The sequence below is a fragment of the Harpia harpyja genome, chromosome 13 (genome assembly GCF_026419915.1).
Source record: "Harpia harpyja isolate bHarHar1 chromosome 13, bHarHar1 primary haplotype, whole genome shotgun sequence".
Lineage (NCBI taxonomy): Eukaryota > Metazoa > Chordata > Aves > Accipitriformes > Accipitridae > Harpia > Harpia harpyja.
In genome coordinates, this window is record NC_068952.1 from 6,104,777 (window position 1) to 6,246,829 (window position 142,053).

The following is a 142,053-nucleotide window of genomic DNA, read 5'->3' on the forward strand; positions in this document are numbered from 1 at the left end:
TGCTACAGCCAGAGGATGTGCTTAAAACCCTCGTGTTTGGCGTCTGGGGACGTGGGGGTCATCTCCCCTCCACGGGACGTGCTCACCCAAAGCCATGCAACCCGGCAGGGAGGGCTTTGCACCAACTTTGGTCTGGTGTGAGTGACCAACGGGCTGAAAAGCAGCAGGACTGAGCCTTTGTGCCTGGGGGAAAGGGGATGCGGCATGAAACGGCCGGGCTAGCCGTGCCTTCGAGCTGGGCGCTCAGGGACACGGGTGGCCTTTAGCTCCGCGTTCCTAGGGCTGCAGGCAGCACCCTTTGCCTTGACCGCTGTGCCCAGGGGAGGAATACGAAGGCCAGCAGGCGTAGGGAGCCTGGGATGCGGAGGAAAGGCGGGAGGATGTGTGTGTGTCCCCCGCCCCCGCGGTGCCGGGCCCCGCTGCGGGACCTGCACCGCTCGCTCCGGCCGGCCGGGGGTGGAAAATGGCTCGTGTATCTTTAACCCACAGCGGCCAAAACGCGGCGGTCGTGTGGTTTTTTTTTTTTCTTAGTTAACAATGGAAACTTTTTTTTTTTCAGTATTTCCCTCCAGCCGAGCAGCGCCGACTGAGCAAAAAAAAAAAAAAAAAAAAGAAACTTGTTCCGCTGAGTTCAACCCCAGACAGGCTCACAACTTCCTTCCTGCTCTCCTACCCCCTCCCTCCGCTCTCCTCCTCCTCCTCCTCGCCGCTCCTCTCCCTCTCCTCCTCCTCCTCTCTCCGCCTTTCCAGCCGCACCGGGAGCGGGCGCCGGGGCCGCGGCGCGGACCTGGCCGGAGCGCGGAGCCGCCCGCGCAGCCTCCGCCGCCGAAGCGCGGAAGGGGAGAGCCCGGCGCTTCCCCCCCCCTTCCCTCCCCGCCTCACCCTGCCCCACCGCGGGGCGAGGAAAGCCCTTTGAATCCGCGGAGAGAGCAGGACTCCCGGCCGTGCACCGCGCCCGCGGAGATGCTTTCTGCAGCGCCCTGCGGCCGCCGGCGCCGGCGGGCGCTGCCGGGCGGCGCGCACTGAGGGCGGGCGCGGATCTTGCTCCCAGGTAAGCGGGGACGGGGACGGGACGAGGGGGACGGAACGCGGCCGCCCCCTCCGCCGGGATACCCCCCGAGCAGCCGCGCAGGGGACTGCCGCGGGCGGTGCGCGGGTACCGCCGGGCCCCGCGGGGAGAAAGGGGCGAGGTGGGGGTGAGCAGAGGGGCTGGCTGCTGCACCGGACCCGAGCGGGCTGTCCCGCACCCTGCCCTGGCCCCAAGCAGGCTGTCCCGTACCCAAAATCTGGTCGAGAACCTCGTGCCGGTGCTCCGTTTCGCACCTGAGCCAGAGTGCTGGGAGCGTTGCAGCGCCGGGGATCCCTGCAAAGAGGGGTCGCCTGGGCTCTGCTGAGCCTCATGCCGTCTCTGAGCAGCGCCTGAAGGGATGGGGAGCCTTTTGGTCACACAGTCACTGGGGACTGTGCTTAGACCTGTGGGGACTTTACCTGCCAGGAGCCTCACAGGGGGACACACAGGGGTACCACTGACAGCATCGCACACAAGTGCTTCCAAAGACGTGTACACCCATAGCCAGAGTTAGCATGCATGCATGTAAACAAGCCTGCACGCTCATGTAGGCAGCGCATTTGTGTGGATCTCATGGGTTCCCATGCGCCAGCATGGGATGGGGATTGCAACTCCGGTGGGACATGGAGCAAACAGACGTGAAGGAAGGCATGCTGAAGTACAGAGGGGCACAGAGAGCCACCTACAAAAGCAGAGTCTCTCTCACATGCATACACACTCACACACACAACAGGGCAAACACCACCACACCTTTCTGTATGCGGGCTATGACTTGGAGGCAGTTGCAGCAGTTGATGCCCCAGAAGGCAGATGTGCACAGGGGAGGCACATTTAGACAGGGCACATGTGAAAATGTGCGAGGCCATGCTGTTGCACATGGTAAGTTAGGGGAGTAGTGGAGATGTGGACCCATACTGTACAAAACTGGGCAAGCAAGGAGCCTTCACATGTATCATTGAACAGAAATCCATGCCTGAGACTTGATCTTGGTTGTAGGGGGCAAACCGGAAGGTGGCAAATTTAAGCTGTTTGGAGTTTTTCCCTTTCTTCAGAAAATGTCAGCTTTTGGGGCCAAAACTTGAAAGCTGCCAACTTTCAGCTCACACCAGTTGGCCATAACTCCCTAATTCAGTTGCGGGAATGGCCGCTGACTGTATGTCCTCTCGGACACGGCTGCTGTGGCTGCGTCGACAGGCAACCTGGAGAGGGGGCAGGGAAGGCAGGAAAGAGGGGAAACAGCACCAAACCTGATTTCCTCTTGGCTCAGACCCTTCTGACAACCAGGCTGGGCCATGTCCCCAGGGGTGGCACACTGAGGCTGCATGCAGGTGTGTGCAGGGACTGGGGAGGACACATAGGAAGGGAAGAGTCCGGCCAGCTGTGTGCACAGCTGGAGGGTGAGCTTAGGGGGGACGCAGAGCTACTCTCACTGCTTGCCTTTCTCTCTCTCTCTCTCTCCCCCCCAGCCGTCCCATTTTATGGAGCTGCGGGCCAGGTCCAGCCCAGCTCCCCTGCTGCTTCCCGGTGATGCTGCTGGTCCCAGCGTGGAGAGACCCTCAGCAGCGCCGTGGAGCCTGAGCGCTGAGGCGGCAGTGGCGGCGGCCCCCCTGTGCGCCCCGGCTGACTACTATGGCCGTGTACTGCTATGCACTCAATAGCTTGGTGATGATGAATAGCAACAGCGAGGTGACAAGCGGAGGGAGCAAGACGCCGCCTCCTCCCGGACAAGTGCTGCCCAGGGGCCCGGAGACACCCGGCAGCTGCCGGCCGCTCCCTGCCTTCAGCCCGGCCCCTGTGCCACCCCGCTCCCCGCGCCGTGGCCCCGCTTTCCTCTTCCCGCCGCTCGAGGAGCCCCTGCGGCAGCCAGGCAGCCCCAGGGGTCGGCGGGGCAGCCGGGGCGAAGAGGGGCAGCCAGGACCCCCCACAGCGTGGCAACTTCAGCGGGAGCTGCACAACGTCCAGGTGAACCAGAAAGTGGGGCTCTTCGAGGCACACATCCAGGCGCACAGCTCTGCCGCACAGCTGCCGCGGAGCCCCCGGCCATCCCGGTCCCGGCCCGCCAGCCCCGTGGCGCCAATGGTGGGACTTGGAAGCAGACCCCGGCCGCGAGCCTATGGGGAGAGTGAGGCCCCCGATGTTGCTGGGGTGCAGGTCTGGCCGAGCACTGCAGAGCCCCTGGGGAGGTCGGTGGTGATGGTGGTCCCAGCTGTGGGGCTGGTGGAGGGCAGCAGCCCCACCCTGGAGCCGTCAGGGCCTGCACCACGGCAAGGCGAGGTGGTGGTGGCCCCCACAGGACTTGAGGGCCAGTGCCCAGCCATCGGCGGGAGCATTCCCGCCGTCATCGTCACGGACCTGGGGGGCCCGGAGGAGGAGGCGGGCGCCGTGCCCCCCGGCAGCCTGCCCGTCCGGAAGCTGTCATCGTCCTCAGCCTCTTCCACTGGCTTCTCCTCATCCTGGGAGGAGTCCGAGGAGGACATCTCCAGCGACCCTGAGCGCACCCTGGACCAGACACCGGCCTTCCTGCAGACCCTGGACCAGCAGAAGCCCCGAGTGGTGAGTCTTGCACCAGACCTGGGGAGGTGGGGTGAGCACTGGCAGCATTCCCCCTCCAAGGCACAGCTGCAGCAGGAGGGCAGAGGTTTGTCGCAGCAGAGGTCTGCAGAGAAACTTCCCATTTGCTCAGTGGTGCTTGCTTTTCCTCCAGTGAAAAGCTTATCCCTGTTCCTAGTCTGAAAATCCCCTGCTCGCAGGAGAGAGTAGTGGTACCCATCCCACTGTGCACAGTCCTTGCAGAGCTTCCCCGGCGCTGCAGCGTGCCCGCTGGCATGTTTAACATGCACCCACGGACTACAGCCTTCTGCAGCTGATGTGGTTACGAGCCTCAGCTTTCCCTCAGCACAGGTTCCCTGGGTGCTGGAGGTTTCCCATGATTTACATGAGCCTAGAGGAGAATTTATTTCCTCCTTGGAGTCAAAACTGTGTGGGCCAACTGTCTGTTAAAATTTATACTGATGCCCATCACCATAGTGTCTGTGTGCCTTTCACATGGAAGCAAAAATCTCTAGAATTTCTGGTAATTCCCCTTTTGAATAAAACTTTTTGCTTGTAGGGTATCTTATATTTTAGGTAAGCACATATTTATTAGGTATTTATATTAAGTTCATTTGTTTCTGGATCTTTGTTTGTTGTGGGGCTGGTTGGGAGTCTTCAGGTGAGAGAAAGCATCAGTGTTGTATTACCCTTAGAGCAGAAAGGTCTCCTCGGAGAGGAGGGCTTTGAGGCGCTCTCCAAAGGCAGACACTCCTGGGATATCTTGCGTCACTTGGGGAGTTCGTTCCATGTCTGAATGCTCCACACAAAGCGTGCTTTGCTTTGCTTTGCTCTGAGCTGCCACACCATTTATCCAGAGGGCTTTGGACAACTTTACCCCAGGGTACCGATCACGAGGTTCTCCGACCATCACGTGGGCTCTCCCATCCTCTGGCTGTGAGACATTACATTGATTTGGGCTCAGCACTGGAGCCTCACACTGACAGACCCTGAAAAATACAGGGCAACCCAGTGGCTCCTTAATTTTAAGGAGTTTGATAAAGGCCTGTCAACTTTCAGTGATGTGGTTCACTATGTTTAACTTTCTGTAGACACATGATAGCGAAACTCTTGCTAAGCTCAATGACACGAGGAAAACCGGTACAGGGAAACATCTAAGTAAAGTGAAGGTATCAAACTCATGAAGAACTGACAGACTGTGGTTTGTAAAACACTCAGCAGGCTGAAATAAATGTCTTTGCTTTTCTACTTCTTTTGTCCTGTTCCAAGAACTCAGGCTCAGTTCTGCTCAGGATGGAGAAGCAGTTGAGTAAAAGCACAGTTAATGAAGTTATGAGTCTGTGGCTCATCGTGTTTGCAGGCAGTTTTGTATTTTGGGGCTCTCAACTGATGAATCAGCTTGCTCCCTTTGGGAGCTGCTACAATCCCTCTGCTGATTAAATTCTCCTGGTTTTGTGTGCATGAGCTGTAGTAATCTCTGCTCTATTCTCCATACTAATGACTGTTCCTAGTGCCAGATCCTACTGATTTGCTGCTGAAAACAGTTCGCTGATGGGCAAAATCATGCCTGATGCTCTTGTGGAAAGCTTCCTGGAGCCTCAAGCTGACTCTGCACAGCCTCCGGTGGCCTCCAGCGAGCTCAGCCAGGCTGGTGGCTCAGCAGTGAACAGGCAAGGCTCGTTTGTATTGCCAAAAGGCCTGGATCAGAGTGAGCTCAGATCAGGTCTAAGAACAGAGTAACTCTGCTGGGCTCGGTGGGACTACTCCAAGCTAAATGAGATGAAGATCTGGTCCAAAATGTGTCAGGCAGTGTGCGGAGGTGCACTTGATTTTGTGTTTCAGTGCTGGAGTCGTCTCAGCAGGAGTGGCTGGGCTAATTTACAATGATACTTTCCGCTGGGCTCCACAGGTCCCGTGCAGGGCTGATCACTGGCTTTGGCAGGTTATAGTCAACTTCTCAGCAGGATTGTGCGCAAATGCCCAGTAATTCAAAGCTGATTCATATAAATAACACCCAACTTTGTGTACCGGTTGGCAACATCTTTTAAATGACAGCAGAAGGCAGCTACTGAAGCAGTCTCAGGTTGCACACTCATTTGTTTTCATGAACTCACTATTTCCTTTTAACAACGCACATGGTCTGGAAATGAGTTGTGTAATGAGGGACAATGTGTGAGAAGCTCTCTCCGCAACTCATGCTTTTCCGTCAAAATAAATTCTGGGAGATCTCAGCCAACAGAAACCAACCTTGTGCCTCTGGGTTGAGTAGATAAATGCTGGGCAGGCAGAGAGCTCTGCCTGTCTGCACCAGGTGCTGCTGGTACAGGGGAAGGGCTATTGTACCTGGAGGAGAGGTAATGACGAGCAACAGGAAGGCAGTTCTTGCTGCAGATATGGTCTGCACTGCGTATCTCACATAGCATATTTACAGATTTGATAAACAGCAGGCTTGCTTCTGCCCTTCCTTTCTGGAGGCTGTCCGGCTTAGCAAATCTGTTAGGGATGTCCGGCTGTCTTTTGTAGTTCCTCCTGGCATCCCCGGGAAATGGGCAGATCCCTCTGGCTGGCACGGACTTGTCCTCCATTTGTACTTCAGGTAGGAAACTTCGTTTGCGGTCGGGCCTGCAAATTGGCCAGTAAGAAAATGATGTTGCCTAGCGAAGGGGAGGGAGGAAGTCTGGATACTTTTTTGGACTCTGTGACCTGGAGCAGCTCAGTGGCTGATATGGGCTCTGCCTTTGTTTATTGAAATAGTTTGCTCAGTATGTTGCCTATCCCTGGTGTGCTCTGGTGCCCAGTGGGCTGCGCAGTGCTGGGATACAGTGACCCTGCCATCATCATAGCAGGCTTCTGAAGTGCAGTGGCAGTAAGAGCAATTTGATCTTTTGCTGTTACCTAACTGCAAGCCCACTTAAGGTCTGAGTAAACCTCCACGTAAGGGCTTTTGCAGCTGTGGCTTTCTCCAGGCTGTGGGCTGCTGTTGGAGAAACCCCACAGTTGGTTATTGATGCTTGCAAGGTTTCAAAGGCACTTGAGTGATTACACTTCTCGGGCTGTGTGGGAGGGACAGCCTGTCCAGGCAGCATGTTGGGATGGGGATGCTGCGGTTTGACAATGCAGCGCTTGCTACACGCCTGCCACAACAGCAGCGTGGGCAGTTTGGGGAAGGAGCGGGTGCCTCCGCTCACCCACCGTGCTCCCTGTCCCAGGCTCTGAGTGGACCAGGTAGCCCGAGACAGCGGCCTGGCTCCTAAGGGGGATTTCACACCGAAAATAAGCCCCCTTCAGCTGTGACTCCCATTGACTTCAATGGGAAAACACGAGTCTATGAGTTTTGCTGTTCCTGGGGGACTCTGTTTGCTCTTCCCAAGGGAGAGCTGATAGACCAAGGTGTACTCAGCAACAGGAGGCTTGGCCCCAGTCTTGAAAGCTGGCTGTGCCCCTTAAGGAAAAGATATTCCAATGCTGGTCATTACATGAGTCGTCCTCATTGACCTAAATTCCCTAGTTTGTCAATTCCTTGGCAACTAGAGACAAAGCAACAGGCGAGTGGAGGGAAAGGCAGAAATTGTGCAAGTACCTACTATAGAAAAAAGACATGTCAAGGGGAAAAAAAACCACCCTCCTGGAAAAAACAGTGCAAGACACTGCGGTGTTCCTCTTCCTGACTTTCCCACAGCCACTGTGAAAATGAAAACACTGGGACATACGGCAGAATAGTAATCAAGCGACTCTCAGTACATTGTGAAACCGCTTCTCCTTTCAACAGGCAGAGCAGCTTGCTCAGAATAAGAGACTTCCATTAACCTGTGCAAAATGGCAAGAGCTTTTGGAAAAAGCTAATGGCATTGCTGCTGACAGGTGATTTTTTTAATTGATTTATTTGTTTGACTCACAATGGCTGTAACACATTTCTGAAAGGAGCCAAGTTTAGATAGGGTTAGTGTCAGCCAAGGGCCTGTGGGACCCTTGCTTATTTCTCTTTGAGATGTTCCAAGGCATAAGCTGACAACAGCACTCCTGATTTGTTCCTATAAAAATCAATCAAATTAAATACACTTTCATTCCCTTTCCTAGCTGTCACTGTGATCAGGAGGTAACAGAAACCATGACCACATGGCTATGGTGATGCATGCAAACCCCGTGAATGTGTATCTTTATGCTGACTGTTTTTATGTATTTTACTCCTTCCTCCCACCATGTTTGTCTTAAAAGCTCCTAAGCTTATGAGCTTGTGAGTGGTATCACCAATTTAGTATCAATATAACGTCTAGCATATGAGGGCCCTGCTTGCTTGCTCTGAAGAGCAACTGTTACTCTAGTAATGCATATCATTGCCCACGGAAGGTGCTTAGCACACCGGGTAAGCCGCCAAAGGATGGAGCCTCCTTCAGCCCTGCTGTGGGAACACTAGGAGGAAGAGGAGAATGAGATGGACACCTCTGTGTTTCCACTCTCAGAGCACCATGCTCAGCAAACTTGGCAGCATGGCATGTTTTGTCTGCTGGGACAAGATCAGGAGCCCCTGGTGCCCGGTGGGCTGGGCAGAGCTTCAGGCTCTTCGTAGATGGAGGCTGTGCACTCCGGGGAGTTCACAAAGCATCATTCTCTGTTTGGTAGCTTATCTTCTACCTACTCATGTGACCTTCTTGGGGAATAAGCAGCTTTTTTATGGGCTCCCACCCATGGAGGCTAGGTGAAGATGCTGTCATAACCCAATGAGAGACAAGCGGTGCTATTTCAAGTCCATTTTCATCAGCACTTTTAAGCTCATTGGGAAGGGTTTCTTCTCTGCTCACATTTTCCATGATTGACAGTGCAGGAATTACGTGGCACATAGCAGATCCTTTTCATAGGGGATCTCACTTGCTGGCACAGCTGTTGTCTCTTGCATATTTTGTTTCTCAAACAATTTCACACTGAAAACATTCATAAAAAGGGGAAAAAAGCCCAAAGCATTTCCGAGGTGCAAGAAGAACAAACATTAGGCCCATCATCCTTAGGGTCCCCAGCTTTGGAAACAGCCAGGTTTCCTCCCCTTCTGATGGGAATCGCAGGATGTCAGGAGCTTGGCTGGTTGGACCCTTCGGGTGTTAAGCTGAATGTCCGCAGAGTGAAGTTCCCGGATCAGCGGAAAATTTACAGTTTTGTCTTTACCTTTTTAGAGCCTTGCAATGACAAAAAAACAATCAAACTGTAGTCAGCACCTGTCTCATGTTTTCCGTATTATTTCTATAATATGTTAGGACAGATTTGCATGTGAAGAAAATATTAATGCAGCACCGAGCTCTCGCATGCCATGTGATGACTGAAAGCCAGTGCTGAGCTAATGTTTTCTTTACATGTAAATCTGTTCTAACTCACTAGAGAAATAATGGCATCTATGTATGATGTTAAATGTTGCTTCGGCTAAGATTAGTCTTCTGTAATTGTTAGAGATGATTTTGTTTATACCAGTAGGTAAATTTGTGCAGTAAATTTGACCTGCTTTCTTTCAGTGAAGCACAGCCAAGCTTTCTAAGAAAGATATGTTAATATTTAACAGACAGTGAAAACAAAATGTTAACATTTTCAAATCAGTGAGTAACTTCGCAGCCTAATCCCTATTCTCAAATGTGACTTTTCAGGGAGTGTGGGCTTCCACACTTGTTGGGTCACTTGAAATGGCCCTTTTATGGAATCCATCTTGCTCAGCCTCTTTGGAGGTCTCCTCGGGATAAGTCTTCTCCTAAGGTACCTTTCTTCTCTGTTGACTCTGATGGGATCTTGAGGACTAGCCCAGGAGTGTGCTTAAGACAGAGAAATCTGCTTCTAAAGTACTTATGAATGTCTTCTGTAAAATTTATCAAAATTTTATTCTTATTCATACACATAAAAAGCCAGGTCATGCATAGCCTGCACAATGGCTGCAAGTAGTTCAGGAAGCTACTCCAGTCTGAGGTCTACCAGCTTGAAAAGCAAGTGCCTCTGATTTGGCTTTTTAAATCAGTGTTTAGGCAGCAAAATGTGTGATTCACTCTGTAACAGGGATGGTCACCCAGCAGTGCTTTTCAGCATGAGTTGGCATGGGTATGTTCAGAAGTTCAGGGTCTCTGGCTGCAAGTTTCACTCTGGATGTATGTGCCACAAACGTGCTCAGAATTGGTGGAAGCTTTTGGAAAACTTAGACTGCAGCTTCTTCTTTCCCAGCCACGGTGGGAGTTCGCCACCACAGAGCTGCTGTCATGGCTGCGTGCCTGTGGAGATCCTCACTGCCGTAGTCAGCCACGGGTTGTGTTGATTGAGTGCTGGCATTTTCTGACCTTAGTTTCTCAGAGATAGGCAATACTGGAGTCTGAAGCTGCTGCAAGCTGCTAAGACCCATATTAGCCTTTTCCCTCTCACAATATTTATTTCAATGTCATCATGCATTTCAGCCGTGAGAAGAAAGAAGTGAGTTTTTTATAGTAAAGAACGTTCTTTTCATTAATGATGTAGAAAAAGAGACAGCCTAGTAGAAGGAATTCAATTCTTCCTTTCAGATCTAAGATTTATTGCTAGCCAAAACACAAGGATTGCTTTTGGAAGGAGAACTAGGGGGTAAAACAACAAGTGCTTAGCACTTATGACTTCTTGTAAGCCGTACAGTGTATTATCTGATCAGCACTACACAACAGGAACTGCATTAGTGTTCAGCACTGTTGCGGTTTTAAGTAATAGTAAAGCATCCCTCGTCTCCCTGAAAGACACATATGGGCTCTGGAGTGACATACCGATGGGCGTTTTAATGAGTTTGATTCAAAGGACAGAATCAGATTGTCTCCTCACTCTTTGCTTCACATGTTGGATTTGCAGAGAGGTCGGCACCTGCAGTTGCTGTGGTGTGGACCTCGCTGAATTGATGTGAGTTTTGCCTCAGGTTTCATCCTTGGCTTCTGGGCTTTCATCCTTGACTTTAAGTCTTGTACTTGGGGTTTTGAAAAGTAGGGCTCTTGGACCGTGTGAAGCGGAGTGGAGGTCTCAGCCTGCAGTCTTCACTGTCACAAAACTCCCTTCCCTCCCCCTGAATGCTTTGGGCTTTGCCTGAATGAAGACCAATATATCAACACCAGGAATAACCAGCACAATGTCTTGGTAGGATGGCGATGCCAGGAAGCAGGCCCAACCCTCTTGCCCCTGTCCCATCAGTGTTTGCAGAAGGGGCCATCAGAAACATGGCACTGAGTGGAAGTTAGCAGAGGGCTGAACAACGGCAGCACCTACCTTCAGCATCACCTCCTCCTCCTCCCCCTTCGCTTCCTGTCCCTTTGCCCTTGCTTGGGCAATTTGTCTGCAGCAAGATAGAATCAAAGAACCCTCTTCCTTTGCTAAACAATTTGCTCCTTTTGTTAGGGTCAGATAAAATGCTGATAAAAGCTGTTGTAGCTCCACTGAAGCCAGCAGGAGCATGCTGCATATTTGGTCCTTGATCGTTTTTCGCCTTGCTGTCCCCTGCATGTATCCAGTTACATCTTGTAAATCCATGTTAAACTGAATTAATGAAGCAGAGATGCGGTCCCCACAGGGGTTTTGCCTGTTGATAGGTACAGTGCTTCAGAGCCTTTGGGGACAGGAGTTTTATGAACGGAAAGAGCTGCGGGGGGACTTTTGGGAAAGTGCATTTTACGGTTGAGTGTTTTTTTCTCATTTCTCGCTAAACAATCTCCGATCCCTGCTGCTTGGGAAAGGGCAGGAGCGGAGCCTGGCCTTCAGCTCACTGCTGAGCCTTGTTCATTGCAGCCGTACTTTGACAAGGCGTTTTGGAGAGGCATAGGAATAGCTTTTTTCCCATTGAGCTAAACACATTCAAAACATTTTCGTTAAATGGGTACTTAAATACAATGGCTGAGGCAGCCCATGTATACCCCTCAAAAGAGAGAAGACCAGGGTGCCGAGGAGGGGCAGGGGTGAGGGGGAGGCGAGCAAGCTCCTTCTCACCATGTGGACCATAGGAATTGCTCTGCCGGCAGCCACAAGCCCTGTTCGATACCCAGGGGCATCCTCCCACCGCAAGCAAGGTACAGAGCAGCCGGGGGAGAATTAGCAACATGTTCAAATGTAATATGGTTGCTATTACGGGTAATATATATTTAACACTCTGCAGGGACCATTCAAGCCTGCATCTGTAGGAAGGGGAAAAAAGTCAGGTTTGCTTTTTTGGCAGACTGCAGATCAGAGAGTCCAATCTGCAATCTCTCTTGGTATGTTTTATGTGGGTGGGTTTTGTTAAGTTACAGGCAAAGTTATTGCACCCCTAGGCTACTCACATTAAATGTTTCTCCAATTTTAGCAACATTCTTTCCAGGCTCAGCTACATTTGTTTTTATCTTCTCTATGGCAATTGATGATCTAAGTCTAAAATGTATAACTCCGCAGGATCTCCTGTTATATATTTCTTCCACAGCTGTAGCTGAATCAGGACAGTATAATCCAATGACATGTTGTAATGCCTAATGCTTTCTTTAATACATTCCAGATTAAAGGAGTCAGCAAAGTTGACATATCCAAAGTAATAAATTTAAACAATAATAACGACAAATCCCGAACCGTGATTATATCTTGAAAGTGTTGGGTTAGGTTTTTTTTTTCCTCCTATCTTCTCTGATCTGGCTAAAGTCTGTTTGTAGGAAACTGAACAGGGCAGATAAAACATGATGAGACAAACAACTTAATCCCTTAATAATGTCAAGTGGAAAATCCAACAACAGATTGGCAAGGAACTCAAATAACAACTGCAAAGTGGCCCTTACTGAGGACTACAGACCTAGCTTAAAAGGCTGAGCTTGGGATATAATTAGAGATGAGCCTGAATCAGTGCCCACAGGTTCAAACATTTCTTTGAACTTTGAAATGGAGTCCAATTCCTTTTTTTTTGTCCATGCCTGCATAGCATCAGCTTAGCTCCATTGAAGGTCCCGTTCAGCATCACCTCGTACCTCGTGCTGCCCTCAGTACCCACACAAAGTGACCATGAAAGGCCCCGGGGTGGTATTTCCACCTCTGCGTGCTGTTGCAGATGGGAGCATGAGATGGCAGTGAGTGTCCGCTGCCCAGGTAGGTGCCTGTCATGGCAGCATGAGGAGGAGGAGAGCTGGGCACCGCTTTCTGGCACTGCGCTGGCCTCCGAGTCCCACCATCTCATCCTGCTCTTGCTGGGGACTGGCACACAGCTGCACCCCCATGCAGCAACCCCCATTCCTGCTGCTTCGGGCAGTCTCGCGCTGCCATTAATAGATATGCCTTGAAAGCAAGGCATGTGGTCACAGAAGTAGGAGGCACTTGGAAATGCAATTGCCAAGCAGCTTCAGAAAGAGCATGCTAATTATTATCTCCTCGGAGCTGTATTTACTTAGCACTGACAGCCCTTCACCCTGGGGTTTCATGGTGGGAATGTCTTATTGGGGTGGAGACCAGGGCGTCCAGAAAGGAAACAAAGGAAAGAGATTTTAGAACTGTGTCTTATCTCTATCCACCTGAATTACTGTTGTATTTTAAAAGAATATATGAAACCCATTGTTTGAAAAAACCCTGACAAGTGTGCTTTCCCGGCTCCATTGTTTTAATGTTCTCCTAGGAATTTGTATATAAAATGTTCCCAATCCAGTTTATCTCTCTCTGCTTGACAAATCCTGTATTTCCCTTCTGTACTTTTAGCAGAGTGGGAACTAACCTTGATCTTTTTGCAAAGCCAACAGAATTGCCTTGTCGGGTGTCACGTTGCCACCTTCACACACAAACAGTGCATGTCGCAGTTTTTGAGCAAGATGTACCATCGCTGAAAAAAAGGCTGTGTAAAACTCTTACATTCAGGATAAACTTTTGAAAAGCAACTCTGAACTGAAACAGACCCTCTCTTGGAGGAGGGAGCAACTAATGTTGTCTGGCTCTCCTGGAAGCTCCCTTGCACAGCAAGGTTAAAACAAATGGTCTGAAGCCAGGGATACAGCTCAGCTCCTCCACCGTTAGCAGCCCTTCATCTATGTCTCATCTCAAGGAGAAAAGGCTTGGCCTCTCTCCTCAGGTCTCTGTTTTCTCATGTTACCCTTTGTTGCTGGAATGGCTTTTTTGAGCCAAGGAAGGCAGCGTGGGAGTCCAGGTGGTTGGAAGTGACCATAACGTTGACCAGGTGCTGGGCTGGTAATGAGAGGGAAATGCAGAGGTAGCACGATACCACCTTGTCTGTTCTTGTCCGTCCCTGTATTGTATAGCCTGACCAGCTCTGATATTTGGTCTTTGAGCTTTTGGGCAGCTTAAAGGCAGTTCCAGATCCCAGGTTTGTTCTTGTGGATGGGAACTCTTCCCAGAAGGGAGAAAGCTCAGAGGAGCCTGTTTAATATAGGCTGATCTCATGCTTGAGCATACGCAGGAGTTGACCTTTCAGCACTGAAATAAGAAGTGATGGGAATAGAATAAATCACAGCCTTGAAAGAAAAGCCAAGTAGCTTAGACTTGCACCTCAGGAGAAGGAGTTAAGGTATGGAGGCTGAGAGCGCTGCAGAGTGGCCAAATGACAGATTTGAAAAGCAATCTTTCAGCAGTGGGTTTGGTGGATCTTTGCAGAGCAAGACTGCAGAGGAAAGGCTATTGAGATGTGAAATTGAGACATGAGGTGATGAGCCCTGGAGGTGAGTTTTAGTTGGGTGGGTAGGTTGGAAAGTCTCTGTTAGGGATGTTATCCTGAAAAAATCTGCAAGACTTACAGATAGGTTGGATGTGAGGACCTAGAGAAAGAGATCCAAGTTTTCCACTTGCTAAAAGTTTCAGGGTAGGAGCAAAACATTCACAAATGAGAGCAGTAACATTTACACTCGCATTGCAAAGGCATAAATTGTTCTACGAGTTGCCAGGCTGTGAAGAATCAAGATTCTGTATTGCATTGCAAGCCCCAGAGCCGTTATGTTTCCGTCGAATCCAAAGCCAAAATTTCCGTAAACTTGATAGGAGTCAGCTCCAAGCCCCCATGGTACACCCCCTTAACCTTCAGGGGCCTGGTGTTGAATGCAAGATTTTTCCAAGAGAACCAAAACTTGAAGCACTCCCCTAATACCCAGAAGCTGCAGCCCAATGAGGAACTCCCTCTGCGTGGTGGCTTCTGTCAGAGTCCAACTCCCTGTTTGGTCTCAGGAGAAGGTGTCTTGGGGCTTCTTCAGGGCAGGCACAGTGGAGGGTCGGGCTGCTATATGCCACAGAGCCTACTGCTGCCTTGAGAGATGCTGGGGTTTGCCCTTCTGGCCCACTCTTCCTCTGGACCATCTGTGCTGTGTCCCCAAAGCAGTCAGACCCCCAGCCCCATCCAGACAAACCCTAGCAAGACAGAAGATTGTAGGAGCTGGCTGGAGCTGGAAGAACAGTTTTTTGGCAGAGAGTAAATTTTCCAGCAAATGTCAAGGGGGAGGGGGAGTCAAAATGATTCACAAATTCAAACACATTTTCTGAATAGTTCTGGCCTAGAAAAAAATACAGAGGTGGGGGAAGAGGGAGGGATGTTAAAAATAGCAATGCATGTCATTCTGACACTTTCAGAATGAACCGTTTCATTTTGGGAATGGTTTGTTTATGTTTTGCAAGCATTTGAAATGTAGATTTGATTCAAAATGGCATTTTTCACTTAAAAGTTGACCTCACCGCTAAAACACATTGAAAGAAGAAAAGGTTTTTTAGAACTTACATAACACAAAATGAAACACCTCCTTTTGCTTTGGCTCCATATGAGACATTTTGGAGTTTTCCTTCCACAGCCCCATGATTTTAGCTGTGTTCAGCCCAACCGGAACATCTCCTCTCCCCGATTTTTTTGGTTGAGCTCTGATGTAAAAAAATCCATGCTCCATCCAGCTCCCGTGCTGGCCAACCTTTAAGTCTAATGCCATGGAGCAAGTACTTTAGTTTAATCTGAGGTCAACCACACATTGCTGTGATTCAAACTGAAACCTGTGGTATCGAATGAATAAGAGCTGTAGGTTTTGTAGATAACTGGCAGCTTCTCCGGAAGATGCAGTGTCGAACCTCATTTAGAAAAATAACCCAAACTCTTGGGGCCCTGAAATCTGATCTAGAAATCTTCAGAGAAGCTGGAGTTTGCAGACAGCTGAATGGAAGACTTTCACTCCCCCGGCACTCACACTGGTCTCATTCAACTGATTCATTAAAGGGAAACGACCAAACAGCTAGTAATTACTTTGCTGTAGCCAAAACGTGCCGCAGAGTTTCCTCGGGCAGAGGGGAAGGAACACGTGCATTTGCTATATGATGAGCCATCGTCAAGTTTACTCTTCCCCGCTGTGTTTTCTGCCTGGCTGGGACACACTGCGCCGTTTCCTCAGCTGAAGTCCATCCCTTGGCATCTGGAGCAGAGCCTCCTTTGCTGAGATTTACCTTGACTGTCTTCTGAGCCCCTTCCTTCTGTGCCTTGGGAGGGTTCAGGCACAAAAGAGGGAGAAAAAAGATGCTGCAGTGTGGGACAGCAAACTTTTTAACAGCAGCCCCTCTTGGGCGGGGGCCATAGGAAAGACCTTTTCCATTCGTGGGAGGATCCTGGGGTTTACCTGCAATAGGAAGGTTTGTAAGCATTTTTCTGGCCCGCTGTAATTTTAGTGTTACCGAAGGATGGATCTTATGGTGTGGACAATACGGACATTTTTATCATCGAGGCGTGTAGAGGCGAGGGGCTGGCAGTGGCCGAGTGGCGGAGCGGGCTGTGCTCCGTGCTGGCCCTGGCAGCGATGGGAGCTGGGATGGCTCTGCTGCTGTCTGTGGTGGCTCTGGGTCCCCCTGCAGTGGGGGGTGATTAGTGCTTGCAGTGGGACAAGGAATCGAGGCCAGCATGCGTGTACCAGCTCTTCAGCTCCCTCGACCATGCATTTACTGTTAAAACACTGCCAACTCAAGCTCTCTCCAAAACAATGAGGATTGCCTTAAAAACCACCAAATGTTTCAGGGTTTTTTTGGAAGTGCTGGGCTTGTTTGATTGTTTTCCTAGTTTCTATGCCTTTAAGTCATAGTCAGGGCAATTTTTCAGTCTTTTCTCTGCAAGCCAGAAGGCTAGAAACATACTTTCTTTCCAAAAATGAAAGCTCGGAGTCTCAGCCACCTGAGTGCAAGAGCTGGCAGCTGTGACAACAAGGCAGAGCTCATGCTAAAACTGCAGGAGTGGGCAAATGGACTATTGAAGTAGCTGCTTCTCTCGGTCGAGAAATGGGCTGAATGGAAAGAAAGGCCAGAAGGGCAGAGCATGTAAGCCGATTCAGCTTTCCTTTAACAAATGGAGAACGCCAGCTCTCCCTCCCCGCCCTAGCCAAAACAAAAAGCCCGTACACAACTAAAGTGAAATCTGCTTTCGTGTTTGTACGTGAGTCGTGACGCCTGGAATAGCGGGTGACATTCGACTCTCCCATCTCTGCTGAAATTCAAACTCATCTCCCAGGCGAAATCTGGAGGTAGGAGCACAGATAGAGGTACTAGCAGTCACCAAAGAACAAGGACCATACAGACTGCACACGGAGGCTCACATCACTCCCCTGTCAATTTTTTATATAAAACACAATTTGAAAACTAATCACTTTTTCTGCAAAGGTGATTCAGAGATCTTTGACACAAGCAGCTGCCAGGAGACGGGAAAACAGCTCTGGCTGTGTTAAAGTGGGGAGGCAGCGCGGAGCCTGCTGGCCAGCACTTCAGTGCAGGTTGTAAGATTTTAGCAAAAATCTCGACTTTCCAGCTAAACAACTGCATTTGGGTAATGATCTATGGAAGGTTGTACATGTCTTTTGACAAGGAATCTTAGGCTCTGACGCTGCTCGGAAATACCGAGCAGGGTTGTTGAACTGTCCTAAACCGCCTTGTCATTGAATGGTGCAGAGGTGCTGTGTGAAGTGACGCCAAGTGTTCTCTAGCAGTTCTAAGGGTGTTTGGATTTCAGTTTACTCTCATCGGATACGCTGACACGTTCTCCAGTTTGCCTCTTGAATTAAGATGCTGCAGTGTTCACTTTTCTCCTTTCCAGCTGATAGGTATGTGTCTTTGCTCCCCCAAGGGGAAGGAGGCAAGGATATTCTTCCTTTTAGTGCATCCTTAGACCTATTACACATTTAAAGGGAATAATCCCCAAAGCAAAGGCATGGACACTGGGTGTATCTGTGGGCTGTGCATTTTTCTCAGGTGCTCCATCTGCAGGGTTAACTTCAGTGAAATCGCACCAGGAGGGCAGTTTTGAAGATTGTGTACGACATGCAGATGGTCTTCTGGAGAGCAGCTCCCTTTGGAAAACTAGCTAAAACTACTGTTGGCATAACAAACAGAATTAGAATATTTCCAGGGTATAAAATTAAGGGAGGAAAGCAGCTTTACTGGCTATTGTCAGAAAACAGAGGCTTGCATAACAGCAACAGTTTCCATATACTATGCAATTAAGTTACTTGCTTGGGAATTAAATTGCAAGTCAGTTTAGACAGCGCGGCCAGCTGTAACATAACACACATTACAACACACATACTGAATGTTATTACTTGGTGTCAGCATTTATTGAACAGAGTGGGGATTTGAGAAACAAACTTTGGCCCAGGAAACACTGTGATGGCACTTAACATCTCTAAAGCAGCACAGCTAGCATTAGAATTTTGGGAAATAAATTCTCCAAAGATAAAATACTTTGGAAAATACCTGCTAATCCCTTTAAACCCCTAAGACATATTAATTTTCATATTGGGTAATGAAAAGCCACAGATTTTACCACTAACCTCGAAAACATCCTGTAGTTTTTGGAAAAGTAAGGGAGACTCCAGGTGTAGGTTCAGCGGCTGGTTTTGCAGCAGCAGTTCCAGCTGATCTCACTGGAAAGTGTTTATTTGCTGCTGTCTGCTGGTCTCTTGCTGTCTTCTTTTGCTACTGCAGGAACCAGGGCCAGCGAACAGTGCTCACTGACTCCTTGAACTACACTTCCCTCCCATTTTTATGGAGAAGAATCGAGGCTCTAGAACATCACTTCATTTCAGTTGCAAGACTGGAATGAGATTGGGCCAAATCAACTCTGTTGTAGCTCCGTTGAGTCTGGTGGGCTTGCACGAGGGCTAAATCTGATCCAGAGTCAGAATAACATGAAATACAGATGGGCTGGGTTAGTGCATTGTTTATATAAATGGCTAGACCATGGAGAGCTGCCCGCATTACAAAATCCCCCTCCCAGCTGGGTCCGTCAGGGATCCTTTGGAAAGCACGGCATCGGCAGACCAGCAGCAAAATGTAGCACAAAGACTGAATTTCCCCTCTCTTCCTACAGCAGGTCTCTTGTGCTCAGAGTTGAGGACCATGTTGGCAGTGGTGCATGGGCTCAGCTCACCAACTGTGCTGAACCGGCATCTCAGGGAGCAGGACAGATCAGATTGCTGTGCCAACTGATGGGAGTAAAGTTATAAATACATTTTTGGAACAAAAATAGGAACCATCCACCAGAGCTATTTCTGATGACCTCAAAATAAAGTTAGAATTTGGGTTTTTTCTCTGTTTCTTAGCGGGGTTGCTGAGCTCTCCAGCAGAACAGGAAGTAGGCTGAGGAGCTGTTTGAGTAACCCGAGTCATCAGATCAATGGAAAAAATGGTTTGAGTACATTTTGTGAAAGTGCAGCCAACAATTTTGAAATTACTGCAGTTTCTCTTCCTAGATCAGGGCTGTTGTTCATGCCAAGGGGACTTATGTCTACCACTGCTGTGTCTGTAAGGAAACAGAGTGTTTCTTTTTGATGATGTACACAATGTGTACCCAGGGGTGAAGCAGAAATCTTTCCCTTGGTGTCCTTGGATCAGACTCCAGATGAGTTAATCCCTCAACATGATCAGGATCCTGTGTAATTTTGAAATGCCTATCATGCCATTTGGAAGAAAAATAAACTTGCTTTTATTGGGAGTTGGGCATGGGGAGGTCAGGGTAGGTGAGGAGGGAGGGAGAGGATAAGAGACACCATTTTGCTGTCAAGGAGGAAGATGCACAGTTCTGAATCTCAGAATTGAGGCTGGTCCTACATTTTAGTGACACTTGCAGCTCCTTTCATGTTTTGCAAGCTCATCCGAGAATTGAATGCATGCCAAATTAATCTTTCAAGGGAAGCGGAGCCGGGTTGAAAATATCTCCAGCACAGATAATTCAAAGGAAGTGCAACTTTTAAAAAAGCATGTGAAGTGCCTCTAAGAATCTACCTGGTTTTTCCTGTTTTCTTTTTTCCTTTTTCTCTTTCCTCCCCTTAGTCCCACATTTTGCCTCTTTGCTGTCTCATCATGTCACCATTTCCTTTTTTCCCATTAGTTGTTCTCACAGAGGCATACAAAGGGTTTTCGATCCCGTCACATGCTCCAGCTGGAACTAGAGCACGACTCTTTTCTGACTGTATTTTCTCCAGGATTTTGTCAAGTTTAGCTGCAGACGCTCCCCAGCTTTTCGCTAATTGTCTTTTCAGCTGTCCTCCGCTTACAACACTCGCATTGCAGCCGGGCAAAGACCAGTTCAAGCTTCAAAGTGGAGGCGATGCCGTGAGTGCGGGGAGAGCAAGGGGCTGCCCGGGTGCCCGTGGCGAGTGGGATGGGGCGGCTGTGGGGAGGGAGCGGAGGGAGCGGCGCGGCGTGGGAGAGCAGGGTCAGGAGAGAGAGATAAGACGGACAGGAAGGGAGCGAAGGGGAAAGGCAGGTGGAAAAGGGAAATGACCGCGGAGGCCAGGAAGACTGAAGAGAATACAAGGGAAGCTGCGAAGCCATCTGGGAATCTGCTTTAGCCACGTGTAAATCGCACACGTCCTTGCGGCTTCCCCCTCTGCGCAGAGCAAAGCAGCGCCTGGAGGAGGCCAGGCAGAGCCGGGATGGCGGCGTGCAGCTGCGTGGGGTGAGCCTGTGTGGGTGCGGGGCCGGGGGGGCACACGGGGGGATGCGGGGACCAGCCCGGCGCAGGTGTGGGGACAGTCCCATGCAGGTGTGGGGACAGCCCCATGCAGGTGTGGGGGCACAGTGGCGGCAGGCGTGGGGGCGAGGGGAAGTGAGTGGGTGCCCCGAGGTGGGGTGCAGGAGCAGGCAGAGCTGTGGCAGAGCTGGGTCCCAAGAAGACGGGGGCGGAGGTTGGTGGAGCCGCCACCGTGTCGGCTTGCGGGCGACGGTGGGGGCAGAGCGGGAGGAGAGATGGGTGGCGTGGGGTGGAGGCAGAATGGGAAGTCGAGGAGAAACTGAATGCAAAAGCTGATCTGGGGATGGAAAAGGAGGAAGCTGAAGGGAAAAATCATGTGAAAAGTTTCAGGGAGCAGAAGAAAGCATCATGGAAGGCTGACATGGCAAGGCAGGGGAAAGTGAGGAGAGCTCGGATATGAAGGTTTCGAAAGCACTTAAGGATGTCTGGGGTGGGATTTGTGGCAAATAGCTAGATCTGAGCCAGCCTCCCTTTGTGGGGGGAAACAGGCCCCTGCAGAGCACAGCGTATGTGACCTGCCTGCACAGCGCGAGAGGAGCTGTGGCTGCGCAGTGCCATGACTGTAAAAGGAGTTAACTATCATAGATGCAGTCGTCTACACTGAACATGACTAAAAATAGGTGAGATGAATTGCAGTCCCAAGGACAAAATGTTACTGTAAATGAATACAAACAATCTCGTGTTATCTAGCCTGGTTCATTCATGCCTCTTCCATGCATGTGCATGCTGGAGGTGTGTGCCCAGGTGCAGGGCTTGTGCACATCAGGTGCACATGTGAACACCAGCATGTACCTGGCTGGGATACTCGTGTCCCATATCTTCTGTGCAAAAGTCCTCTCCACCTCAAACCCTGAAAAATTGGGCCATGATGCCAGAGCAGGCTGTAGTTCCTCAGGTGTCTGCAGGTTGTATCGTAAATCGTTCCTAAGAGTCTCAAGGAAGAGCAGGGAGACGCGCTGCAGTTTCGGGGGGGCTGCTGCTGACCCCATCACTCTCCACTTTGCTATGGAAGGGGCTGCAGGGTTAATCCAGACCTTTGCCTGATTTTAGCTCAGCTCTGCAGGCTGCCTTCACTGGCATGGGGGTCCTGGCTGCCTCTGCCAGAGGTGTGGGGGTTACTTTGCTTTAACTTGTGCCGGGAGGCACCAGTGTGACAGGGAAGAAAGGTGCCCTGTCCCTGACAGTGCCGTTTGCCCTGTGCCACCTCACTGGCTGTCCTGAAGGAGAGACAATTTCTCTCCCCCGGTGAGAGAACCGGTTAGGAAAAAAAAAGCACCACATTTCCGCAGGGACACCCATGGGACGTGCCAAGATAAACCGAGGCACACGCAGTTATTTCATGGGATCCCTCACACATGGACTAGGCTGGCGTGGATGGTCTAAGCAGGGCACGGAGCTGGAGCCCATCTGCATTGGAGGCATCCTCTGGCCACCCCAGCCGGCTCTCTGCAGCCCAGCTCTCCTTCCCCATCCCAGTCCCTGAACTTGTCCTGATCTCCAAAATTAGGTCTGCAGGTCCCTCGCCTCATCTTTAAAACTCTCTGTGCAGTTAACGTGCACAGGCATGTCCTTGGCCGAAAATGCCCCCAAAGAATGGGCAATGAGAGGATGCAGGCAGTTTGACTGTAGCTAGGGCTCATGGTTATTTGTAAGAAAAGCTGTGAATGTATCTCTCTGCACCAAGAACTGGTAGGTTGCTCATGGAGGTCGTGAGTCTCTGGTGCTACCTGAGCTCGTTTAACAGTCTCCACTATGGAAGAAAACAGAGTTTTAATCCAGTGAGGGTGATGTTGGGCAAATACTTTTAGTGCTTGGGTCTGCTTAGTCGTAACTGAACTCCTCTTTCACTTAGTCCTTTACTGCAGGCTGCTCATTCTCATGCTGCGCATTTCCTCTGCCTGCAAAAGCACTTAGAAAAGCTTGGATCCCCAAGTCACATATTTTCAATATTTATGCCCCCTGGATGATTTTCCAGGGAAACTCTTAATCTTACAAGTCAAGAAAAGACATATATTTGTCAGAACTAATACTAGCAAGGTGCAGAGTTCATTCTCAGGCAGCAGGTGGGTTAGAAAGCCTTATTTTTGTGCAATTAATTTTGTAAGAGCTCCCTCCCCCCTTCTCTATGCTTTCATTTGCTTCTGTGTCCTGGGGTCTCAGAAGACAAGGGTTTCTAAGGGCCAATGGCTGTCTTGAAATGACTTTCTGGCAGTGCTCACAGGAGCAGCCCAGAAGCAGCCGTCCCTGGATTTCCACGTTCGTGTTAGCTGTTGAAACATGTTGTCTCACAAGAGCTATAGGGTATCACCCCACTAAATTCTTTAAACCTGTTCAGAGTGGATTAGGAGAAACCCAATAAGCCAGTTTCTGATTACTGTAATAGTTTCCAGATTATTTTGTTTAGAAGCCTGTGTGAAACATTACGTTGTGCCTTCCTCTCTCAGTCCTCAGGCTGAAAGTGAAAAGGTCCTGGTATAGAAGCCTGAGGTCAGGAGATAGATACACAAAGTTTATACATGGGATTATTTAGTGTGCAAATTAATGGGCTTCAAGTGAAATACTTAAGATCATTGCGAAAACTCTTCCATTACTTCCTTTCTACTTACCCTGTCCGGTAATAAGACATACAGTTTGCGTGATGAAATTGCAAGGATGTGCACACAGACTTGGAAAAGAAATTAGTTGTCGGCTCTGTGCAGAGCCACCCTGGGGAACTCTCTGCTGCAGGATGCTCCGAGCCCACCTGCACTGATGGGAGAAGGGGCTGGGGGAGCACCACGCAGCCACGTGTGGGATTTCAGCAGCGGCAATAAGCTGATCATGTGGAAGGAACGGTATGGGATTGCTGCGCTGCGTGGGTGGCATTGCACAACAGCCTCCATTGCCGATGGGCTAGGGCTGTCCTTGCGCTGAGGCTCCTCTCCATGCTCTGGCGATGGGGAGGGGGCTGCAGAGGCACCGCATGGCCCATGGCAAAGGGCCACAGCTCTCTGCAGCGATGAGAGCCTAGTCCAAATGAGAAGGCAGCTCCTCGTGCTGCTTCATCTTCCTGTGAAACAGGGGCACGGCTGAGAGCAAACATTCTGAATGGCATTTGCTCCAGTCTGGGCCCTGTAGACTGTACTGTTCTCACAGCCAAAACTCCAAATAAGAGCATATGCCTGGTTTTCTATTAAATACAGCACCTGAGAAAGTGAAAGCCTTAGGTTTTGTAACTTGTTAGATCTAACATCACAAATGATGAGCCCCAGGTGCATCACACAGACTAGCACTAGCCCCATGGCAGTGTCAGACGCCGCAGGAGCGGGACCCAAAAGGGTGTGCTTTTTCCCCAAAGTTGGTATGAACTCCCGCACATGCTGTGCAGGGCTTGTGGTGATGCTGGGTGGCTGCTCCCGGGAGGGTGCTATCAGCGGGGTGTCTCTGAGCATCCTGCACCGACGAGATTGGGGGGGCAAAGCCTTCCCCTGGTGTGAAGCCCCTGAGCTGCCTTAGCTTCAGCCCAGCTCTCACATTTACACCAGCTGAGGATCTGGCTGTTGCCTCAAACCAAAGGGTTACATAAATAACGTGCAGCTTGAACTGGGTTAGAAAGCCCCACCCTTTTCCTGCAGTTTTAGTTAGAGAGGCCATGCTGCTTGTGATGCTTTATTGTAACAGAAAATTAAGAGAAACGCGGAAAAACAAGGTAATAGGATATTTGTTTTAAGGTGTGCAACTGGGCTTTTTGTCTGGGGAGGGGGAGAAGGTAGACTTTCTTCAGTAGGTGTTTTTAGATCACATTTTTTTAAGCAAGGAGGAGTGAAGTAGACACAGAAATTATTTATACGGCCTTAATTGTGGTTATATCTAAGGAGGAGTTTAACTGGAAAAGATTATGTGTGTGCTGTCTGAATATTGCATCACTCCTGGGTGGCATATTCAGATCAAAATCGTTTTGTATGCATATGGCAGATGACTATCCGGTAGCCTGATGTTTCAGCAGAACTGATACTTGCACACCCTCCTGGCCCAGGTGTGCTCTTCAGCATCCAGAAGCTGTCATTGAATAATTCAGCTTCCAAAGAGCAAGCTCAGCACATCTGGGCTGACACAGTGGGGCCGGGTGGTGGGTCATAAGGGAGAGAGAAGAGCTGTGGAGATTATGTGGACCCCCCATGGGTAACCACACAGCAGCCACGCTCGGTGCCTTCTCAGGCTGAGAGATCTCAGGACTGCTTTCAGAAGTGGTGCAGCATGATGGCTCAGGTGACTGTCCCCTTTGGAAGTTCACATTGGCTGTCTGTCCATCCACTCTTCTTAGATGTGTTCGAATTTTTTAATCCATCTATTTCTGCTCTCGAGCTTCTGTACTTGCTCCAGTTACATCAAACACTGCTATGGCAAAGCCTTTAAAGGTGTGTTTAGGACCATAGCGTTCCCCAGGTTTCTGCATACTATGTGGGCATCACTCAGAGACTGAGCAGCACTGGGCCTCAGGTGGTTTGTGCATGGCCACGTGTTGCCCTCTTAGCACAGGGACTTGAATCCTGCTCTGTGTAAGGAGTGAAAGTGTGCTGGAGCTTCAGCAACCGACCTAAAGATTGCTATGAAGTCTATAAGAAATTCAGCTGAACCTGGCTGCCGGGAAAGTCTCAGGACTGGAATAAGACCATTGTATGAGATAGGTCTGAGGAACATCAGCAGGGCTTTCAGGCAGCAGTTAGTCCACCAGATGCCCTCATATGGGAGCTGTGCAGATGAGGTGCTGGAGCTGTGCCCCAGCTTCCGATCCACAGGCCTGCGTGCTTCATGTGGCTGGCCTGGAAAAACCAGGATTTGCAGGTACAGCTGGGTGATGGGTACGTATTGGTGCAGGAGACATTTTGAAGGGTAGAAACTGATGCACTGACATCATAACAGGGAGCTGATGGGCTGGAGATAGCAGGTGGCACAGCCAGCCTGCAGCCCCAAGGAGTCTTGGGGACCAACATAGAATCATAGAATCATTTAGGTTGGGAAAGACCTTTAAGATCATCGAGTCCAACCATCAACCATGCCCACTAAACCATGTCCTGAAGTGCCTTTTCTATGCGCTTTTTGAATACCTCCAGGGATGGTGACTCAACCACTTCCCTGGGCAGCCTGTTCCAATGCCTGACAATGCTTTCAGTGAAGAAATTTTTCCTAATATCCAATCTAAACCTCCCCTGCTGCAACTCGAGGCCATTTCCTCTCGTCCTATCTCCAGCCACCTGACAGAAGAGACCAGCACCCACCTTACTACACCCTCCTTTCAGGTAGTTGTAGAGAGCGATAAGGTCTCCCCTCAGACTCCTTGTCTCCAGACTAAACAACCCCAGTTCCCTCAGCCGCTCCTCATAAGACTTGTGCTCTAGACCCTTCACCAACTTGGTTGCCCTTCTCTGGACACGCTCCAGCACCTCAATGTCTTTACTGTAGTGAGGGGCCCAAAACTGAACACAGTACTTGAGGTGTGGCCTCACCAGTGCCGAGTACAGGGGAACAATACAGGCCAGGATGCCGTTGACCTTCTTGGCCACCTGGGCACACTGCTGGCTCATATTCAGCTGACTCTCAACCAGCACCCCCAGGTCTTTTTCTGCTGGGCAGCTTTCCAGCCACTCTTCCCCAAGCCTGTAGCGCTGCATGGGGTTGTTGTGACCAAAGTGCAGGACCCAGCACTTGGCCTTGTTGAACCTCATACAATTGGCCTCAGCCCATCGATCCAGCCTGTCCTGATGCCTCTGTAGAGCCCTCCTACCCTCGAGCAGATCAACCCTCCCTCCCAATAATGGCATGCGTCATTGTTTACCAGAGGAAGGCTTTATTGGGACCGCACTGCCTGCTTTCTGAGACCCGTGCATTCACTGTTGTTCCTTACCATTTTTCTTTTTATTTGTGTAGCCCCTGCAGCCCTGTTGGATGCCGCTATGTGTTGTGTGCCATTGGGCTGCATGGCCCTGTGGGAAGGGATGCGCTTTCCACCCTTGGCCTGTCCTCTGCTGGAGTTCAGGCACGCGGTCGTCTTTTGTTTCCTCAGTCCAGCAAAATGTGTTTCTCCCAGGTGGGCTCTCTGACCCTGCCGGCTGACAGCTCCGGTGTTTCTGTCTGTGCCAGGATTTTCATAGAAATTCTCCACTCCTCCTGCACTGGGATTTTCTCCCAGCCGGTGGGACTGGCTCTTTTCAGCATCCCATCAGGCTGGGAGCTCTGCCAGCTCCCGGCCAGGCTCCACTGCCCGCACACAGCCAGCACAGAACAATAGAGGTTGTCTCTGATGCCTGGCTGTTTGCTGCTGGGATAGACAGCCCCAGGCTCTGCTCTGGGGAGAAGCAGCATTTCTAATCCTGCAGTAGTTTCATCTCTTTCAATCAAGGGTCTATACAACTCCTTGCAATGGTTAGCTCTATGAATGACAATAATCTATAATTTGGCTAGTGTTGGGTCTTCTCTTTCAAGGATCACCTACCAAAGTGACTGCTGAAGGAGCAGACAGGTGAAGTTGGACATAAAAGCAGATGTTACAGGGGTGCGTGACCACAGAGATGTACATTGCCTCACGCTGAGGGGAGTCCTTAACGTCTCATGCAAGAATAGAGAAGCAATATGTTTCCTTCTTCTGGTGGCGGCTTGCCAAGGTGAGCAGGTTAGCACTAACAAAAACATCTCTCTCTGCAGCCCTCAAACTGGGGCATATGGGTTTCCTCTTTGGATTTGCATTTCTCTTGCAGCCCCTTTCAGCTGGCCTGAGGTGCAGTAACGTGCAGGTGGAAGCGCCCTTGCAAGGTTATTTGTAAGTGACTTGAGGAGGAGCAGGAGCAGGAGCATGCACACCCAGGCACACACACACACAAAACCCAGAAACCTCACCTTCTGTTACAGAAGATGAGCGGTGTTTCTCAGCATGGCGTTGCTCTTGCCACGAGGCTGCTTAGGGTGCTGCAGCCGCAGGGGATGGCAGGAATAGCTCACCAACACGTATGGCACACACATGCTGCAGCACACATGTACACACAGGCAGCACATCTGCACGTGCAGTGGCCACCATCGTTGCCCGTGCTTGGACCTTCAGAGCCAAAAATGTGAGCTTTTTGTCTGGGATGAAGAACACGATTTGAGAAGGGGTTTACATGTCCTTTGTGCCATGGTGCGGGGTGTGGATGGGGACAGGAGCTCTTGCATCTGAGCGACCAGAAGTGACATCCTCCCGTGTCAGCTCCTGCTCTGTGGTGTGAGTGCTTCCACCCACGCATTGACAGTGCCTGCATCGTATTTACACCATGTAGACCCGATTCCAAAACTTCTTTCAGTTTTCCCTCCATCCTTACTGGAAAGCAAAGCTCTCACCAAAATTTAAGTGAAGTTTTTTCCAAAAAAGGACTGTTAAAAAAAAAAACACAACCAACTTCAGGATTTGGTCTAGTATGAAGGTTGCTTTTGCTTTTAGTTTCACAGAAATGACAAACATCCCTAGTTGCTCTAAGAGTTGAGGTCAGAATGGAAGCAAGCTGTTTTGGGGGGGGAAGCAAGAAAGAGCTGGTGAATCTTTAAACCCACAGCACCGCTGTGGCTCTCACCAACAAAACCTGACACAAAAAGCCTGCTCATTAAGATGGCTAGTCATGGACCAGCCTCACAGAGGCATGGGTGGCATTCACTACAAACCCCGGAGCTAGGCAGTGTCCCCTGCATCGTCACTTCATTTCAGACCGGTACCCAGTTCTGCTTAATGTCTCACCACAGCCTGGGGGAGGCTGGCGTGCTGGGTGCGCAGGGATGCTCCATCACAGGGACCTGTCTGGGGGAGCTCAGGCTGTTAGGCTGGGACCTACAGTACCTCCATTAGCAGGGGACGTCCCGCACCTTGAGCATCTGCCCTTGGGTTTCTCTGTTACCAATAAGAAGTCTCCATCTAGGCTTTCTGGACGCTTTGTTCCCAAAGCTGGGATTACAACCTGATGAGGTCTTGTTTTCACGGAGGGACTGGTAGGAGAGTCAGGTGTCTACAAACGTGCTGAAGGCAGCCTGGGATGGGAACATCCTCATCTTTTGGAGGAAGCTCAATGCCCAACCCACAGCTTGCAGCAGGTCTGCATCTCGTAACCCTCTCCCTTTGCTGTTCTCCCTGTTCCTGCGGCAGCTCCAGCAGTAGAGTTGCGGCAGCCTGGCTGCAACCTTTGGGTCCCTGTGCCCTCCCCTGGGGAAGCATCGGACACAGCCCTGCACCCTAGCCGGTGGGCGGCTGGGGACGGGAGTAGCCAGGCACAGGGGTCCCATAGCAGCTGCACTGGAGATGGGACTCAAGAGCCACAGCGTGAAGCTGGTCCAGCCCAGATTCATCTGCTGTACCGTCACCAGAAGGGATGGGCATGCCACCCTCCCAGCACCCCTACCCCATCCATGATGCCAAAGAGAAGGAAACTGCCCCAGTGGCAGATGTGTCGGGTCTTGGCTGTTAAGTGTAGTTGCTGCTACCAGGGACGTAGCATTGCTTCCCTGGATTTGGATTTTTTCCTTAGCATTGTGCTAGTCCTTTTTGTCCTTTTCCTTTCACTAATTTTCCTTAATTACTCTCATTGCCCTCTCTCCCCTGCAAGTCAATGCCATTAAATCCAGGCACCAAATCCAGAGAGGCACTGGCAGTGCTGATTTCCTGGGCAGACTCCTGAAGGCTCTGCAACCTCCTTATGAAACTCCTGTCCTGCGGTGGAAGCGATTTGGCTGCTTTTGTCAATCACTTCTGCCTGCAGCCATCAGAGGTGACCTGCGTCTCTCAGGATTCAGACAGTTTCTTTGCCTCCGAAGTGCAGAAGATTTTATTAGATGTTGTGCATTTATACTATAAGGTCTTGATGGTAATAGATCATCTTTTCATCTTTTTTATTGTACAGGATGTACCACAAACAGGCCCCGATTCCTGTTTACTTTAAACACTATCGCAGCATTACTACGCAGGCTTTCCTGATTGTCTCCTCCTCTGCCACAGGCCTTCCAGGTTTTTAAATATTTCTTATTTATACATCACACAAGTCAAAGATTAGATTTTATAATCAATATGATAAGGAGAACTGAAGTACAAACCTTTCCAATAGGAAAGAGCTTGACATAATTTTTTTGTCCAGATAAGTAAGGAGGTGGATATGGCCCCACCATGACTGCAAACACTGGAGAAGCTGCCCTGCTTTTTGGGAGCCCCTGGGGAAGAGCAGAGAATGGGGGACAGGTGTGAAAATAGAGCTTCCCAGCATCTTCTCCTGGCTTATTTGGGCCTCTCTATACTTTTGTTTAAATGAGACCCACCAGTCTCTCAGCACTTGTTTTTGTGGGCACGTTTGCGGCTATGGCGAGTGTCTGGGGCACGCGTGGGAGCCCTTTGCTGGGAGTTGTGGGGCACAGCCCCCCAGCTGGGGATAGCGAACACTGTCTTGCTTCCAGGGCTCACAGCTCTGTGGGAATAATCACGTCCTGGGAATCCTTGACAGCATCCCTGTTGGGCAATGGAAGTGCCTGCCGATTTAGAAATGAGGAAGGCTTGGCAGAGAGGTCAGCGTTTCCTTAAGCACCCATTTACTTTGGATACCTCTGTTTTGCAGCCCATTTTGAGACAGGGAGGCCTGAAGGGCAGCTATTGATTTGGACAGTAATTCATGCTCATAAACACTGCCTGAAAGGTCTCAGCCCTCCGCACTCCAGGGTAGTGACCCTGAGGGAAAAATGCTGGCTTCAGTGAGTGTTATCCAGTACTTGCGAACTGTTTAGGAGTACTGTTCAGAGCTCCCCTTTCCTCACTCCTCAGCCTGTAGATTCATGCCACAGTCTTCCAGGCACACATGGCCCTCCCTCAGGCACCCTTTAACATGACTCCATAACTCATTTTTATTCTTTGTCTTATTTATGACTGTCAAGTATGTTTCTTCCAGTCCAGCAGAAAACAAGTCAATGTAGAAAACAATATGTGATTCAGTTTGCAGTGGTGCATCTAATTTACAGGAACTGGCTCCTTCGTACAGTACATACTGTGAAATAGCAGGTCTGCCTTGGCACTGGCTGGACAAACAGAAGTGACTAAGCAATCCGATTGATTTATGGCAATAGCCTTGCACAGAGGATCCGGGAAACCTCTGGGAAAACTGCCTATAGCTTAAGGAATTGCCACCTGCGAATTATAAAGCCTTCAGGACACAGCAGAGACCCGTCGTCAGAGCCTGAGGGGCGAAACATGAGGCAGGAGAGCACCTAGTTTTTGGGGCAGTGCTTCTCCCGGAGCTCACCGTGTTTTGGGCTGCCAGCGGGTGAGGGAAGCGCCTTTCCTGGCAGGATTGCGATGCAGGGGGCCCCGAGGCGAGCCAGTGACGATGGGCTGCTGCAGCTGCTGTGGGAATTCCTGTCACAGGTAGGGCTGGGGGGGGGGACCAGGGAGGAGTGAGAGGTGTTCAGAAAGGTTGAGGCACAGCTGATGGTGGCAGAGAGATGGGAGAAGGGGGAGGTTCAGGTGGATGAAGTGCCTGAGTGCCACAGAGCAGGGTGATGGGGAAGGACAGAGGTCTGGTTTTAGGGGTTTTAGCCTGCGCTCACTGGAAGTAAGTGGGACTTGAGGATCCTCGTTCCTGTGGCAGTGCAGTGTTTTGTGTCAAGCAGATCATGTGCCACGGGCTATAGGCAGGTGCAGAGAATGCTTTCATGAATAAGGGGGCAAAGTAATTTACTTGATTTGACTTACTCTCACGATAAAAAGGCCATCTATCATAAAAGGAAATAGTTGTGCAGTCTGAACGTGAGCTGTGCTGTGTCTGTGGGCTCCAATTAGAGTTTAGATTTGGTTTTCTTTTTGCCTAACCCACTTGCGTCCTCAGAAGGGCGTCCCACAGCCCCACCACCCCACAATTTAGGTTTTACTGGCTTGAGCTGCAGAGAGATTTTTGTTCTCAATGGCAGCTAAGATTCACTGAACCGGTGTTGTAAGAAGCTGTTTTGCCAGTGCAAGGCTTTTTGGGGTTAAGCAGGTGGGGAAGAAGCTCAGTACAAAAGAAGTGGCTGTTTGAGGGCATTAGCTCAGCAGGGGGATGCGCTCAGCTCTTCAGCCCAGCGGGCAAGGACTGCTCTGCCTTCCCTCCTCCTCTTCTTCTTCTACTTCCTCACATCCCACCAGTGTTACCCTTTTCCCTCATCCCTTGCCACCCCGTGTTGGAGCACATGGCCCTTTGTTGCCCTGCTTTCCTGGTACCTTGCGCTGCGTGTTTGGCATGCCATGGCCACCCCAGAGGTGCTGGCAGTGGCAAGGGAAATTTGCCTTCTCAATCACCACTCTTGGCTCCTGAGCACTCAGTGTCCACGCCTGCAGGACAGCCCATCAGAAACACCCTGCCACGTTTCACAAGCTGATGCTGCTGCTCCCTGTGAAGGACCACATTTTCCCCGCCTGCCCCTCTGCTCCGGCAGTGACAGAGCCCGTGGACCTGTGACCCTTGATGGTGGTGAATGGCTGTCCTACAGGGATGGAGAAACAGATACAGAGTTGACAAACACTGAGTACAGTCATTTCTTCAGAGGTACTAGGAAAACAAGGGGATCAGTGCTTGCCACATTTCCTAGCAAAACAGGAGCAACATGCTGGGAGGGATGGCATGTCTCCCAGCTGCCATAGCCTATGAAATGGAGGGGCTCTTTTTGGAGATGCAGTGCTGTGTCCTGTTGCACAAGGGGCCTCAGCTTTGATGGGCATGTTTGGGGAGAAATGGTGCAGAAAGGATGAACAAAGCTAAAAATGAAAAGTTCACTGATTTGCCTTACAAGTCTGAGTGTGTGGGGTGTGAAATACAGGATTTACTGGTGGAGGAGAGTGGAGAGCAGAAGGCAGATCCTCTGCCTGTTGATCCAGGCACAGGTTCTGTGGTATGTAAAGTACCTCTGGATCGCTTGTGGAGCACAGGAGGAAGGAGTTTGGCAGCATACCATGGAAATTACTGCCTCTCTCTGAGAGGGATTGATTAATGAGATCAGGTAGGGACACGGCTTGCCAGGTTATAATGACTTTACAACGCCCTCCCAGTTTCTTTTGGGGCACCACCCAGAAACACAGATCGAAAATACACCTCGGGGTCGTGTTGGATGTGTGGCCCTGTTGCACTCTCCATCCCTTAGGTCCAGGGTCTCTGTGCTGGCTGTAGCAGCTGTCTCAGCCGTGAAGGATTCCTGCACATGGGCTGCTCTGCCAGAGCAAAATGGGGGCAGAGGGAGGAGGCAGGGATCAGAAGCCGCCTTGAAAATCAGGATTGCCTCCTTCTACGTGGGCTGCAGTGCTTGCAGCTGCCTCGCAATCATGTCCACGTGCCCTCCCCTACACGCAGGGGCTGGGGTGGAGGTTTGGGTTCCTGTAGGTACCCACTTGTTCATGTCCTGCAGCCCAGAGAGGATCAGGGGACACTTGATGGCCAAACGTTGCAGCATGAAGGCACTGCATAAGTTCATAAACTTCTGAAGCTACTAACAGTGTGTAATGAACTGTGGAAAGAAGCACTTGTGTGCCTCTGAAAAACCTGATACAAAGGCTTTAATGCTCATGTAGTCACTCTTCTCAATTCTTCTGGGTAAGTAAATTCCCAGTATCTTATAAAAAATCTAAGACAAACCCCAAGGAAGCTGTGCAATAGGGGAAACTTGTCAGGTGGGAATGGTGTTCAAGAGCTGCCTCGCTGGGAAGCTGTAACTTTCTTTTCTTTGCATTTATCTGCTGATAGCTGAAAGCGAACGCCTTTCCTTGAAAACATCCTTTGTTGCCAGACCCCAGGCGCTGCAAGCCTGCATTTGATAACTGGCTGGGGAGCACTGAGGCATTGGGAATGGGGAAACGAGGGCTTTCCAAGTAAACCAGTGACTTTCTTCTTGCTTATGACTGATTTGAGGGTGGGTGGTATTGCATTGCTTTTTTAAAGTGATGGTAGAGTTGAATCAATCTAGGGGCTAGGCTTTTTACCTACTGCTTATTTTTTGAAAAAATGGCACTTGCATGAAACACTAATCTCAAACTAGAGCTCCTGAGGTGTTGGGGCCTCTGCCTTTCCTGTTCTTCTTCTGTGTGTGTGTGTGTTGAAAGGAGCTTAATTTAATATGGTTGCCCTGTAGTTTAGAAATGTGGTTGTGCTAAATGGCTGTCCGCTAGATTGCTCTTGTGAAGTTTCCTCTGGATCCCATAGAAATAGCAGATGTTAATGCTCAACAGCAAAAAGAAAAGCTTAACGTTCAAAGGAAGCTTTGCATCAGACTTGAAGGATGAAGCCAAATCTTGATATTTCCTTCTCAGAGCTTTGTGTTTGGTAGTAAATCTTGATGATGCACGTGGCATGGATATGCAGTTCATCACCACCTGACTTTTCATGCAGCTATAGCAAAAAATGCATGTTCTCAAGTCTCCCTGTTTGCTGTCTGCAGCTGGAGCAAGCGTGTCCCAGAAAAAGAAAACAAACTTGCTTTTTCAGGCTCAGGCACTTCAAATATGTGCTTTAGGTGGTGGCAGTCCTGGGATGTGAAATATGTGGGCTCACTTTCTTCTGCTGCAGCATTTTGGTTCCTAGGAAGCTCTTTGTAAACGAATCAGGGCCGGTGACCTCATTTTCAGTAAATTGCGAGGGGAGGTACTTGCTGATTTTTCTGCAGAGATGTCTGATTAAGCCACAGAGTAAATAATAGGAACAAATATTTCAGAAGGACCTTTCCCTTGGGGTTTGTTCCCACTGAGTCAGTCCCTGTTACATCAACAAACAGTGCCACTTCAGTAACTGCAGGAGTCAACAGGGCTGAGTGGAAATCGCAACACGTTGGGCTGATTCCTCCTTTCCCCTCAGCTGGTTCATCACCATGGCTTTCAGTTTCCAGTCTGCCGCGGTATGAATGTGAGTACACATTGTAGCCTGGCCTTGAATTCAGAAAGTGGTGATGGATTGTGGTAGTCCGACCTAGTCCTACGTCAAGAAACTCTTCATGAACATGTCCTGAGAAAATTTTTGCTCTACGTCATCCTCTTCAGGATGAGCTCTGGGGTAAGCCGTGTGCTCCAGCGAGGCTGCCTGCCCCATGGCAAGCTCATGCTCTGCGCCAGTGCCAGGGTGGCAGGGCTCCTGCCCTCCTCCTGCCTCTCAGTCTCACTTCTGCAATTGAGTTTCTGCTCAGCCCTGAGCAGGGAGATCTTCCCTGGCACTGGGAGCATGCGTCTGCTGCAGGGTCCTTTCACTAGTTTTGGTTCATGGGTTTTAGAAGGGTGTTTTTCAGATAGCCTGGCTGCCTGAGAACTGCTGTGCATGCTACTTAATGATTATTCAAGACAGGCACTTGTATTAGAAACCAGGACTGCTGTATGCGCAGCCTGTGCGGGAGTGGGATGGTGCCTGGTGTGTATGGGGAGTGCACAGTCATTTGGCTGCTGGGCTGGGGACAGGTTGCCCCCAGTTTCGGAAAACTCAGTGCCAACTGCCTGTGCTGGAAAGCTACTCTCTTCCATGGGGAGAGGGACTATTGCCCTTCGTGTGGTACAAGTGCTCCGCTGGTCCGGCAGGGCTTCAACCTGGGACCTCCATGTCTCTGAGCACGAGCTGGAAATGCTTGGCATGAAGGAGCAGTTTGATAGCCCTGAGCTATGCCAACTCATCTTCCCCAGTCACTGAGAGCAAGTGCTGACCTACTGAGCTAGCTGCTCTGCTCACCGCTGCCAAAATGGGCCAGTGGGATCAGAAGAAAACAGCTTGCCTGCTGGACCTGGGGAAAGTACCTGGTGTGAGGATCCTGCCCATCTGCTAGGAACGGGCTGCACGCCGGGAGTGTAGCACAACTGGAAGCTGTCATCCCAGCTGCGCAGCCCTGACAGCTTGTTTCCGTAGGGAGTGAGCCGTTGAGTGGGAACACTGGAGTTGGCTGTTGCTGGGTCCCGCCAGGCAGCCACGGCGTGTTGCAACACGAGGGCATGTTAGGGGACTCCAGAGCAGAGGATCCAGCTGAGGGAACAGCCCCCAGATCCACGGGAAATGGGATTATTCACGGTTTTCCAGCCAAACGCCTCCGTGTCTACGCTTTTACCGGGAATAAGATAGGGGCAGAGCTTTTTGTGTGTACACGGGAAGCCCCAATATAGGGGCTGGAAATGTCCTGTTGCTCAGCAAAAGGATCACAAGGTGTTGGATCCTGTCTGCTGTCAGAAGCCCGCACAGGAGGCACCTTTGCAGCTGGCAGCAGGGGTTCTGGTTTAAGAGAACAGAGCCACTGCAGATCTGCTCACCTGGCCAGTTTACATTGCGTTTTCCCCACATGTAGACCCGAGGTTACTAGGACAATGTCCTCCATTGGAAAACATCCAGAAAAGCCCACCAAGGAGGGAAGAGAGGTAAGAGAAGGATAATAATGGCAGTAATAATGGCATCTATGGAAATTATTTTTCAGCAAGCAAAATGCAGAGTCGGGACAGCACCACCCCCACAGACTGCCGAGTCAGCACCTTGTGCTGTTGTTTTGCTGCCCTTGAACCTCCTACCCTGCTTTCTTCCCTAGAAAGGGGAAAGGGCACAGTCTGTATTTGCTACCTTCTTCAAGTGCTTCAGATGAATTTCCCAGTGTTTCGGAGCTTGCAAAGAAGCCCGCACAGGAATGCAGCAATGCAGGGTGAGGAAGCCCAGGGGAAGCACAATAGCTGCAGGGGTAGCCTGGCACGGGTTTAGAGGTAGCAGGTTTTCTGACTGATCGGTCCTGGGCTCAGAACTGCCTCTAAACATCGCTGGAAAATACTTTGGTCTAATAACACCTTTTTTTTCCTGTTTTCCCTAAGCTCACATTCTTTTTCTCTGGCATTTTGGCTGACTGTCGAATGAATTTATTGCTCTAATAGCAGAAAATGACCATCAGCAAATCCCTATGTTTTTGCTGCCTCTAAGGCAAACTGCTCGTTGTTTCTCCATACTCTGGAGCACAGATATTTTACAGGGCAATTTTCCAGCCTCCATCCGCAGGCTGGCTGTGAGGGCTGGGCTCCTCCAGTGGCAGAGTTCCTGTACCTGCATTTCAGCGTCCTGCTGAGGGTGACTTTTGTGCACTGGGTGAATGCATGACAGCAATTCAGGGGGAGGCGTTTGGGGGTCGTGGGAAGTGGTGGGGAGAGCCAGGGCATGCAGCTGGCTCTGACGGTCTTAGTGGTAGCATGTCCTCCTTGATATGTGGTGTGTGCTGGGGAATTCGCTTCAGCCAGAGGTCAGCTTTGGCCTTCATGCGGAAGGACGGGATGTTTCTGGTGCACTTCCATGCACTGGTGGAAGTGCATTTCCAGGGCAGAGCTTTGTCCTGTATCAGGTTTTGTACATCCATACGCCGCCAGCAGCTCGAGCCATTTTGGATGTACATGCTGGATACAGCTGCACTCATGTGACTTCCTGGGCTAAACTTTGTTACAGGGGAAAAAGCAAAGTCTTTGTTTACCCGTCTCAATGGAAAAGTTTAGTTCTGGCCTGTCTTGCCAAGGAAGGAAGGAGTGTGCCAAAGTGATAGTACAGCAAATTCTGGCTGCTGGCGGACCAGGGACGGAGCTGGCTGCCGGGCACGCTGTCGGCATCACGCCCCAGCTGTGTAGGGCTGCCACGGGGCATGGGGCTCTGGGATCCAGTGAGCGTCTGGCTCTTTCTTGGCTCTCTCTGTTATGAGAGATGGCCACAGTGAAGTGCTCAGCAAGTCCCTGGTGTCTGTCCAGCAGAAAATGAGGAGGGGGAGAAACAAGCGCTGTGTGTGGAGGATAGGAATGGGCCAGGGAGGGAAATATCTTTGGCAACGTATACACAGAGAACGTAGCACAGTGCACGGTGGGCCCTTGCTTGGTTTTGAAATGCAGTTTTAATTCAAGTAATCACAGCTCTGGTATCAACTCGCTCAGTCACTGTGTGCAGCTGAGAAAGCATGCAGCAAATGCATGCAGCAACTGTTGTCTGCAGCCACCCCAAGGGCAAAGCTCAAACCCTGAGCTTTAGGACATACTTCCAGTTCAGGCTTTTTATTCCATTTCTTTCTGTCCTCCTTCCCCTTATTGAGGTGTTAATGGCTCCTGAGCATGGGATGCTGGACTGGTGTGGGATGCTCTGCTGGCATGGCTGCTCTCTTGCAGGGCTGAAAGGCACAAGTTGCCCTTATGGCTTTCATTTACATGAGCTGAAACTATTACAAGGTTAAATTACAGCCAGGCAATGCAGCTTGGTGCTTTAAAAGCTGCAGACATATTATGTGGCCCCAGAAGGTGGTTCAAACAGGCCTCTGCAAAGAGAAACTCATCCAGGGCTGAATTTACTCCGTGCTTTCAATGCGCGAGCTGCTCTCCTGTGCCTGGCTGCAGCAGCGTGGTTCCCCCAAATCACAGCCTTCCCGTCGTGGCCCAAGCGCAGCACAGGAGTGGCGAAGGGCCCTATGCGACCTGAACAGGATCTCCGGTGTACAAAGGGCAGGCTTGTCTGAAGAGGAGGAGAGGTTTTGTATTTTCCAGTGGAACCGGGAGACTTGACAAGACCCAGGACTGACTCACTAAATCCAGCTCTCGAGACCAGTCCCTTGGAGTAGATAACTTTATATTGTCCTCTTCTCAATCTAAGGAAGCGACGGTGCTGTGGAGTGAAGGACTGTGCCCCACATGTGCATTACCTGTCCCCCTGCATCTAAAGCTTTCCACCTGAAACTGAGAGCCCATGCAGTGAGCTCGGCTGACAATCCCAAATCCCAGCACTGACTGCTGGGCGACTGAAACACGGCTGCAGCTTCCCTCCTGATTTTGTCAGATCCTTGGTTCTGCAAGTACTTCTGCTCCTTTGAAGCTGCTTGAACTCAAATTAACAACCCTTTAATGGGAACTGCATCTTCCAAATGAGACTCTGTTAGCTGCTTGCCATAGCTGTCATTTTCCAGATGCTTTCAATGACCCTTTTTTTAACTACATCTCTCTACAGAAAACCAAAATTTCCCTTTCCACCCTCCCCTAATCTCGCTGCTCACCGGGATGTGCTAGTCACTGACTCGTGAGTACTTTGTTGTTGTCTGGCACATCAGCGGGTGTCACAAATAATCACCTCATCGACACGGTTTTTGTTAGTACCTCTAACACGCTGGCTATTAAAAATACCTTAGTTCATTAGTGAGACACTGTTTCCAGCATATAAACTTTTCCATTCCAGAACAACTGACTGTAATGCCCTAAAAAGCTTACAGTTGTTTATAAGCTAAATAAAGTAGGACACCTTCCATCTACTTATGCTGTGTCCCCGCCATGACTACATGAGAGGGGTAGACCTGTGCTGCTGTTTCCATAGGCATGTGTTGGCCAAGATGAAATACTTTTATTTATGGATTTTTCGTCCTTCTGCTGCACCCGTAGTACCACTGCCTGGGCAACACCACTCACAGATTTAGGTCTTGTGAGATTTTTACATCTGTCCTCGTGAGCAGGAGCTTCAGCTGGTGCTGGCGGCACCACTGGGTGCTGAGGGTCCCTGCCTTCCTGTCATGCAGGGATGAGCGGGCTGCGGCGAGGAGCCAGGCAGTCACTAGCTAGGTGCACCATCTTTGCATAGACAATTACATTTATGATTAGGAACAGAGAGGATTTAGCCATAATATTTGCATAGCTCCTGTGCAGAGCTCTGCAAGTGCTGGTGTACGGTTGGTAGCTAACCCCGGGGTGGCAATCGTGCTCTTGGCCCAGGGCCCACGTGCAAGAAGAGTGCTGGCAGCTGTTTTGCTCGGCCATCTCAGAGATGCCGGCTCAGGAGAAATTAATCCTCCTCCCTGGTGGTGGCCTGGGGACGTGTCCCTTGTTAGCCACGCGTCCTAGCCATGTAGTGCCAGTGTAGCATTGGTGAGGAGGTGTGAGCCTCCTTCACTGATGGTGCTGTCACTAGGACTCAGAAGTCTTGTGGTGGCCATGGTTTGAAGAGCCTTGCCTGCTCTAAGAGGGAGCACATGAAGCTGTTTCAGTAATTCTTGTAGCTGTAGCATCGGGAATGCCACTGTCTCATCAGTAGCTTCCTGACTTGTTTTTCATGCAGAAAGTCTTGGTGTTTGCGCAGGTGAAGGAACAATGAATCCAAAATGGTCTTATGCAAAAAAATGCAAATATCGCTTTTATTGCCGTGCGACAGGGACAGTACATTTGCAAAGCAGTATGGCTTATTTTCTGCAAATCTCTCCTTCTCATTCTTTGTAAGGCTGGGGAGCCTCTAACGTTACATCCCCGAGAGGCCCTGGCAGCCATATGCTATTGCATGTAGTTGTGACTTTGCAGTAAAAAATTAGGTCTTATCCTCCGCAGGCCAAACAGTGGCTCCGAACAGTGCTAGCCAGCCAGGCAGTGGAGCTTGGCAAAGTCACCAAACAGCAACTAGCTCCCAGCTGAAGTGCTGAAAGGTAACCTGTGATTTCTAGTTGGTCTTGGTACTATTCAGTCTGAGACTGTGACGGTCTCGGTGCTTTTCTGTAGAGAGCTGGACTTGTTTTTCAGATAGGGAATCTCCAAGGGAGATATGGGGAACTTCTAGAGATCATCTCATAGGTGAAACTGCCTTTCCGTAGCTTCCTTCTATTCCTAACCAACAACAGGAGCAACTCAAGAGCTTGGAAATGCCTGGGGTTTTTTTCCTTTTCTTTTTTTCCTTCAGGAAGGGGAGGTTTCCTAAGCCAGGATTCAGTACCGCTGAACTAATACTTTAGTTCTGTGCCTGTCTGCCGGTCCCTGACGCTGAGGACAGGATTGCCCTGCTGCGAGCCACCACACTGCTAAGTGGAGTGGCTTTGCCGTAGCAGCTGTAGCCTGTTGGTACTTGCACAGTACTCTGAAGCAGTGGGGGAATTAACCCTGCAGGGCAGGAGATCCCTGCATGGGAACAAAGTGCTGAGATTTCTACTTCTGCCCACGCCAGGGAGGCACAAATAGGATTGCGAACACAGCGCAATAACTGAACCAAAGAGGAAACACTAACCCTAAAATGTTAATCCTGAATTGTCATGATGAAATTACACCATGAGGAGATGTGTAAAACAGTCCAATAGTTAGCTGGACTTCTAGGGAGCATCGTCCATCCTCCAAAATGTTGGAGTTGTACTTGGAATGGGTATGCCCCAAAAATGGCTTGATGATCCCCAGTTGCCCATCTCTGAGGCTCTGGGGAGGTGAAAAACTGCATAAATTGCTGTGTCTGGTGGCTTTTAATAGCTCAAAAGTCTGTCCTGAAGCTTCAAGCTGCTGTGGGAGATAGATAAGCTGTGACCAGAGGTGTCACGTAGCAGTGGCTTTCTGCAGAAGCTAGGCAGGCTGCTGCCCCGAGCTGCTGCTTGAGGGACCATCACCGTGCTTGCCGGCACCTGGCAGTGGGAGAGGAGCCTCGGTGCTGGGGGTGTGTTAAAATTGGTCCGTGAACTAAGGTGAACATCTGGAGAGACCTGACCCCTAGAGCCACCAAAGCATGGAGCTGGGGGACACCTTATGGTAAGCGGCTGCTCTTGGATGAGGTCATGTTTCTGCTCAGGCTGTGGCTGGTTAGGCTGTGCTTGCTGCTCTCTGTCCGTGCTGCAAGGCAGAGGTCTGCCCCAAGCATGCACAGGGCTGGCTAAGCCCCGTTAAACCGCACTGGGGGCGATGGTATGGCAGTGGGGTGGGCATCCCTGCGGGTGGGACCCCAGTAAAGGGACTGGCAGCAGTGCCTGTGCTGGTGCAGCCACATTGCCCTGGTCACAGCACGGCCAGGTACCGCATGTAACACTTTGGAGTGAGGATTGTGCCAGGACATCCTCCCCCAGGAGTCACCGCTGTGCTTCCCATGGAAAGCCACTGGGAATTTTTGGTTTTCCACCCACACCTCGCTCTGCTTGGGACCTTGGCTTTTCTATATTCGCACTCCGAGAAGTACAGTAGTAGGTGTGCCCTTTTTTTCAAGCCAGATCTGAAAACATGCGCACGTTTATTCTGAACAAGGCAGATTTCTGGCTCCATTGTGCACTTCTTCATTTAAACATAGTGTAAGTAGTGCACAGCATGCCCTGCAGGATCCTGCCGTCTCTCGCTGATCTCTCGATAGCTTGCTCAAGAAAGCTACCTCCTGCTCTGCAAGCTTCAACACCATGTAATGGAAAAATATAGAAGTGGGGCCTGGCTGTGCGTCAGCGGGTGTCTTAGCAACCTCCGCCTGCGCTCGCCTCGGTGATAGGCACGCGGGACTGTCCGTCTCTGCGGAGGGATGAAATGTAGCATTAAGCATCCCCCCCTCCCTTATGAGGGAGAAGAAGGAAATACCAGGGTTTGCTGGTGTCGCTGGAGCTTGCCGGGTGCTAACAAAGCAGTAATTTATGAGTGTGGCAAAGAATTTCATCGGTCTTCAAAGCAGGACAGAGGCATCTGGCACTCGGCCACTGCGTTTGTATCAGTACAGGAAAAACGCTGAATTTCTTCAAAGCTGCCACAGCGTTTCCTATTTTTAGATTAACAATGCATGTTTTGCTGTACGGCACCAAATGTCAACAAAGAATGAAGACCTATTTATGTTGCTTTGTAGTAAAGCTGAAGCAACAGGAAGCCATGAGCCATCTGGGTGCCTTCTGAGCCCTCCAAAAACCCCATCCCGACTCAGTTGTAAAATGCACCGGGTGACCGCCATGCCAGCTGGTTTGCTCTCTGATGGGGGAAGAAGATGGGTTTTGGGGATTGCCCTCCCATCCTCAGACCCTTCAAGTTGCTGCGTGGAGGAGAGAAACCAAATGCCCAGCTCTTGGTTGCGCTTGTGTTCAGAGGCTTCTTGTTTCTTGCTGTCGTTCACGGTCTCCCTTTTGAGGCAGCGTCTCGGCACCGGCGTGCATCTCGGTGCAGGTGCCTCTGCTGGTGCCTGCATTTCACAGGCAAAGGGCAGGCACTTGCTGGAGGAAGGGATGGTGCCAAGGGCCCTCTGTGCCCTTGAGGACGAGAGGAGGCTGGAAGGGCACCAGCTGTCCTGAGTTTTCCTATGGCACTGTTGGAGCAAGCTAGTTTTGGCAAAAGTTTCTAAACTTAAGGGCTCCTTTAATGCGAGGGCTATGGTTGCTGGCTTACTAAAATCAGCCCCAGAGGAACTGCTGCTCTGACGTTGGTATTTCTGGGTTGGAGAATGGAGGACGTCCAGGCTGGACGTGTGGTTTAGGTGGCAAGGTTCCCCTTGCCTTGCTGCAGAAAAACACTCGGAGCATGAGTGGTGTGTTATAACACCACAAATGATTTTACTGCGAGGGCAGGCACCAACTGCCTGTAGGGGGGCATGAAGTAGATCTCAGCTCCGGAGGCAAAGCAGAGGATGCTTTGCACCTTGGCTTGATGAAGCGGCTCATCGAGCTGTCACTGAGCGAGAGTGAGAGCGAGAGGAAGCGGCAGCGCCTGCCCTCTCTCCTCCTGCACTCTGCAAACACTCTCCTGGGTATCTGCAGCAGCTGGCTGAGCCACGGGGTGAAGTTCTGGCCACTCGCTGCTCACCCCCCCCCAGCCTCCTCCACTAGCTGCTTATTTGGGATGGAACCTCCTTTTTATCTTTTTATTTTGATTTGGAAAAATAAAATTAGAAAAAGCCTGTCAGAGACTCAGTGACTAAATGCTTCATGTGCTGCTGAAGTAAATGAACAGCAAAATGTCTGAGGGGAGAAGATGACTAAGTTTTGCTACCTCCTCTTCTGCTTCCCTCACCCTCTAAGAGGAGCTAAACATAGTTGCCTGCAGCAGGAGGACTTCAGCAACTGGCTGCTACCCACAGATGCAGCGTCAGAGACCGTGGGCTCGTGCCTTGCTTAAAACCCTAGTCGTTCGGAGAACCAGGCATCTTCCCTACATTCATTTCTTTTCTCCCTTGCTCTTCCCCCAAGACAAAATATATTTAGAAACACTAAGACACAAGGAGCTAAACTCTGGCTTTGCTACACCCATGTTTATAATGGGTTTCTTGTATCGCTTCTGCCAGTGACCTCGTGATTATAAGGCTAGATATAACTACCCTTCATCTTCTTGTCCTTTTTTGGACCAGAAAATGGCTTGAGCATCCTCTTCAAGCATCACAGTGCTGTTCCGAGAAAGGCTATCTGGATTTTAATACGAAACCCGTGATCCCTACTTCTTTAAAAGATGTTGCAGTCTTTTGCAACTCATCAGTGAGAAAATGCTGCTTGCTAAATCAGTACCTGGGGGCTGGCACTGGAGTTGTCCATAAACACCGTGTCATGCCGCTTGCCTTAAAAATAGCCTCTTTCAAGAGAAATATTTAGTTTATAAACAATTTCACTTTAAAAAGAAATACAAGCAATCGTATCTCTCTGTAAATGATGAACCTGAATTGCCTGAGTCACCCTTGGGTGATCCTTTATGTGTCTGTCGTGTTGCCAGCATCACTGTGATACTCAGACCCTCTCTTCCTGCATCCAGGGAGGGGGATGCTGGGGTTTTGGGGGGTGCCCTTAGGGCGCTCAGCAACTCTGCCATTGCTTTGGCTGAGCGGATCCCCCCCAAAACCCCAGCATCTTTCCCCTTGCGCCTGTGCCAGCGTCAGCCACCCGAGGTTACCTGGGGTCCCAAGTGAGCCGACAGCAGGGCAGGGTGTTTCACCCCAAGCATCCTCTCCCCACTGCACAGCCAGGGATTCAACACAGCCGTTGCAGAGGTGATTTTCCATTAGTAATGCTCAAAAGAAAGTTCCATTTTCCTGTTTCAGACGAGCATTTCCCTTTTGGGTTAGAGAAACCTCTTCCTCCCCACCACCCTGTGGAAGGCTATGAACATGCGCTGAAGCAGCAAATTTCTTTGCTGTCCTCTGTGTTCCTCTTTCCACCAAAAACCCCGCATCCCCCCAGCTGGCACCTCTGTGGCATTGCATGCACCAGCTCAGGGGAGATAGTGGCCATTTATATAGGAGCAGCATGTTTTTTCCTCAATTTCTTAGGAGTTAACAGCTGAAATCCTCTTTTTCTTCCCCCGCCCCACCCCTGCGTGTCAGCACACGGTTGGGTTGGAAAATCCAACCCCACGTGCTGCACCAGGATACAGGGTTGGGTAACCCTCTCTGCGTCTGCGAGGATCCTGTCCCTTTCCCTAAGGGCTCAGGGGTGTGCCAGGGTGCAGCAGGGCTTGTCGGCTCCGCGCTTCAAAGGCAGCGTAAAAGAAGCAGAGTAGGAAACCCCCATGGCTCATTTCTAGCAAGAAACCTCCTTGCCTGATGCCGTGACGGGCTTCTTCCCCCACCGCCCCACTAGCCTTTCCCTGGCGCAGGGCTGCCCAGCCGGCAGCGGCACGCTCGTTGGATGTTCTCGCACCAGGCAGGCGTGGCAGGACGTTGGCTTTGGCGGTGGAGGTATGTACCCAGCCCTGCAGAAGTTGAGCCGTGTTGCTAAAGCTGGCATTTTTCAATGACTCATAACTAAAATGGCTAAGGGGCGTGCGTGGGGCTTTAACTCCAAAAATGAAGCCGAGGATAAAATTACTGCTGGTGCTGTGCTGTCTGCTTGCTGTCAGACCTTCTGCTGCAATGGGCCGGGGGGCAGCTGAAGTGTGCTGTTAGCATGAATTCCTCCCTCCGTCCTTTCTCCAAGGTCACTCATACCTGCACAGCGCAGCAGCCGCGCACAGCCGGTGCTCTCGCTCTGCTGAGCTTGTGCCACTGCCTGCCCTCGCCAGGCTGGCTGAGCCCGCTCCTGGGTGCAGCGGTGACGAGCACCCTGCCTGAAGGAGCGTGGGCGCAGCAGGGTCTGGATCCGCACGGACAGGGAACGGGGTAATTTGGCTGAAGTCGATGGGGATACGCTCCCTATTCGCAGCCTGACGCTGCTGTGTGGGGAATCGGGAATGAGCATGTGAGATGCTCTGTGTTTGAAGGTGTTTTGAAGCCCTGTAATTAGCATGGCCTTGCTGTGCTCCTGGGAGCCCCTGGCTCCAGTTGGTTGTGTGTCCAGCGAGGAAGGAGTCCTTGCGAGCACCTTCTCTTAAAGTGCAAGATTGGTGCTTCCCACACCCGTTCAGGACAGTGCAGCCGGAAAGCTGGCGGAGGAGAAAGTCTCCACGGTGCCCACGAGGTAGGCTCAGAAGCAGTCCATGGCAAACGAACTATGTCTGTCTCATTCTGGTGGAGAGAAGCCTCGTCTGTGCCCACAAGCCCCAGTGCCGGGAGTAACAGATGCTGAGAGCTGTAAAAGCTGACTTGCACTGCTCTTTCCTGCGCATCACCTTGCAGCACAAGGGGGGACTGGTCCACGGGTACCCGGTGCCTGTAACAAGCCTCCTTTGCCTTCAGGTCTAGACCACTTTTTCTAATAGCACTTGGGGTCAGTGCTGTTTTAAGACTGGAGCTTGTGCGATGTGGAGCCAGGCCTCCCACCCAATAGAGGCCCCTTGGCTGCTGTGCAGAATCACCCAGGGAGATGCTCTGGGCACTGCGTGGTGCATATGCAGCAGGTCTGCAGCTGCGGGGAGGAGGACTGCTGCACGACACGGGAGGTGTGTGCTGCCCCAGCACGCGCCTGCAGCACCCTGGCTGCTTGCAATGCCCCTCTCTCAGCAAAGCCACTGTCTTTCTAATATGATCCTTCTGTAAGGATCTGAAACCAAGGAGTATCAAACTGCATTTCCACTCCTGGAGGAGGTTGCTGATTATATTTAGGAGCTGCCTAGGAAAAGGAGCCCATCCCATGGCAGTGTGTTGGGGGTGCTGGGGAGCCATGGCCGAGGCAGGCTGGTGCTCCCAGCAGCTCCTGTTCAAGCAGAAACTCCTCCAGCCACTTGGCAGAGGATTTGCGGTCCCAGCTCTGAAGCAGGAGAGACAATAAAACTCTAAATAGTACTTTAAATCATCAAAGTGCTATCCAAACATAAGGGACTCCAAACACAAAATGAAAGTGCTAAACTGATTTAAAGGGGAATTAAAAGGTCACGCCTGTTGAACATTCAGCTTTAGAGTTTAGTCATGTTTATGAAACTTACAACTGCTCTTCTAAATCAGCTTTTTACACTTCATATACCCAGTAAATATGGGTATGTTCAGGGCTTATGACTAATTTAAAAAATTTTCTCTTCTAAACAAATTACCACAGCCATAGCCTGGGCCTTTTTTCCTTCCCTTCCATCTCTGCTTCCCACTCCAGCCGAAGGCACTTAAAAAGCATCTGAACATTTCACTTGCTCATGGAGGAGATGCATTTCTCACTCACATATTCCACAAAGTGAAGTTCAGTTATGGTCAAAGAGCGGAAGAGCAGCGAGCGAACTCCACGAGCAGGCAGCGTGAGGGAACAGCGATGGAAATGTTTTCTGTGCCCAAGACCAGTGCAAGCTGCTGGGGGTTTCAGCAACACAAAGGCTTGAGTCTAGAAGCCAGACCTTCCTCTCCAGCTTCTCCTGCGGATCACTGCACTAACATTGCATGCCTTGGCATTGCTTTTGCATAACCTTGCTTGTGCATCATCAGTGCTTATGGGCATTATGCTCCTAGGGTGTTATATTTACAGCGTCCGTATCAATGTCATCTGTGCTAATGCCAGAGGAAATACTACAGATGGCTACAACAGCACTGGAAGTCAGTGGCTGCACTGTCTGGCCCATGTCCACCCCGCCTGGTAATAAGTCAGGCTGAACAGATGAGTGTTGTGGTATCACACCATAGCGTATGCCTGCTGTGAGCCTTGAGGGGAAAGGAAATCCGTCTACACCCCCCTTCTTTGGGGGCATGAGCTCTGGGCATTTCAGCTCACGTCATGGCCCATGTCAGAGAGCAGACTAGTCCAGTCCCAAGATTTCTGGGTCACCTCCTGAAGCAGACAGAAAGAAATCAGAATCAAAAAACAAGTGTTAGAAGCTGCTTTGTTCCACTCATTGATGTTACTTCTGCGTTTGGTGTCTCTGACCCAAAATGCCTCTAAGCAGACTGTAAATGTAGCATCTTGGTTTAAATCCCTAAAAACTTGCCTTCAAATTGTAGAAGAGAGTGTTCAGCAGCCCACATCCTGCAAGTAACTGTATCTACCAGTCAAAATAAGGCAGATTGGAAATAACTGGCACTTTACCATCTCCTGCTGGTCTAAGCACCTGTGTTGCTTCCCAACGTGCCCTGTGCCAGGGGCCCCCCTTCCCAAAGGACCCAGGGGTCTGGGCCATCCCTTGGGAGGAGCTGGCAAAGCCTACAGCTCCCGTCCCACCTCCACAGCATGTAAGAGCACAGCTCTTGTGCAAAGGTTGTTTCTTGCAGGAAGGCTGTGACCTACCAAACCACTGCCCGCTGGGGCACTCTGTTGTGACTTTTAGGAGCTGAATCTTCCTTATCCTAAACTGCAGCTCTGGCCTTTAGGTGGCTGAGCTGGACTTCAAATCAAGCAACCAGAGACTGATGCAGTTCTTTAGTGTCAAGAAGGGCCCATCTTCTGGTCTCAGAGGGCATGTGGGAGGTAGCAGCAGTTCGGGATTCACAGTGGCAGGGTTGGGAAGGCTGGGGGGGGTCCTTCCCCACTGGCAGTATGAGAGTGAGAAGCACTAGAGCCAGGACAGGCTCAGGAGCCCACATCCCCAACTTGTGCTGCGCTGCTAGAGGAGCCGATGAGCAGAAATGACGTTTTGAACCAGAAAGACAGTGGAGGATACTCTGGAACTGGGAAAGGGATCAAACGCAAGTCTCCAGATAGAAATGGAGCAGTTTCCATCAAAGCTGATGACAAGTTCCCTGATATGGGGTCAGATCTTTGGGCAGCACATTGCATTTCTCAGCTGGACGCCTCATCTGGCTGCCTACAGCTCTGTGCACCAGCGTGCTGCACAAATGGGCTGCAGCACTCTGAGACTCTTCTCACAAATCAGTTCACCAAGGCCCACTTTTGGCTACCAGCAAGTATTTTTATAATCTGCTGCTTTTAAAAGCTAGCTGCTTGCTGAGGAAGGAGCATTGTACAGCTGAAGTAGCAGTCCACCAAAAGTGATTAGCTGTTTCTGAATTATTCAGTTACCTTCTCCAAGCTGAAAATTGCTTAACAAACCTTATTTGTATGTACTTAATGAGTAACAAATACATTTCCAGAGATCTGGATCAGTTCCCACTCAGGAAAGCAGGCTGAACGTGTCTAATGCTGGCAATTAATAATTCAACCAGCTTTATGGGAAAGTCAGTTATGGCTGATCTGCATTAGGAGGTTTTCAGCTTTACTGAAGTAAAGGCTCTCCATCAGGAAGAAATGCCTCATGGAGACAACCATAGCTTTGAGGCTCAGTTACTCTGAGCTCCAGTGCAGGCTTTACCTTCACTCTCAGTTAGGCTTTTTCAGCTTCTTTCCTTCTTTGCCAAATTGGACAGAAAGGTCTAACACTGCCTCTCCTCTCTGTAGCGATTAACCCTAAGCATGGCACTGACGTGGATCCCACGCTGCTGCTGTGCTCTGCTTGTGCTTTGTGGGTGAGGAGGTTGCAAATGTCCTTTATACATGATGGGTGACTTCTGTGCAGCTGGCTCCCACAGCCGCTCCATTTCCTTCCATTGTGATAGGGGAGGTCAAACCGAAGGACTGCTGCTCACTCATCTGCCTTTGCTGCTTCTAATTCTCCTCGCCTCCATCATAAGCAGGAAGAGGGAGCCTGCAACAAGCTCCTGTTTTTTTCCAATACACTGGAATATTTTTTCGATGATCCCACCAGATGTTCCTGGCTTTCAGGCATTTTTACCAAGGCTCCTCTATCGCACATGCTGATCTCTTGCAGACGGCAGACAAGGCAGTAGCTTTATCTCTATGACCCTCTACCCCAGATCTTTGGTCTTGGTGGGACTGCTCCCTGGTCCCACTGGAGAAAAGGGCATTCCTCACAAAGCCAGAGGGGAGTGGCTTCTCTCCTGCAAGAGGCAAAATCCTTGCTGGCTAAAATGAGACTATTCTGAAAAACAAAGCGTCTGAAGTAAAAGAAATAACTCACATATTAGGGTTGTTTCTCTCTCTAAAGAAGATGAAGACCTTGGAAAGTAGCAGAAGCTACTATGCCCCAGCAGAAACTTGTATGCCCAAACCATCAAAATAATTTCTCTAATGGGGCTTAGGGGTTTGGACTACAATTGCTAGGCAGCCAGGAGTGCCTTTCAGTCATCAAACTGTATTTCCTTATATCAACTTGAGTGGTCTGTTGTTGGGCCTCACTTTATCTTTGCTGAACAACGGCCACAGGAGCCTGACTGGCGTTGCCTCTGCCAGGTTTTGGGGAGCTGCTGAAATTTTTATTAAATGCCTTGTGCGACTAAACCAAAAAATGCCCACTGATCCAAAGCCCTCCCATTGCAAGCTGCTCCTCTGGCCAAAACAAGGCTATTTAGCCATTGTGCAGTACAGAAGCAAATGCATCAGTGAGGATGAGGGGAGTTTGCATAGGAGGAAGATGATGTAAAATACGGGCTGTCACTTGCTGCCAGCATCAGGGTCAGTGGTCACAGCCTGGTGCATGCTGAAGCAGTCACTGGGCTCTTTCTACTGCTGCCTGGACAGAGGGAGAAGTTCAGGGGGCTGAGAGATGGCAAAGCCGAGCAGAGCATAACCCCAGCTCTGCACCACGTTAGCGATTGCACTCCGGAGCACGTCACGGGAGGGTATTCGGCCGGGATCCTGCATTTTGGTCGCCCACATGCCAGGACGCGCTGGGAGGAGGCATCCCACGGTACCTGCCAGCTCTTCCCCGCTGCCCTCCGTGCCTAGCGCCCAGCACAATGAACAAAGCTGGCCTCCTTGCCGCGGCTGGAGTGACAAGGTTTTTCCCCAGTCAAGGGAAACAATCATCACTAGGGAAACCTTAACTACTTTTTAGAGACCAAAAGAAAACGCATTCATTCTTTTAAACATGGAAAACTAAATGGCCTCTTTTTCCTTGGCTGCATGTGCGTGGCCGCGGAGCAGGCTGACACAGAGTGAACTCTCTGGGCAAACGCTCCCCCCACTTATTTAGTTATTAAAGAAGAGGGCTCTCCGGCGCAAAGTTTGCCCTTCTCAGTGGCTCGCCACATTGTTTTTTAAACCAGCAAGGCTCCAGATATGAGGAGCGACTCGCCAACCCTCCTACTTGTGAGTGAAACATCCCGGAGCCCTTCTGAGCTGTGCCGAAAGCCCCTTCCTGCAGGGGCCCCCGGCACTGCAGCACTGCAGCTGCACTTCTCCTTTTGGAAGAGCTGGAAGTGAAAGCGAAGAGTGGAGAAGGCCCGCTGCACCTCCCACCCACACTAGCCGCAAGGGAGGGTGTTTGTGGAGTCACCCCGGCACCCGAGGAGCGAGCGAGGGTGCTGGGCAGGGAGCAAGGCTGGCACGGTGCCTCTCCTGAGCCGCTGCGCTTGGAGAGGGGTGGGCAGCCGGGAATGTGCCGGTGGGGCTGCCCGGCCGGCCGGGTGTTTCAGTTCTGCAAGGAGCACCGAGGGTGGTTGGATGTCAGCATGTCAGGGAAAGCCAGGGTGTCACTCATGCAAGCCCCTGGGCCGCAGCAACTCCAATGAAGCCAGGGGAAGTGGTGGGCATTGGTGACACTGCTGTCTCCTCACAGTTTTCCTCCATCGCTTCTGATTCTAGGCTATTTCCTGATCTTCCTGGGAGAAAGGGGCTGACGTTCTTTTCAGAATTGGGAAAATGATTAATTTAACACTGCTCCCACTCTTTCCCATCCCTGCCCTGGCTGCATAATCTTGCCTCTAATGGTGCATGCTCTAGTTAATAAAAAGCACTGAAATACAGGTCCAGCTCCTGCTATTTCCAGGAACATTTGGTCCCATAAAACATAGGAAACCATAATTTAAGCAAATTAAATCAGTTATTGCCTATCTGTCTGGCTGAGTGCATGGAAAGGGAAGAGCACCCCGCTGGCTCTGTGCACAGGGAGTAACACCAGCCAAATTCCACCAGCGGCCGCGCTGGGAAAGGGAGGCAATGGGCAGTCCCGGAAAGGCACATCTCCTTCAAGCAGACATTAAAGGAATGCCATATGCTATAGGGAAAATGTACAGTGAGTACTGAGCTCATCAGTCACTTTTTGTTTAATCTAATTAAACACAATATATCCTCTGACCTTCTGGGTTGGCACTAAATTCTCCTATGTTGTTCTTTCCACATGAAGCTCTATTGACAGATGGGGAAAGCCTAGTTTGCTTTAAGCTTCAGATAAGTAAAGTTAAACATGCAGCAGATAAAATTGTTTTCCCAGCACTGCTCTCCCACTGACCAATTGTGGGTGCTTGCTGGGAGGGCTTAACTCCTCTGGCCCGTATCCCACCCCTGGCTCGGGGCACCGTGCTCTGCGGTGAGCAAAAGTTGTAAGCGGGCAGAGGCAGAAGCTGAGTGCTGCAGCAACCCTTGAAAGTTCATTTTTAGAGTTGGTTCTAACAGTTGCTCAGCTTCATTTCTGTGTGGCAGATGATTAGGGAAAACGGTGCCGCTTCTCACTAAATATATTTCCAGAATCACTAAGTAATTTGCTACCTAACAGCTAATCAGTCGGCATTTGCTGATGCTGAAACAGGTTTTAAATAAAAAGTGTCGAATTACGTCAGACACCTCGTGCATATTCCCTGCTTATACAGGCTACATGCTGTTGCTGTGTGTGCAAGGGCACAATCGGTCAACACGGCTTCGTGAGTTTTCTGGGAGGGAAAGCAACCACAGAGCTGGATTTGGGGGAGAGCAGGGTACCACAGGCAGGCGCAGGGTTTGATCATGCGAATGAGTTGGAAGCGTGCTCAGCTTTCAGCGTGACAACCTGTGTGCTCATTTCCTTGCAGGCAAACAAGAAGAGCATGTATCTGCCCTTCACCAGCATCACTTGGTAAAGCCACCTGCAAAGCTATTTTTTCCAGTATGGTGAAAAATCCTTTAGTCTGAGTCCAGGGAGTTATCGCAGGTAACTCTTCCGTGTACACACAGCTGCACCTGTGCTCCTGGACCTACGCACAAATAATTCCTTGAAATATAAACCAAAAGTTACAGAAGAGCCTGGAGGAGATGCCCTTATGGTTCCCGATAGGCTGGGTTAAAGAAGATTTCTTTACTGTAAATAGCTTTAATACTCCTTTTGTGTATTAACAGTGGAGGCAGCAGCCCGCCGAGCGCAGAGGGGCTGTTTCCTGCATGTGGCCGTGGAGTCAAACTGGAGTGGTGTGAGCCTCATGGCTGTGATTTTCCATGCCCAGTTGCAGGAGCTTGACATGGGGGTTGGCATGACCGGGTTCCCAAGCCGTCAGCTTTGAGATGTCTGAACTCATGCCGGTGTTTGAATAAACGCAGACCTCTTGCTGGAAGCTCTCAGCCATCCCCAGTGGCTGTGAAGGACCCTGCCGATGGTTCACAGGCACATAACATCTCTCTTGAAGCTGTAGGGAAAGTACAAAGGATGACATTCTGCCTGGGGAGAATTCTGTTATCTTCAGGCATAAGGGGGTGGCAGGATTGCTGGGGGCATTGGCCAGTGTTGCTCCTCCATGGTCTAGCCTCTGTCTCTCCTCTGCAGCAGGTCGGCAGCCCCAGAGAGCAGGCAGATGAAGTCGTGCAGCTGCTGATTTACTAGGGGAGCTGCTCCTTGCAAAACTCACTGCCTTTTGAGCACTCCCACGACAGAGCAACCAGACATTTTTTATAGATATGTACAACCCCCCAAAAAATTGGACCCAGCAGGCTGCTCTGCAAAATGAGATGTGCATACTGGTCAGTAACATGCGATGGGCTGAGGGCATGGGACAGCTTCCTTTTGATGAAGCAAACTTTCCCTCATAACACTGGGAGGGAGCTCAGGCTTAAAACAAAAATCCGACGACTCCTGAAGGAATTGCAAAGGGGACAGTCCCTCCTCTCTCCTGCAAGTGCCCACATGGTTGCCCCCGTGAAGCCAGGGGGAAGAGGCTGCATGAAGCAGAATTGCCGGTGACCCCTGCGGCAGCGACAGCTTTCCTCACAGTCTATTTCCAGCAAGCTGGGAGTGACTTGAGATGGATGAAGCTGCCTCAAGCCTCTCCATAAAACAAGTCCTTAAAATCTGGGTTGGAAATGCCTGGCCACCTGAAACCTGGTTGTGCCTGGATGAAAACATTTCCCTCTGGTGTAAAGGGATGGGGATGTGCTACCTGTTCTTTATGCGGGTGTGCTCAGTGCCTGGCTTTCTGTCTTGTTGAGCTCAGCAGAAAGGTTGTTGTGGTGTTTTGTGTCTCCGGGGGACTCAGGGCCATTACCCTGTGCTGGGAGCAGTGCCGGAGCAGAGCACATTGCTCCTGGGAAAGCCCCGGGAGGGGGAAGCTGGGGTGGCTTGCCCTGCTTCAGGGGCCGCTTGCTTTCATTCTGCCTGTGCTTTGAAGTACCTCAAGGTTTTAGCTATAAAGCTCTAACCACTGAAAAATAAAATCTTGGCTTGGGAAGGCGCGTTGCCTTGGCGTGTTTCCTGGGACTGAGTGACTTATGATGCTGTGCTGAAAGTGGGGGAGGACTCCTTCTCCTTGTTTTAGAGGAGGTGGGTCGCACTCCTCTGGAGTCCAAACTCCCTCGGAGACTTTCTTTCCCCTTTTTTTCATGACATCAGCCAGGACTTGATGTTACTATTTTAAAAACAAAAGGAGGGGACACCCCCCCACACACTTCCCTCCCGCTCTCTGCCAAAAGGAGAACAAAGAACAGCTAAAGTGCACAAGTTCTGGCACTCTGTTTGGAAATAAAAACATTCATCCTCATGTCAGGTAGGGAACTGCCCGACCCCCCTGCCAAAGCAAGCAAGCCGGGCGGCAGAGCAAATCCGCGGCGCAGAGGAGCCTGGGCGAAGGGGATGCCCGGTGTCACCCCGCGCTTGGGCAGCTGCTTGCCAAACTCCTGCACTGCTGTACCAGTGCCAGGGCGCGCCGGGACGCTCCCGGCCACGGGCAGTCATCCAGAGAAAGGCCACCCTGTTCCTCCCGGGCTGGGAGGTGGGGAAGGACATTTCTTCTTCCCCTCTCCCACCCCTGGTCTCCACAGCGTGGGCAGCCCCTGCATCTCCACGCTCCCCAGCAGGGCTGGTGCACAGCGCAGGGGTAACCCGATGTAATTTCCACGCTTTAGACACTAACATCTTTGTCTGGCTTCTTCCTCGCCATTTAAACATGTCAGCAGTTCCCAGCACAGATTCCTGTGCTGTGAGTTCACCCCGGACAAGTATCCAAACTGCAAGTCGGGGCTGCTGGCTCTTCCCCGCCTGTCTGTAAGCGTTACTGGAACAAGGGCTGGTTCTCCAAACACGAGGAAGAGATTACTTGGGCTTTCTGGAAGGCTCCCTCCCATGCCTTCAGAGCAGAGCAAATGAGGATAATTTATCTGTGGGCTTCCGGCTGAACCCAGTAGCTCGGAGCAGCCAGGACTATGCAGTCTGTTTGTCCCAGCTCCTGCAAGGAGGCATTTTTCCATTGTCGCCGTTGTATATTGTTCGCCTGATTTGTTTGCGCCATCGCCTTCTGGGGCCGAGATAAGAAGTCATCCCCCTGCCTTTTAACGGCGGCATGTTCCCCAGCACAATCCAGGGAAAAACTGTCTCAGGAAAGAGCCTTCGAAAGAGGCTTTCATATGTCCGACAACCCTCATTACAGTCATGTAAATAGTTTTGTGCGATCTATCTGGCGAGAAACACATGTCAGAAGGGAATTGTTCTCTAAAATGTAGTTACGGATGGGCCAAAGCAGGCGGATCAGCCGCATGCGGGTTGCCAGCTTAATGGACAAAGCAGCTGCCTTTCAGTGGGGAACAAAAGCCAGGCAGTGAGCCTATGCGCACTTGTGTGAGCGTCTCTTATTCCCTGTGGGAGCTGGAGTTGAGTTTTGTGGCCAGGTAGAAATCCTGGGCTCCCTTCCCTGCTCCATCTGCCATGATCTAATGCGGTATCCAAGGATGGGTTAATGTCCCTGCTGCTTCTGCAGAGGGATGCAGGGAGCGGAGAGAAGGTAATGCGGATGGCTGAGCCCTCTGCAGCAGAAGCAGCCAACTGGAACAACACTGTAACGCCATCCACTTTAGTGAAGTTACTCGTGATTTTTGAATGTAGAGTCAAAGCCCAGCAGCTCTGGCTTGGCACAGGGCAATGGGACAAGAGCAGATTCTCTGTTTGCTTCCATCCTGCGCTGGCTCCAGTGCCTCCTCGCCTGTCCAAAACAGCTGCGTGCTGCCTGAAGTGACTTTACGGACAGTAAAAGCTTAAAACATTGCATTCACCTTCATGATATTTTTCTCCCTTAGAGCAAATCATGGCGGAAGATCAAGAATATGGTGCACTGGTCCCCATTTGTGATGTCTTTCAAGAAGAAGTACCCATGGATCCAGCTAGCGGGACATGCAGGTACGGAGCATGGGGAGGGGCAGAGTGGTGGAAAGGCTCTTTGTTATCTCAGGTTAATGGGCTTTGTTGGCCAGAATTGCTTCTGACTGCTGCATGGATGTCACAGATTTCAGCTCCTACATCTCTAGCCCAGGAGAGTGACTTACCTAAATGCTAGGCAGGGTGACGTGAAGGTGCAGTGCTCTGTGCTTTCAGTGTCCCAGGGCCAGCGGTATTACTGCCACTTTTTTCTCAAGCAGCAGAAAGCTGAGTCCTTTGGGTGAGACCCAAGCCCTCTTGCTGATCCACAGCAAAGCAGGTGATGCTGCCCAGCACAAAGATGCCCCACTCATGAGCCTAGAGTCAAAGGTGTGAGCTTACCATGAAGTACACAGAGGCTGTGAAGCAAATGTATTGGGTGCTGCAAAGCAGGTCTCTGCCCTGTTTAAGGTGTGACATTGCTGGTCATAAACCTCTGACACTACATGTGAATCTGGCAGCCTGAGCTTGCAAGTCCCAGCCTGCAGGGACTCTTTCAGATGCAGGTATAAACGGAGATGCTTCCAAGGTGTTGGGCTGCCCTTCTTGTTTTGGGAAGGCACAGCATCATCCCCCATCCAAAACAAGTGCCACGTTGTCCCTTGTCACCCTCAGGTAGTTTCAAGGCAGCAGCCAACGGCAGGATACTGAAGAAGCACTGTGAATCGGAGCAGCGCTGCCTGGACCGCCTGATGAACGATGTCCTGAAGCCCTATGTTCCTGCCTACCACGGCGACGTTGTGAAAGACGGGGAGCGATACAACCAGATGGAAGATCTGCTGGCTGAATTTGACTCCCCCTGTGTTATGGACTGCAAAATGGGGGTCAGGTGAGTGACTTTGGGGACGTTGTTTGAGTTTTATGATGGGATACTCAAAGCAAATGCATTTCCTGGGTAAAACCCTCCGAAACACACAAGTGAGAACACCAGGTTCACCTGTCTTCAGGAGAAGCTAAGCCAACAGTGTGAGGAGAGCACCATGGGGAAGCCTGGGTACAGGAAGGACACACTAGGCTCTTTCCTACTCTGCTTGTTGACTGTTGCGTGTGCTGGGAAAGTGGTTTGGTGCAGTGGAGGGGACAGCACTCTATTTGGGTTTGGGTACACTAGAATGGCACAGTAGCTTTTAGGAGGATGGCAACCTGCCTCTCACTGCTGCAGCTGGACACAGCCAAGGGGCAGGGAGCAAGAGGTGTGGGAGATCCTGCCCAGGGTGCCAGAGAAGTGAAATATAAAGGCACTTGAATGGCACAGCTTCGGTGAGTGAGAAACTTTCCCTCTGCTCACTCTTTGCTTCCATGCACACTTGAGGGATAAAATGTGTGTGCTAAGTAGTTAAGTGCCTTTCATGCAAAGCTCTTGAAATGTTTCCTAACAGATGAGCAACATTACCCGTGTCCTCCTCAAGAACCATCTACAGATATGCCAAGATCCCAGGCTGCAGCCACTTGGCCAGCAGCAGTTTTTGAGCTAGCGACTCCACAGCTGAGAGGGTGTCCGGGCGCGAATGGGAGCAGGGCTGGTGACCCCAGGCAGCTGCCAGTTTTGGAGCAGCCTCGGGCCACCGCTCGGCCCTGGGTCTGCTGCAGGCTGGTGTCAGGGTGTGTTGAGACCCCCCTCGCTGGCTAAGGTGCAGCCCAGACGCAGTGGAGATGCTTGCGCTGCTGGAAAAGCTGATGGTTTCTGTGGGAGGGAGGAATCTTTTTTTTCCCCTCCTGAACTCCCGATGTGAAACTCGAACTGGCGTGTCGGGCTGTCGGCAGGGAAGAGGCGAGGAATACTTTCCACCGGAGGGGTGGAGAGAAGGGCAGGGGGCCCCGGCGCGGCCACGTGGCCCTGGCGGACACACAGCGTGCTGCCGTGGGACAGAGATGGGACCCACTCTGGACCCAGAGATGACAGCCACCAGAAGACCTGCTGGTCATGCTGCCCGGGTGCTCCTGCGGCTGCCTCTGGGAGGAGGAAAGCCTCCTGCGCACAAATCACAGGTTGGGTGATTTGTGCAACTGGGTTTTTGGAGCTAAGCCAGGCAGAGCAGGCAAGGGAGCAAATGTGTTGGGCATCATCATCGTTAAATAAGATGGTGCTGTGGGAGGAGCTGGTGAGGGAGGGTGACTTGGGCTAATGTTGGGGAGTGGGGCATCCCCATGGCCGGGCAGTAGAGGCTCTGGCAGATGAACTAAACCTCAAGGCTATTAAACCTGTCCTCTGAGCCAGCAGCTTGCTGCCAGGCAGATACAGGTTCGGTTTTTTCCTGCCAACCTGGCTTTGGGATGCGGCAGCCTCCTGCAGTCACCCCTAAACAAAACTTTGTCTTTCTTAAGCCCTGGTAATGGTTCAAGCCTGGAGCGATGTGGGGGGACCAAACTGCAAACACAGACGATCTGTCATTCTCATCAAAAGGAAATCTAGCTTTCTGAGCAGCACTTCTGAGCATGCCACTGCTTTATGCTATTTTATTCTGTCTGCCCAAAAATCATGGGTTTGGTGATCTCAGCTAAAGCCTTTCATTGCTTTTATCTGCAGTGTTTTTCAAAGGGGCTGATGCTCTGGGGGTGTCTGCTCAGTGATCATATGCCTGCCCAGAGAAAAGACACCAGTCTGCCTTGCTAAACCTGTGGGAAACACAGGAAGACCGTTCCACGCAGTCTGCCTAGCATCCTCCCCGTGTGTTTTGCTTGGTTCTGGCAGTGAACTGCATGCTCAGTGCTGGGATTTTGGCACGAGGGACACGGGGAGAGGACACAGCCCCTCTGCAGAGCTGGTCATGGCTAATGGGAGGTGTAGAGCAGTTTGGATTTGGGGGGAAGGAGGTGACAGATAGGGTCATTCCTGTGTGGTTTTGCTGGGACATCTCACCTGGCTTGGCAAGTTGCTTGGAGAGAGCCTGGGCACTTGCTGGGCTGAGCTGGGGCAGGTTTGGGAGCCACAAGAGGAGTTACATAGTGGTTTACTACCACTGCAGGAAGTATTATTTTGTGGATGATGGTTTTCTGCATGCCAGAGTGCAGAAGTTCTCCACCGGTGTGCTCTGGCACAGAGTGGTGCTCCTCTGAAGGATGCATAAAACCAAGGTCTTTGCACTTTCCTCTGCACCCTCCATCCTCCTTCCCCCATTCCCCCACCCTGGCTGCACCGCGTGGTCCTGGGGGGACAGTAAGCACCTGGCCAAGGCTGCATCACTCCCTCTGCTCCATCCTGTACAGGAAACTTTAGCTAGATAGTCCACTTAAAACAGGCCTATACTGGGCAAAATCACCAGCAGCAAAACAGTCCTGTGTGAAAACACCCTGTTTAGCAGCCTGCAAGGCGCAGCTCTCATGGTGCACAGGGTGAGGTGATGGGAAAGCACAGGAGAGGCACAGGAGCAGCAGCTGCCCTCCTCCTTCCCCCAAATCCAAACTGCTCTACACCTCCCACTAGCCATGCCCAGCTCTGCAGAAGGGCAGGAGGGAGCAGCAGCCGCCCACATCGGCCAAACCTCGGAGGGAGCAGCAGCTAACAATGAAGGCTGGTACGCAGCAGTCTCCCTCTTGCCTTCAACTCAGCCGGGTCCCAGAGCAAGTGGGCAGTTTCCTGGGCACATCTTGAAAGCCATGTTTAGTTTATCAGAGCCGCTAAGTCACTGCTCAGGTTTGCTGAACATTGGGAAACAGGACCCCCCGCCCAGGACTAAGGAGTGGTGGCAGCAACAACACCATAAGGACCTGCAAGAAATAACCTCCCTTGTTATTGCCAAACTGGTTGTGGTTCCTTAATGAACTGAAAAGCTATCAGGTGTTGATGATGGGGTGCTAATTAACTCAGGATCAATTCACCTGCAATGAGGCTTGCTCCATCATTTCCTATGCTGCTCTACTCCGTAGGGATCAGATATCATGGGCAGGCCTCATTTTGGGGTAAGGGCTGTCTGTGGGTATATGGCACCTTGTGTGGTAGCACTGTGGCCCTGCTAATGTCCCCTGCCCTCACTCCTTGCAGGACATACTTGGAGGAGGAGCTGATAAAGGCCCGGAAGAAGCCAAGCCTGAGGAAGGACATGTACCAGAAGATGATCGAGGTGGACCCTGATGCTCCCACTGAGGAGGAGAACGTGCTGCGGGCAGTAACCAAGCCCCGCTACATGCAGTGGAGGGAGACCATCAGCTCAACCGCCACGCTGGGCTTCAGGATTGAGGGGATAAAGGTGAGGCTGCTCCAGGCGTGCAGAGCAGGGGGAACTGCTGCTGGGAGTGTTTGGTAACCAAACTCACTCCCTCAGAGGCACACACACAGCAGACTGTTGGCGAGACCGTGTCGCATCAGGACATCCCTGGTCCCTGCAGCCAAACCACCCTTGTCAGGCACCTGGCTCAGGGCAGTGTTGCTCTTCTGAGAGCACAGCTGAGCTCAGGGCATCAATGCAAGAGGACAGTTTTAGCCATAATCTCGTTAAATCATCTGCTTGGTTGATTTCCCTGACTATGAAATGCAAAGTGCCATTCTCTAACTTGAAGACTCAAATTAGTTGTTTGCTTTTGATACTGCTGTGCCGCTAGGCTGAGCCATTAATCCAAATCCCAGCTTGAACGTGTGCTGATCCGTGTTTGGAGCTGTGAGGTTAGCTGCAGTTGGTGAGGAGACTGTATTTACATCCCTGTGTGGAAAAATTCAGCAACAGAGCACTATGAATGGGGCGAACACAAGCAGCAGTACTTTCTGCTGGCACCTGCATGCGTGTGTAACCTGTTAACTGTGCTTGCTCAGAGCTAATGCTCACATTTCTGGAGATACCTGCTGGGATGCTCTTGAGTCCCCATGAGATGAGCCAGTCCAGGAGTTTTTCTCCTGGCAAGCAGACTTTGTGGTGAGAGAGATGTCTGGGATAGCACTTGAACAGAGTTAGGTCTGTAGCCGCAGAGCAGTTGTATTAGTGATAGAAGACTTGCATGAACATTAGCAATGGCATATGCCTTTTGATAGCCAGCCAACATGAATTAAGGGTAATATGGCACTTGAGCTAAGCATTTCATCGCGTGCCTGGACATGGTGTTGGCTTGGCAGCTGAGGGGAGCTCAGTCAAGTCATGCCTGCAGTAATTCAGGCTTGGCGCACTGCTGGGGGCCCAGGCGGTAGCTCAGGGCAGCTGCTCACTCTTAGCAGAAATGATGGCTCGATTTCTACATGTATCTTGGTTGGAGGAGTTTCTTTCTCTTGATCACAGATCATTTTTCTCCTCTCTGAGTTGGGCAGGATTCTCCCAGAATGCCCGTCTGGGTCTCTGTGGCCTTAAACTCCTGCACCTCTCCTCTCCTGATTGGAGATAGTGGTGTCAAAATGATAGAATTAAAACAAATGAAGCCATTCCCTGAAAAAGCCTTTACATCAGATTTTGTAGACTTTCCTGGTAGTGTTCCCCTTCACCTTGCCAGTCAAACAGCAAACAAATGCAGATGTTAGACCACGGGTTTAAAAGGTGATCATCAGGAGTGGGTCACTCAGAGCCGCTACTTCTGATTACCCACATACCAAACCTCCGGTGGGAAGGGACTTGCCTGTCCCACTGTGCAGGACAAAGTCCCTGGGCTGTGGGAAGCCCAGCAGAGCATGTTGCACGTAGGGAGGAGGGCACCTTCTTCATTGAACTGTTTCATGGGCAGCAGAGGACAGTGCATTTATCTCTAACTCAACCACTCTCAGAAACCCAAGGAGGAGCCCTCGGGCTGAACCCCTTCAAGGGTTTTCTGGCAAGCAATGCAAGGCTCCCGTGCCCCTGCCTGGGATGCTGCTGGTCATGCTCCCCCACAGCAGCTTTCTGTGGTGCCCTACATTGGGTCAGGGCACTTGCCTGCTCATGCAGCTCTTCCCTGATCTCCCCAGCTCTCCCAAAGAACCTTTTCTGCCATGGGCACCCGCAAGCACGCTGTGAGCTGCTCTGGCTTGGGACAACCCTTTGCCTAGTTCCCATTGCTGTTGTTTTGCTGGTGCTTATTATAAACCTGAGGCTATATAAAAAAAGGAGTGGGCCAGTTGGGACCAAAGCTCCCATGCACTGTTTCTTCTCCCTGCTTTCTTGCTATAATCAGGAATATCTGCCTATTTATAGTCTGACATGATATATCCTTGGCCTCCAGCAGTGCTTCTCAGCCTGTGATCTGGGGACCTTTAGGGGGCTTTATGGCAAAAGCAGGTCATATTGAACCACTTGAAATGAAAAATGTTAAAAAAAAAAAAAAACAAACAAAAAAACCAAATCATATTCCCACACAGGCCAAAAAACACTGTGGAGGGAAATAAAAGCCATAAAGGAGTGGTGAGAGTTGCCCCTGGTTTAGCCGACCGTAAGTGACCTGCTGCGCAATGTGAGCTGTGGATTTTTTTCAGAGGTGAGGCAGCCCTTTAATTGAAAAATGTTGAGAAGTGCTGGCCTTCAGGAGTAATCCTGCTGCTGCTGCTGCTAAGGGCTGACTAATTCAATCAAGGCTCTAATTACTATAATTCTCCTTAAATCCCTCCGCTTCTGCATTATTTTCCCCTAAGCTAAAGCATTAACAGTTCACGCTGGGTTCCCGGCTGGCTTTTTTTCCAGCAAGGCTGTAGAGCTGGTCGTGCTGTGCCATATCCCTGTATTTGCCCTATTTCTGAGGTCAAGTCTCCGCGTTAGGGGAAGCGCCTTCGGTGCTTTGAGCTGCTACTGAGCCCTCAGAGGAAAATTCAGGAAAATGCTATCTAATGACAAGTCCCCCCATGGTTTCTTTTCTGCTGCAGATGCTTACCTGGGAAGAGCAGGGGTGAATCTGCCCTGCCCCTTGCTCATGGCTGGAGGCTGATACAGGAGAGCACCTTGCCGTGCAAGGGAAGGGCAGGATTTGGCCCTGGGCGTGTGGGCTGGAAGGGGGCACAGGGGAAGGAGAGGAGCAGCGGTAGCCTTTGGGACAGCGCAGGCAGGTGAGGTGAACAGGCAGCTCAGGGTTGGGAATGAGGATGGGGACCCTTTCCTGGCTGAGCACTTGCTTTCCCAGGTGGCCTCGAGGATCCAGTTCTTCCTCTTTAAAATGGAAATTTTCCTCTGCAACAGGAGATAATGACAGTGATCTAACTTTCTGGAGTAGCTTGAAACTGCTAGAAACAGTAGCTATTAATAAAATTACCATGCTAAAAGTAATACAAGTGATCCCTGGTGACCCCGTTGAAGCTTACTGGAGCTCATCGCAAGAAGCGTCACTCCTGAGCTCCTGCTCTGGTCTGAGAGTCACTCACCATTGCCTGCAGCAAGGCCATGGTGGGATGATATTCCACAGGGCTGGGATGTTTGCGAGGTCCCAGAGCAAGGCCTGAAAGCCTTCACCTGACTTTCCCAAGATGGGCAGCTCACAAGCCCCATCTGAGGCCGGACACAATGCCGGAGGGAGAGCTGGCTGACCCGAACCCTGCCCCAGTGACGCCAGTGCAAACTGGAATCACTGGTGGGGTGGAGGTTATGATAGCCCTTATCAGCCCCCCTCACATTTCTGCTGCGTGGAAGCCAGCCCCCTTGGGGCTTGGACACCTGTAAATGTCATGGCAGTTGTCAGCCCCATGGCAGGAGCGTCTGGCTGGGCAAGGAAACTGCGGGAGGCGTGTAATGATGGGAGCAGCACTACAGATAGGCTGTTTGGCTTTCCTGAAGCCTAGATTGCCTTATCTGAAAGGCCATCTGTGGTTTTCATTTATTTTTAGGAGCACTTAGAAGTCCATCTCCTTTCTTGGATGCTTTGTGGAAAGTTCTGCTCTTTACATGTGAAATTAGTGCTGTGGCACTTCTCCAAATTGATATCTATTGTCCTCTGGGGAGAGGGTGGGCTGATTTCTGAACTGCTACGTCAGGGCTCACGTGATGGACGTATAGCGGCGTAGCACCCTTCCCCTATATATTCCGCACGTGCCACAAGAGCACCCTTGGCGAGGCCTCCTGCTTGTGCTGCTGCTGCCTCATGAGACACAGCTGAAAGCAGAGACCCTGGCTCTGTTCAGTCCATCGGCAGGATGGGTGCTACAGCAGGGAGGTCTCCAGCGAGAAGGTCGTCCCTGGCCCCTGCCGATGCGTGCTCTGGCAGCCATTAGCCTTGCTTTTATGCCCTGTGGCAGTGTAGTGGTCAGGCTGGGTCCAGGGTGGTTTGAAGCTGGGTGCATTGGTTGCACCTCGTGCAAACAAAGTTTTTCCTGGAGACTAAGACCTTTCACTATCATTTCATTGCTTTCATTATCGCCTTTGTTAACACTTGCACAAAACGCAAGCTGGAAGTTGGAAGTGTGCTGTGTGATTCATCCCAAACGGCATATCAGGTGTGGGGTTGGTGCTGGGCTTGCCTTGCCCAGCTCTCTGCAGCCTGGGCGCCTGGCCTTTCCCCAGGCTGGACTGGCCACTGTGCCCACGGCCAGCCCTCTTCCAGGGGGATGCACGTGGCCCCATCCCAGGGCATTTACCTGGATGGGTCTCAAAGTCCTGCCAGGGTGCGTAAGTCTCTGGGGCAGGTGATTTCATTGTGCTCTCTTCCTTCCCCAGCCTCTGCTCTGCTTCTTCATCCTTACTTCATCTTCCCCAGCCCACAGGATGTCTTTTTGGCCTCTGTCCCTTCACTCTATTGTATGCAAACGAGCTGTCCAGAGCGGTGAGATGGAGCTCTGCAAGCGGAGCTGTGAGCATGAGCATGTGTGGTTTAAAATAGCCCCTGTATCCAGGAAGCGAGCACTGCCGGCCCGACCCACAGCTGCTCTGGACAATGAAATGTGCTGATCTGAAAATCAGAGCCCCAGCAGTAGTGGGGAAATGGCGAGTGACCTACAAAGCTGCCCAGGGGTTCAGCCGGGAGCCTCTTGGTCAGGGCTGTGTGCCATCCCCACGGCAGACAAAGCCACGCCATCTCTGCCGTGGGCCAAGCACGGACGTGCCTCTGGGGAAGAGGCGGAGGAGAGCACAAGGCTGCTCGCTGCGTCTTGGTGCCAGGCTGCTGCTTTTGAGGGTTTGCAATCCATGGGCTATCAAAGGACTAGAGAGGCAAGACAGCTGTGGGCCTCGCTCCTTGCCTTCATCTCCTTGTTTCAGTGGTTTGTGGAGGACTTTGTGCGGAGGGGTTTTTGAGCCTGCTTCCGAGATGTCTCTGTCCACACTCAGTCGTGTCCTGCCGTGGTCGTGCTCTGCTTTCCTCCTGAAGCAGGGGTGCAGCCCGAGACTGGTGTCAGTGCCTGTGATCCGCCACAGCAGTGATGAGAAGCCATTCGGGTACGGTGTGGCCAGGAACAGGTGGTCTCCAGCCACCGGTGGGCATTGAGCGTCTGGTCCATCAGAGGTAGCTCGTCCACATTGCTGGTGACCTCAGCAACTACGTGGTAGTGGAGACTTGCCGATTGCATTAGGGGGCAAAGCAGTGGAGCTGTGGGATGGTTTGGGATGTGCAAGGCAGAGAGCTGCTACCTCTTCTCACCCATCCTCCATAGACAGGTCCTTCAGCTGCCAAAAAAAGCTGGTCGCATCCTACTCGGGGACATGCTTGGCTGCTGAAACACCCATCCTTGCCCTGGCTCCATCCCTATCCTGCTTACCGCTATCCCTTCTTTTCAAGAAAGAGGACGGCACTGTGAACCGGGACTTCAAGAAGACACGGACAAAGGAACAAGTCACGGAGGCCTTCAGGGAGTTCACCAGAGGAAACCGCAACATTTTGGTGAGTGGGGGATGCTGGGGGGGCTGCCGGGAGAGGGCTCCTCCTGTGGGGGGCTTCCCTTGGCTCATCAGCTCCCTGCCCTGAGGGGCTGCAGCCTGAGCAATCTCTCTCAAAAAAGCAGGAAAAATGGCAGAGAGAAATGCCATCCTGGTACAGGGGTGAGAGGAGAGCAGCAGAGGGCTGGGAGGGGACACGTTTGCTGCAGCAGCACTTCTCAGGCCAGGTCCAAGTCTGCTAAGGATGCTCAAGGGTTGGCCCCAAAACTTGCTGCAGAGGCACAACCATGCTCAGCCCCCTTGTCCCTGGGGCTGATGGCAGCCTCCGGGTCCGCTCTTTACCCCAGTATGTGATGGCACGAGCAGTGGGGGCTTCCACCCTGGCACAGTGGGCTGCCCCACACTCAGTCTTACAGGACGGGTGGCCAAGGCATCCCCCTGCCTGCACCAGGTGCCCTTCGCATGGGCAAGCCACTGGCAACATAGAGGAACTTAGGAAATGGTGACAGGAAAATGAGATGTTACTGTAAACAATTTACACCGTGTCAAATATCCTATTTGACAAAGCAGTCCCATTTTAAGCTGTACTATGTGAAGCCTACAAACGCAAGGGTCCAGCTGGAGTGGCCCTTGTCACTGCCTCCTTCAAACTGGCACGTTCGCTTTGACAAGAGTTACCCAGGGGTCATTGCTGGATCTGAAAATGAAGTTGCCTGGCTGCATTTCATCCCCAAAGAGCTTGGAGCACACTCGCACCATCATGCCCTGGCTTTGGATGGGGCTTCTTGGCCAAACCATTGCAATACAGTGACCCCCACATCTCCCCACACAGTCCAAGTGTGAAAATTTAGGTGTACTATAGTGCCCAGATACCTGCTGTGCATGTTCCTGTGCTTAGTCTTTCTATCTAAACCTCAGAATGAAATTATCAAAGGGCCCCCCTGAGAACATTTAGTTCCTTCCAGCAATTTGCAGGGATGCTGGAACAGGCATGTGGGTCTTGACCTGCGTGCTGACTAGTGTGAAAGCCCTTCCACCTATGGTACCAACTTTGCAGAAGTGCTGATACAGAGTTACAGAAGTTGTCTCATGATGCTTGACTGACTGAGTGATAAAAAGAGTGCAGGTGAGAGAAAAAAGCAGCCTGGCTGTGCATGCACAGCAGCAGCTGCTGAATTAGCTGTTCCCTCCTCGGAAGTGCCATGTATGCAGTGGGGAAAGTCTGCAGAAAGCACTGGTTCAGCAAAAGCAAATGCTCTCATGAAGTTGTGGAAGCCACAGGAGCTCACAGGATGCTGTAGAGGCCAAAAGGATAAGTGGATCCCAAAAAAGAGGGGACACCCCTCCCAGTGGACAGGTCTGTGGGAGGATGCGGAGTGCAGAGCAGCTGAGGGACGCCCCTGGCATCTCTCCACGCAAACATGGTATCATGGAAATGATGCTGGGAGGGATGACTTTCCTGTCTGCCCCATGCGGCAGTTTTTATGTAGGCTTCCTGCAGTGCTGACATCTTGGGTTTTCTGGTTTTTTTGTAATTCCAGAACAGTTACCTTAACCGGTTGAAGGGTATCCGCGCTACCCTGGAGACGTCCCCGTTCTTCAAGTGCCATGAGGTAATACTCACATTTAGATAGGTCTGCTTGGAAATGCAAATGGTTTAATCACAGCTTGTCCAAGGAGAGAAGTCGAAGCCAGAGGCTGTAAATTTCTACAATTTTGAATTTATTCTTATATCCATATTTTCCTACCCCTGTTTATCTAGTACTTACATGGAAATACAGCTGATGACTGATATAATGTTCATGTACCTGACATGGGCTCAAACCTACTGAAAACCAATGTTCATACAGATTAAAAGTGATCTAGGAGGAATTTGGGCTGCTTATGGGTTTATATGACTGGGAAAAATCCTTACTGTAAAAGTAGAGGGGTTTTCTGGAGAGAAATGCCTGTATGAATGTGCATCAGGTATCATTTGGCTGCCAGTTGCTCCATGTGATCAAACAAGTCTTCAACATAGCCATAAATTGCAGATATCCAAAACTGCCTTTGCTGAGCTGGTTGGGGCACTACGGTAAGGACCTTGGAAAGACTTTCCTCCAGAAATGGGTGTCCACAAAGTCAACATTTTCTGCAGTGAAAATTCAGTTCTGGTGGGAAAACAGAGGAAGCACTAAATTTTTTGGCCGTTTCAACAGGAATTGGAATGCTCCATAATTTAATTAAATCATTTTATTGATTTAGCATTGGCAAAAAGTATTTGCTATTGCATCTACTTAACAAAACATGAGAGCGCGTGTCCTTGGCATGTGTTGTCTACGGGTAAAAGAACCTCACAGGAACCCTCGACTCACAGGGAGCAGGAGCCACAGCTCCGAGATCCCACTGTCCCTCAGCCGGAGCCGCGTGAGCCACCTCAGCTCCAGCTGCACGCGGAGGGTCCTGCCGGGAGCCGGAGGCACACGGGGCCGTGCCTCCTGACAGCAGCGCCTGTAAGGCAATTGGAAGGGAAATGTCAAAACTGAGGGTTTCAGGTCAGTTCAACACGGGAAACAAAATGCTCCCTGAAACCAAGTGCCAGGGTTTTGCTTGAAAACACAGAAACAAAACAGCCTTTCAAGGAGGTTTTGAAAGGAGTTTCCATTCCTTAAAAAATTAAAAAGCAGCAGCTTTGACTTTCCGTCCCACTTCGAGACGAAGCACAGCAGGAGCTCTGCCAAGCTCTGCGTGTCCCTCCACGGGGCCCTCACTGGGCAGGGCTCCTCTGAGGAGCTGCAGGAGAATTTGGTGACGCAGGACAGACGAGCAAAGAATGTCAGCAAAAGGCTTTTCCTTAAGGTTAAAATGCTCTGTCCTGGCCAAGAAAGGGCTATAAGAGCTTAGAAGGAGAAGAGCTAAAGATAAGCATTTCTGGAAAATAATACATATCTCTGGACCTTGGATGTTTTCCCAATGTGCTGGAGGAGGAAGTCTCCTCAAAAATGTAAATTCATAATAGCTTTTGCAAACAGTACATGCTTCCCATTCAAAACCCTCGTCTAAAGGCAAACCTCAAACTAAACCCTGCTGATAGCACAGGCATGGGAGTCCCCAGTAACGTTTAGTGCTGCTGTTTTGGAGGGCTGACACCAGCTGGGTGCCCCTAGAGCTGTGCTCCTCCATGTATCTGCACAGCTTATGGGGCACTCCTGGCTCTCAGCATGCTGTGTCCTGTCTGCTAACAGCCGTTGTGCTTGGGTCACTGAGGTCCCCATGTGTGATACAAGGGCAAGCGAGTTCGTAATCCACCAATTCATGCACATCACACATAATTTGGAAAGCAATCTTCATTTGGGACAGCTCTGAAGCATGCCTGTTGGTGCTTTTCTGTAGTACTGCCTGCTAAAATCTTCTGACTGGAGGAGCAGATTCAGCAGAAGAGCACAATGGTGAATGGCCTGACACTGATACATGTTCCCCAAGCACTGGGAAGCCACAGTGGAGCTGCTGGTGGGAAGCAGCCTGGCTGGGACTGCGTGCCGGGATGGGCCAGGGGCTGAGCTGGAGGTACCCACCTGCTGAGCATCTCTCCGCTCTGTGGGTGGTGAGCATTGGGGTCCTGGGGTCTTGTCCCTCTGTGACAGGCCTTGAGACTTCTCCTGTCAGAGGTGATGTGCGTCACCTTTTCAAATGCAGCCATGGGCTTCCCCAGGCTTGCCCAGGCAAATACTTGCTGCAGGATTTTCCCAAAGGGCGATCAGGATATGAAAGAGCCCTTCAAAGCAGATGCAGCCAAGTGAACTCATGGAACAGGAAATTCATGCACATGTACCTCTGTAACTTGCATCCCCAGAGCGCTGTGAAAGCCAGGAGGATATTCTAGGGGGAATCTGGGTGCAATTGGACGGTGTTACAGGTAGCAGACAGCACATTGCAAGTTAACTTGTACATGGAGTGTTACCCATCACTGTGGTGATGTCTTCAGGGCTGGTGAGTGTGAAGAGCACGAGCCAGTCACAAAGAACCGGCCTTGGAAAAAATCCCCATCTGAAGGCTGAGACAATTAATCTTATTCCTTCCCCAAGGACTTTGACTCAGTTTCCAAAATGACATCTCTATCTTTCACGCTCATGTTTTTCTGATCCTCTCCTTCTGCCAAGAGCTGGGATTTGTGTGAGTAAATCAGCTTGTCTGAATACCAGATTTGCATGTGCAAACAGCCAGCAGCACACAGAGCTTGCTTTTGCTCATGCAAAATCTCAGCATCATCTCTTGCAAATGCAGCCTGAGATAAGGTGTCTGAAAGCCCCAGAGCTGTCTAGAATGAGCAATTAGGAGCACCACTAACTGGTCTCTCTCCTCTCTGCAGGTGATCGGGAGCTCCCTCCTCTTCATTCACGACAAGAAGGAACAGGCCAAAGTCTGGATGATTGACTTTGGGAAAACCACCCCACTGCCGGAGGGACAAGTTCTCCAGCACAACGTGCCCTGGGTGGAAGGGAACAGAGAGGACGGCTACCTCTGGGGGCTGGACAACCTCATTCAGATCCTGACAGAGTTGTCCCAGAGCGAAGACTTGCATTAAAGCCGCATGTCCGACTCTGCCACTACCCCCAACCTGCCCCCGACTGACTCTTCTGAACTGCACTACAAGACACTTTCCAGCCCTCACCCTTCCCATTTGAAAGCTATACTCTCCCTATTTAATGTGTTTTTGTTGTGGTTTTTTTAGGTTGTCTTGGTCTTTTTTTTCCTCTCCATGTAAATAGAGAGCTAACCTGCCAGAACAAAAGCTGAACTTGAAACCTTGGCTTCGCAGAGTCACTGGGAGCACACGGCCGTGCCGGCCAGGAGCAGCCTGGAGGGTTGCTTAGGCAAGCGCGTGCTTTGCCTATTGTGCTTCTGTCTCTTGTGCAGCCTGATTTTAAGAGGGCTGGTGGAGGAAGGAGCCTCTCCCTGCACTGGGATCTGTAGCTTTATCCCAAAAACACTCAGTGGCTGTGCCCAGGACCCTCTGGCAGCCAGGTGTGTGAGCAAGGTATGGGGATAGCGAAGGATACTGGGGTGGGAGCCCTTTAGTTGTCCTTGCCAGCACCTTTCAGCCTAGGGAACTGGCTGTGCCGAGTCCTTAAGAGATGCTAGAAGGGCAGATTTGGGTTTTTCTCTGTGTTCAAGACATCCCATAGAGGTTGCTCAGTTATTTTCAGGTGGCACTGGAGGGTGAGGGTTTTCCTCCTACCGTGGGGCCATGTGGCTGGGCACAGGTATTTACCATGGCCAGGTTCTTCCCACCCACATCCCCTGTGCTAGGTGCGCTGGCACGGTGGGTAACACGTCGAGCTCCTCTCTAGAGACCCAGCTCCCCTGCTACGAGCTGCTTCCATCCCTCCTTAGCTGGGGTCCACAGCCCTCCATGCGGAATGAAGTCTTCGGACAGGGCTGGGGGAGAGAACAATAGCTTATAAGGGACTACTATGAGACCTAAAGTAGCCATCCAGGTTGATCAGTCTTTTTGGCAGCAGCCAAGCATGTGCGTAGGGGTAGTGCTGCCAATGCCCGCACCTGGCCCAGGGTGACCTCCCCGCCTGGAGCATCTCTGTAATTTTTATCAGCAGGTGGTGAAGGGTTACAGCAGCAAAGCAGCTCTCGAGGTGGCCGGGTTAGTTGTCTTTGGCAATGCGGAGTTAGGGTCAGGCGTCCCCGTGCCTTCCCTCTTTTTCCGCAGAGCTAGCTGACCCGGCTTGCTCGGGCTGTGCGGACGGCCTCTGCGCTCCTGCTCCTGCAAAAACACCCAGTTCCCTATTTAGGGCGGAGGCTATTTTTTAACTTCCTGGAACATTTGAACTAAGCGGCTCGCTCGTGGCAGAGCTGGCTCGCTAAAGGTCAGCCGTCGAGAGGACGGCGGGGAGGGGAGGCTGCAGGGCAAGCCGGGGCGTCCCTCACGTCGAGGACAGAAGGAGCGTGCGGCGCAGGAGGTGGTGCAGGAGCTTGGCAGCCACGAATCCCTCACCTGCTCCATCCCCAAACCCGCCGTCTCATCTCGCTTCCTGGGAGCGGTGCTCCAGAGCCCCTCTGCCATCGTTCGGTGGGTCCAGCACCCTCAGTGGGGGAGGTTTTCTCCTGGCAGCAATAAGGAGGAGGAGTTGGCCATCGAGCCATCTGCAGCCATGCGCCAGCCTCTTTCCCAAGGATTGAAGCCTCCTAAGGTTTTTCTCAGTTCATATCTCACCAGACAGATGTCTTTAGCTCATCTGATGCCATTGTAAATGGTTGCACTGTTTTAGCTCCTTGCCAGGCTTTCTAGAATAGCCCACGTGGAAGTGCCTTATAGACTTGCCTCTGTTCCATTAGTGTCATGGAAAAGGTTGGGTTTTTTTTAAGTTATATTTATTTTCATCCCATTTTAATTGCACAAAACACTAAAACTTAATGCATGGAATCCCTTTTTTTTTTTTAAAACCGTGTTTTTAATTTTTAAACCATCCCTTTTCCAGCTTTGGAGAAAGGATATGAACAGTTATGCATAGATATGTACCACTTATTGCTGTACTTTAGCTTCAAGCTGCTCTTATATATGTGTATTATTTTTTAAGCCTGTTTATAAACCAGATTCCTTGCTTCATGGCTTCGGAAGAAGCAGGTTGTTCCTCTCAGATGTCTTATGCCTTTCTGGAGGAACGGTTGCTGTGAGGGATTTTCCCCACTCCCACCACCCCTCTCAGTCATTGGGTAATACAGAAAAAAAATCAAACCGGTCTGAAACACCAACGCACAGTGCCTGTAAAAAAATCCTGTAACTTTGCAAATAAAGGCATATGGGAAGCATTCGCCTGGTGTACGCTCTGTCTGCCCCGTGCAGCTTACGGCAGCCTGGGAACAACCCAGGAGCCGGCTTTTCGTGTCCATGCTGATTTTGGGGGGAATCAGGCTCCAGCTTTGGTTACCCCAGCACAAGCCGGGAGCAGCGCTGCATAAAAGCATGAGTAGGGAAGGACCCTGCGCTGGGGACGGATCCTGACAAACAGAAACTGGCTTTGCAGGGAGCAGGGCAGAGTGAGAGCAGAGCCAGGGCTGTGGGGGTCCAGGCTGGGTGGGGGGCACCCTGGGAGAGGCCTGAGTTTCTCCATCCCCTTTCTGCAGGGAAGCCCACCAAAGGCAGCTCCACACCAGGAATTTTTTTTGCTCTTTATGTTTTTCGCTAGCACTACATTGTGGCTCCCACTGAGCGGTTTCCGAGTGCCACCCTGCGATTTCCGCACTCAAGAATATCAAAGTACCCAGGGGCATCAGAGCTGCCTGGCGCAGCCATGCGCTTCCCCTGCTCCTCTCCCTCTCAGCCGCACTGCGGGCAGTGCCGGAGGGAGCACTGGGGACCAAAGGCCACCAAAAAAACCCCAGATTGGTTTTGCACTGAAGGAGAAATCAGGTTGTAGAGCCTGAAGGCAGCTCCAGTCCCTCCTGGTTGTTTGTGCAAGCCCAAGACAGCAGGAGCCTGTCCTGGAGCAGACGTGGCCGAGGGGAGTGAGTGCGCTGCCCCATAGGAAAGTCAGATTTAATGCCCAGACCCCCAGGAGCAGCCCAGCCGGGGGACCGGTCCCTGCAGCATCTCTGCCGCTCGCCACAGCATCTCTAAAACAAACTGCAGGAGAAACCCAGCGTGGACTTTGCTTAAAGACTAGAAACCTCTTGGTACAAGAAAGAACTGGTAGTACTATAGATGTGAGGCAGCTGTACGTGCACGTAGCAATCTCTCGTGGGCTGTGAGAAAGACGTACATGTTTCCTGTCCGGCTGGCTTGCACGCTCCTGCAGCATCATTACCGACAGCCGATGTAGCTCCAGTTCTGGGGGCCACTGAGAGTCTCATCAGTACGGGACTCCTTTTCCTACCTGTGGAGGAAAACAAAAGCCTCCAAAACTTACCCAGCTGCACCCTGAAATGCAAACCCAGAAGGTAAAGAGTAAGAACCTCAACCCTGTTCTGTAAAAACCTCTCTTGAGAGTTAAGGAAACACCATGACATTGTGGTGGAGAGGGGAAGGGAGTAAGTCAGGGAGAGAAACCCCTCTTGATTGAGTGCTGGCATGTGCTGACCCTGAGATTTATGCACCAGGTTGGAAGGGGGCAGGCCCCAGTGCCAAGCTGGGGCTGCCAGCGCAGCACGGCATGTGCCACAACGAGAGCCCTGCTTGCCCACTCCACCTGGCTTTGCTGCACCCCCAAAGCAAAGCCCTGGGCTCCCTGCCACTTCAGGGATTAATAAACTAAATTATTAATAAACTCAATATAGAGAAGAGAGGCCAGCACTTACATTAATGCAACAAAGAAAACTTTACGTGTTGCTGAGGCTTCTACTGTTACCACATGGAGCCTTCCAACACCTCCAGCAGCACCATGGGGGTATGAGGTAGTTAGAGAGGGGGCAGCTAATTTTCTTCTTAATTATCTGGTTAGGTACTACTTCCAGGAATGAACCTCCTATAAATAAGTGGGTGCTGGGGGCCAGCTGGGAGTTGTAACCTCTGAAAATGGTAGGACTTTGATGTGGTGGTTGGTAGAAATCTGAGGCTCATGCGGTGTGAGTTGTTAGTGGCACCAGCTGGGGTGGTTTGGGGGGTCTCTGGGAAGCCCCTCATGAGGTGTTTCGCCCCTGCCACGGATGATGCAGGGCAGCACTGTCCCCCCCCCGTCCCAGCCAAAGCCCCTGCCCCAGGAAAGGGCTGGAGGGAGTTGCACTGCCTGAGCAATGAGATCTCAAAAGGAGGGTCTTAAGTGCTTAAATAAATTACTTAAGTCACTGCCACTTAAATACTGCTGGCCATAAATAAAGGTGTGGGGAGGCATCCAGGCTCTACCAGGGAGGCTTGTCTTACGCTGAGGCGTAGAGCGATGAAATGATGCAATTTTGGGGCTGGTGCTGCCACCAATGGGCTTTTCCCCTCGGAGACCCCTCGCTGCCGCCCCGGGGCGAGGTGAGGCTGCCAGCTTGGAAATTGGCAACAGCCCCTTGGGTTTCACCCAGGGTCCCGTCCCCCTGCCCGCTGCAGCTCTGCCGTGGGTGCTGGGTGCAGGGCCGGGGGCTGGGGGGGGGGAGAGAGGGGGAGCTGCCAGGGTGAGAAAATAACTGCCTTTGCATCTCCCCCCAAGGGTTTCGGTGCTGGGGGGTGTGCGTGGCAGGGGGAACATGGGGCCACCGTGGCAGGGGTGGCTTTGGAGAGGGGGGTGCCAGGATGGCCAAATAGCATCTTGGGGGGGGGGGGGGGGGGGGTAGCAGCCTGAGGATGCCTTTCACCTCAGCCACTCGGGCTTGGGGATGTGCCTGACAGCTCCAGGGTCCTGCTGGTTTGGAAATAACGCGTGTGCTGCTGCCCTGCTGGGAGGCGGGGAGCCGTCTCTGCACCCTCCAGGTTTCGAGCTGTGTCTGGGGGTCGTGTTGGGTTTTAACCACCAAACGGGGCTGTGCTCGGGCTGCTCCTTTCCACCGGACCTTAAAAAACGAGCCCCGCTCCCCTTGCCGCCCCCACGACCCCCATCACGGTCCCGCGTGGGGTGAAACGGGGCTCCCCCCCCCCCCGCCCCGGCGCTTCCCCCGGAGGCCGGGAGGTGGCAATGCTCGCTCGGCGGCTGCAGCCGGCCGGGGGGGGGAAGGAAGGCTCAGCCAGGCGGGTCCTGCGGGAAAGGGGTGCGTTTCCCCGCGGGAAGGGGCCAGCCCCCAGGGCTTGTCTGGGATGCTCTCCGTGTCCCTGCCTGGTCCCCGGGCGACGCTGGTTTGCGACTTGCCCCCTGGGCAAGTGGAGCTGGGCGGGGGGGGGGCATCATTAAAGCCAATAAAACCCTTTCCCACCAAGCGGCTCCGTCCCGCATCGCCGCCAGAGCAGGAGGGAGGGTGGATGAAGAGCTTCGTGTTGCCCATAACCCGTTTCTGGGAATGAGAGACTGGGGAAACTGGGGGCCAGCCCCTGCCACCCTGAGGGCCAGCTTTCCGCCTCCGACTTATAGCCCCTGGTCTCGTTTGGGTCTGCACTTTGTTTTCTTCTCCAGACTTGAAAAATACAAATTTATTCTTCGTGGCTGTGAAGTGTAAAAAAATAAAATTAAAAATTAAAAAAAAACCTGCAAATGGGGAAGGCAGGCAGTGCCCTGCTGTAGTATCTGTCAGTTTGGTTTGTGCTTCTCCTGCATGGTTTTAAGTCCGTGGAAGTGGTCACACTCTGCTCCTGCAAGCAGCATGAAGATGCCCACCCAGGGCCCCAGGGATGAGCCCCGTTATGCCCAGGACCGCACTTCACCCACCCTCATAGTGGGCTGGGGACACGGGTCTGCCACCTCCTGCACCTCCAGCCCCTGACCCAGCAGGAGCGATGCTCCCCAGTGAGGCGCTGGAGCAGGGAAGGTTTTATGCAGGGATTTCCCTCTCCAGGGAAAAACTGTGCTTCCACCCCGGAGCAGCCAGAGAGCACAGGACAGCTGCTGCTGGTGCCACTTTGAAGAGAAAGCCTATGGAGGGGGCTCCCTGGTAAATCCCACCCGGGACAGCACTGGAGGGAGCTCGGCAGCAGATGAACCTCTTGGGCCCCACCAGCTCATCCCACTGCCAGCACCAGTCCACCGCCTGCTTGGGGCTGATGCTTTCTGTTTGCTGGGATTTTGTGTCTCCTGCCGTTCGTTCAGTGTGTATTAATAATGTCAGTCCTGCAAGACCTGGGGTCAGGTCCCTCCCCTCCCCATTGCCTACTGCCAGGGTGTTCAAACACACTTTCCCTAATGTAAAAATCTTACACTTGAAGCCACCTGGACAAAGGAGCACAAAGGGAAACTGCGGCACAAAATTATTTAGGCCAACAGCTGACCAGAGCCAGAAAATAAAAAGCAAATACTTTTATTTCTAGTGACTGCCCTCCCTGTCAGAAGGTGCTTTTGCTCCGAGATGTTTTATACGCTGCTTTCCGTGACAGGAATCCGGGGACTTCTCCTGCAGGGACACACGCAGCTACTTCACTTGCAGAAGTGGGGTTTGGCTCGAATAAGGGAATGTGAGAAGAAAAAGCAACAGGAGTCTGTAGCAGCAAGATAGAGATGCTACAGACGTGGTTGCCCCTTCATAAAGGATCTGTGGCTAAAAAACATTTCCCACCAGCAGTGCAGTATCTTTTTCTAGTGTTAAATTCACACTTCATTTCTTTTTATGCCCCCAAAAAGCAAGGGGAGAAGGCAGTACCTGTGGGATGGGCTCTGCAGGGTGGTAACACCATGCAAAGGTGGGCAGCCCCTCGTGATGGTTGGCCATCGCTTCAGGTACAACACCTGCCCACATGCTCTGCTGGAAACCTGCACCAGCAAAATCCCTCCGCGACTGCCCTTGCGTGCCCAGAGGAGCAGTGGGACGCAGGGACGCCTGCTCTTAATCGGTGACATCCATGAGGGTTAGAGCAACGCGGTCGGAGAGGGGCACGGTGCTGCCTGCGCGCTGCGGCCAAGGCGTGCGGCCACGGTGGGACGTGGCCCTGCAGAGCAGGGTCATGGGTGACCCCCATGATGTTCCCCTACGTGACCTGCTCGGCACGGCATAAATGGGACGAAGAGCTGACGTGGCAAAGCACAAGTTGCTCTGTGGGGACTCTTCGCTGCAGTGGGGATGGGTTGGGAGGTTTTAGTAAATCACCCCTCTCTATCTCTTCTTATTCCTGCCTGAATCTGATTACTATCAGCAAGACAGTGGCAGTTCTGAAAAATAAAGTGGGGTTTGCTGCTGAGCAAAGATCCTCATCTTGCTTTGGCTAGATGACCCTCATGGGAAAAGGCGATCTTGCACACACAAGTTACAGGTCTGGTCTTTCTTGTGTCCCCATCACAGCTAGACGTGGGGCTGGTGCACTCCAAATCCCCACCAGTGCCTGCGTCTCCGCAGGAGGCTCATCCTCTCAGCTGCACTCCCGTGCTCACAGCTCAGCTGCCCTTACCCCCCTGCCCCCCCAGCAGCAGGGTTTCCCCAGTACCTGGGGCAGCCCTACTGTAATCAAACACACGGGAATGCTCACCTTCCCCTTAAAAAAGCATCTTTTGGGTCATTACAAACAGGCTTTCTCTAAAATTAGACCTCCAGGAAATTAATTTCCTAGAACGGACCTTTTCCATTTGGGGAAGAAACAGAAGAGGCCTTGGGGTCAGCCTTAGCCTTTAATTCCACTTTATCCTGAGCTGGAGCGGCTCAGCGGGGTTGGAGGCAACTGAAGGTGCATCAGCACCCGGCAGCTTCATGCCTGCGCCCCGGGATGGCTCCAGGCAGGAGGCACGGCCCCGCACAGCCTCGGTCCCCAGACGTGGGCAGGAGCAGGATTGTATCTGGCACGACCACGAGCAAGCCACTGCCACGCTGAGCCCCACTGGGCCCGAATTTGGGGCTGCTCGGGTCCTGGTGGAAGGCGCACCTCCAACATTAAGTGTCTTTTATGGGCTTAGAGCAACATAGGCACCTTGGAGGGGCAGCCAGCAGAGGCAGGCTGGCTGCATCCCTCCTGGGACATAAACACCTGGTAGTTTAAAACATTAATATTTGAAATAATGTCCGGTGGTGAAAAAGACCCAGACTGTGTTGGGTTTTATGTGTGTTTGCATGCACGTGAAAGGGAACTCGGAAGCTGCTGCAGGCAGCAAACCTCACCCTGATGGCAGCTGCTCCATGTCAGCCAGCTATTGCCACCACCCCGGCGGCCCACGAGCTGAAGCATTTTGGCTTTCCCCGGAGGGTTCAGCCTGGGGACGGTTTCGTCCCCCCACTTTGCCCACCTCGGCAGGCGGGACTGAGCGGGAAATGGGAGCAGCCTGAGTAAGTGTGTTGGCCCAAGTCTCAGTCCAAAGTTATATTAGGGACATGGTGTGTGATGCCATTTTTTAAGTGCACGGATGCTCTGGCTGCCACATTGTCAGTTCCTCTGGGGACACACTTAATGTGCCCTAGACACAGGCGTGCACTCCTGCTAGGCTTGCAGTTCACATCCTCTTCCACAGGGCTGTGATTTTGCTTTGCAAACAAGCTCTGAAATAGCCTGTACTTGTAACATTAGCTTCCCGGATCAGTTGCTACCTGCTCATAGCTGCATTCAGATCTGAATGTATATTTGGAGTGCATGACTCGCAGATTTTGAGATAGTATGTACATACCTTGCAATAACCCTCCTTTGCATGGATTTTTTTTTTTAAATGGTTGCTCAGGCTAGTTTGAACAGAAAACAATTGAAATTACATTTTTCTAAATACATATCTCTAAATGATACAATATCCAGGCAGTGCATTCCCACATGTCTGCATTGCTACCAGTGAGAGTTGCCTGCAGTCAGACCGCGGCTCCCCACCAGAGTGGGCTGCAAGCTGGGACTGACCGCAGCCCTCCTGCCCAAGATGCATTTGCCCCATCGGGTGTAACAGCAGCCGACAGCCTGAAATCTCCCAGATGGCCTCATGCAAAGCACACCTGGTCACACTGATTGCTCTGGATCCTGCATAAAGTCTCAGCTACTCCCCATCACCTGGGAGTGTTGTTAGTGCCGTGGGCTGTAGCCCTGCGTGGCTCTCAGCAGGAGCTGCTGCAGGGCTGGATGTGTCCCACCAGCGTGTGGCAGCCCTGAGAAGGTGAGCTCGGTTTGGGGAGGGGGGCTGGAGGTGGAAAAAGCCCAGCTTAGGGGGGCTGCAAGTGAAAAGGGAGGTTAATTTTCCCCGGTGTGTGGTGGTTGCTGGAAAAGGAGCTTCCTTGGCCCCACTACTGCTGTGCTGCACAGAGGAGTTACAGCAAGAGCTGTAGGTGTGCTGGGAGGGCATCTGGGCAGGCTCTGCTCTTGGCTTGGGAGGGTGAGCCAGTTTGCACCTGAAGTCAGGGTGAGATGCGTGTGGTGGCTGTGTACCTCCCCTGGGGCTGCGTGGTGTGGAGGAGGTGGGTGGCCAGGCAGGTGGTCTGCCCCGGGATGCGGCGTGGGGTTTGGGGGAGAGTGGCTGTGGGCTTTGGCTGTGTGCCGGGGCTGGGGGCCAGGAGTGGTGCTGGTCTGGCTTCTGCCCAGCCACAGGATGCTGGAGAAGAGCAGAGCAGGGCTGTGTTGGCCACTTCCAGCTCTTCAGGGGCTCCAGGTTTGCGAGTTGCTGTCTCCTGGCAAGGGCCAGCATGTTGTGGGGTAAGCACCCCGGGAACCCACTGGTCACCCTGTTCCCTGGGTTCCTGGGTGATGGTGCTCTCTGGCTTTAAGGCTGCTCTCCAAATGGGGATTTTGGTGTCTGCTCCAGCAGAGCTGGTGCTGCTGCCCATTTGAAGAGCCAGCAGGCTGTGCCTCTTACCTCTCTGCCTCCTTTAACCCCCCTGAAAGCCTCCTGGGTTTCTGCCTGCTGATGCCAGAGCACTCCATGGGATGTGGGTGTCAACAGCCCACAGGGCTCAAAAACTGCTGGAGATGCTTGTCATTCCAGATGAGGGAAGGACCTGCTCTCGCAACAGTGCTTGGGTGAGGATAAGGCAAGGGGGGGTTTCTCTATGGCTTATTTGTCTTCACTAAGCTCCAGTTTTTGACTTCTCATTTGTGTGTGTGTGGGGGGGATATCTTATTTTTTCCCCTCCCCTTCTGAAATTGTTGCATTAGTAGGACTTTAAAGAGAGCTCTTCAAGATAATTATCCCAGATCTCTCTAGTGGATTTGCCATGTGATGGTGTGTCTGCATGGGTGTATTAATAGTATCATAATATTATATATCAGTTTTCATCCCAAAGTGCTTCACATGCTGAGGGGTGAAGCCTAAATAGTAAGATGTGGTAAGTGAAACAGAGCTTTCTGCCTTGCCTACCAGATCCCTCAAAACCATGGGGTGTGAGAGGACCCCTTTTGCTGGTCTTGCACCAAATCTGGGTTTGGTCCCCTGAATCCCATCGAAGCCCCCCAGGCTTGGACCCGCTGCCCGGTTCGCCCTGCTTCGTGGCTGGGTAGGGCTGTTCCGTGCTGCTCTGTTCCTGAGGCTGGTCCTCGGTGGGCTCCCTGCCTCTGATGCTCTTGCTGCAGCTGATTGCCTTGCCGAGCTGCAAACAGCAGTTTGCATCCTTCCCCCTTCCCTGTTCTTCTCGTTAAAGACGAGTTGCGTGGGGCTGGCTCTCCCTGCAGCCCAGCCGTGGGGTGTCCCTCGCTGAGGCTGGGTCAGGTGGTTACTAATGGTCTGTGCTGGGCACCACTTGTGAGGACGGATGAAGTGGCATCTGTGCTGTCACCTTCCTGACAGCTATGTCCCCAACCTCGCTGAGTGGGTGCCCTCTCCCACTTCTCCAGGGCCACGCTTGGCTTCGGTCTCTTGCTGCTCCTCCTGCATCAGCCCGTGCAAACAGGAGGAGCGTTGTGCTATGCTGGCAATTTGGAGACGGGGATAAGGACAATTTAATCTCTCAAGCTCCATCTCCAAACATTGCATTTGGGGCTGTGGAGGGCGAATATCACAGGCACAGTTGCATCTCCTCCCAGATGCCTTCCACCTCCTCCACCGGCCCCCTCCCCTCCGTGCTGCCAGGCTCCCTCTCCATCCCTGCCCTGCCTGTCGGAAAGGCTGGGAGCCTGGAAAGGGAGGCCAGCAACCCCTGTGCCATGATGCCACCTTCCCCCTTCCCAGCAGGGAGGGGGGGAAAGTCAAAGTGCTGCAAAGGGGAGGAAACCCCCCTGGGCAGCGGCAGATGATGGTCGGTCGCAGGCTGCAGGGCGTGCGAGGGACTGCGCAGTCCCACTATAGCACAGAGAAACGTGCTCGAGGTTTATTCCCTGCAGCCTACTGTTACCTGTGGCAATGTTGCAGCCCTCCAAGGATTTGGGGTTGTGATGGGGCAAGATGCTGGCCCTTTCTGGGCCAAAACCCATCCTCCGTGAATGCCACCTGGGCTAGAAATGGGGTGATGGCTGCAGCCCTTGCTTTCCCAAGGGGTCAGGATGGGGAGCGTGAGGTCTCTTGCACAGAGGACAGTTTGGCGTTGGACAAGCTGCTTGTGTAAACCTGTGTTTGTAAGGAGCCTCCTACAGAGGTGAGGCTTCCAAGCAGGGCTGGGTGAAGCTTGACAGCCTGGAAGCTATCCGTGTGCCAATGTTTGGGGTCAAAACTACTAGGTTGTGGACATTCATGTGAATGAGCAATTGCTTAGAGACTTCAGACCCCTGTTTTTTCTCAAGAATGACCAAGGGAAGCCCTGACAAGTCCAGCTGGGATCTCCCATGTGTTTCCCCACCTGTGCTGGCTTTGGAGAGGGAGCAGAGCAATGGCACTTCGGGGCATTGCATGCTGCAGGAGGAGCAGGGAGCATGAAGTACGGATGGTCAAAATGTGCAGATGTGTTTTGACAGGCTGTCAGCCCTCGCAGCAGAGCTGCCTTTCATGGGAAAGCTCCCCTGTGACAGCTCTGCTACCTGCCAAGGTCTGCTCTGCTCGGGTGTGTGTGGCCGAGCCCCCAGCAGTGCAGGGGCTGCTTTTGCATGGGGAGCAGGGTTAATGTGCCTGTACTCATTTTAAAGTGTTAAAACTGCAAAGAAAACCCAGGTGAGAAGGATTACCGGTAGGTGTGTGCACAGGGGAATGGCAAGGTGGCTTTTGCCCCTCCCTTGTCTCTGTTTCAGAGGTGCAGGTAAGGCTTCTCACCAGCCCTCTGCTCTCCTGTAAGACTCTGGGTCATTAATTTCTTAAGCAAGCTGTGCCCTGGCCCCTGCCTCCTCTCAGCAGGTGATGCTGGTGGGGGCTGGTGTCTACTGGATGCTCTCCGCCACCTAGCTGGTGCGAGGAGGAAGACCCATTTTGATCCAGGGCTGACAGGATTTCTCCAAGCTATGTAAAGAGACTGCATTTCATTTCAGCTGTCCAGCAATAGAATATATTTAACTTAAAAAAAAAAAAAAAAAAAAAAAGAAAAAATCCACAGTATCAAAACACAGCAAGTCACAATCCAATACTCAGTGATATAAATAGGCATACAAATGGTCCTTTCTAACCCCTTAGTTTGGGCTCTGGCATGAAAATGAAAGGTGGGTTCACCATCGGGGTGCAAACGGCACCTGTTCCCTCCTTTGTAGGGTGGAAAAACCCAAAACACCCAAGCAGAGCCAAACCCAAGGAAAGCATGGACAGGACCCAGAGATGGACAACTTATCCCCCTCCCAGCCTATAAAGCAGCGCCTGTGTCTGTATGTGTGTGGTAGGTGGAAAGGGAGGCGTGCGGGTCAGGGTAGGATTGCTTGCTGGGTATTTGGGGGAGTGCTGCCATCGCCTCCAGGCAATGCCAGTGGAGGCGAGCCCTTGTTTTGATCCCAAGCCCAAATGTGCCGCTCCATTTGACCTGCCTGCTGGAAGATGGATTGAGCTACTCTCGCCTTGTCGGTCCTAGAGCCTACGTGAATTCTTCACATCCCACTGCACTGTTTCAGTGGAGGGGATGGGGGGCTGTCACTTCCCTCTGGTCAGTGGGTGGGTGCAAGAGAAGCAGGACTGAATTTTAGCCTGGCTCTAGTTATGCATATGGATGGCAAGAGGAGGAAGGATGGATTGTGGGTGGTATGGGCTCCTGTGGGATTCACTGTAACTAACCCTGGTTCAGCTGGTGGCACTGTCACCTGGGGTTTTACAGCATGCTGGTCCCATGGGGCGATGGAACTGCCGAGTGCCAGTTTGGAAAATAAATTGCAGTGCTGCCTGAAAGTGCATTATGTGTGTGAGCATGAAGAGAAGTCAGCTAGAAACTACAGGGGGGTGTTATCATGCCATGGTTAGCAAGCGCGTGGGAGAAGGCATTGCTTTTGACTGGGAGGAATATCAGATCTAGCCAAGCTTATAGCTCTTCTTGTGTCTGGGCTTTAAATCTCAATGAACTCCTGGTGGCCTCTTGTAGAGGATGCAGTTTGGTTGAATAGTAATAAAATACACTCTGGCTGGAGTGTATGCATGTATGTGAACTGCAGGGTCATCCCAAAACAAGTAGGAGGCAAGGCAAGGGTGGAATAAAACAGCCCCCTGAAGAAGAATGAGACCGTGACTCCGGTTTCTTGTCCATGGAGCTCAGCACAATACCCACTGTGTCACGGTGAGATTACGACAAGGGGCGATTTCCAGCAGAACGGAAAGATCTCTTATAAAATGTGTGACAGTCAATGCACGTAGGGAGGAACATGCAGTTTTGTGTCTCGAAGCACAGGATGCGGCACAGATGGAGGCACCTCGCATGTCTAACGCTCCCTACAACACGGCTGAGTGCCGGAGCCGTTTTGGGCACAAAGCCCCGCTGACCTTCCCGGCTGTGATCGCCGGGCATGTGTGCCACGGCTGAGAGCGATGCCAAGCCCCTTGGCAAGCGGGGTCAGGTGGGCAAAGGGCCGGGAGGGTGGGGGCCATCTGCCATAGCACCTTTTCCATGGTAAGTGCGGATTTGGCAACACCAATGAACTTAGAAAAAAAAAAAAAAACCAAACCGTTAACATGCTCTGCATTGAAATGGTTGGGCTGACCCAGGATGAAATTGGCTTACGACTGGCCACAAATTTCAAAAAAGACATTTAGTTTGGTTCCTACCTGGAATTGCTCTCCACTGAGTAGTAAATCAGCTGTTCAGCCCGGCTGGGTCCAAGTACCAAGGAACTATTTCATTAAAGCCCTTTTTTTGAGAAACCTGGTTTTCACAATCAGGAAAAAGCAGCAGAAAATACCGTGTCGCTGGCAGATGGGGGTGAAGCAACTGCATTTATTCTTTGTTACCCACTACCACTCTTTAGCTGTAAAACTTGCATCTAAAACATCTATATTTATAAAGCAGATGATGATATCGGGATAGCCCGGTGCCATGCGCCTTCGACCAGGTCAAGCGTTCGCTGGCTGCGACCTCAAGCTGCGCCGGCAAGGAGGCGGGGGTCGGTTTGCAGCGGCGGTGCGGTACAGCACGGCTCCCGCAAGCGGGGGGCAAGTTACCCAGCCCCAGTGTTGGTGGGCATCCCGGAGGAGGTGGCTTCCCTCTGTGGCACTCCAGAAAGAGGTGTAAATGTGCTGGGTGATTTATTTGGCCCTAAAGAGAAAGACAAGCATTGCTGATGGGGGGGGGGAAGCTCCAAATTAGCACTCATACCTGTGTCTTACGCTGCGTGGGTCGTCTTACTGGTGTGTGAATTGTGGGCACCGTGCACGTACCTCCAGCTTGCTGCCAGCTTCCCCACCGCCAGATCCCCAGGAGCCCCTCGAGGGGATGGGCTCTGCCTGGTCTGTCCCTGGCATAAAGCTCTGGTCTCTTACGAGAGGAGGAAAAACAAGTCACGGGGGCAAGGTGTGGTATTAAAGAGGGGACTGAGCAGACCCCCCCTTGTGACCACTAAGGTTTGAAATCCCGTCAGCTCGGCCTCTGAGCTCACTGCAGCACGTGTCTCCCCACTACTTGCCACAGGGAGACCTGAAACCGGGCTCAGGGTCTTGCCACTGTCCAAGAGCATGCTGCTGTTCCCACCTGGGCTGGGGGGAGCTCGGAGGTGTTGGTTTTAATTGGGACTATTGGAAAACGCGGAGGTTTTTAACATCATTGTCACTGCAGTGGGGCAGCTTTGGGGAAAATGCAATTTGGTGCTTGCTCCCCAGTAGCAAGGTGAATCGATACAGTTGCTCCTGTCCTAAAGCAGAGAATGGGAATTTGTCTGGTGCTAATTAAAATCAATTAAGCAAATCCCCACAACAGGCAGAAATAAAGCCTTTTGTCCTGGCTGCCCATTTGACAGATTTCAGAGCCTCTGAAGTGGTGTGCTGGCTGTTTTCTTGGCTTCAGCAATTTGATAGAAAGGTCAAAAATAAAAATTTTTTTAGAGAAAAACCTGAAAGTAAATTATAAATCCCGCACTTCTGCACAGTGCTGCTGGTGCCGAACTCCTTCATGCAATAAGTGCAACCAGCACACAGACTTTACAGAAGCGATGCTCTCTGGAGACCTGTAGCAGCCCCAGGGAGGGCAGCATTTCCATTCAGGCCCTTCCCCAACTCATTCAATTCTCCCGTCCTCACTAGAGCACAGAGACAGACAGCACCAAACGCGGCCTGAAAGGCCAGCAAAACCCTGGTGATGCTGGCAAGGAGCCAATCTTGCCACTTTTTGTTCCTGGGAGACCTTTTGTACAGGTGCTGGATCTCTGGGATGGTCTGGCTGGATCTGCTGCTGGTCTGGCATCCGATGCCACAGGAGATAGGATTTCTGGCAGCTTAATGCCCAGTGAAAATGTCAGCTTGTTTAACCCTCCCCAGACTGAGACTTCCTGTGCTGCCTGTCCACTAAATGTTTAAATCCATCTTCTAAAAGTGAATCCATCTTCACAGGCACCAGAACAAGCTGTTCTTAAGCCACGCTTGGCTGTTCCTGTTTCACAGCTTCTGCATCCAAAGGCTTTGCCTGGTTTCTTTTCAACACCTCTACCAGCTGGCCTCATGAAACCTGTTAGCTGTGTCTGCAGAGGCTCCCGCACATCCATCCCGAGACTGCGGCACAACTAACTCAATGCTCAGGCAGCGTTTGGAGTTTGCACTTGAACCAGCCGTTCTGTTTTGGCAAATGTGAGGGGTAACCGTTGCTCTTGGTCATCACGCTTGCTGCAGCTGAGCTAGCAAGTTGTTTGGGTGGCCTGATGACTAGTTATAAACCTCAAAAAAGAGTTCCCACCAATCATAGCAGCAGGTTGTGAAGGTGTTTTCCAGCTGTGCTACTGATTCCGTCTTTGCTCAGGGTTAGGATCCTATTTACCCAGGTGGGAAATGAAGGAGCAGAGCTTCTCTGTCTGGCAGTAAATGCTGAAGCTCAATTCTGTAACATCTGTACAGTCCTGCAAGCCACAGGGCTGCAGATGCTACAGTACAGGTCACTGAGGGGCCACCCTCTTAACTGGTGCTTTTGGTACAAATTGTCAAAGAGAGTTGAAAATGTTGAACATCACGAGTAGAAATCCTTTTGGTGATTGCTGTGGCAACAGTTATCTTGAGGAGTTCATCCCTTGGCTTTACCGCAGATGTCAGATGGCTCTTGGGTTTCATCTTTCCGCCACTGACCTACTAGGAGTTGATTTTTTTCAAAATCCTGCTGTCTTGCAAGCCTCTGCTCGGCAAAGCAAACGTCTCACTGCGGCGCAGCGCCGTGGCAGGATAACTGTGCTGCTTTTCCGCTTGAGCACTTCCAGCCCTGGGTTAACACGAAGCACCAACTGGTGCTTGTCTTCCAAAGAAACCCACTTCACTGCTGTGTTGTGTGGCTTGTGTCTCTTTAAAAGTTGATGCTTTTTCACCTATCTTCCTCTAAAATTACAAATGAGAAGCTTTCCTGTCTGCACCATGTTATGGATCTTTGCTTTCTGTGGAGCAGCCCAAAAAGCTGAGCTCAGCACCCCCATTTGGATACAGGGTAGTTGCCAAATACCTGTTTCTGGCCGGCCAGCATAGCAGTATGAGCCACTGCTTAGGGTGCGAGGCAAGAGGAATGCAGCCTGAGATATTCCTGTGGTTCTGCCATGGGTTTGCTTTGGAGTCTGGTAATTTAACCTTACTGCATACTGCTGTTTCTCAGCTGTACAACAGGGATAGTGATGTCTGTCTATCATCTCTATCATCTGCAGATGCAGGGGGTTACTGTTAATATTTGGCCAGGACCTGTGAAATATTGCTTTAAACTTAACCTGAAGGGTCTTCCACAAATCCATTTCATGTTGATTTGTTTCCTCTCCTCTTGCTAACCATGTGCCAAAGAGCCAGTTTAAACATATGTCTCCTATAGACTATAGGCACTGCAGGACACGTGCTCGGTGGGGCTTGTGCAGTTTTACAGGCGTTTAGCTGAGCGTGCTGGCTCAGGCACGCCATCCTCAAACACCAGGTAGTACTTGCACATGTACAAAGGGAATGGGTGCAAAATACACTGCCCTTGATGAAGTCTGGCTTGGTAAAATATACAATGAGTTGTTTGTGTTACAAATTTGCATCCTTATTATATGGGTTCCAATTGCTCTCTGATTAAGGCTGTTGAGATCAGAGGAAGTGCTCGAGCCAGCAGTCTCCTGGCTCACAGTGAAGGCTGGTGCTCCCGAGGCTCCTGACTCTCTGCCCCTTTCTCCTGTTCTGGCAGCCCAAAGCTTTTTTTATAGCACGCACAGTTGTCAAAGGGTGGGGTGAAGAAAGTTCGTCGTCAGTTCTGGTGCCTGCGCTGGATAAATGTGCGTGGTTTGGATGGGTCCTGTCCCACCACGAGTTAGCTGGGACTGTGGATTATGCTTTATTCTTAGCCCTGGGAGAGCAGCGAGGTATTGGTGCCTGCTTTCCACAGGCTGTGGACTCACAGCGAAGCGTGGGCATTGGGCAGGTAGGAAACTTTCTGGGAGAAAATGTCCTGCATTAAAGCCAGTGGGTCTCCAGCCATCAGGAGAGCACCTGGGGCTATGGGGAGGCTAAGCCATGTTTCCTGCTGGTGTAAACACTAAAGGAGTTTCCTACCCCACCAGCTCCGTGGGGGGATCACCAAGAAGTGCCCTGTCCAGTGCAGGGCTCTCCTCCACCCCTGGTGGGCAGCTGTCCTGCTCAGTGTACCCCTGCGATGCCTCTGAGGGTTAAACACATGGCGCGTGGACAGCAGCCTGGTGGTCTGCACTTTTTGCCTGCAGGTGATCAGGCGAGGAGACACACGTGCTCAGGGGCACTTGCTGCTGTTTGACATCTCAGCTCTCAGGTATTTTAACTGACAGGACCTGCTCTGCATGGAAAATGAAAACCTGCCTTAAAAGCAAACCATCGTGCTAGGAGAGGCCAGGAGCTTGTAGGGCAGCGAGGTTCGCTGCCGTCCCCTTGCCCACCGCCTGCCTCTGCAGGAGCGATGGGCTGGAAGCAGGTCTCGGCTCTGCCACGCTCGGGTGGCTCCCAGTTTTGGCAGCGGGTTTGTGTGAAGCTCCTGTCCCTGGGAGGACCCTCCCTGGCCAAGAGCAGCAGCCTGGTTTTGCCTTCTTTCGGCAGGGCTCCTCCTGTCACCTTTTTGGAATGGAAAAGCAGCCAGGTGTTGCTACCAGGTCCCCCCGGCTGAGCTCCAGCCAGGATCAGAGGGGTCACTCCACCTGGATGCCCAGTTTAGCTCTGCACATCGTGTGTTCAAACCATGAAAACGCAGCCCTACCCCATTTGGCTACAGGCCTTCCAACCGTGACCGCTACCAAGCACCTGGTTAGCACCAGGTTGTGATACTTGAGCTTTGGGCACTTACCCTGGGGAAGCGGAGTGGGGACACTGCTTCAGCCAGGAGCACACGCTGCACTGTAAGGGGATCCATTTCCAAAGCATGGAGACACTGCCAGCAAGTCCCTTTCAGGGGGAGGGGAGGAAAAGTCTCTTTTTTTTTTTTTTTTTTTTTTGGCTCCCCCAGTATTGTTTTACACTAGAAGCCTTTGGCAGCACGTGGCTGCACCCACCACCCTAGAGGCAAGGCTCTGTGGGGCACCGGTCTCTTGCTAAATAAAGTCTCCCGAGGGGCTGGCAGGAGGTCTGGTCTTCACATGGTGCCAGTGGATGGAAGCAGCGGACAGCCCCAGTCAGTTCAGCAGTACAATACAATTTACAGCAAGCACGTTTCTCAAGACATCTGCAAGGACAGAGCTTCATTGAGCATCATGTATATGCAGACAGTAGAGGAGGCTGGGCTGAGTCCTCCACTACCACGAAGCAGTCGAGGATGGACTCTCAGGGTGGGGAGAAAGTACCACTGGTTTGCTTTTACATACTGTACATATATCTATTAATAGCTCCTTGGCATTTGATGTTCGCCGCCGGTTTCCTTTAACAGTGAGCGTAAAAAGGAGGCAAAACGTCTTCAGCTACTTCCTCCTGGGAGGAGAGAGAAAGCAGCATCTCCTGCTCCCCCGGCTCAGCTGCCTGCCCAGGTGCCACCTTTGCCAGGGGTGTCTCCTCCTCCTGTCACCTTCCTCCTCCTCATCGGCCGCCCACCATGTGCTGGCCAGGGCCAGTCCTAACCCACGCCGTGCTCGCCCCATCTCCGCTGCTCAATAGGATCAGTGCAAGTCTCCGTCGGCTGCTCTGCACCTCCGCTCCGCTGGACGGGCAGATGAACCGGGTTCAGACAGAAGGAAACAAAAGAAAAGTAAGAAGAAAGACAAAGGGTAATGAAAAGATCCGTGGCCCACAGCTGCCAAAGGAAATCTCTTGCCGTGTTTCTCTGACCATACTTGTCCCAGCCACTACAGCTGCTGTGGGATCCCCTGTTCCTTGTAGCCTGTGAGGAGGGAGGGGAAGGGAACATGATTAGCGTTAATTCCTAACGAGGACCCTCGGCGAGGCTCAAGCGAGCCATGAGCCTGGTTTACTGGGAATGGCAAACCATGTGGGAGAATAGGGGGGGAATGCCACGTCCCCCCTCGCTGCCAGGCTGCCCCAGGGCAGGCTCAGCCCAGCAAGCCGCCCTGCCTTGCTTTAGCCAACACCTGCCCGGTGCAACCACCTTCCTGGGCACGGCGATGCGGCTGCCGGCGGCCAGCCTTGCCGCTGCAGTGCCTGCCTGCCACCGGCCCTGGCGTGGGCAGAGGCACATCTGCTTGAAGAGGTTATAAAGGCACAGTAGGTACCAGTGGCCACCAATTCCAGTACAGTCCAATAACCTAAAACCTTTACAGAGTGTGTTTTTCTGCAGCGTAGGGGAAGTGTATGCCCTTGTATACTGCTCCAGAGACACTGCTCTTCCCAAGCGCTGACCCGGCAGCTTGCTGGCCGTGCATCTGACACACTCTCATCTCTACTTGCGATCTACATCTGAACCTTGTCCTTCCAGAGGACTGCCAGGTAGGAGGAGGCTGGTTTCCTCCATCCACCTTTTAGTTCCCGTGCTGGCCTTTGCTAACAGAGCTCTCCAGCAACAACCAATTTGTGCTGCGGTTTGCAGAGTTGAACAAACATGTCTTGGAGGAGAAGGGGGATGCCTTTAATCACAGGCTGGCATGTCAGAGTTCAAACACAGACCTTGCGATGCCTCTGTGGGCCCTTTCCCTGCCTATATTCTCACTGCCTTGTTATGCACTTGCTTTGCTCCAGCCCAGCGGAATTACAGGTGCTTTTGTCAGGGCACAGCAGCCGTCCAGCGGGACTGGAGAAAATGGAGCTTTCCAGCAGCAAAACCAATTGCACTGGGAAAATGCCTCGATCCCTCCTCCTCCACCCCTTCTCCTCTTTCCCCTGCCATGGGGTCTAATGCACCTCCCGGCCAAGGCAGCAAAGCCCTTGGGGGGTCTCTGTGTTGGCTCATGCTTGGCCCCAGCGGACACCAGGGCCCCGCTGCGTTGCAGCCACATGGATGCTGCAAGGGCTAAAGCAGCCTGTCCTGCTGCTCGACACAGCTTCTCCAGGGCCTGGGGCCTCACTTTGTTTCCTATCCTGTATGAAGTGGTTGAGGGGAGGCTGTAAATCCCACAGAGGAGGGCTCCTTCCCCCGGGGGGCCAGGGCAGGGAAGGGCAATAGGAGAGCACCCGCTGCTCTTGTGCTGACACAGGATAATGAGAAAAATATTGGGGGTTTTTAACACTTTCCTAGGTGGTTGCAATGACTGCACCAGAAGCTTTACCTGCTTTCTTTTTAAGAGAAGTTGGGATTGTTGTTATGATAGTATCAATGCAAAAGATCTCCTTTTCAAAGAAGCAAACAAACTGTCCTTACCTGAGCTGCCTGTGATAACGAACATCTTTCAACTAGAAACCTTCTAAAAATCTGGAGGTTTTTTTATTTTGCTTAAATAATGTAAGTAGCTTGTCATTTTTATGTTTTTGAATTTCAGATGAGTCTGAAATTTCACATCTCAGAAGAATGCTTAACTCATCAAACACTTTTCCATTGACGCTTTTTAATATTTCTTTCCAACTCTTATGTCAGGCTTTTGTAAGTCCTTTAAAAAAAGCTGAACACAAAATACCAGTAGGTGCCACAAGCCCTATCTTTAAGGGACTTCTTGCTGAACTAAGAATTGGCTCTGACAAATAAATTTTGCTATACTCTGGAAAATCCATGCATGCCCGCAGCCTTGGCAGTCTGGGTCTCCTGCTGCTAAATGAGCACAAGGAATAGAGATTAACAACACTTATCAGCACTGCACTGTATTGCTGCCTGTCATGTGCAGCTGAACAGAAAGACTCTCACCTTTTTCAAACAGCTTTTTCTAGGAGGAAAAATGATGATTTCTTATACATTTATGTGCTAAGTGTGAGTTGGCTCTGAAGGCAAGATGAGCCAGTTGGAAACCTGTAATATGGGCTTGTCTACAGTATCGGTTTAATTTGTTTAGGGAGCACAGTAAAAAAAAAAAAAAAAAACAAAAACAAAAAAACCCACCAAAACAAAAAAACCAACCACATGGACCAAAGAGTTGGGGCATGCCATGAATCCTTAGCTAAAGCAAGCAAGCTAGGTTATGCTTACAGTAACTTGCTTGCATAGCCATGCCTTTTATTAAGGTATACTAGAAATCCTTTCAGTCCTGCTGTGAGTTTTGAAGCTGGCTAGAAGACAGTTACGGTGGCCAAGCCTGTATCTCTCTTTATGTGACCAAAGTAAGCCAGAAGATGACCTGTCCTATGCTAAACTTATTTATTAAACTACTTCAGACTTAACTTGTTAAATAGCTTATATATGAAAATAGTTATTGTATTTCTTGCATAGGAATAGCTATTCTGTATGAAGCAGCTTTATGTTAGTACATCTGCAATACAGTTAAGGTGCAGTTCTGTAAAGCAGACAGCTCTGGGATCAAGATTAAGTTGGTCTGAGTATCTGCACACAAAATCACTTACTTAATCAAGTTTGCTTGAAATTGCACTTCTGTAAACCATTGCAAGTAAGATTCAGGCAAAAATAAACCAGTCTGTGCACTGGCTGTCTTACTGGGACTGGGTTCACGCTGAGGGTGGCCTCAGGATGCTCTCGAGGCTGAAATGGGCTCGAGGGTGCCCTTGGGGCAGCCCAAGAGGCATTTCAAGGTTGGGTGGAGAACATGTCCCCACGGCTGTGTGGCCACAGGACAGACAGAGAGACAGGTGGACACAGGCACGTACAGGCACATGGCTGGACTTGGGCTGGGAACAGGCAGCACTGACCAAAGTGAATCCCAAATGGTTTGCCCCAGCTGAGCGCTCACCGCTCTCCATGGGGAGTTGCCATGGCGGGGGAGGAGGAGGAGGAAGAACAGAAACAAACTTACCTTGTGAAACTTTGATGGTGAACAAATGGAGGCAAAGGAACATGAAAGAAAGAGAGAGGGAGAAATGTAACTGTAGACAATATATCCGAAACACATGGAGAACCAGAAAAGAACAAATAAATTGGGGCTGCAGAGTAAACAGAGAACAGCTGCTCTACCATCAGACATTCACACCAGGGCTAAACATTATTTAAAATCCTTGTACTTGAAGTGCATCATTTCATCTGGGGCTCTTGTTTAAAGACGATGGGGGAACCCTCACGTGCTTTCCAGCTCACCTGCCCTGAGCCGGACAGGCTGGATGAACTAACACCTCTGAGTGATGCTCCCACAAACACTTTCCTCTGTGACATTGCTATTTCACAGGTTTGACCAAAGGGGAACTGCTGAAGGAAATCAGCAAACAAGACATCACAGCGTACTGGATGGCACGTGGCATGCTGTTCATGGTCCAAGAGCTGGGAAAACTACACCTGATGGCTTTTTGGCAGTTTTGCTGCTGAGTTTGCTTGTGCCCAGAGATAACTCACAATGGCAGCGTGCCTCAGCCCGGCTGGGTGCTGCAGACCCTGGTGGTATTTAACACTCCTACAATATTTTAAGAACTTACCCTACCACAGCATTTGGTAGAAAACTGCAAATAAGGGTATTTTAACTACTTTCTTCAGGCATAGTTTGGGGGATGGCTCTATTTAGATTAAAAAACCCCAAAACATAATAGGTCTAAGCCAGCAGTATGTCCTCAGAATTTCCTTCATGTCATGAAGGGTTACCAGCTGTTTTAGGATGTTGTTCTCTTCCAAGTCTCAAGCGCTTTCTGCTCCCTTTCCTTCCCAGGGTAGCTGCGTTACCTGCCCTAGCAGGGACCTTGCAGAGAATAGAGGCTCAGTGATGCTTTCCAGAGTCCCTCGGAGCCTGAGCGTACAGTAACCATGCAATCATCTGCTGCTGCTTCTGGCAAGGTCTGAGCACTGTAATTAGCAAAGGAGTGACAAGTGGACAGCATGATTACAGGTAATTTCTTACTCCTGGCTGGCAATCAGTCCCTGAGAGTCAGCTGCCCACTGCAGAAGCAGGGGTTGCAGCAGGAGTCCCCGTTCTGTGACACCACAAGCAATGGCACCTTTGCTTGTTCATAGGCACAGCCATGCGAGTCGTTAATTCAGGGGCCAGAAGCTGAGTGAGGGCTTCCTTCAGAACCCAGGCTTGACTTCTTGGCTGCGTTCATTAGAGACAAAACAATGCCTGGACGAACAGTCCCTGACTTCTGTCCCCTATGCCACCTCAGTGTGACATTACTATATTGATTTCTGTGGTATTTCTGTCAAGAAATGGCACAAAACCTTTTGTAACGAGCTCTGAGCAGCTAGGGAGTTCCTGGAAAGGCTGTTCCCCTGCGTTCATTCTGCACAATGCAGCTAATGAAGACGTGTGCTGCGTGGGCTGGGGACAAGGTGTGCCTTTAGCAGAAGGAAACTTGCCCAGAAAGCCTTAGGAGGCTTATTTTCCAGTTGGCCTTGGCCAGCTAATTAGCTCTTTTTTGCCTCAGCTCCATGCCTTGTCCCCACAGCTGTGACGAGGGGTTCGAGGAGAGCACGGTGCAGCAGTGCTGCCCAGCCACCACTAAGGGCAGGTAGATATTTGCAGCGGCAAGGGGAGAGTCCAGTTTGGGGGGGTTTTTTTGCAAAAGAATTAAGTGCTTCCTTTTAGTCTACCTTTGCCTTCAGGCAGCAGGTAAAGCAAAGGACGGTTTCCAAAGCCATATGGCTGCTTAAAGAAGATATCTGTGGCATTTAATGGGGCCAGCTGGCAATTCATTTAAATTAGCAGAGAAAATGCCCCATGCCATTGTGCTGCCAAAAGTAATTAAGTGTGACAGCAAAACTGCATTCAATTAATCCTCCTTCTGGGATATATGCTGCTAAAGGGCACCTTACAGGAGATGAGAGCTGGACGGGACCCCTGAGGTCACTCAGTCTCTTGCTGTGTCCCACCTTGTTCCTTACAGACGTGGGTCTACTTGCTCTCGGGGTCTTCCAGTGACAGAGAGGGCAGATCCTGCCATGCCACCTCTTCAGCATTTTGATCTTACTGGAGGGAAAACATCTCCTGATTTCCACACAGATCTTTCCTGCTGTTATTTAAGTCTGTCTTAGGCTAAACTGCTGCCCTAGCCTGCCGAACTTCTTCATTGCCTGCTGTCTCACAGTCCCCTGGACTCTCTCCAGGTTGTCCGCATGAAGTACAGCCTCCAAAGCTGGACACAAGCCTCGCCGCAGCTTTACGTGTGCCGAGAAAGGCGAGGGCGCCAGTTAATGTCCTACAGGCTCTGCTCCTACCTGCCTAGGCAGTGTTTGTTCCCTCCACAGCAATATACTCCTGTGCAGTTTGTGAGTCACTGCAGCCACCACATCCTTCTCCGAAAAACAAGTTGTTTCCTAGCGTGTATTTATGCAGTTGATTAATCCTTCCTTAGTGTCTTGGGCTTGTCTCCACTGAGTAGCATTTATTCTTTTCAGACCATTTCTTCGATTTGCTTGAATCGGGACACTGCCCTCACTGCGCCTGCCATCCTCGCAGCCGCCGGTGGTGCGGGGCTAGTAAGACCCTTCTCCTGTCCATCATGAAGCTATGAATGAAAATCCTGAACAGAGCTGGATTCAGGAAGGACCTTTCAACACACCTCTCCTTATATCTTTCCAGTTCAGGAAAATGCATTTAGAGAACAGTTCTCAAGTGCATTTTCACCCAGGCCATGTCTCCCTGGCTTGCTGGTAGGAACGCTGTGCGAGACAGTGTCAGCGCCCAAAAGTCAGGAGGGACGGCTGACCGCCGCTGCCACTCACAAAATGAATCCCTCTGCCACTGAAGGGAATCAAGCCAGTCTGACACGACTCGCTCTGGAGAAACCCAGGCTGACTTTGTTTCTTTTTATTTTCTAAATGCATGCAAGTCACTTGTTTGATTACTTCTTCCAGGAATTGAAGTATGCCTGACTGGCCTATAATTCTTCTCCTTTTCCCTTCATTAAAGACAGTATGACATCAGCCCAAAGCTCTCCCCTTGGAGCAGGCTCCCCCTTCTAATGGCTGAGAATTAGCACTAGAAGATGAAAAACTGCGACGAGCCTCCCTAACTCCTACCCAGCTCCCTACCAGCTAATCGAGAGACCGGCCCTGATCCAGGGAGCGAGGCACTCATCCTTCAGGGAAAGCCAGAGTGGTGTCCCCAAGTCCCAGCTGCTTCCCACCCTTCTCCTGGCTGCTAGCCCCCATCAGGTTCAACACCACCCGCTGTGCCCTGCCTCTAGCCCATCAAAATCGTATGGCACCCTTACAGGGACTCGTGGAATCGGCCATTTCAAGGCAAGGAATGCTAGAGGTGAGCAGTAGTTTCACATTTTTTTAACTGTTTCCCACCCACATGCGGATTCAAGTTGCAACGGTGTACAATTTCTGTCCAGTGCATCAAATAGTTTGTTTGTATGCAAACAAACCCAACCAAAGCAAACTGTTTCTTGGCAGTGTTTTTAAATTAAATGTCTTGTATTTGAAACATTGTTTCCTTTCGAAGGTGGGTTTTTTGTTTTTTTTTTTTTTACTTGAAAACAAAACATGAAAAAACAAACCATTTTGGGACTGACAGGGCTGTTTTATCCAGCTGGGAGCAATTGATCAAACAGAAAAAATTCTGTTTTTTGTTTTGACTGAAAAATGAGTTTGTTCTTTTATTCTGCATGAACCAAGGGCTGCTTTATTTAGCCATTATTTTCTCTGCATGGTAAGTAAACTTAAAACCCAGCAATTTAATCAGACAGCAAGAAACTGCCAAGGGCTGCAACTTGTCAGATGATTTATAGCTGGTTAACATAAGACACGTTCACTCTTCTTACCGTTCCCTACTGCCACCAGAGGGGCCGGGATGAAATACTGTTGCTGGGGTCAGGGACCTCTTGGCCCGAGCATCCCCAGCACACGCTGCACACCCACCCTCTGCCTCCCAAACTGGTGGGGTCCAGCCAGGTGCAGGGAACAGCTTTGGGGCGGTATTTCCAAGCTGTATGGTTTCTCCCAGCAACCAAACTGGAAAACCAGTAAGATTCTCCTGAGCCCCAGCCCCTCTACCCAGAGGACACACAAGAACAGGACTGTGGAGAAAAGCAAGTCACGGTTTCAGCTGTAGCTCTTTAGCTGGACAGGTGCTTTTCTGCCTCTCCCCACAACTGCAGAACTGGGTCCTGCCAGACAGCGAACCGTACACAGAGGCTGTCCAGCAGAGCAATGGCAGAAGAGCATATGATTATGAACACATAATTATGGGATTACACACAAATTGGGCAGGTTCTTAAAGACATGTCACAGATGTACACCAATTCACAATTTATCCTCAGAAATAACTTGGGCTATGCCTGCTCTGCGGGTACATCTGAGAGGAAACTTGGCAGTTGGTTCACAGGGAAAAATGAAGGGCAGCCCTGCTTAGTCCTGAGGAAAGCATTTTGCCTCGCTTATGTTCAGGTTTTTAATATCCATCGTTTGCTCTGCGTGGGGATTGCCTTTAACTCAGCCTGTAAATTGAACCTGGCTCAGAAATTAGCAGGTGGTTTGTTGAGAGGGTTTAAACCCTGGGTTTGGCAGCTGAAGATGTGCACTGTTTTCCTGCTGTTTTTTTCAGTTTCATCCATTTCACCTTTAGGCAGGTGCCTGGCAATTTCCTGAGATCCTCTCTCCTCCTCCGTCCTGCAGCCACAGATGTCATCAGCAGAAATGACAAAGTGGAGCCCCTTCAAACCAAGGAGCCAAAGCTGCTGGTAAGATGTTCTCTGGGAGAAGCGCTTGCTTTGGGAACTGTCTGCCCTGCCAGCCTGAAGGATCTCAGACCTGTTTGGTTTGGGGCAATGCCCACCAGCCTCTGCCAGCCTTTGGAAGGAGAGTGGGGTCTTGCAGACGTAATCAGCACCCTGAGTTGTGGGCTGCTTCTGGCTTTGGAGGCGAGGTGAGGCTGTCACCTTAATTCTCTGTGATATGATACAACTTTTACACCAGTAAAAATCTTTAGCAGAGAAAGTTACAGAGCCTGTATTCTAGATTGGTAATATATACTAACTGGGTGATCTAAATTATGTAAGTTTAAAAAAGGTTTCCTCTCTTCTTCCCCTAGACTAATGTTTTGGAGACTCCTTAAAGGATGCAGGGGAAATCCTTCTAGGAGTAGCTAAACAGTCCTGCACAGCCTAAGAACTTGGTGTGAAACATGAAAAAAAGCCTTTGGGTAAATATATCCTGGGGAGGAAGGAGAGGGTCCAGGATAGTCCCCGGGGCTCTTCTGGGGACGGCTGGCCCTGCATGCTCCCTGGGAGCAGAACCAGCCTCGCAGGGAGGTCTTGCTAACTGGAGAGATGCAGCTGGAGTCAGGAGGGAGAAAGGGTGCTCTCGTTTAAACACACACGCGGATGCGGCCAGGGCAGAAGGGACTCCAGGCAGCAGAGTTCACAGTGCTGGGGGCCTCACCCCTTCCTCCACTTTTCATTTTATAAAGGGGAAAGGAAGATTCTAACCCATGTGGTGGGATGGGAGCCTCTTCCAGATGTGTCATGGGGCCTATCCCAACTGCCTTCCAGCAGTTCCTCTGCCTACTGTGTTTCTCATGGACTTGCAGAGCCCATCCTGTGGCTTTTCTTCCCTATAATGCAGTCTGATGGCTTGCAGGGTTGTTAGCTGGCACCCAGCAACATGGCCACTGAGGGGAGAAGTCGGGGAGGTGAGTGCACTGTACTTACTTGCAAGAATGACCATGTCCATCCCCCAAAATATACTCATAATCCAGCCAACCATCACGATCGCCGTCAGGATCTGAATCAGAGCAGCAGCAATGTTCAGCCAGAAGACACAACACATGTGCCTGTCAGGGAGGTCAGTCCGGGCTCCGCACAGCACGGTAAAAGCCGATACAAATGTTCCTAGGGAGAGAGCAGCAACAAAACACCCAGTGAAAGCCACGGCTTCGTGCCAAATTCCTTCCCTTAGACCCACTTCTCATAGCATCCCACTCCTTGTGCTCCCACTGCAGTGCTGAAAAGCTGGAAACACTTTACAGGAGGACAAATGGAGGCACAGCCACATCTCACTCGAACATACTACTGTCTCCCATTGAATTATACCGATACGTATACTTGAAAACCAGGACAGAAGAAACACTCTCTGGGTTTTGGCTCCTTCCCCCCCCACCCAACAGTAACCACTTATGCACTGTAGGCAGTTTACAAGGGAGTGCTACGTGTCTGTGGAAATACCAGTCTACCTTTTTTCTGCCTGGTAGCTCTCTCTGGGGGAGAACATTTACTACATAGAAGCTCTAAAAGGGAGAATTGCACTCAGAGTTAGAGCAGGACTGTGTACAGAAAGCTATATGGGTCTGGCAGTCTGTTGCTATTCACAAATACTGCTCTAGAAGGAGCACACACAAAAAAAAAAGGCGTGCTAATGTGGCACTGCATCTTCGCACAATGTTTCCCCCAGTCACAAGTTGTTACCTGAGAGCATGTTTTAACAAAGCAGAAGCAGCTAAACCAGGGCTGGAGCCAGGTGACCTGGCATTGCAGCCCTTGGCTCTGCTTGAGACCAACTTACAAAACTTGTAAACACCCTTCAGACTTCCTAAAACAATTCAGATGAAGGATCTTGTTGATGTATGAAAGTTAAAGCTGGGGGAAAAAAACTACACCACAGCAGCCTTTACAAAGATTTTTCCTGAATTTACCACATTGGACAAGCCTGATCATTTATTCACAGCTTATGTCCTGGGCTCATAGTTAGCTGAAACCCGCAGCTCGGGGAAGCCTTGTCTGTCCCACAATCAACCTGCAGAAATATGCAACACAGGCAAAGAGCAGAAGAATCTGTTTCTGACCCCTATAATGTACAAGCTGTTGGCCAAGAGGTTCACTCACCTGATCTAACTATGTATTTCAACACCTCTTATCATTATGAATTGTCTTTGGGTTTTTTTAATATAAACACAGCATTGCTAAGGTAGGTACAAAGGTGTAATATGGATTGTATTGGATAATGTAGTTCTGTGAAATGCTTTATTTAATGAATGTCCTGAATTAAAAATCTTGCAGCATGATGTCCAGTGGTTTGTACAGAAATTGCCCTTTTTCCTATCAAATGATGGAAACCTGCAAACACCCTGTAAGATGTGAATGAATGAGCTCATCTTCGATGCACGCAAGTGCCTTGTTGAACTCGGGGGAAGGAGGGAGTCCTTTGGTTTGACTGAAGACGGGGAAGAAACATTCAGTTTACACCCACCAGAGAGAGAGGAGAAGGATCTGGTTAGGAGCAAAATACCATTTTGTCCTGCACTGCCAGGGTGGTGGAAGAGATAATGTCTTTCATTGCTGCCTCTTCTTCAGTGGGTCACGAGAATAACAGGCTGTTAAGATGCCAAAATGCTGGGGAAGGCTGACTACAGCCTATTTTTAATCTCACCATCCTCTGCAGGCTTCAACTCCAGCATCTTCCTAACACTCCACCAGCTCCTAAAACCCCGCTCATCTTCCTGCCGCTGGCTCAATCTGATTTCATACTCCCACCCGCTCCCTTCGCCGCACGCCGAGGCCGGGCACGGAGCAGCAGCAGAGTGACACCGCGGTGGAGGGGAGTGGGTGAGTGCTGCTGGGGTGGTGGGAGGCAGCCCCACAGCAGAGCATCACGGGCAGGGAGAGGGGCTGCCTCTTTTCCCGTGGGAGAAATCCCCCCTGGGCTTCATCCTCTGACTGTTCAGCTTCCACAGGCAGGGTTTCATCCCCTTATCCACCAAAACAAAAGGGTCTGCACAGAGGAAAATGGGAAATAATCTTAATCCCAAAGGATGCTGTGTAAGTCTCCCTGTTGCTTGTTAAAAGAAAGGCTGTCTTTTGCTCTGTGGCTTTGTCTTCCATGTCTTTTGTGTCCTCCACACGGGATTATGTGAGATCTCTGCCTCGCTTCACCTACCTTTTTTTTCCTTTAGAGTTTCTCCAAAGCAGAAGGAAACCTGGAATATTCCCCCATGCTTCCTGAAACTGTTGTCTGCAAAGTTACACCACAGCACTCTCTGAGATTAAATATGGATTGAGGCAAGATCAGAGACTGGGTGTTTACGTTTTCCCATCAGGATGCAAAATCTTGCCAAATGGAAATGTACATCTCTTTAAAATGAAAATCTTCCCCTCTCGCCTTACCTTTCACTCTTCCAAGATGTGTTACAAAAAAGGTTGTAAATGAGTAATAATTCTTAAGCTACAGCTTCAAATCCTTCCAGTGAAGCTTTTAAGATTTTTACATCATTAGAGTGAGGTGCTGAATTAGCTAATTAATCCCCTAAACACCACAGTGACTAAGCTAATGTCTAGCCCCATTCAGAAAGGAATAAAGCAAACAAAGCAGTTAAGTGTCCCTCTCTGGACACGGAACTGATACAGAAACTAGGATTAAAATCTCATGAACCTTGGCTTCCCATTCCCTCTCCAGGCCACCTTCCTACTCACAGGAGCCAATTCATTTTCCAATGCCAGTGCATTTTCTTTATTAATTATGATTAGCTGATCTTTGGGAGGTTGTTGGCATTTTTTAAATGCAAGACTTGAGACATGCCAGCAGACATAAGACGGAAGTATTTTTCCTCTAGTCCACATATGCTTTAAAATGTGAAGCAGAAGAAGAAGTCTTAAATGCATTTTCCAAGGTAGATATTTTCCCCTTAAGAAGCCATCGTAGTTACACATTGCCGAATATGGAAGTATTTGCATCTGGAAGCAGAGAGGAGGAGGAAGGCAAGCAAGCTGTATCTGCTGATACTGCCTGGCTGCATCAGAGCTGGGGCACTGAACCATTTCCCTTCCTGACCAAGCATTCAGACACTTGAATACCTGTAGCCTAGAAATCATAAACTCAGTATGCAAACTGCAGCTGGGATGATGTGGCCAAATAAATCACCTGTCCAAAAAGGTCTCAGGCTGTGAGTGTAACCAGCAGATGCAAACTGCTAACTTTGCTAGCAGATGTAAACTAAAAGCCCCTACAGCTATGCCAGCATAACATAAGTAAATTATATCAAGCATTTCTTATATCTTCCCAATGAAAAAATACCCAAAATGCATTCAAATCTGGGATTATTCTAAATCGTGAATTAATACGGCCTCTTTGGGGACAGAGGAGATGTGGTGGAGAGATGTCCCACACTACCTAACAAGTCTGTCTGTTCAGCCTCATGGTGTGTCAGGGCCCATTGCAATCACCTGGCTGAGCCATACCGCCCACCTGGCACCCGGGGCCAGCAGGTACCAGGGACTGGGCAGAGGGATGGGTGGGAGCTGAGGTTTGCCCCTCTGGAGCAGCTGGGGGGCAGAGGGTGAAGGCACCATGTGCAGTGAGGCTGGGAGGGGATGGGAAGCCAAGCTTGCTCTTTCAACTCATCTCATCTCACTTGGGGCAGTGTCAGCCAGCCGGGACACTGTGTGCCATTTTCAGCAAGGGAAGAAAGCCTCTGGGAGCCTGTGTTTGCTTTTGCTGTCAGCAGAATTGGGGTATTTTTAGATTACACCAGTAAATATGGAAGGCTTTTTGTTTTCAACAGTTTAACCCATCGAACACAAAGGGGATGTGTTATCTGTAGGATGAAACTGTAAAGGGAGAGACAAAGGAGGGGCTTTTGCCCTTTTCCTCCTCTTGGGTCCATTGTCACCCAGGATAAAGTCCCCTCTCCAGTGTATGCTGGTACCCTGGCAGCCATGGCCTTCCCAAGAGAATCACCTGCTGGTTCCTGGCCTCACAGAGTACACCGAATTAGTATGAGAGAGGAATACTTTGGGTTTTTTCTCTTGGAGGAGAAACTCACACCCTGGAGAGAGCTCTCCTGGTTTACTACTGTTTGGGTCACTCATCCAGGGTGGAGGAAGACATGAGTTCAAGCCCATGGCCTGTCCTGAGCACAGTCTCCTCCGTGCTATCCGAGTACAGCAGTGACTATGTTACGGAATATCTTAAGCTGCACGAGGGAAGTTTTTCTCTCCTGTTTTTGCAAGAAAGCCTGTCCTAGGCACTTCTGTAGGAGCTTCAGCCAGACATAGAGCTTGGCATATTTCACGTGAAGGACCTGGCTATGAGAAAACTTCTGATGGCACCTTCCCAGAAACATCAGAAGGAGCCTGGTTGGAGCCAGGGTGCAAACCAGAGCAAGACAAGACACTGATGGCCACAGTGTAAGTAATTTCAGCATACAGATAACTTGTTAGTGGGCTTCCCACTGACTACCAGATATCTGAAACTTCACAACAGAAAGCATCTCTGCTGCAAGAAAATCACATCCGATGAGCTGCCCTGTTACAGGTGGAGGAACAGCAGAAACCCAAATTATTGCAGTCATGGTCCCTACACTACAAAAGCCTGGAGCTAGGGAGGGGCTGGGAAACACCCCTTCCTCTTCCCACAAGCCTGGAGGTCATTTAAGATGTTCCCCTATAACACTGGGAGTAAATGAGGTGGTGGGATGGTGCCTCCTTTCCTGCTCTCAGAGGGAAAAAATGGAACCCTGTCATGATGCTGGAGCACAGCTGCAGGTAAGCACAGGCAAAGACACGAAAGAGAGGGGAATGAAATCTGAGGTGTCTGTAGGAGCAAGGAAGGCTGTTGGATCGATGGTGGGAGATGTAGTTAATGTGTGTGTTTTGTGGGGATGAGATGTACCTGTATAGCTGTATTGTATCAGGGGAGTGCTCTGTGTGGGGACACGTCTGATGTGCCTTTGAATTTTTTAAGTAAAATGATTATTAGCTGTCATTAAACAGTGTTGGCAGGTATATGAGGCAGATGTTGTGGATGTGCTGAAAATTCATGAGATGTGCTGGCTCCTGCTTGCGTGAGTCAGAAAAACTGTGCGAGAAGGGTAATAAGGATTGCACTTGTTTGCTCAGTATTACACAGTGAATGTGGTATCCATTGGTTAAGACATCCTTGGGTCCTAAGTCTCCCGAATTTATTTTTATACTCTAGTTTGAACTGTAAGGAGTTGTTTTGGTTGTGGAGGTCTTTCATCCTTGGTATCAATCCACATGCTAAGCTGTAGCCCTTTGGATTATGATGAGGGAAAGAGAACTACTAAAACTTGCCCAAGAAAGGGCTATAGCAGCATCTGCTGATGCCGAAAACCTTTCCCCACAGCTTACGAGGGTAGAGCTGGGCTACACAATAAAATGAAATTGCAAAGCATTAACATTCAGGTTGACTATCTGCTGAAGTTCCCTAAAGCAGAGAATTGTTTGTGTCTTTGAGAAAACAGACACAAGGTAAAACCCCCTGGAAGTGTTCTGGCCAGCACAAGTCCTCACCAGTGTCCCCAGTTTCCCCCTCGCTGGAACTCAATAGGGCTTAGGCCACATCAGAGAGAACCTGCCAGTGCAAGTGTATCACCTAAACCCTCTGAGATGACAGCATTCTCTCCAAGCTTACTGCAGGTCTCTGAACAGAAAAGGCTGGTCCAGAAGAGCACTTGATATACCTGTGTGTGAGCTACCGTGGCTCTTGTGGGCAGGGGCCATGCAGCAAATCTCTCTGGTTCGCAGCAAAAGCGGAGATGCAGAGGCTGGAGGGTGTCCTCCTGAGGAAGCGAACCATTCTCAAGTGCCTGGGCCTGGCTCCATGGCCAGATGTGCTCCTTTGTCAGGAGGCATATTCCCACCTGGTTTCCTCAGAGGCACTTGAAGCAAGCAACGGAAGACACCGACCCGCTCACCATTCATGCCCCTCTGAAAAGAGGTGCACGCAGCTATGGCTGCACTCCTGGAGCACAGCATCCAGCTGAAGTGTCTGTGACCGCCTCGCACCAAGCAGCTTGGGACCACTGAAGAATTTGTGCTGCTGCTATGGGTTGGGGCCAGTGCTTAGTCCAGGGTACAGAGGCTGTTATTTACACAGCAATTCTTCACCTGTTAGTGGGTGCTGGACTTGTTTCTCTTGAAATATAAAGAACATAGAGATGGTAAGACTGCAACACAATGCTGCAGCATCAGCAAGGTTTAGGTGTCCCACCCAGGAGAACATGCAATCTGAGTGTCAGTGGCATCCTTCCCCTTGTAGTTCATTTCAGCTATGGAAGTAAGCCAGGACTCAGTGCAATTACCTGGTTTTCTTCTATAAAAAATGGTGCTTTAGAACAACATCTTAAAAGCTTGGGGTTTAGGCTAAAGTTTAATTAAACAGCCATTGGCAAGCTTTCTTCCCTTTCCAGTATCCATACAGACTAAAGCCTACCCCTGCCAAATACAGTGCAAGGGGGCTAGGGCAGACAGATGGCTTAGTTTGAGGGGGAAGAAGAGCAGGAGCAGTGGACAGCTCAGAAAACAGGAGGCTTGCTTGGTCCCAGGCAGCACCTCTTGGAATTTAAAACCTGAATCCCATGTGCACAGGCCAGGCATAACAAGTGCTGTTGCAAGGGGGGAACATCAGTGATGTGCAGACCCCTGGCAGCAAAGTGGTTGCCTGCAAATGCAGGTCTCAGGGACAGCAGTGTGGGCAGGACCTGGGCAAGAACAGCAGGAACTGAAGGGAAGGAGAGGGAGAAGAGAAAGGGAAGGAGGAGAGAGTGGAGGCAGCAAAAGTGACAGAACCTAGATGTTGCCATGGAGAGTAGCTCATTAATTTTCCTCTGTGGCCTGCTATTAAAAATGCTTTGTTTAGCTTCTGCCAGCACGTTGTTTTTATTTTCCCCTTCCATATCAGAAGGACGTTCAAAGTGAATTCTGGCTCTGTCCGGTCCTTTTGGCCTCACTATGGACAAAAATATACAGTCGCTTGACAAGTAAGAGCTGGCGCTTGCAATTCTTGTCTCCACAGGATTTGTTCCAACTCCGAAGCCTGCAGAAGGCAGGCTGTATATAGGATTATCTTTCTGGTTTCCCTACATACATGAAAAATGTCCAGCATGTCCCAAAGCATTCTACGTCCATGACTGATCACAACTGCTTCAGTACATTGCTGTAGCTCCAGCACTGAGCTCTGCATCTGTTTGTTATTAGTAGGTTTGTGTCATGTGGTCAGAACAGACTTGACAGTGTTTATGTAGCATCTACAGCAGACAGCCCACGTGCAAGTAAGATAGCACTGCCTTTGCACCAAAAATGAGATTTGTTTCATATTTAATGCTGTAGAAAAAGTTAACTCTTCTGAAAATGCAGAGTTTTTTAACACTACCTTCAAAACTTGACTGCAACAAACTTTCACAGACTTCCAAGGCTAAAAATACACAGAGAAATCTTAAATTATATGGGGGGGGCTGCATGAAGGTGAAGTGACTTACTAAAGCTTTAATTATACGCGGAGCCATCGGCATTATTTTTACTCTGCAGCACCACAATGTTTTGAACACTTAAAAGCAGCCACCCATAAATAGTGAGATTGCAGTACAGCTTGTTCCACTGCCAGACATTCCACAATCCTTGGGTGAAGTTTTCCAATCCGGTCCTGTGGTTTAATTCTGTTGACTTAATGCTTAAAATTAAGGGTGTGCTTGAAGTATTTGAGATTGGAGAATTTCTGCTGAATGGCGATGCAGGGCCCCACTGCATAATCCACAGTGGTGGAGCAGACCTCAGACTTCTGCCAGGACTGGCTGTTGCTGAATTATTTTTGCAAGGTGTGCCTGCCTGACTCCCAAACTAATTTTTTCCCCTCTTGTATAAAAGATGTGGTCCCAGAACTGCAACTGACATTTTGCATTGTGCTTTATAATAGCATGAACCACTGGAGAGGACTTGTAATTTCCCAGAAGTAAAAGGGGGGAAGGAATATTGCTACACAGAAACCTAGACATAGAAAATGGGAAGGGTGCACCAAACAATACCCGCCATCTACAGTCACAGAAAATTAATTGCTTAAGATAAGCCCATCTACACCAGAAGTATCATATTTTGCCATACTTCCAAGATAATGTGCCACAAGGAGAAATTCTTTGCCACTTATCACAGTATCTTAGCTGACACTCAGGTCAACTCTCTGAACAGAACAGCAATCTGTCGCTTATTCCCAGCTTCTTCCCAATGCAATGCTAGTACCTCATTAACAGACATCTTCCTCCCCAACCTGTTCTGGCTCCTGTTTGGGTCACTTGAGAATCCCTGGCTGTCCAAGCAGCACTGTAGCTGTTCACTACACCTGTTCTTCTGACTGTGGTGGTATAGAGAGATGCCCACAGCTAGATTGGCTTGGTTAAAGCTAATACAGTTCCCCAGTAGTACTCTGCAGTTTGTAAGGTAGATGTTTGCTATAAAGCAGACCGCAGGCTGTCTGCACATTACAGACAGGGAACAAAGAGCCAGGGAAGCTAAATGACATGTCCCTTGTTCTGCTGCTAGCCAGGAGCACCTCTATGAAAAGAACCGAGACGCTGGAGCCTTGCATCTGTTCGATGCTTACTTTTTTTCTTTGCTAATGGAATAAGGAGAGAATTTTAATTAATTTGCATTCTTATTAAGGATGCCAGCATTGAGAGAAATAATGTAATTGGCTTCCAATTATAACAACAAACATAAGGAAGAACAAAAGGTATGATCACCGTTTACAGCATAGGGCACTTTGCTATAAGCTCATCTGCCATAAGTGGATGCATTCCTGCTGCTCTGTAACTTTATCAGCAACTTAAAAGCTCTGTTTCATGGAAACAGCTCTACCTGCTGGTTTCTCTCTGCTGTCTCCTGCCATGCAGAACTTTCTGTATTTGTACTGTCTACTAGTAAACCAGGTGCTTTTTCCACCTCAGGCTCCCCTCTCCTCCCACCCAGGAGGAGCTACCCAGGAACACGAGCTTGGGTGCTTTGCCATGGCTTTCCTAGTCCCAGGCTGCTCTGTACCCACCCGCTGCAGGAGCTTGCGATCCAAGCGGCAGAGGAACCAAGGAGACAGAAACAACCTTCCACTAAAATAGCTCTTCTTTTTAAGACTATGATCCTAATTCAAAATTCTCAAGTACCTCCAGAAATCAATTTTCTGTTTTCTTGATGTACATCCAGAAACAAACTTTGAGCCATTCCATTTTATGCTATTGATACTGAAATAATTTGGATGTGGCTTTTCATCCACGCTTTACAAACCTGGAAGCTTCAAGAGCAGAATGTCTGGAGAAAACCCCTCCTTGTTTCAGAGTGGCCAGGAAACCACCTGTAAGGAAAGATTTTTGGCTTTCTGATACCTCCAGTTCCTAAAGGCCCCTAGAAATAAGAGCTGCCTAACAGTGGAAAAACAATGAGGAAAAGGCTATGGATTCTCAAGAGCTTTCAAAAAGGCTCTTGCCAATTATACATTGATGAACTGAAGTTTACTCTTAATTGTCTGTGCCAGGGAAAGCTCTTTCTTGTTGTGTGCAGAGCAGGAGGCGTGCATGCATGATCCTCCAGTCTCAACTTCCACACTACTGCAAGGGCTCAGAATGGCACTCGGTATTTTACTGGGTGAAGCCAGATCAAATGCTTACTTGTTTTCCTGCCTCTGCCTTCCCACAGGTTAATTAAGTGCCATCATTGCCCATCTCAGGGTGCTCTAATTCAGCAGAAGGCGAGCAGCAGGCTAAGGGCAGCGTGAGGGTCGCTCTCCTGCCCTGTCTGTCTGCATCCAGCCGAGCAGCCACAGTTCAAGGTGAGGTATGCAGCTGCACTTCGTCCTCGTCGGTCTTTCTGATCACTGCCTTGTAACGAATTTAGCCCTTTGAAGCTACCTAACAGCATTTGCTCTGCTCGTGGAAGGATAGATTAACTAATTCTAAGATTCACTGAGCGGTGAATCTGAGCTTGCTGCGATACCCTGGAGTCCTTAACTGTGAAGACAAATCATGTTAATTAGAGACTACCAAGACACAAGACAGAATTAATCTTATTAGAAAGTTAGATGGGGATGCAGAGCAATTAGAGGTTTTGCTACAGATCAAGACAGCCGACATGGAAGTGTAATAAAGTGCACCAGCCTCCAAAATTACGCCAAAGTACAAGCTATCTTTTAAGTAGTGTAGGAATGTAAAACAAAACTGTGACATAAATGTTCAGAGATCTGCAGTGATATGTGTGCAGGAGACTAACAAAAAGACCTTTTTTTAATCCAGAAAACTCAGTGCATGCATTTTATGAGCCAAAGTGTCTCAAGCACGGACTTAAAAGGGACATGATAGTTGCACTCTGTAGTCCGGAGGTGTGTTGTGGCACCCAGGAGTCTGGAATATGATTTGGGAGACCAGAATTCAGTCCTGGCCCTACAGCCGCTTGCTAAATAATTCTGAAGCTGTAACTTTATTCTTGTAGTGCCGGAGTAACATTATTAAGGTGTTAACACCACTACTTTCAAGCGTCTTTTCCATTTAGATACTCCTTGCCCCAGGATATTTACCATCTTTCATGCAGCTGTGTCCTGGTTTCAGCTGACATGACAGGGCTATATCCCTGATGTTCTGTTCAATGCTACCCTAAGTCAAATAGCAACCAGGTCTTGCTTTTAAAGGACAGCTTTCACAAAAGCACTATTCTTTCTTAGGTGAAAAGTAAAGCACTTTACCTACTAAAGCCACTGCAAAGTTACTGTTTTACTCATGTACATAACATCTGAAATACGTAGGAGATGATGCTTTACACTCTTAAGTTTGGCTTTGGTACCTTCAGGTGATTCGGACAGATAACAAACAAAAATTGCATTTCTTGATAGTTTACCTAATGGAGAATATAAAGCTGTCTTATTCTATTCAGCAAAACCATGGGGAACATTTGCTGCAGCTTAACTTGTATCCATTTTAACTTGAATTTCCCACACTAACATCCCTGAACTGCAGATTCAAACACGACCGATTCTGTAGAAGAGCAGTGTGGGATGAGGAGGACAAGGATCCACACAGAGCTGGGCTGCAACCAACCCATGCTCTCTTTGGTGAGGAAGGCAGGCGCTGTCATTGTGGAGGTGAAGCTCATAGCCAGAGTGAGCCTTTACACATGACCTGCTGTCTACAGTCTTTCCCCTATGGGGAAGATGGGGAGAAGATCTGGAGTCTTCCAGAGCCTTTTTGGCTCTCCATGGAAAAAACCCAGGCAGACCAAGAAAAGCAAGTCTTTGTTGGCCGGGGAGAAATGAGCTGTGGTACCTTATGCCTGACATCACCCCAGTGCAGGCTCCATAAATAGAGCAGGCTGGGGTGACCCATGACTTTACTGATTCTGTGAATATGAGCACCAGCCAAGACAAATTAATTCAGCCCAGCTAGCATAGTTTTCTAAAAGGAAGATTTCTTATTTGGGTGGAGAAAATGTGGATATTATGGAGGCTACTGAACTGCATCGGCATCAGCAGCTATCCTGGGATATTGTGGTCAAGGACCTGAGCAACCTGCTCTAGTTTAACCCACTTGGAGGAAGGACAAGATGACCTCCCGAAGTCTCTTCCAGCCTCAGCTATTCTATGATATGTCAGTAACTTTAACTACTCTGTGCAAGGCTTAGCTGATCTATCTCAGGTTTTTTTCCCAGAGCTGTGTCCTTCTGCTACTACACGACTAACAGCTCTTGAACATAGGGCCCTTCATGATTTGTCAATTTATTTTTGAAGAGGTGTTCTGGTTCTTAAACATCAGGTGCAATTACTCTCATAGCAATCAGTACACCTGAGCAGAAAGCAAGTTTGTGAGTTGCTGACCATGCCAAAACAGGTGAACTTCAAGTCAACAGCCCCCCTCACTTTGACACTGCCCCCCTGAGCGCATGCAAGCTCCTCTCAAACAGCTCAGCCAGCCTCTGAGGGGAGCTGCCTTTGTACCAGGGGGGAAATAGCACTTTATATAGAAAGTGCCCTCTTTAAAAGACCTATTGACTTGGACAAAATCATCACTCCTGCAGGGTAGTCCTTTTTTATTGTCTGAAAGCAAAGCTAAGGGAAACACACAGCTTATTTGAGCAGGTCAGAAACAGAGACAAATACTGGGTCCCGTTGAGGAGCTGGGTCATCCACAAAGAGTTAATGCCACCTGGCCAGCCAAGACATGTCCAGCAAGGCCTGGGCCTCTGCATAGCCATGTAAGTGAGCTTGTGGGATTTTAATGTGGTCTTTTCATCTGAATGCCTCCTGCACACCTCCATCTCTAGGAGTTCTTGCATTCCCAGTTTGCAGGAAATAGCATCCAATTTACACTTATTTCCATTACAGGACAGATTTTCCCTTTACCAAACAATTTCCAATATCTGCCATCTAGCTACTGGTCAGCATTAGATAAAAATGCATATGCATATGCATTTGTTTGTAGATATCACAAAGAACCAAGTTCCCAACATCACAATATAGCACGTAATTATTCTGAGTGAAATATGAAAAGTAATACCTCTACTATACAATGATTCAAGGACACCATTCTTCAGGAGTTAGAGGAGATATATATGAAGTGAGATGTACCAGGGAAAGTGTTATACAAGGAGAAACTGGAAATTATCATAGCTTCACCTTGTCCCTTGTTCTTTTTTACAATTCTCATGTTGAATGAGTTACAATAAGGTTAGGGACAACGGTAAAATCATTCAACACCCCCACACAAGACTGCTGGGAGTACTTATCTAAATGTTAAAGGGTGCAGCTGAGATGAGATTCAGACTTTTAAATGTCTGTTCCTGCCTTACCAAGAAGCCATCAGACTGGGGGCAGGGGACCAAGCCTGACAGCTGACACCGACATTGCAACACAAGACTTCACAACCTAACCAAAGATGTTGCTTCTCTGCTTCTGCATGTCCTCCAGTTTGACAAACTGGAATTCACTATGGTCAGTTCCTGCCCAGTTTTCCATGGTGTTTCCTAAACAGGGCTGGTTTTTGGGGGGTACCAGTCATGCAGGGGAAAGGGAATCCACATTTGCTACTTGTGTGCCAGCCAAGGCCAGGACCTCCTTGTGGTAGGCAGTGTATGAACTACAGAAGATTCTCCCTGTCCCAAAGAGCTCATACTGCAGTTCTTGAATATCCCCAAAACTACTCCTGCTGTATCTTCTCAGGAACTGGTGTTACATACTATCTCTCTCAAGAGCCTGTGGGGCTCTGGAGCAGCTCAAAAAGCTCCATAACCTCCAACTCACTGAGGACCATCACTTGTACCTTGCATGGCTCCCCTGGTTCAGGACTCCAGAGCAAGCAGTAAGGAAAGCAGAGGAACACATCTCCTTGGAAAGAAGGGGTGGGCGTAGATGGAAAACACTTCTTGAAAGGGCAGGCTCAGCTGACGGACCATCCATCTAGCCTTTATTCATTCCTGTGTTGGTGTTCCTTTCCTACTGCCAAAAAATACATCTATATTGGGCCCAGATTCATCTCTGACATAAATCCATTGGCTGCCACAGAGTTACACTGGGGATTAATTTGGCTCATCAGGCCTAACCTGATCTTGGCAGAAATTCAGAAGTGCAAATAGCAGAAAGAGAGTTCTTTCAAATAATACTAACAGGCCATGGCAAACATTATACGCCTGCTGCTCTGTGTGAGGCTGATGAATCAAGTCCAAATGGGAACTTGAACAGGGCTAACATAAATATGCATCCATGCAATTTGAGCAGAATTAGAAATTGTAGAAAATTGATCCTATATGCATACACACACTTTCCTAACCTTTTAGCAAGTCTGTTGTGCTGTATGAGGAACAGGCTCTGCCCCATACATCCATACAGCAGCTGGTGTTGCTCTCCTTGCTCCCTAGCTGAGCAGGACCACGGTGCCCAGTGATCCAGGCAGGGTCTCCAGGCTCACCTTGTGCCCAGAAGCTGTACAGCTGGGAGACTAGTTATCTAGCTCCTGCGTGTGGACGCTTTCCACTCTTAAGACTTTACTTTTGGAGCTGATGAACATCTGTTGCTGTTAGCATTTATATACCCTGCAACATAAACCCCCTACCCTTGAATTAAGGACCTGTTGTACTTCCTGTGTAACACAAGGTATCTTGTTGCAACAATTCATTTCTGTAATTAACAAATGTCCCCATCCATGTTAGGAATTTACAGAGGTTAAATCAGTTAATCACTGATATTTTTAATACTCCTTTTTTAAGACTAATGAATAGGTCAGATACTTTTCTGACACGTAGATATCTGCAGTTCTAACCACCAAAATGACAAAAAGCTATACTTTCTCCTGCCCAAAGTCAATGCATAGTGGCAGAAAGCAAGCTGTTCACTAACAAACAGTGGTGAGTCCATGCTTTCCCCCCGCCCCCTTAAAGCACAGACTACTGTGTGCTCTCTGAAAGAGTGGACCATTGATACACTGCTATATACCACGATGTTCTCTTCCTACTTAGGAATTCCTTACTCTTCTATGCTAATCGCTATAGGTGCCTAAAGTGTGTTTCTACAGTCATTAGAGTTTCCTACACTTAAGCATTAAATAACCCCACATTTCTAGCTAAAATAATTCATTTTTCTTCCATTTTAGTGATAAAAATGTAGCATTTTTTCTTCCCTCACATTTTACAAAATTTCTAGTACAGTATTGTACAAAAGCAACAATTTGACACATTAGAGCTATTCTGCTATCTTTTATTGTGCCTGCAATGAAAAAAAAGCATGTATTTTTAGCTGACTGTGCTACACAGAACAATCTGATAGCAGAAGCCTGTTATTGTCATTCAAAGGAACATTTGTTTAACCAGATGCAGTCATGAAAAATTACCTTAAATTTTACAATTAGTATTTGCTAGAGAAAAATGTCTGTTCCATGCAAAATCCGAAGATGTCAATGCATTAGGACCACATCACAAAGCAGCTGCATCTTATTAAACTTTCCTTGGAGACAGATTGGAACAGGACCACCGATACTCTGGGACATCAGAGCCATCCACAGCAAACCACATGTCTCTATCTCAGATACTAGGGCGATTAGGACAATGCAATAATCTAAGCAGAAGGGCCTACTGTGGGACATCAACTCCTTAATGATTACACTGTGCTTTACAAATGGAACCACTGTCCTATGGCAGCTCCTTGCAGGGAAAGGCAATGGCAGGTTGGCACACAGGACAGCGGGGGAGAAGGAAAGTTTAGGTTCAAGATCCACAGATTGAACTCCTTAATGAGAAGTTCCTCAGGGCCATGCAGACTTGACTTAGTTCTCACCCAGAAAGTACTCCTCATGTAGAAAAGGAATTTCTGCACACAGTAAAAGTGCTGGGTGCTTGTGTCTGAGCTGAGCTAAATCAGAATTGTGGGTGGGCCTGGGGTGTAGATGGAGCAAACTAGCCTAAATGCATGATTCGTGAAGGATCGCTAAGCACAAGAGGTCAGGGCTGGGGAGCTCTCCTGGCAGTTCCTACTGTATTCCCCTGCAAGAAACTAGAGGCAGCCCACGATTCTTTAGAAATCTTTACATTTGCCTTTGCAACTTGCTCTGTGCTCTTCTCAACCATTGCAGAAGACCCAAGTGTTCTGGGCCCAACACCCAGATCACCCTACCCTTTCCAGAAGGAGCCTCAAAACCAACCTGTTCCTGCAGAGGTAGAACGAATATTGCTGCTTAAGCCCCCCAGTAATTCTGTCTCTGCTCTTGGAGGGAACTGGGCAAACATGACCTGCTGTCAGGATTGTGTTTGGTCTTTTGGCTGAATGTTTGGAAACTGGGATGATGCTTTGCACAAAGCCCACCATGCCTTACCTAAGAGATGGTATGGCTGGCAGCAGGACGTTTCAAGCCAACGCATGTGCTAGTAGCTATGGGTCATGTGGAACTAGCCCTTCTTTTTGCCCATCTGACAGAAAGCAAGACCAGATTTGGGGTGGGAAGAGGACTGGACAGAGTAAACCAGTGTGATCAATTCCCCTCACTACTAATTGAACTAATACCAGTCAAAATACACATAGAAGAAAGGTCAGTCAAAGGCTACTGCAATACAGGGATGCAATTACAACTTGTGGGTTAGGAAGTCCCTAAATCACAGAATACCTTAAGGATGAAAGGAGTATCAGGAGAAGGTGCTGGCACATTTGCTGACACACTGGCTGGCTGTACAAAGCAGGCCCTGTCTGGTGCTGTGGGAAAGTTCAAGCTCATCATTGCTGGATGAGTGGCAAATCATACAAGACGGGCATAGTTTGCACCATTCACGGAATCTATGTGAAACATCAAATTTCTAGATCTGGGATTAAGGCAATACAAGTCTATTGGAGAAGTGCTTTTTATTTTCCAGTGAAGATTAACAGCTGAGCCAAACTGCTCAGCAAGGAGGGAACACGAACATAGTTCTTATCCTTCTCAAACGTCTGGCCCTAAACTGTTTATAACCCTTAAATATTTTTTTAATATATGCAAATAACTCTGCATATATTTCTCTACTTATCCAGTTTTGAACATACTGCCACTTATCTCCTAATGTCCATACTGACCAAAAGAAGCACTTCATCTAGTTCTCTTTATCTTAGCATTTCATAAGTACTAGTGATACTCCAGTGCATGTCTCTAATTATGTATGCTAGCATTCTATTCCTTCTGTTGAAGAACAAAAGAAGGAAGGCAGAGAAGCTAAAGCACGGACTTTTGAAAACACTGAGGCACCTAATTCCCACTGAAATCAAGGAATTCCAGGCTAAATCATGCCTGAGGCCATAGTGAAAGAGCTGTCAGGTTCCTCAGTCAAATTCTGGCTTTCTTAGTTTAGCCTCACTGCCGTCCAAGGCTTTTGGCTATAATGAAAGTGAAACATACAGATCAGGATTATGAGTATGTACCAGAAAATGAGGATACTACAGGATATTAAAGAATGTTTGTCTGAAAAGTCTCTTTCCTGTGCTGTCATAGTTTGCATTTCTTCCTGTTAAGCAGTGCTAATGATATGTGCTGGGGGTTTTTTATGACTTGAGGAGAGCAGAACTTGTCCAACAGCATACTACCAAGTGCTTATGCTGTGCAACTATATGAGGACTTACAGGCTGAAGAGGACCAGCTGCCAGGCAATTAATCTCTTTTTAGTATAGGTTATAAGCCCATATCAGACTCAACAGATGGGAACATGTATCTGTGCCACAGCAGATTCAGTGCAAAGTCTTACCAAAGATTTCCTAAGCTTAAACTTAGCTTACTTTAACCATGGCTTTGCACTGAGTTACTAGTAGCTGTTTTCCTCTGCCATCTCTTGATGTGAGGTGGTGTAATCTCCAGCTAGAGCATGGAACAGACACTGTTACTTCAGCTGTAACTGCTTAAGCTGCCACAAACAAGTTTCTGATGGAGTTGTCAATACCCCAGAAGTCAGAAGAAGAGTAAGAAGGGAAACCTTTCTATGTTAGTCATCACAACCAGAGATTACTGCCAGGCATCATCCTGGTTGGCTGGGGTGAAGCGAGGAGAGGCGATAGCCAGTTCTCAAGATGCATCCAAGTTCACCTGTCAGCCCCGTTAGTATATATAGCAGCTCTCAATGCTACTGATATGGAGCATGCAAGGACCTCTTCCCTACTCTCTATCCCATAGATAATGCATAAAGGAAAGAACACGTGAACATCCAGCACGTCCTTCAAGGAAGGGATCTAAATATCACCGTGAGCAGTGTAGCGAGAACATGTGCTCAGGGTGTTCCACAGTCAGCAAAGCTAACAAGATTTTAAGTGGTACCAGAGGAGGGATGCTATGGAAGAGGTTATAATGGCATTACAGAAATCAGTGATGTGCTGTGGCGAGTTGACCTTGGCTGGCTGCCAGACACCCACCCAGCTGCTCTCTCACTCCCCTCCTCCTCCACAGGACAGTGGGAGAAAATAAGATGAAAAAGTTTGTGGGTCAAGATAAAGGCACTTACCAATTACAGTCAAAGACAAAACAGACTGGACTTAGGGAAAATCAATTTATTGCCAATTAAAATAGGTTTGGATAGTGAGAAACAGGCAAATTAAAACACCACCCTCCCCCTCCTTATTTCCCCCCCTGCCCCCAGGTGCAACTTCACTCTTTCATTCCTGATTCCTCTACCTCTGCCCCATTCTAAGCAGTGCAGGAAGGATGGGGAATGGGGGGGGGGAGGGCTGTGGAGTTCACAGCAGTTCCTCTCTGCCACTCCTTCCTCCTGAGGCTTTTCCCCTGGTCTGGTGTTGATCATTCCACAGGCTGCAGTCCTTTGGGACAAATCTGCTCTAGCATGGACTCTCCACAAGCTGCAGTTCCTGTCAGGAGTACCTGTTCCAGCATGGGCTCTCCATGCATGTCTTTCAGCTGTTCTCACAGACATGTACCCCCTTCCTTGCAGCACTATGCTGCCAAAACCTTGCTACCAACACCCAATACACAGTTTGGAAAAGAGCTAGCAAAGAGCTACGGGGAAGGGCAATGATAGTAATTACAGAAATTAAAAGTTTTTATGTTGAGGACTCATGAGAAAGACAGGAGGTCTCAGCTTCAAAAATACACAAATTACATGAGACATGGTAGATGTATATGCATTAGGAAACAGCATGGAGGTCAGACCTACTTATGAGTTCTTGTAAGGACAAGACGAGATCCAGAAAGATGTGTGGGCAATGCATGATGTATTTCGAAACTATTAAAGCAAATGCCTTATTTTGCAAACCAGTTAATGGGTAGCTTTCATCTGACCTAACTTCAGATATCTGCAAGGGAGGTGTCTCACTGAGCCAGTTACCCTCCGCAGTCAAAAAAAAAAAAAGGGGGGGAAGAAAAGAAAAAGGAGACGGAGGCCCCCAGAGGTGTGATTCACTTAACCTATTTTAGAGAAGAGATGAGTCACACGCTGGTAGTGCCTAATTCCTCCCCACAGATTATAACAGCAACTAACTCAGATGCACAGGTAGATGAATCCCATCTAATATGCCCAATAAAAAGAACATTTGCCATTTAGCAGAACTATTTTGACTAAATACTACTAATAAAAATTATCTCCTGCTTTGGTGTATTAGCTAGCTAATTAACTCCTTTAAGAGGAGCTTTTGCTACAGGCAGGTTATTGCATTCAACTCTGTTCATTACAGATCTTCCTCTGAAACATCTAGTACTGGGTACAGTGTGAGGTACAACAGAGCAAGGACTGTGTTCTGCAGGACTCCTATGCCCTCAGTGTAGAATACAGCCATGTTATTATGGCTACAGAGCAAAGACAGGACCTAAACTATGGTTAATGGTATCCCTATAATACCAATGCATGTATTTTAAAATGTTATTTTTGCCATTCTTCCCTGTTGAGAAAGAGAAGTAAAGACAAGTTCTTTGTTCTGATCATTATGGTTTATCAAAATGACCTTGGTCATTGCCTGAAGGCTTTGCAATGCTGATGAAATGCTCCTGCAACAGCAGGAAGACATCTAAATTTGATGTTTCTAGCTCCTTTCATATTGCCTTTCTTCTTGAGGGTATCTTTTTCCAACATGACAGTGTTCACATGGCTCAGATGAGCCCTGTTGCTAAGAAACAAGTCCCAACTGTGCCTTTAAAACTCTGCCTTTAAACATACAACTCAAGGAAATATTTTTCTTTTCATTACACTGTATTGTGTGTTTTTATTAAGATTTCTTTTAACTCAGATTTGACTCTTGGGGTTACATTTCTATCACAACCTTCTGAGATAGGACCCATTCTTTTTCTGTTGTCTGTACAGTGCCATGGGCACCTACACAGTTGTATAAATAATGTATTTTAAAATAGTACATTTTAAGATCACAGTAAGGCCCCATTTTGCACACAATTCTGGTGTAAACAAGAAGGAATACAGTGGAGCCTACTTACTGCAAGTATCTACTAAATACTAAACTACAAAGCACAATACAAATCAGTGTTCTTTCAAACGGCAACTCTAGGGTGCATTGGTGCTTGTTTGGCTTTGGGTTTTGGTTTTGGGGTTTTTGCCATGTACTAAAACATGCTGAAGTCCCCCTTGTGTGTACAAGATAGTCTGTAGCTTTCACAGGCATAAGGCAGATCATAGGATCACATGAGGAAGTAACCAGCACATCTGAACTACACATTGCCTTGTCCACCCTATTTATTGTGTTTTCACTAATGCATAGCACAGATAACACCTTGCTTCCTGACGAACACAAAGTCCAAGCGTGATGGAGGTAGTTCATTAAAAACAGTTTCCTTGGAAGAGAGTAATGGAAACTAAAGTATGGCTGCATGATTTGAGGCACTGAATCGCAAGAAGTCCATGTAGATTCTCTTGCCAGTTCTGCCACCAACTTCCTGGACAATCTTCAGCAGGTTATTTTCTCTGACTTCTCCATTCAGACTGCAAACAGTCTAAGTGTGTGACATCATAATCCCTGTCTAAGTGTGTGACATGTCCCCATCCCTGGAAGTGTTCAAGGCCAGGTCGGATGGGGCTTTGAGCAACCTGGTCTGGTGGAAGGTGTCCCTACCCATGGCAGGGGGTTGGAACTAGATTATCTTTAAGGTCCCTTCCAACCCAAACCAGTCTATGATTCTTTAATTCTTCCTTCATATTTCTGTATCATAACAGGACCTGAGTGCAGTCTGCACTTCACCGTGCTACTGAAATAATAATGTAGTAAAACCCTGCTCAACTACCTACTCAGCACTTCTCACACCAGTAAATAGTGGACTTCTCAGGAAAGTCCTAAATCACAGTCACTGGAATAAGGTCTCGTGTTATTTAGGTATCATTCCTTTTGCAAAATATACTAAAGAACATTTACTAGTGTAAGATGAAGTGTCATAAATATTTAAAACAAAACCACATTTGTAAGGGAGAAAGGAAAGTAAGTTTTGTGATGCAACAGCCTCAGATTTTTAGCTTTGGTTGCTAGCTCATTTGGGAAATACAATTCTCAGTCGGTGTCCTGCTTGGTAGTGCAACTTAGGAAGAGTCTTCTCTGGTTTTAAGTGCAATATAAGAGCTCAGTTCTGCAACTCTTCTTTACAGTAAGTAATACTTATTCAAAGGAGCAACCTCAAGGGGCCAGCTCAATGCTACAAGAAGCAGCAAAAATGGTTCTAGAGGCTCAACACTACATTGCTTTGCATGTTGTGGATTCTCAGTGCTGACAAGTGGGTTTAGCTTGAAATGGGAACATTTTATACCTGTTTTGCACTGGTTCAGATGACTGTTTGTTGCTCCAAGCAATGTGACCTGGAGCCCAGAGAGCAACAAGAAAGGGGACATTCTCTCTGTCCAGTTCTGCCTTAGCACACAGAGAGTAAATGAGCACTGAAAGAACACCCAGTGGATTGAAAGCACTGATGTGAGAGCAGAACACATACACACACGGGCCAGATTTTCAATGGTACCATGTATACCATATTTTAGCTAATACAGAGAAGAAAAATCTTTTATTCCTTGTGTCAGTAATACCAAGGGTGGACTGTTACCATTTACTCATCACAGCTTCAGTAAAAGGATTCACTTGCTGAGCAAGAGCGGTTCCTGGGAACTAATGCTCGGTCTAAACTCCATTCCTGGCTCCACCACAGGTTTCTTCTAAGTATCAGCTGCACACAGCACAAGGAGACAGATCCTACTTTTAACTACATTGCCCTGAATCTACCATCCAAAGTGGGAATACTGAGGCTTAACTCTGATGGAAATGAGAATTTGCATGTTGGCACTTTTGTGCGTAAGGAGTTATTTGGATCAAGATGGGTTGGTGACACGGAATGGCTGATGGCTGAACACAGAGTCCTCCCCATTCTTCTATCCACACTCATAGCTTGGTTCAAGCTCTGCTTTGCACTTGTACAGCTATCTACACATCTGCAGCGTGGGTGTAAAAGAACGCTGGTCTTCTGTGGCAGTATACAATGTAAGGGGCTAGCTCTCAAGGCACAATAATCAGGTCACCATGTACAGCTGACCAGCGTAAACAAGATGCAAGTTAGATCACCTCAGGGAGTCAGCTTCAAAGGACTACCAGGAGAATCCATTTCAATGTTGTTTTTGTGGGATGCGTGGGAGGAGCAGAGGACTGAGTGAAATAAGTACTCAGATGCAAGTCAATGTATAAAATTACCTTTGGGCTTTTAAAAGAGAAAACCAAGAGAGCATTTTTGTACTTACAGTTGCCAATGATTGTAGTTCCTGTGCTCTTTTCTCTCTTTTACATGAGACAAGGAACCATCCCATCAGCTCTCTGTAGCCACAATGAAATTTCAGTAGGAGGAAAAAAAATCTCGTGATGCTGAGTCTAAAATATTGTCTTTAAAAAGATTTAGTATTTGTTTTCTAAAACCCCTGCTAAGCCTTCTCTGGTATTGATCAGTTTGTCAGGTGCAGAGCTAAAGAACAGAGACATGCAGCAAAAAACAGTATCATCCTTGCAATACAGACAGGAAGATGTGGCAATGCTTACACAATTAAATAGATCAAGAGATAATTTAATGGCCCAATCCAGAGCATCCGCACTAACTAATTTGTCTAACTACATCAAAACCAATGTACCTACTCTTTCAATGGATTACTCTATAACCAGTCTGGTCCAAATGAGTTTGGAAACAGGTCTGATTTGTCACAATCATTTCACAAAGACAGAAGGAAGGTATGGGGAACCATGCCGATCTCACAGCTAGAAAGGGATTTTCTTCTGGCTACACCTCACAAATGTCTCAATGTGTGACCAGTCCTTTCTCGCACTCCTAAATCCTTTGTGAACTCCTCCCACTAGGACAGCAACTCCAGAGTGGGTTGCAGGGCAATGAGAGTTATGTCCTTACAGCTGCTTTGTGTATGTAGATCCCAGGAGGTCCAGCTGTACTTTTAGCTAGAATTCAATCTTCAGATTCTTGGAACCAGTTTTCAGTGGAAAGGAAACTTAAAGCTTCCTGATTCCAAAACAGTGTTTGCAAGAAGATATGGGAAAAAACAAACAAACAAACTTTTCATTTACAGGGAATATAAATACATAAACCTTGGTCCAAGAGCTTATTTTATCTTACTATAAAGAACCTGGTCCTGACCGCTGTCAGTGAAAGAGGTCTGACTATATGGGCCTCTCCGCATAGTGATTTCTATGGTGTCAAGTTGCCATCTCCTTTCCCCAACACAGCATAGCAAATACAAAGTTGGATATTCACACACAAAAAAATCATGTTTATGGAAATCAAATTGTCATGGCAACAGAAGAGGTCTTGCAAGTATTTTAAAAATAGCAAATTAACAAAACCTATTTATGAAATCTAAAATCCATTCTTTTATGAATGCACTTAAAAAAACAGATACAACAAATTGTTTCCCACCTACATAAGGGAGAAATCATTTAAACCCAAGATCTCACCTCACTGTATGGGCATATGTAATAGATATATGCATACAAATAAATACATATTTTAAACTTAAAACAGCAAAACTGTTCCAGCTGGACAGTGTTATACTAATGTGATCATTGGGCTTATTTTATTTCAGGTAAAATATTTTCATATAAATATTATGATTCATACTTTGCAAAATAACTCAACTATTTAACATAGTAAACTTGTAACAATGGCTCCTTATAATCTAGTTTATTAATCTTCATTAAAATCTCAGTTCTTCAAGGGCTTGTAACACTTACCTAAAAATGTACAAACACTTTTTTTAAAACATTCTTATTTGGTTCAGTTGAAATTTTTTCCAACACGATCTCAATATTAATTTGACCATTTAGCCTTTGCATTCTTTACAAACTTGCGTGTGTTATAACTGAAACAAAATTATTATCCACAAACTCAGAGCACTTGTAAGTTTTGTGTGGCTATTCATCTATGCTTGTGGCAAACTGAGAGCTCAGTCTAGACAAATGACAAGCTGGTGAGATGCTGGATAATTATCTGTGATACATTTAAATTCCTGTTCCCAAAGATGGCAGCCTTAGTCCCCTGCACAGTTCCTTGTATAAGCATTATTACTGAAGTTAGACATGCAGTACAGGTTGAACCCCTGCAGTGAACGCAATTATGTCTCCAAGAGTTCCTCTATTGATCGTATTCACTCTTTCCTCTAGCAAGATTTGACCATGATCCACTCTGGGCATATCCTTTGGGTATGCTTATAGTGGAACTTTTAATTTAAGTTAGTGTATTACCAATCAGCTTTCACCAACCATCTCATTTATATTTACTAGTCTGGATATTTCATGATTATACGCTCAAAGACATGAGTGTCCATGGTTTTGTCTAGTCTGGCAGAGTTGTACACCAGTTAGCAACGTATCTACTTTTTTAATTTAAAAGCTCAGTATAATATTGCCATCCTCCAGTGCTGAGAAATCATCAGTCAGGTTCTCCAAAACTGACACTGTAAAAAAAAGCCATTCATTTTCTACCCCCATCACGCCCCGCCCTCCCCCCCCCCTTTTTTTTTTTTGAGACAGGATCATAACTTCAAATCCTGCTCCAAAGCCATGAGAGTTATATTTTTTCTTTTCTTGGAAGCAGAGATTCTCACCTAATCAGGAGCCTCAGGGTACAGGGTTCTAAGGAAACACCAAATATTGCGAGTCAGGATTGCATTGCTAGGCCTTTTGAGGGGCTGTCAAGTAGTTAGAGAGAAATTGTTTGGCCTGTAACTCCCTTGGAATGGGAAAACTGAACTTTGAACTGCCTTTATAACAGGACTACATTGCTGGAGGAAGGAGGGTGAGAGCAGCTTCTAAGTGGTAAGACAGAGAGAAAACAATCTGTGGAAATGAGTATTTTAAATCAAATATTCAAGTTCTGTCTACTTATTTTTTCCTTGACTCTATACACAATGAAACCCAGTAAGTTTATAACATCAGAAATCAATATATAACTAGGTAGAAATGTAACTAGGTAGAATGGCATGTAGTTTTTCTCAAGCTCTTACAATATTTTCATTTTGGGGCTCTTAGTTAACACAAATGCTCAAAAACCCTGGGAAGAGTGGGAAGAGGAAGAGGGATTAACTCCTTCACTTAATGAAAAAGCTCCCAATCTTCAGCAGAACCAGGGAAACCCAGGTTTCACATTCCTGGAATCTCTAAAGCATGCTCGGTCAACACAAACTTTTCTTTCTCATGTGAGGCTGGGTCTATGCTGATGTCATGTCCTGGGTCTGACTTGTATTCAGTCATGTCTAAGGTTGCTGTACGATGCTGGCTCCAGCTCTCTCCTAAGGAATACTGCTGCCACACCAGCTTCTTTATGTGTGCATCATACCACAACTGCTCCAGTTCACAGACCAGCATCTGAAAGGCAAATGAGCTCCAACTGCAGTTTCAAATAAGATGTTGGACTGTGAACTGGAGTAGCTGCAGCAGAGGTGGGCATTCCCTTCCGTTCCCCTTGCTGCTGGAGCAGTAACTTCCAGCAGAAGTTGTGTAAGGCACAGATAATGTTTTTAACTGTCAGTAAGGTTTGCCAGAACCTTTATGCTAGTAACATCCCAAGTCCTGGCCATAGGTACAACACTCTAAACTGGTTTACCGTCTTCCAGATACGGGCCGGAAGGCACATCTTATGAAGAGCGGCTGAGGAGTCTGAGTTTGTCTAGTTTGGAGAAAAGGAGGCTGATGGGCAACCCCATTGCTCTCTACAGCTTCCTGAAGAGGGGAAGTAGAAAGGGAGGTGCTGATCTCTTCTCGCTGGTATCCAGTGATAGGACACGCAGGAATGGTTCAAAGATGTGCCAGGGGAGGTTTGGACTAGATATTAGGCAACATTTCTCGGGTGGTCAAACACTGGAACAGCCTTTGTACAGAGGTGGTTGATGCCCCAGGCCTGTCAGTGTTTAAGAGGTATTTGGACAATGCCCTTAATAACAGGCTTTAACTTTCAGTCAGCTCTGAAGTGGTCAGGCAGTTGGACTAGATGACCGTTGTAGGTCCCTTCCAACTGAAATAGTCTATTCTGTTCTCTCTCTATTGACCAGCATTTTTATGCAGTGCTACAACTGAGTCCATATACATCCACTGTAGTGGTGCAACTGTGTAACTTTAAAGTTGTAAAGTTCTAAAATGAAGACAAGTCCAAAGACAGAAGAAAGAATGTTATATGTCAGATTGACTTTGTATCTCATAGAAAAGAAGAAAGCTCTTTTCCTTTTCTCCCTTCCAGGTTACCGCTGAATGAAAGTTTTCATAAATGAATTGCAAACTCCAGTCCCTTTTACAAACTTAGGGACTATTCTAGAATCCCTTTACCATCCAATCACTTGTTTCTCCACAAAATTCAAAATTGTATACAGATTCCAAAATTCACCTTTCTGCTTTATGCCAGCTGCTGCCACCTACAGGTGTGTTTGTGTTCAGGGTGCTGCAGTGCAATTCCATGGGTAAGAAAGAGACTGAGGAACCTGGTTTCTGCTTGCTGCTCCTCCCTTGGCTATCCTGAACAGCTCCACAACTCTCAGTGCTCTTTTCATGCTGGAACAGAGATAAAATGGCAGGGAACTGCTGCAGGCAATGGTGCTTTATCAGAGTTTGTAAATCTCTCCGACACCCACTGATTCGGAGCAGAAGAACAATTCGCCTCCATCCTGCAATCCAGACTGGCCAAAATTCACCCTCAAAAGCATTCTCCTCATCCAAGTTACTTCCGTCTTCAAATCCTTTCACTCCTTTTCTCCTTTGCTGCAAGAAGTTCCAGTTCTTTGGCCTTCTCACCAAATCTCTGTGAATGTACTTTTCTCCTTCTGGGCTTGATTCTCTATTTTTCTCCTCATCACACCCTTCGTCTGGAACAGCTTTCCAGGCTCTTTAAAATTCAGTTGGTTTACTTGGCCATTTAACAGCTCTTCTCTGCTGTCTGCTCCCACCTTCACTCCTAATCTTCAAGTACATCTGTCCAAATTGCATTAAATGACAAACGAGACTGCGAGGTGCTGAGCAAACGCTGTCTCCTTACGTGTTTGTTAAGTAATGAATACCTCCACAGAGCTGCTTCAATGACAGCAGTGAACAAAAAACAGTGAACAAAAACGTCACTGGCCATTTCTTTTGTCTTCTATTTTGATGGAAACAGAAGGCATGAGGGAGGGGAGAGAAACTTGTTTGCATTTAAGTTGGTCTAGCACTGACAGCAATTCAAAAGCAGCAGCACTAGGTTAGTGCACAGCTTGACAGTGAAATGAACCAAAAAGTCGTTACAAACACAAGTAGAGCTCAACAGCTGACTTTTACCAACTGCAAGGACTGGAGAGCAAAACCTGACCAAAGGACATAAACAGTACTAAATATTTGGACTGTGACAGAGACTGTAGTCAAGAACAAGGCATTGCTGTGCTTTTGCTGTGTATGCCCATAACTCCATTTGTAAAGCAAGGGCCACGAGAGGGTGATGAGTAAGAAGGCATGTACATGTATGACTATTATGGCTAAGTGGATAAACTCAAGGAAAAGATCCAGTGTAAAACATGTGAAATGGAGGAAGAAAAATATATTAAGTATTCAGGCAAGTATGGGCTAATAAAATACAGCTGCAAAGTGGAAAGCAGCTTTCTTCCTAAAATATAGCAGGGCATGCCATTGGACACTGGATTAAAACTAAGGGTCCATGCCAGATCCCTCAGGAGAGAAAAAACCCTATTGGTTTTTTGCTGATCAGATACACAGGCTGGAGTTGTCTCAACCATGGATCTACAAACTTGAAATAATTTGGCATTTATTCTGATCACAAATTATCTGTGATTAGTATTCCAAGCTTGTTTGTCATTCTAGATGGTCCAGACACTTCAGGGCACAAAAATATTCCAGACTACCCTGTGCTGGCAAGATCATTGAGTGACTATTCAATATGATCAGCCAAGTAAGTTATATAAGATATTTAGATTTCTCACTTAAATCTCTGTTTAAACAAAAAAAAAAAAAAGGAAATCAATGGCCTTCTCCATACTGACAAGAACAGGACCTGCAGGAGTAGAAACCTGCAGATTCAGTTGTTCTTGTGCCCAACTTCACCTCACCATGAGGAATATCTACAGCACAGCTGATACCACTGCTACCAGCAATGGAGCAGTAACCTGGATGCACACATTTTATCACAGGTCTCCTTTCCCACCTTGCACAAGCAGATGAAGAAATTACCATAAAGAACTTCTTGATCTTTTCAGTGGAAAATACAAAACCCAACAGAGTGAAGTCTACTGACAATAGGTTTGTTTTGTTTAATTATGCTCTCATGAACAAATAGCTTGTTTCTGCAGACTACCAGTAGTCTATACATCACAGGCTGAAAGGCAGTGTTAGCTAGAGTTCCAGCAGTAAAGTTCACAAACACAAATTCACACAAACACTTGAAAAACCTTTGTTATACACAAATGAGCTTGTAAATCACCCAGATTCACTGATTTACATGTCCATAGGAAAAAAAAAAATGATTAAAAAGGATCATAAATGCCAAAGCAAGTTTGAGATTTTAATGCACAGATGTGTGAAAGCCCCGACTTCTTTTCTGCAATATTTGTCCTACTATAGATAAGAAAATGTGTTTTTTCCTTGAAATTCTTTGTTTCAATAATGAAGGCAATGGATATTTGCTTGAGGCATCTATTTACCACTCCAACAACAACAACAAAAAAATGGGTATTGATAATTTTATGCAGATCTCATCCCTCCAACTTTCCTGAGCGTTGTGTTCTGTACTTCTATTCAGCTCTTTGGAGAGCTCATTCTGCTGAAGAGAGCCGTGGCTTCTAATGAGAGCCTTCTGCAGATGCTTGGCTTCTATAAATCAAGTATTAAAGCTATGTTTACATGGCTGAAGGTCTAGCCCTTGAACTCTATCAAGGCTGAAGCAGAATAAACAGATGGTAGAAGACTCGTGGTATGGAGCTGACACACCCAGGGACAGGAGAGCTATATACCACCGAAGAAAAAAGTTCAGTGGTCTGGGAATCATCCCTTCTTTCCCTAGCTGTCTGTGAGAGGCTGTCACTCATGATGTCCTCCACCGGCTATTTCATGGCACATGGATGGCTGCTCTCCTACCTTGCACTAACATAATTTTATGCTACGTATTTCAATTACTCCCTGCATAAAAATAGTATACATGTATAATTCAGGCTGTGATCCAAAAGTCCACCCCCTTCCTGACAGAAGGGATTAATCTTGGAGAATACCTCATACTTTCAGATAATTCCACTCACTTCTCACATTTCCCTCAAGTTCTCCCCCTTCGTTTCCCCCCTCCCACACACGTGATGTCGAGGGAAGGAAAAACGGGTAGGAAGGAGGGCAAGATTCCCATGTATCAGCTCAGGGAATGACAAGGAGCCAGATCTTCTCCCACGCTGACTGGCACGCGGCAGCTCCAAGAGAACACAGTCTGCCAGCTAAAGGGCATGGCCAGCCCCTTCTCTCAATTGCCATCTGCAGCACGTACCGGCTGGAGGTGCACACTGCTCAATCCTGCGGGAACTGAAAAAGAGAGCATACACCACCATTTATCTCTGCTGGCGTCATCATCTTCCATTCTCCAGAGCTCATCACGGCATGATTTGGCACAGAGGCCGCAGAGCCTGCTCCAGAAGCCCTAAGCCAAACTAGAGGTTACAGTGTCTGTGGCACAGGGTGCCTGTGGCAGAGCTGGGATGCTGGTAGCCAACAGCATGATGGCTTTTGCTACAGCACTCGCTGAGAACACCAGCTCCCTCTTCTCCCTTTCATACTACCTGCTCCTTTTATGAACTTGAGGTAGCGAGACCTTTGTTACAGCTCAGCCCTGCAGCCCTATCAGATGCAGATGAGGAAGACGGCATCGGACCACGGAAAATTCTGATCCGGGATGTCTCCAAGTGGTTGCATCTATCACAGTGAATGGAAGCAGTGTGTAATTTCAAGGCTGTTCTGCAAAGCAGATTACAAGTAGATGGGCTGATCAAGCTTTTTTAGGTTGTATTTGGTCTGAATTTTAAGTTTTGGCAAGGCAAAAGTTAACATATCCCCTGGGTATGAAAAATTTCCGAGGCGTCTTTTGTAACATACATGCAAAGAGGAATTAATACCCAGTTTACAACACATCTTAAAACCTGCAGTTCTGGGTTACTACATAAAACCCTGAAAATTAACCAACTGAAAAAAATAAACTGACTGTAAAAAAAGAGAAAGTGTTACTTCTCCTGTCCAAATACAGTACTACTGCAAAACATAAATAGCAAAAAGGAAAAATAAACTGGATGTTTAAAATTCTCAGATTTCACCTTCACAGATGACTTCTGTAACATAGGAATGACAATTTAACTCAAAAAAGTAGAGGCTTTCAGATGCTGAGAGACTGCCTGAGTATTTGGTAGCCTGCATTGGAGCACAAATTCTATTTGGATATCACTGGTTTGAGGTACTGGGCACTAATGAACACCTCAAATGCACTGGTCTCCAAGCAGTGGAACACTTGGTTTATTCAGTTTCCCCTTTGTCTATTCCAGTGGCTTCTGACCCTTCATTGCAATTGTACTGCAGAGCCTACATATGAATGATAACCATGTGCAGAACAGATGAGGAATGAATTCAGGGGCTGAAAAATAGAGAACTTCCATTACCACCTAAACACAGTCACACTCTCCACCTAAACAGGCAAAATATACAGCAAGCCTGTGAAACATCATTTTTAACCTGTTATAAATCTGGACTACAGGAACCGATGGGAATTTTGCCATTTACTTCACTGGGAATAGGCTCACATACTAGATTTGAATACTTCACACCACTGGAAATACTATTTATTTTACAAGTGTTGCTCAGCTCATTGAGATGGCTGAAGCATGACAATGACACAAGATCTCTTTTTACCGTGACTATTCCTGCCAGTAGATTTGTGTTCCTCCTGTTTCCCCTTGTGTGTGGGCTATGTGATATACGACAGGATATGGCTGAGATTGTAAATAGCTACATTCTAGTCAGGTATATTATCTCAGAGTAAATTTTCTATCAAAATGCGTACAATATCAGCAGCTTCATTAAGTGAATGGTTCACTTACGTATGGACTAAGTGCTATGCTTTGCATACAGAGTTTGGGATGCATCTCCAAAACAATGCTTTTCCCCAGTTTGTGAGAACACCACATGGAAGGATTTCTTTTAAGTTGTAGTTTGTTTATTTTGCTACTTCCGCAACAGAAGATTGGGAGGAACAGTGGTAGAGGCAGCCAGAAAGTACCACTGAAATCAGTGCATCAAATGGAAAACAAGTTTTAAAAAAAAAAAATCTCCACCTGCTAAAAAAACAAAAATAGAATTAAAACCATTTTGGGCTGGTCCAGCCAGTTGGTGATAACACAACCAACATGGCTGCAAAGTCCAGATTCAACTCTCAAGCTTTCAAACCAGCATGGACTGGGAGCCCTGTACACCCACCTTCAGAAAGGAAGCGCTATCTGCTGTCATTCTTTACTGACACCTTCTGCGTGAGGGAAGGCACACCACTGCCTGCCTCCAGCAGCCATGCAGCAGCAGCCAGAGAAGAGCTCCGGGCAGATAACCACACCTCAAGCCAATTCTGGTGTGAGGATGGCTTATGGGGACCTACCATCCTAGGATGAAGGAAGAACACTGAGGGTTTTCTAGTGTGCTGTGCAAAGCAGCACAGTGTGAAGTATAAGATCATTCAAATGAGGAAAAGGGCATGGTAAGTCAGTTTTTTTTCTCATACATCTACAGTGAAGATGTAGCGTCTTCCAATGCCAATGGAAACCCACATCTTCACTTTGAAAGCTCTGGCTTTGAACACCTCTCTCTGAAGACAGTGGGAAACTAAGTGCTAAATAACAATAACCTAAAACCCCGTGAAAGCACTCAACTGGAGAGTTGCTGTTTGATTCATCATGCCAGGTTCTTCAGGTGGCTGCACACAAGGGCTGTGAAAACAACACACCTGAGCACGCAGCATTACATCTGGAAGCACATATACCAATGCCACTCTTTCCACAGGAGAATTCTAAGGTATTTCAAAAGATTGAAGTTTTCCTCTGGAATACATCTGTAGGTTCAGAGCAAACACACTGGAATAGTAATGGTTTGTATACGTTGCACACAGTATACCACTCAGACTTAGGTAATACTTTAATCAGAAGAACTTTAAGAATTTCAGATTCATTAAAGAATTAAGCCACCTGAAACACATGAAGCACATAAGGGCAGGGCACTAGCTCTTTAAAAGCAGGGCAAGCAAGGAGATAATCCTACACCACAAACAAGGCTCTTGCAGTGGCTGTAATAGCAGAAATTGTGGCTAGAAATGGACTATGAGAGACTCAAGGTACGGGCTAATGGTTTTTGTTTTGTTTGGGTTTTTTTTTAAATGTGACTGTTTTGCTTGCAGCTAGGATACTTGTATTTAGCCTTGTGTCCTGGGTGCCTTTGTAGTGTTCAAACTCTAGGCTCCAGTTGCAGTAAGCAAGTATTTTCTAATTAAAAAGGAGGAAAGGGAAATACAGAAGGGATTACAGCCACAGCTTAGGGATGCGTTACCCGAGTCGCTCACTAGGGACTTCATGTTGAGAAACTGTGAATCCCCAGTTTCTCTGGACATCGGTTCCTAAGAGTACTGGTACAGGATCAGCATTTTTCAGGGGTCTCCTTAGGAAACTCGGAAAGAGGGGCTCCGAAAGCTCGTCTTTGCTGGCGAGCGACGTGGCCGCTCTGGTCTCGGTCCTCTGACTAAAATTACAGTTCGCAAGAGCCCGAACAACTGTAGCCCTTTCCCGAAATCGCAGGATTCCCAGCTCCGGGCCATGCCCTGCCTGAAGAGAAGGGAAGGGTCGGAAAGCGCGGGGGATGCTCAGCCCCCGAGGCCAGAGACCGGCCTCTGCCCCGCTCAGTCACCCAGCGAAGCCCCACGGGGGGCGGACGGGTGCCCTTCGCCCCTGTCACCGGTCCCTGTCTGCTGCCCGAGGAAAACATGACACACACACACACACACCCCCGCTGCCTCTCCCCCAGTCGCACGACGACGGCGGAGCCCGCACCGCCCGCCTCCCCTCCGCGGTGCGCGGACGCTGCCCCGAGGGCTCTCCGCCCGGCCGCTTCTTCCCCGGGGGACCCCGCAGCGGAGGCGCCGCCCCGACCCCCGCCGTAAAACTTTCCGCTGGGGCGGAGGGGCTCGCAGCCTCCCTCCCTCCCTCCCTCCCTTCCTTCCCGCGGCGCCGCCGGTGGAAAGTTGTTGCCGCCGCGGCGCGGTCCGCCGGCCCCCGTCAAGTAGCGGCAGGTGGGGAGAGCGCGGCCCGCCGCCGGCAGACGCTGGCCCCCCGCCCCGGCTGCACGACGACGGCGGCGGCGGCGGCCGCCCTCCCGCCGCGCCCGGGGCTGTGGAGCTCCTTACCCAGCCCCGGCACGAAGGTGTTGAGGAAGAGGCAGATGACAGCCACGGGGAACGGCATGTAGGGGATGGCGGCGCGTAGGGGGCCCTTCTTCTCCCGGACCTGCACCACCACCCCGCTGGAAGGGGCAGCGCCCCGGCTGGACTCCCCGGCCGCCGCGCTCTCGCCGTCTTTGGGGAAGGGATCCATGGCCGGCGCGGCCGAGGCTGGCGGTGCCCCGGCGGGCTACCCAGCTGCCGCCGCCGCGCGCTCCCGCCGCCGCGCGGCCCCGCCTGCGCGCGCGCGCTCGCTCGCTCGCCTGGGTGCCCCCCGCGGCGGACCCCTCCCCTCGCGCCGCCGTTCCCGCCCCGCCGGCCGCGCTTCAGTCAGCCGCGTCCCCTCCCTCCTCGGGCTCCCGGCTAACCGGGTCGGGCTTACCCCGCGGTCGGTCACCGGCGGCGGTTGGAAATGCCCCCGCCCGCCTGCCTGAGGCGATTTGAGACCAAGGGCCGCGCTGCCTCCGCCGCCTCGCGCCCTTTCTGTCAGGGCTGCCCGCGCGCCCGGCCCCTCACACACAGCTTCCCCCCCCCACACACACACCCCGCCCCGGGCCCGCCGGCCTGGGCGCCGACACCGAATTTGCCCGACTCGTCCGAAATCGGCGGGGAAAGCGGGCCGGGGCTGTATCCAGGCTGCTGCCTGCCGGTCCGCTTCCCGAGCGCGGCCCCGTGGCGGGCGTGCTGAGGTGAACACCCCTCGGCAGGCTGTTGCTCGCCCAGACCCGCCCGGGAGGTGAGGAGAGGGCGAGGAGCTGTTCGTTCAGTTTAACCTTTGGGAAGGGGAAAAGCCATTTCAGTACGAGAGAGCGTAGAAGCGGTGAAAAATAATGCCCTGTGCGGTTTTAAAAATAGCTGTGCTCTGAAGGTGTGAGAAAAGGTGTAAATTAAGCCCACACTCGTTTGTTGTTTGAAAAACCCTGCTGTAAGGGGGAAGACAAGGAAAAGGGAGGAGAGCCATGAGAATTAGAAGGAAAGGAAAAGAAAAGAAAAATAAACCCCTGAAAAGCTAATCGCAGTTTGGGACGGTGTGAAAATGTATCTTAATTCACATCGGTACCACTGGATGAAATATCCTTTCGTAGGGCTGGTAATTATTGTTCAGTACACAGTTTAATGGATGAAATGGTAATAGAACTTGAACATGTCTGTAGTTAAAAATGATGATGAGGCTGGTCATTGCAGATAGGGTTCAGCAGAGAAAACAGGAAAAATATTAAAGACATTAATCCTGATATAAAATGTACGTGTGACACATACAGGATTTTTGCATAAGAGGTAGAGGGTAGCCTGTGTCTTACTGTGCATTTCAGAGCTGTATTTTTGCTGAGGAATTTAGACCCCAATGGAAAATCTTGAAGTACTATATATATACCACAGGAATGCCACCTGACAAATACATGATTCAACAGTTTAATTGATTTCAGTACAAATTAGTACAATGAAGTTAGTACAATGAAAAAGTTAGTTAAACTAAATGACACAGATGCAGAATCCTGTTCCAATATTATATTTTTTTAATTTTTCTAACGGCTGGGTTCTGAACCATAAAAACAATAGACATCCCATGTAAAATCTCTTACTTTTAACAGGTTTTCTTTGCTTATCTTCCAAGTGCCTTTCATCCAAAAAATCTTCTGACTTCTTTTTGATTAAACACACAGTTTAGATGTCTTTCTGGAGCATATTGGCCAACCTGGCTTGGCTATTTTTTTTTTATGGTGACATTTATTTCTATCAAAATAGTTCATGACAGCCTATTATATCCCCTAGACATAAAGCTCTTGGAGGGCTGCATCTTTCTCTTGGAAAGATCTGATGTAACTGACATAGAATTCTATCTTTCTCTGTTGGTTGATCAAACTACAGTCAGATGAGAAATCTTTATGGTACGAATACTGACTAATTAGAGCCTGTACAAAGTAGAATCCACAGTTGGAAACACTATCAATAACTTGCAGTGATATAATTCTCTATAGACTCAACCAGATGATGAACTGATAAAGGTTCTGGAAATCATGTGTGGGTGAGCCCACATTACCTACACTAAAAGCAAGCAAAAGGCTATTGTGAGAATAGCCCAAATAGAGAATCAAAGACTAAGGTTAATTACAACAATATTTTGTCAGAAATACTTAATAACAGGTTGTGCTTTTATGGAACATTTCCTTGGAAGATCTCAATGCATTTGACAAATGTGAGTTAATTCATTTACTTCTTTAAGATTAGTTGGCAATATGCGAAGCTTACTCTACCCGCTATTAAAATGCAGCCACTTCTAGACTGAACTGCATCATTAATTCTGTGCTGCCAGTGTTCATGGAAGTTCTCTGGCGCCTAAGGCAAAAGTTATGACTGACTCAGAGTATATTAAAGATACCATTGTGTAACAAGTTGTGACATTTCCAAGCTTCTCTAAACAAGTGAATTGGTGGCAACATTACTCTGCCATGATTGTTCCACACTCCTCAAGTGGTACGTGATAACCATGCAAACCATCTTGTACTGAGCACCTGTGTGCTGGATGCTTTACCGTTACTCAGGAGACAAGATGCTATGTGCTGGAGAGCTTAAGTGAGGACAGACAGTTGTTAATGAAGAAGTATGCTGGAACCTAGGTAAAAACATGTGACCCAGGGCTTTTTTTTTTTTTTTTTTTTTTTTTAGGAAAATAAAGATTATAATTTATAAAAAGCAGTAATAATTGTGAGTATTAAGAATACTAAGATTTGTTCAGATTTGATCTTTGGAATATTAATTTCACTTCTCAGCATGAAAACAGCTCATGGAACCTATATACATAACACTATTTGCAGTTGAGACAAAAAATGGTTAAAAACAGAACAAACCTGAGTTCAAAGTGGTGTTTCAGACTGCAGGACTCCCCTGGCATACCAGTGTATTGACACACAGGACTGGGGATGCATCCTCCCCAAGCCTTCTCCAGACTTCTCTCCATAGTAGTGCTGCAGGAGACAAGCCCTGTAAAACAGAAGACAAGCATTGCAGCGGTGCCTCAAGAGCGGACACTTAGTAATCTTAAGAAGTTGAGATACCTTAACCTCCTGGATGTCTGGTGAAAAAGTAGGCATTGTAGTTGGCAACAAGACTGCAGGACCTCCTGCAGATGAGTGGGCCTTCCACACTGTTGTAGCTCTTAAAACCAAAGAAGTCTGGCCTCTGACTTCCTCTAGTCTTGAAAAGAGTACCTATAGTTGCCAGGTCCTTGATAAGCAAGCATGAACAGACAACCTGTTTGTGAAATAGCCTTGTCTCAGTGCTGTCAAGACTTAAGCTGGACTTTCTGACTGACAGAAGCTGGTGGTCTTATTGTGAAGCCTCTGTGGTTAGTTATACTGCATGTGGACGGTGCTGTGGGAAGTATGTGCTGGAGCTTTGTTTGGTATCCTGCGAGTTTTATATGAGTCAGGCCTGGAGGAGTCCCAACACATGGCTCGTGGCCACCAAATTCGCAGTCAGAAGAGGCTGATCTCCCAGATGAGAGCCAGAGAAGGCATTTATGTTATGGTTACTAGCTGGCTTTCAAGGAGCTGTGACATGAGATTTTATAATGGGAGATTTTTCCCTTTGTTGGGTTTCCACAGTGGATAAGCAAGCTGTATTTCAAACATTTTGCAGGTATGGGCTTTTTTAGTTTTATACGAAAGGGTAAGGGAAGTGTTGTCAGGCCAAAGGGAATTTCCAAGATCAGCTGGTGGTATGAGTTTGCCTTGCTGTTGTAGAACAACTATTTCTTCTTTCCCTGCTTGTACTAGTATTGAAGTTGTTCTTATGCAGTCAATGGAGATTTAGAGATTCTGCAAAATGAAAGGATGGTGCTCCTCTGTTACAGTATTCTGAGGACCGGGCACACTGCAGTTTGCCTCTGACTTTGGAAAGGGAGAAAATCTGCAAATTGAATTCCAATGACATACCTACAGTAACCAGGGGTCCATCTCTTTGAAATACACGCCACTCCTGAGCTCGGATCCTTTCCAAATCAGTCTTCTTAAGTACCATACAAGCATGTTAAGAGAGATACAAAAATAGACCCCAAAACAAATCAAATTAGAAGTGTTATTAATGAAGACAATAAGAAGCCAAGCAGGGCTGCTGCTCACTAACACTCCCTTGGGGGCAGGAGGAGCCCTGCAGTCTGCACTCCAGTATACCACTGTAAATCCAGCATTGCTCCAATATTGTGACGGAAAGCAGAGTTTGGTTGAAGGAGTCCAGATTTCTCCTAACAGAAGAGATCAATTAATTCCATTCATGTGCAGGAGATCAGAGTTACTGGATCACAGATGTGACAATGTCATTAATAAATCCATTGTATCAGCTGAAATTGGGGCTGGGGAGCCCAGTTTCTTCACAGAGACAAACATACCTCTGCGCAGAGGAACAGTTTATTCATTAAGTACCACTTGTGGCCCACGTAGACTCTGTTCTAATGGGACTGTCATGGCACTGAGACTTCATAAACTGTTTCCATCTGACAGATGTCAGACAGTGACATGAGGCTGGTTTCAACTCAATGGGCTCTTCCCAGTGCAAATGAGAGCTACACTTATTGCTGACACAGTACATGGGTATATCCTGCACGCACAAGACTCCAGTTTAGTTTTGTTACAGACTGCAGAGGGACATAAAAAAAAAAAAAGCTGAAGTGCATTCTGTGTGCCCAGTCTGGTGGAAATCCTGCAGTGATTCCAGTGGGAGCAACAGTACCCTCATTTATTAATTCATCTTCTGTAATATGAATTTGTCAAAATAACAGGAAATTACCCCTTTCCATAATAAACTTCTATTAGCCTAAGACTTTTAATGGTGGCATTTGCAGCTGTGTCCTGCTATGTCTTGAGAGTATGTGATGCTACCAAGATCACCAAGGAATGCTTTGGACTCCAGCACAAATCTGTTCCCCTGGCTCCTGCCTTCCTTTCCAAGCTTCAGTTAAAGCATCCCTTCATCTTTACAGCCTGTGCACAACCGGTTGCAGTCATTTCTAGGAAGCATGAGGATCTCATCACTGACAGTCCTCATGTTTTAATGCATGTAGCTGTTTTCCTTTCTTCCCAGCTCATAGTGTTCATGCAGTTGTTTTTCCTCCAAACAGCTTTGGACTGTTATACATAGATGCCATGTGTCTGTGTCAGGCTCTGTAACATCCCCTAACCTCGCCCAATGTGAGCTGTATAGCTCAGAGAGAGAAAATCCACAGCAAGTAAATCCTCCCAATACAGAAACTGGGAAAAGATAGTCGGGAAAATCTGTCCCTATAGTAACAAGGAAAAGGGAGGTGAGAAAAGAGGACAGGCGCTAGAGAAACATAGTAGACATACTGGGGTGGCCCAAAGCAATTCTGAAAGCACAAAATTCTTTCCCCCCACCCCCAATTCCGAGTCACGCACGCTTGCCCTGAAAGTAGAGCGGATACCCCAGCCACAGTGGCTGCAACTCCCTATGTAAGGAGCCCAAACACAACGGCATCTGTTAAATATGCAATGATACTGAAAGGCACGTGGCTCTTCTCTGCTTTGTTTCACTTTTGAAGTCCAGTGCCAGCCACGAGGGCTTTTCCCACATAACCATATCAGACTTGTCTAGCACTGTCTTGCTGCTAGAAGGCATTTTCCATAACAAGTTAAATGTTAGTTGTCTTGGAGTTTGAGAAGAGAGGTGACTTTAAGCTAGAGCAGCTAGTTCAGGGTCTGTACTTTAAATTCTGTAGTCTCAGTCTTCTGACATTCCAGGTTTTCCAAGAAAAGCAAGATATGAATGGAAATCTGGAGCTCAATCCCTTGATGAGGGATGATAAAGCTCATCCCAGCTTTAGGTTTGGGTCTGTCTCCAGTTCAGTTGCTTGTTGCTGTCTTAGACTAGTATGGCTTAGGCTTATTGTCAGTCTGCATCTGTCTAAATGATTTGGCAGCACCTCTAGCACGATCTCTAAAGGTTCAGAGATCATTCTAGAATTTACCTGTGACTGTTACAGATTAACAAAGATATTAACCTGTAGTGAAACCTGCAGTAATGTCAGGCAGCTGCATCTTGTAAGATAAAGCAAGCAACCTGAGTAGAATCAATTTCTACCCTACTTGTCCACTAACACCAGCTGCTTGTGAAATGGAAGTCCTTCACTCTGAATTGTATCGTGTTGATAATTCTCTGCCACTGAAATGATGTTCTTTGTCTTCGTCTTTCTTCTTTCCTGTCATGAAGTCTTCTGGTGGGAATGGACCTGAATGACAAAATTTAGAAGCAGATTATTAATTCACCTCCAAACATACCCCAAAATCTGTAGGGAAGAAAAGGAGTAACTTAGTTTGGTCCTTGCTCTATTAATTTCATACTATCTGTATTTTTTCTCACTTCTGTCATTTAAGCAAAAGTACTTATGGAAAATATCAGGAAGGCTATAGATTTACACTATTACACCAGCAGCTGCCAGTGTCACATGTGGTGATCTTGCAGCACTGGCTATTTGCTTTGCCACTGATTATGTTTTTTAAGAGTCTTGAAAGTCTCTATCCCCATTTGAGCTTATGGAGATTCTCTTTAACTGTTGAAAAGTTCCTTTCTCTTCTTTCTCTTAATGTAACCTCATTTCCCCCTTTTACTGCCCCTTTCTCTGTGAAACTTTCTTCCTTGCAACACAGCTGTTGCCACCCACTCAGAAGAGGAGGGTGAGTGACTCAGATTTGCAAATCCCCAGTGGCGTGGACTAAGGTGAGACAACTCTCAAGGTCCGTATGCAAACATTTATTACATTCCCACAATGATTAATATATGTCTTAAACTAGGTTTTCTGATAATTGGTTAGGTATAAAACAAATTATGGCAAGCGGTGAGGTACACCTTGCGTTACTTAAAAGAGAAGGGGAGGTAAAGAGATCAGCGGTCCTGGTTCCAGCGTTGGTCCAGCCAACGGGGGGTTTCTGGTTCATAAGAGTGCTCTTCTGCGACATTACACACACAGAGTGGCACCTATCTTCCCCCTTTATGTTTGACATATCAGTATGACCCGCCCTCCTGCTATGGTGGCAGCTTCTTTTCAGTTTCTCCCCCTACCCCCAGGTGATGTGTAGAATGATTTGAGTTGAGAGATGAGTGATGTAGTCACATATGTTTAGCGTGATCTCCATAATCTTCATTAGCATATGCAGGGTGTCAACTTTAATATGCATTCTGCTGATAATGAGGCAAAGGTTATTCATCAGATGTGATGGCCCCAAAACCAGAGAGTTAACAAGCTTCACCAGAGCAGAACCATCCTGTCTTCACAGGGCTTCTTCCTCTAGCTGCATCCTTAGCTATTCCTCCCAAATGGCTATCCTTATCAGTCCATTGAGCACAAGGCCTGCATTATTCAGTTCAGGGTACTTGCAAGTGTTTGAGACTTTCCTCTGAAATGCTCGGAGGGCTTTTGCCCCCCTCCCCCCTTATCTTTACCAAGTTTTGTGTCTTGCCATTGTTCATGCTTCCCTCAGGCTGCTTCTCTCAATGTTTTTTTCTGGGAGTTACAAGCTGTCTCTTACAATAGCATAGACCACTTTGTTATTCATCTAGTATTTTCGTGCACTTCCATCATGTTCTTTGATTTGAGCGGTCTTCTCCTCTCCAGCATGAGCTAATTATTGATCACAGGCATTATATGATGCTCCTGTGCATTCACTTCTTCTAAGTGTGGGCAGGACAAAGTTTCTAGGAGTTAACTCTTGTGACATTTAGTATCCTGGATTATTCAGTCCTCTTATGCCATGGTTCAGTAGATTGGTTACTGTGCTTGGAAATGCCCAAGGCTTGCTGTTTTAAACTGTTTGTGTTTTCCAGGCCCATTCCTACACCTCACAAATATAGTCTCCTTTTTTCCCTTTTCCCACTGGTTACAATCTCCTTGCCCAACCAGTCCTGATGTCTCCACATGATGATCCATTTTTTCCTCGTTCTGCCTTGTCTCATAGCTTCCAGTACCAGCCTTACTCAAACACTGCCAGGTTCTTGCTGTCAGCCAAGATGAGACCCTGTTCCTTCTCCCCTTCAAAAACTTTTATCGTCCTCGCAGTGTGATAGTTTGCAGAAGGAGGACACAGAACAGACAGGCACAATTTTGTCATTTCTTTTGCCATATTCTGGTCCATCTACAGCAGTCTAGAACTGCCACAAGTCCAGTCCATTGCATTTAAGGCATTTCGCCCAAAACAATCCAGTTTATCTAACATAGCCATGCAAGTTCTCTGTTGCAGTCGGTAGAGAGGCAGATCCTCAGATCTTCCAGGAATTATCAAGTCTGCTTAAGCTGAGCATCTATTTCTCTGGTTAAGACTGGGAGGAACCAATAGGAAATACTAGGTGTCTTCATCCATTTAGCATCCTTTCTGCTACTCCCTTTTTGGAGGACAAACATTTAATGGTTAAGTACATTTCACGCAAAGTAGAACCAAGTATCTGTGTGTTTGATTTCCTGGGTGAGTATATTCTGCCAGAGACTATTGTTTTAAAGCTGAATACTCTCACCACCATGTAAGATGAAATTTGTCATGCTCCGATCATGGCTTCTTTGAGGGACCTAGGCAGAGTTCAGAAGCCTAAAATAAACCACAGCAGAACTGCAGGTGGGAGAGATATACCAGTCTCCATAGAGGAGCACTAATGAGCAGCAACAGGCAACTAAAATTATGTAATAATGAAATACCCTGTCTGTGTAGTGAAGCATCTCTAAATTTAGGTTCCTGAAAGATTAAGCAATCCTGAAAGGTAAGCGGGAATGGATTACTGTACGGATCTTAACGGGTTTAGGGTATCTGAGCTACAACTAAAAGCAATATTTGGACAGACCAGATTCCTTTCTTTGTACACTTGGATTGACCCCCTCAAGGTCATTATTCTTGGACATGTTTTCTAGTATGAGTGTGAGAGGAGACAGGAGCCTTTTGTGTACAGACTGTTTCTCTTGGATTATGTCTGAGCGAGTCAAATTATGATCTGTGACTTGAGAACAACATCAGTCTATCAGGTAAACTACTGCAAAGCCGTCATGCTCTGCCTTAAATTACTCCTCAGATCAAATTTCTTGCCACTTATATAATACTTCTTATTTCTCAATAAAAGCTGGTTCAGACAGGATTAAATGTTATATATTGTAAGACAGCCTTTTCGGAAAGCTGTGAAATAGAAAAACATATGCTGCTCCCCTTTCTTGAGATTTACTTGAGTTGTGATGCTGACAGAGGCTGGTTTGCCAGCATACGTAAATTTTGATCCTGGAGAAAGGTACCTGTCTATTTGACAGCTGTGAGGAATGAAATCCTCTATTTACCAACACGAGAACACTGGAAGTACATACTCTTCTGATAGTGTTCTACCCCTTATCTGGAGGGACCAGTTTTAAAAGTGAGTAAGAAGTTCAAAAGTATGAGCTATTCAGTCCTTGTTTCTCTGCTACGGTTGCCCATAGCTTTGTAGTCTCAGATGGAAATCAGCAGCTACTCTGACATAGGTTACATCTGAACAGGTGTAAGCCATAAGCACTGCTGGCTAGCTCAGGGATTTCCAGTGGGATGGGGAGTTTTATGCATGGAGTATAAGAAGTTGTATATTCTCTTAAACACAGATGCCTGGGCTCTGGTCCATGTTGAAGGCGCTTGTCCAGCATTTTGTGGGACAGCAGTAGGTCTCTGGTCTGTTCTAAGGCATAGATATCATCACCAGGAGTTTAACCATTTCAACCAGACTTGCTGAGAACAGATGAAGGGTTTTCCTGAGGAATGCTTTCTCGAGATCACTGATGGGCTGTGAAATGTAAGGATCTCAGGGGAGGGACTTGAGGTGTAACCCAGTGGACTTCAAGCTTTCCAGCAGGGATGGGACTCAGTGGGCAATCACCCTGCGAGCTACAGGAGAGTCTCTCTTTGGTGTGTAAAAACCTGTGTAGAACCTATGTCCTCTGATGCCTGTTGCTAGAGACTGGCCTGTTCAAAAATG

At 49.0% G+C, this 142,053-nt stretch overlaps 2 protein-coding genes across 5 annotated transcripts; one reads left to right on the forward strand and one right to left on the reverse strand.

Annotated features, from left to right (window-relative positions):
- Nucleotides 1-702: 702 nt before the first annotated feature.
- On the forward strand, nucleotides 703-70,387 carry ITPKB (inositol-trisphosphate 3-kinase B). The gene is made up of 8 exons (XM_052805322.1): nucleotides 703-1,051; nucleotides 2,536-3,622; nucleotides 55,806-55,905; nucleotides 56,539-56,752; nucleotides 59,906-60,110; nucleotides 65,506-65,607; nucleotides 67,145-67,216; nucleotides 69,952-70,387. The coding sequence occupies exons 2-8, from the start codon at nucleotides 2,699-2,701 to the stop codon at nucleotides 70,165-70,167; spliced, it is 1,833 nt and encodes a 610-aa protein (XP_052661282.1). The 5' UTR covers nucleotides 703-1,051; nucleotides 2,536-2,698; the 3' UTR covers nucleotides 70,168-70,387.
- Nucleotides 70,388-83,676: 13,289 nt separating this feature from the next.
- Nucleotides 83,677-132,314, reverse strand: STUM (stum, mechanosensory transduction mediator homolog). Of its 4 annotated transcripts, none has more exons than XM_052805326.1 (4): nucleotides 132,037-132,314; nucleotides 98,591-98,770; nucleotides 88,824-89,666; nucleotides 83,677-84,626 (listed from the first exon to the last, which is right to left on the reverse strand). In XM_052805326.1, exons 1-3 carry the CDS (start codon nucleotides 132,221-132,223, stop codon nucleotides 89,626-89,628), a joined length of 408 nt encoding a protein of 135 aa, XP_052661286.1. In that variant the 5' UTR covers nucleotides 132,224-132,314; the 3' UTR covers nucleotides 83,677-84,626; nucleotides 88,824-89,625. The 4 variants fall into 4 exon arrangements, with proteins under 4 accessions (XP_052661286.1, XP_052661287.1, XP_052661283.1 ...); XM_052805327.1 differs by having other exon boundaries at nucleotides 88,824-89,846; XM_052805323.1 differs by having other exon boundaries at nucleotides 98,582-98,770.
- Between the last annotated feature and the right edge of the window lie 9,739 nt (nucleotides 132,315-142,053).

Coding starts and splice junctions, on each gene's coding strand:
- ITPKB (XM_052805322.1), top strand. CDS start 2,699: ATGGCCGTGTACTGCTATGCACTCAATAGCTTGGTGATGATGAATAGC. Junction 56,753..59,905: donor GACTGCAAAATGGGGGTCAG/GTGAGTGACTTT, acceptor CACTCCTTGCAG/GACATACTTGGAGGAGGAGC. Junction 65,608..67,144: donor GAGGAAACCGCAACATTTTG/GTGAGTGGGGGA, acceptor TTGTAATTCCAG/AACAGTTACCTTAACCGGTT.
- STUM (XM_052805323.1), bottom strand. CDS start 132,223: ATGGATCCCTTCCCCAAAGACGGCGAGAGCGCGGCGGCCGGGGAGTCC. Junction 98,771..132,036: donor CACCTTCGTGCCGGGGCTGG/GTAAGGAGCTCC, acceptor CTCTCTCCCTAG/GAACATTTGTATCGGCTTTT. Junction 89,667..98,581: donor CATTCTTGCAAGTAAGTACA/GTGCACTCACCT, acceptor CTGCCCGTCCAG/CGGAGCGGAGGTGCAGAGCA.